The sequence below is a fragment of the Ambystoma mexicanum genome, chromosome 3p (genome assembly GCF_040938575.1).
Source record: "Ambystoma mexicanum isolate Mex_15411 chromosome 3p, UKY_AmexF1_1, whole genome shotgun sequence".
NCBI lineage: Eukaryota > Metazoa > Chordata > Amphibia > Caudata > Ambystomatidae > Ambystoma > Ambystoma mexicanum.
In genome coordinates, this window is record NC_090925.1 from 1,238,554,697 (window position 1) to 1,238,698,875 (window position 144,179).

Consider the following 144,179-nt stretch of genomic DNA (forward strand, 5'->3'; position numbering starts at 1 on the left):
ATCACAGATCTCCCGGACCTCATATTCAGGAACACCCTGTACCTCAATGGCCGCAGGACGGGAACCCGAGCGCCCATAGGGGTCATCCAGGTAAGGCTTAAACAAGGAGACATGAAAAACGGGATGCACCCGCCAGGATGGGGGCAAATCCAGTTTGAATGCCACTGGGGAAATCCGTCTAGTAATTCGAAAAGGCCCTAAGAAACGGGGAGCAAGTTTCGTAGGTAAGTTGCGAACAGGTAAATTCTTGGAAGAAAGCCATACCTTCCCTCCAACCCTAAATGTGGGTTCAGGGGTACGCCTCCTATCTGCCTGAGCCTTCATGTCCTCACGTGCCTTAACCAGGGTACCAGTCGCCTGAGCATGCAGTCTTCGGATCTCTTGAATCAGCTGATCAGCAGAGGGAACTGTGCTTGGTCGTACAGGAGCAAACGGAAAAAGTCTAGGATTGAGTCCATAGGAACAAAGAAAAGGGCTTAATCCTGTTGCAGAATGGATAGAGTTATTATAAGCTACCTCAGCTAAATCCAAATGCAGTGCCCAGTTGGTCTGAGAGGCGTTGGAAAAACAGCGCAGATACTGTTCCAACGTCTGATTGGTCCTCTCCGTCTGTCCGTTGGATTGTGGATGATAGCCGGAACTAAGCGCCCGATGTATGCCCAGGTGACGACACAGCTGTTTCCAAAAGGATGATATGAACTGGGAACCACGGTCCGAGATGATCTTATCGGGTAGTCCATGTAACCGGTAAATGTTGTGCAGAAATGCTCGAGCCATGGAACTAGCAGAGGGAACTTTAATAAAGGGGATAAAATGAGCCATCTTGGAAAAACAGTCAACTACTACCATTATGCATGTGAAGCCCTCGGAAGGTGGTAGTTCCACTATGAAATCAGTAGCTATGGTATGCCATGGATATGGCGGTGTCTCGATGGGATGAAGTAGACCGAGTGGCCTCCTTCTGGGTATCTTTACTTGAGCACATACTGGGCAACATTCCACGTATTGTTTAACCTGTTTAGCCAATCCTGGCCACCAAAACTGTCTGGCGACAAGTTCTTGAGTTGCACGTATACCCCGATGGCCCCCAATCTTCGAATCGTGAAATGCTTGCAAAATGGCAATCCGAAGAGAGTCGGTAGGTGCATACAATCTCCCACTGAAGAAGAGCAACCCCTCGTTCTCCCTAACTTGGGGTAACTTCAATAGTTCCGTTCTGTAGGGGTCTGCCAATGTTTCTTGTAAGAACGTGTCCAGACAATGAAACACAGAAAACTAAAAATGCTTCGGGGCTAGCAATAGCTGATTCTGGCTGTCCTGCTTGATGTCTTCCAATGAGCGAGACAATGCGTCTGCTTTCAGATTCCGAGCATTGGGTATGTAAGAGATTGTGAAATCGTAATGTGAAAAGAAAAACGCCCAACGGGCCTGGCGGGAAGTGCGACATTGAAGAGATTGTAGGTATTGTAAATTTCTATGGTCGGTACGGACCTCAACAGGAAACTGGCCTCCCAAAAGGTGATGGCGCCATTCTTCAAAAGCTAATTTGATAGCTAAAAGTTCTTTCTCGATCACGGCATAATTCCGTTCGCTTGACGTTAATTTTCGGGAAAAATAAGCCACTGGGAATTCAACATCTGACTGCGGATCCTTCTGTAGCAAAACAGATCCAACGGCGAAATTTGACGCATCTGCTTCCACAATGAATGGTCTACTCTCGTCGGGATGATGTAGAATTGGAGAGGTGCTGAAGGCTTCCTTGAGACGTTCAAACGCATTAGTAGCTTCCTCATTCCACACAAACGACGTCTTACTGCTGGTTAAACTGGTTAAAGGTGCTGTGAGAGTCGAGAAACCTGGTATAAAGCGCCTATAGAAATTGGCGAATCCAAGGAATCGCTGAAGGGCCTTCCCATCATTAGGTTGTCGCCATTCTTGTATTGCCCGTAACTTAGTTGGGTCCATCTGTATGCCAGAACTGCCAATCACGTACCCAAGAAACTCAATCTTGTCTTGATTGAAGATACACTTCTCAGCCTTGGCATATAAGTGGTTCTGACGTAAACGGCTGAGAACGTCTTTGACATGTAATATGTGTTCCTTCTTATCTCTTGAAAAAATCAGTATATCATCTAGATATACCCACACTGATATTCCGAATAAATCCGAAAATATGTCATCCATCAAACGCTGGAAAACGGCTGGGGCATTGCATAGTCCGAAAGGCATTACACGATATTCATAGTGCCCCAAAGGTGTCTTAAAAGCCGTCTTCCACTCATCACCAGTCTTAATTCGTACCAGATGATATGCCCCTCTTAAATCCAACTTAGAAAATATACTGGCAGAGTGCAAGGATTCCAGGATGTCACGTATTAGAGGCAACGGATATCTGTCCTTCCGAGTAAGATCATTTAACTGCCGATAATCCACACAGGGACGTAAAGTGCCCTCCTTTTTCTTAACGAAAAACAGCAGAAATCCTTCAGGAGACTTGGAAGGGGTGATATACCCTTTCTGAAGACAGTCGTTTAGATATTCTTGTAAGGCTGTTCTTTCTTGTGGGGATAAGGAGTACACTCGTCCATGTGGAATCACAGAATCAGGCAAGAGATCTATGGCGCAATCAAAACTTCTATGAGGAGGCAGAGGAATGTCCCCTGGTTCCGAAAACACAGAAGAGTAGTCTGCATATTCAGATGGTACGGTAGATATCTGGCATACATATGATATTCCATTCATCTCTGTCTGTGTGGCAGTTGTGGATATCCAAGCAGATAACCCTGAGGAGGAACAATCCAGTAAACAACGATCAGAATTAAATGTCAATGTACGGGTTACCAAATTGATCTTAGGGTTGTGATACAACAACCAGGGTAAACCCAACACGATAGGATAAGATGGTGACTTAATCACATCCAAAGATATCTTTTCCTGATGTTCATTGATCCACAACTGCAGAACTCCAGTGTGATGTTGAATGGGACCAAAAGACAAAGGTGTACCATCAATGACCTCAATCGGTGTAGCTTGATTCTTCTTAAGTAGGGGTATCTGGTTCTTCTTGACGAACTCAACATCGATATAATTGCCAGATGCTCCACAATCCAGAAGACCCATGATTACGGTTGACTTGTCCTGCCACAGTACTTTAATTCGGAGTACCAAGAGGGCTGCGGGTGACATGGGCAGTAAGAAACCATCGGTATCCGGAAGGACTGGTTTAAACAGTGGGCCTGTCATTGCCTTCCTTATACATGACAGGCCTATTAGTTTTCCGACTTCCTGAGTGGTCGTAACGGACAAGTACCCAAATAGTGCCCGGCGCCACCACAATACAGGCATAAGTTCAAGTCCCTTCTTCGTTTCCTCTCTATCGCGGATAAAGGTCCTCTGAGTGCCCCCAATTGCATGGGTTCCGGACCCGACTCTGATGTACTTGAAGTACCAGCAGGTAATGGTAAAGACCTGGAGTACGTCCTCTCCAACCGACGTCTTTCTCCCTTCCGTTCAACCAAACGGTGATCGATTCGAAGAACCTGTTCCTGAAGTACCTGTAGAGTATCCGGTTCTGGTATATGAAGAAGTTCATCCTTGTACTCCTCCCTCAGGCCTCGCCGAAAAAGCGTCTTTTGTGTTACTTCCGGCCATTGAGAATCCGCCGCCAATTGACGGAACCGACCGATGTATGTGATCAGATCGCTTGAACCCTGCTTTAAATCCATCAATTGATTTTGTGCAGTGGCGGCCAAGTTAGGTGACTGGAACACTTCCAGGAACGCTTTCTCAAAGGCGGCAAAATCACTCAGAATTTGACTGTTTGAGGACACTAAAGGAGCTGCCCATGCCAGCGCATTTCCGGTTAGATTCCCTAGAATATACCCAATCTTCGCCTTCTCGTCGGTGAAATGGGAAGCCCGGAACAAAAAATGTATCTTGCAATGGTTACAAAATTCGGCCACTCTTCTAGAATCCCCATCAAACTTCATGGGTGTCGTCTGTGCCATGGCAGAATCAGCCTAAGTTGTGGTGCTAGTCCTATGCACCACCATCTGACGTAGTGTCTCATTTTCTAGACGAAGCGCTGTCATTTCAGCCCTTAAAGATCTGATTTCGTCTCTGAGATCAGAGGATTCCTCCATCTCTGGGTCCGAATCGGAGGTTAGGCGTCTCAATCTGTTAAAGTGTGCGTCCCGTGGACGCTGCATACCTGTGTTTCCTGAAGGCTTGCGTGCCAGGGTCGCCAGGACGTTGATTGTAGAACGTAAGCTGACAGGGTAACGCCAAGAACCGGCCCAGGTCCCGTCCTGACTTGCAGGATTGAAAATGGGTCCAATTCCTGACGCCACGGATGGACACTTCCCTGTATTGACGTGGTGCCAGAACAGTGCAAGCACTGAACAGGGAAGGTGGGTAGATGTAAACAGCAAGCTTGGGTGCGTTGCTTGATTCTGCAGAAGACCCTCTCGAAGATGGTGGAAGAAGGCAGCCGAGACTGTAGTATGGCAGCAACTGAAGGCAGCAGTAAAGGCACCGTAGAGGCACTGGTACCCAAGCACAAAGCAGAGAAGAATTTCAGGCTAGGGGAGGTGGACAGGTAGGAAAGGGGTAAGGCGGCAAGGAAGGGACAAGGGGAGCTCCAGTCCAGGACCAACTAAGCCCAACCCAGGGAAGCCAGACCCCCAACCAAGGAACCAGACCAACAGGACGGGAGATGAAAGGGCAAACAGGAAGGGGACAAGGAAGGCAAGCGGAGTAACCAAGTAGGGACAAGGTAATCCAGAAGCGAGCGGGAGGTCAGGACCAAACCGCGTTGAGACGCGGCGAGTACAAGACCAGGAAGCTTCTTTATAGTGACTCGGCATGGAAGCGAGGCTTGAACCGCAATGCGAGTCGGCGCATGCGCGGAATCAAGGTATTCATGGAAACGAGGCTTGAACCACAAGCCCGTTCCCTGCCGCCCTCGCGTAAGAACGCATGCACCCTGACTCGCCCGGAGCGGGCAGGCACCCCAAATGAGCGATGACCTCGGAGAATGCACCCTCGGCCAAGACGATACCGCGGGTACAGCCGCCAGGCATCACCCCGCCCGCGAGGATATGGACATTCCTGTTCCCAGGTGAGTGTCCTAACATTGCCTTGGTCATTTTAATAGAGAGGGTCTGTAGGTTTTAACTGTGTTAGAGGAAGATGATTTAGACAAGACAACATTTCTACCATTCCGTGTACCCTTGGTATTGAAGAGGGCATTTGATTTTAGGAATAAAAAAGATTCTTTCTTTTGGTATAATATGCTTTGGTGTTACAACCTTAGGGTTTACCACCTTAGATTTAATAGGAGGTTTAGAGACATTAAAATGACGAATAAGCCATAACCTCCTCTGGCATAGTGCTAAGAATCTGTGAGAGGAAAAATACAGTGTCTCATCCCACAGAATCTCCTTGCTAACCTGGGCCCTGTTTCCACGCAGGTGATCCTCCCGCAGTATACAACCACCAGGGTTGGGATCAGGAAGCAACTGCCTTCCCCTGGCCACCCGGGAGGAGACTTCAGTGAGGGATCCACGGGATTCTTCACAAAACCCATAAACCCTTTGTCAATTCTGCCCTTAACCACCCCTTACACCGACTTTATTACCTGACTCCAAGTCGACCCTACCAGGTGGCCTGACTTCCTTGGTCACTGAATAACAAACTCCCATTTACTTAGAAAGATGACTTCTCCTCTCCACAATAGCACAAAGTCGTAAAACCCTTGCCTGGCTGCTACTGACCATTTGATGTTATCACAGCTGCCTGAATGCTGTTAGCCACCTTCCCCCATCCTCCCTCCTCGATCAACCAACTTTTCAGTTGTTCCCAGAGTTTATCTCGCCAACCCAGGGTTTTGCGGCGTACACAAACCTCAACTAGGAGGGACCCGCTTTATACAGATGTGTTTATTCACCATGTACCCCTCTTTCCCCAACTGTCCCAAACATATTTCCTTGAAAACCGTGTGTATGTGTGTCTGTACATGTATTCAAGACTACCTCACCCCCTGACAGTGGTTTCTCCCTACGCGTATCTCCTTTCTCGCGTGCGCATAAAAACTCCTCGCTTCTCATCTTAGGCGCCATGTAGTACGCCACACAACTACATTGTGATCATATTGTATCAGCAGATTTGTCATTATGTTGCTACGTGTGTGAATATAAAATGTATCAACTATACACAAAGTAACACTCATCCCATTCTCATTAGCTACTCTAGATACATACTAAATCATAACATTGCGTTTACACCAGTCACCAATATGGCACGCGCAACGTGAACCCTTCTTTCCCATTGAAAACATTATCGACCACCCCAACATCTCTTAACTATGGTGTCGCTCCTGGGACATTATAATGGATATATATATATATATATATATATATATATATATATATATATATATATATATAGGATATCTATTATAAAACTTCACGTACATTCTGCTGGTGAAAGATAGTAAAGAAGAATAAGTATAATTACAAACCTGTCACTTGCCATGGAATCATAGTTTCCTCACTTCACCAAATTCTGCAATCCAGGCCAAATCACTTCATCCAACTCTGCTCCACATTTTTGGCAAATAAGGGAGCACTTATAAAGCAGTCGAGAACCAGTGGCAAGCATTTCCTAAATACAAACAAAACCAGAGCACTCTGGGCAAGTTTGAAGCACTAAAAAGTGATTGACTTGAAGCCGTTGTTGTGTGATTCAAGTCTAATCATATGCTGAAAATGGAGTTGGGAAAAGTTACACCTGTTATTTGGAGCACCATGCAAAAGCAAGATTGCATTGTAAATGCGCTTATATTTTATATATGTTGTGTAGTGACATAAATGTGAGTCCTCTTCTTCAATAAGGAAAGCGTTTTAAAATGAAGGGTCTTTGTATATTACTCTCACTCACTTGCTCCCTTTCCTGGAATGAATAACAAGGTCTGTCTGTGCAGACTCAGCCAGCTCAGTCCTCAGTGATTCAAACTACTTCCAACTGGTTTTCTCTCACTTTGCTCAGTGCAGCTGTTCTTATGTGCACGGGAACTGTTTGTCAGGATAGGGGGGGTGGAATTGTGAATAACCACAGCTGTAAGTGTGAGCAAGGGAATGTTGTGCGCTTTGGTGCAAGTATGGGGTTGGGCTGGGAGATAAGGGAGGACACAGTGTTGGGGTATTGGGGAGTACAGTGAATTTTTCTATGCTGGTAAAATGTATGTGATATACTTAGGTTAATAAGGCAGAGAAGACAGAGAAAGAGAAGTCAGAGAAAGAGAAAGAAAAAAGATTTTAATCCACACCCATAATCAGCGTTTGTTATGTGTTATTCATATTTCTGGGTATGTCTGGATAATCCACTAGTTAGCCAAACATGTTTGTGTGCATGTATTTGGCGTGTGTTATACATACTCATCAGTCTGTCTGAGTAATTGCTTTGTGGATGTGCGTGTGTGGAGTAGAATTGCACATGAGTAATTCGTAACCGTCATTGGAATAGAGTATGTTCAATGTATGTATTTGGATTTTCTACATCCAACTGTATGTCTGAGTAGTATGTATTTTGGTCATGTGTTTGTGTATTTGCAACCCACATCTGTAATCCATATCAGGAATCTGACTCATAAGCATATTTGAGTAACTTTGCTTGAGCAAACAAATCGTGCATTGGTAAACATGTTAGTACAATTTCACCTTTACTGCCCATTCATCAAGTATAAGTAAATGTTCTTAATCTTGCTAAATGAACATGTGTTGGCCTAATGTAATATTTTAAATATTGGGGCTTGCACCAGTTCTCCTTAGGGGTGCATAGAAGCATCTAGAGGTCATTCACTGCATGCTGTTCTACTAGACAAGCCTAATCATACATTTAAAATTGAGGGGCGAATAGTAATGCCTGTTATTTGCAGCACCATTGCAACAGCAAGTCCAACAGCAAGTGTGACATAAAAACACATTCTTATTAATGCATGTCATGACATGAGTGAGTTAATCTTTTTAAATAAGAAACGCTTTTAAAATAAAGTGTGTTTGTACTTTACTCCCACTGCCTCCCTTTCTTGGAATGAATAACAAGGTCTGTCTGTGCAGACTCTGCCAGCTCAGCCCTTAGTGATTAAAACTAGTTCCAGCCGGTTTCTCTCCCTTGGCTCAGTGCAGCTGTTCTTTTGTGCATGGGAACAGCTAGGTCTGGTGTTTGTCAGGAAAGGGGGAGGGTGGAATTGTGAATAATCACAGCGGCAAGTGTGAGAAAGGAAAGGCTGTGTGCTTTTGTGCAAGAAGGGCTTGGAGATAAGGGAGAACACAGAGTTGGGGCTTAGGGAGTACAGTGAATTCTTCTTCGCTGGTAAAATGTTTGTGCTATACTTAAGTAAATAAGGCAGAGAAAGAGAAAGGTAAAGAGAGAGAGCGTGCACATATCAGAGAAGTAAGCACATCCTGTAGATACTTTTTTAAATATAATGTTGGTACACCTAGATTTCTTCCGTTGAGCTTTTTAGCTGACACAGTCTCGTTTTGAACAACCCCAGATCTTTAATCCTTATTTTTAATCCACATCCTTAATCAGCATTTGTTATGTGTTATTCGTACTTCTGGGTATGTTTGGATGATCCACTTGTTAGTAAATATGTGTGTGTGTGTGTGTGTGTGCGTGCGTGTTTGGCGTGTGCTATCCATACTCATAGTATGTCTGGGTAATGGCTTTGTGGTTGTACATGTGTGGAATGGAATTGTGCATGAGTAACTCGTAATCGGCACTGGAATAGCATAATCCATAGTCATATGTCACAATGTGTGAATTTGCAATTTCTGCATCCAACTGCATGTCTGAATTATCTGCATTGTGGTCATGTGTTTTTGTATTTGCAACCCGCATCAGTAATCCAGCGCAGGAATCTGACTTCATAAATCATATTAATATGTGCATTTGAGTACGTTTGTGTGAGCAAACCAGTTCTGCATTGGTAAGCATACTAGTACAATTTCGCCTTTATTGCTCATGCCCCAATTATATGTACATTTTCTTAATATTACAAATTAACCATTTGGTCTTGGCCTAATGTAATTTTTTTTAAATGTTGTGGTTTGCACCAGTTCTCCTCAGCGGGGGCATGGATGCCAAATCTGAAAACCTAATGCAACAAATACCTTTTATTGCTGCTTCTTTTACAACATACAATTGTTACTTAAAGTAAGCCAAATATGACATATGTCTTAGAATGTGTTTGTGCCAAATGTGTTAAACCTGCATGGACGAGGTCAAAGGTTACAGAGGAAATTGATTTCCTATGTAGTTTCTTCTACATTTGACTACAGTGTTGTTAACCCGACCCTATTATTTTTATATCTATATTACAAACCTTTATGTAAATGTGCTGCTGGTGAAAGATAGTAAAGTCAATTAACTGTAATAAGAAACCTGGTGCTTATCATAAAATCCTAGATTCCTCATTTCAAATCCCAGCCAAAGCATTTTATCCCCCTCTGTTCAAGATGACCTATTTGCCAAAAATATGGAGCATTTATAAATGTGCCCCGGGAGGCCCCTTATGAATACAAACATAATGGGAGCATTCTGCACAAGTTGAAAACACCTACAGGTAATCCACTTCAAGCTGTTGTTGTACTATACAAGCCTAATCCGACATTTATAATTGAGTGGTCAATAGTAACGCCTACTATTTACAGCACCATTGCAACAGCAAGTGTGTCATAAACACACATTCTTATTCATTTAATGATATGAGTGAGCTCTCTTTTTAAATACGAAAAGCTTTTAAAGTAAAGTATTTTTGTACTTTACTCCCTCCCTTTCCTGGAATGAATAACAAGGTCTGTCTGTTGAATAACAGACTCTGCCAGCACAGCTCTTGTGATTAAAACTAGTTCCAGCCGGTTTCTCTCACTTGGCTCAGTGCAGCTTTTCTTTTGTGCACAGGAACGGCTCGGTCTGGTGTTTGTCAGGAAAGGGGGAGGGTGGAATTGTGAATAACTGCAGCAGTGTGAGAAAGGGAAGGCTGTGTGCTTTGGTGCAAGAATGGGGCAGGGCTCGGAGGTAAGGGAGAGCACAGGGTTGGGGCATAGGGAGTGCAATGGATTCTTCTTTGCTGGTAAAATCTTTGTTATTTTTGTATTATGTATTCGTGGTTGACTTAAAGTAAGTCTTTCACCTTTCACATCCATTTGTTGCATCAAACTTAAAACAGAGGAAAGAGGGGTGAATAAAAGTTACATTCTCAAATATAACATTCACAGAAGGGGGTCGCGATACTAACAAAAGGATATCATGTTTGCACCGTTGCGCTTATCAATAATTAATTATTATACATTAGTGCACTCCGATTCCTTGTTGTGCCTCAATACACTCAAACGGTTCCATGTGATAATATCCCTGCAGAAATGTCGGCATGCAAGAATGGTGCTGTTTTTTTGCGGCAACATTATCATATTTAACTTGCGTCGGACACTCCTGCAACTCTCAGATTTTTTTTTAATGGAGTGGGAGACACCCAGGCAAGCCCCGCTCTCATTTACCCCAGATTTTGTCCCCATAAATAATGTCGCCTATGCTGTTTCCTGGAGACTATATGTATGGCAACATTATTTATGGGGACAATATTACATAATACCACTCAAACACTTTCTCCATATATTATAAGAGATATCCTTTCCCCCTGCATGAATAGAATCCACCAATCTTCTGTCATAATTGTCATGGTGTCTTCAAAAATGGTGTTCTGAGAGCTGTAATTGCTCTACAAAACAGCAGCAGATGTTTAAGATTTTTTTTCAGTTTTCTTTTTGTAAAGCCTGCAAGTATTGCTCATTTCACTGTCATTGGCCCTCATTAGGACCCTGGCGGAAAGGGGTTTACGCCGGCGTAAAGCATGGCGTACCTTTCCGCCAGACTACGAGTTCCCGTAGCGCCATGGTGATTTTCACGCCTGCTTTTTGCAGGCGGAAAAATCCATGGCGCTACGGGACTTGTTGTTAATTACGCCACCGTAATTTACGGTGGCGTAATTAACGCCTTCCCCACTCCCATTATACCCTATGGGGCAAAAATGGGAATGGGGAAGGGTAAATGGGGATTGGGGACTTACCGCCGCGCCAAGGTCGGAATGGGGCGGTAAGTCCGCCAACCCCCATGGCGGAGTTGGCAGCTTTGCGCCATGGACCATGGTGCAAATTGCACCATGGTCCTCCGCCAGGGTCGTAATGAGGGCCATTGTCTCTTGTTTTTGGAACCTCTAAGGTAGGATATAGGTTCAATCTGAATCTTATAAACAGAGTTCTGTACAGAGGACTCAGGCATTTTAGCAAATATTTTGGTATGGTGTTATAAGATCTGCAGACTGGAGCACCATTCCAATATAATTTGAAGTGGCGAGATTTACCCATTGTCTCAATCCAGTCTTGCCTCCAGATCTTTATTCTTATTGCTACTGGATTAGCCACTAGCTGAGCCTCTGTTGTATCTAGACTTTCCAAAATGTTATTACAAGCAGGTTTACAATTTGACAGGGTTTTTATCAGTAGACAATGACTCTTTTCAGTAGACAAAATGGTGCTTTGAGTAGACACATGCAATACAAAGTTAAGATATTGCACGTGACCAGAGCAAGTAAAGAGATTGAACATAATTCTTGTTTTACTACTTGTATTGGCACACAGTTCGGTAAGTTTAGAACTTTCTTCCAGAATAGGCTTTCCAGTAAGGGCCAGATTTTGGTTGGCAGTGCAAAGATTGCTTCAGCTCTGTATGTTAAAATCGGTACGACCTTCATTTTATAGAAGGTCACCGCAGGTACTAGTACAAATTTGCCATATCTGTTTTGAAGCAATCTGCCTTGGGATGCGAGTGCTTTTGTTTTATTTCACAGAATAGCTTCACGAGGACCATCTTTCAGAGCGATGTTGATGCACATTCCAAGGTAGATGATTGAATTCACTCTGGTCAGGTTTTCGTTATTGTGGTACCAAGTCTCTTTATTCAATTTCCTTCCTCTCGCTGACTGTAGAGTCAGGATTTTTGATTTTCCAACATAAATGTCTAGGCCATTGACCTTCACATTCGTTTACAGAGTATTAAGCTGGTGGTGAAGGTTCACAGGAGTTTGGTCAATGAATACTAAGTCATCCGCGTACATTAAGTGATCAAGTGGAAGGTCATCGATGGTAGGGGGGAAGTTGCTTGTTTTTTTCAGGGCTTCCGGCAGATCCAAGATGAAAAGGTGAAATAAGACTGGCGCCAGAGGGCACCCTTGTTTTAAGCCGCTCGATGGTCCAATCAAGCTTGACAATAGACCTGTTTGGTCCAACTTGATTTGCCAAGATGTTTCTGTGTGAAGAGCCTCAATGGCTTCCAGGATGTCCTGTGGCCACAGTCAGTTCTCCAGCTTGGTCCAGAGCAAGTCTCTATCTATAGAGTCAAATGCCTGGGCCAGATTGATAAAAGCCAGAAAGATCTTACTGTTGGTTTTAGCAGTTCGTAATTTCAGGAGGTTGATTGGGAAGACATTAATTCAGATACCCATCTCCCTAACAAATCCTGATTGCCATTGATCAAATCGACCAGTCTTGTTTTCCCAGTCCTCGAGGCTACTAAAAACTAATTTGGCAAATATTTTGCCTATAACGTCAAGGAGACTGATTTGGCGATAATTTCTCTGGTCTGTCCTATCGCCCTTCTTGAATATTGGCATCATGATAGAGGTCTTCCACAATGTTGGTACATGCCTTAGCTGTTTGATCTGGGTGAACAATATTCCTAGAAAACCTGACGGTAATTCTGGCTCCTCTTTAAGAAGAGCGTTAGTCAAACCGTCACGGCTAGGGGCTCTTGAGCTGCTAGATTTTTTGATATGCATTAGTATGCCCTCTTCTTCAGTTGGAAAGGACCATTTGGGCTTGGACTTTGCCTCTCCCTGCTTCTTAACTCTAGTTTCCATGTTGAACAATGATGTAAAGTGGTCTATCCATACAGATTCTGCCACTGCAGTACATTTGAGGCCCACTTCAGAGTTTGTTAATTTCCAAATTTTCCCGGTTTGCTTGCTTGAGATTTTCTGCAGCATTTGCTCAGCGTCTTCCTGCAGCATTCTGTATTTTTGTGCCATTATCCTGTTGTTTTCGTTTCCTAACCAGAGCTTTGCTTGTTGGACAATCCTTTATTTTTAGCTTCTTCAGATCTGATCTTAATTGCCTCCTTTGGGTGGCTAGGTCTGAGTCATAGCAATGCTTATGGGATAACTGTGGTTTAACTCCTGCATTTCTGGTTTCTACAAAGGCCATCAGGAGTTTCGGGTAATCGAGGACCATAGCCTCATTCTGCTTTTTTTTTGTTATGAGATCCTCAAAACTGTCGGTCAGAAGTTGAATTTTTGTTGAGTCCATTCTTAACCAGTGTCGGCCCTGGGTGATTTCAACCGCATATGGATAGGTTTCTTCCAAGAGTTTGTATCTTGAATTACACATGAGTTTTACTATGTTATGGCCACTCTGGATCGTCTGTATTACTCAAGTGCAGACACCCGCTGCTGTACATTCTCTGACACATAGAATTAACCCAGGACCTTATTGAGGCCACTTTGAAATGGCCAAAGCCTCTTGTGTTCCAACTACCAACAATTCATTTGTCTTGGTTTTGTCGCTGGCCTAGTTAGGCTGCACTCCTTTTGGTTGCGAGTGCTTCGGCCAGCCAGGACCAAGATTCACACTGGTCGTTTTTCATCGTATTGTCCTAGTATGCTGTCACTTCCCTTTCGGCCGCATTAGGTTTTCCCACTGTGATTCTTAAAAGTGGCTTTGGGCCGTCCCCAAGATCACTTCTTTTACAAATTTTGGGTGCTTCTTGATCTCCTCTAAGGTTCACAAGGCTTGCGGGGGCTTTCTTTAAATGCACTTTTCCCCCTCCAGGGCCTTTCTATTTGCCACCCCTACCTCAAGGTTTTCAATCAGGTCAAACCCTAGCAGTAGGAAAAGTGTGGCCTCTTACAGGATAGCCTGCTTGATTAAATTGGATTTCAAGTGAAAAGCAGCTCTGTCCTTTTGTTCCTATCTTAGGAAATCTACACTAGCAATGTCATTAGACGTAAGTAGAAGCAATCTCGGTATATGGTATATTGGTATATGGTACAGTAGTTATAAAACATTTCCTCAATTCAATATCAGGACATCCTCTATATGGAAAATCCTTTCCAAGACAACACTAAGGTTTTCATCTAGAGGCTTCTTTCTTTCTTCCTGATATTTTACTTTTAAGAACCATTGCTTCTCTTAAAAGATATTGGCCCTCATTACGACCTTGGCGGAGGACCATGGTGCTATTAGCACCATGGTCCATGGCGCTAAGCTGCCAACTCCGCCATGGTGGTTGGCGGACTTACCGCCCCATTCCGACCTTGGCGGGGCGGTAAATCCCCAATCCCCATTTACCCTTCCCCATTCCCATTTTTGCCCCATAGGGCATAATGGGAGTGGGGAAGGCGTTAATTACGCCACCGTAAATTACGGTGGCGTAATTAACAACGAGGTCCCTTAGCGCCATGGATTTTAACACCTGCTAAAAGCAGGTGTTATGTCCGCCATGGCGCTAAGGGAACTCGTACTCAGGCGGTAAGGGTCGGCGAAGTTTATGCCGGCGTAAACCCCTTACCGCCTGGGTCGTAATGAGGGCCATTGGGCCTTTCTATTGCCACTTTGGAAGGTGGAGATAGGTCGGCAGAGGCCCTCTCATTTACTATTGAGGCTAGGGACATATTCCACTTAATTGTTAACTTCGGTCGTCTTTGTTCCAATGTTTTGAACTCGGGAAAGGCCTTCTACCTACTTAGATTTTGGGTTGCTTCGATTCATTTTTTGAAGTGCTCGTTGCTGGTGTGACTTCCGGCACATTTTATTTAATTCCTGAAAACATTGTGTATTCTTTGATGTTTTTCATGGGAGATGGGTCTAAGGTGATCCTTTCTTTATCCCTCCCAGATTCCCCACCCACCCTATGTTTATCAGAGACTTAAACCACGTTCGCGAGCCTTATGTCACTCCTATGGACAGTCAACTCTAATATTATAACCTCCTTCTCTATTAGGCAATCTTTGGGAGGAACTTCGGTTGGTGACCTCCTCATGCCAGTCACTATAACCTGTTGAGGCTGTTTTTCCAGATTCAAGACCCAGGTGTCCACATTCGGCTACTTTTCTGTTTGAGGGTGTGCTGAAGGGTGGCTTTGTGCCCCAATAGCGCATCTGCCTCTTGATGATCTTCTTAACTTTCTTCCTCAATCATAGGGTATAGAATACTATGTAGTATTTTTGTAATTTCTTCACTATTCTTGTCCAGTTTCCCTTGGACTGCAGTCACGAAGCTTTCCACGAAAACCATTTTTGATAGGAGCATTGCAGATAAAGTGGTTTGGTCTCTTAGTTGGTCATTTATTGACTTGTATAGTTTTATGAACGGTGCCATAGTTATTGACATTGCTGCAACGGTACTTGCATTGATCCACGACCTACAGGGTTCATTCTTAGTACAGTCACCCTGGTCTTCAGTTACATGCCCCCCGTTATCTTGAGCAACAGTATATGATTCAGGGATGTGTAGGGGATGTAGTAGCATTGATGGGGGGTAAAGTTCTCTAGTAGTTGTTTTGATTCTTCGCCTTTTCCTTCCCGCTGTTTCTCCCTCAGTTGACCGAGGCTTGGTTGTGTTGATCCCATTTGACTATAAGGGTAAGAATATTTTATTGATGTAGTTGTTTTAGTAGTACTTGTCAGTTGCATCTGTTCTGTGGGCCGCCTGACAGTATCACTTCCTCCTTCATTAATCAATCGGCTGCTGCCCAGCCTCCGATCTGGACCATTTGTCTTCGGGGGACAGCAGGCAGTTGCATATGTTTGACTCTCCCCCAAGCGTCTTTCCAATAGATTCCAACTCTCTAAGAGGACAGAGTCCTCTACCTCCCCTGTTTTCAACTCCTTCAAGGCGGATGTTGGAGGTGGTTATGTTTTCCAGTTAGTGGTACATTTCTATAGCGGAATCTTTTTTCATTGCTGCCCCCCTTAATTCCCAGCCCTGCAGATTTCCAGTGCGATGCTTCCATTGGTTTGAAGGGGAGATTGTGACATGGCACTGCCCCCTTTCTTCCCCCAAGAGTAGTGTTGGGGAAGCTATAATTACAGATGTTTTCTTTGGGCTCCTCCCATCACCCTTTAGCAAGCCGTAGAGGGGGCCAGGTAAATAAATTGAATGACTATCCACTCTTGCAAGATCCAAAGGCTTTGCCAGTCTGGTCTTTGCCATCCAGAGGTTGTATCAGTCCGGTCTCACTGGCAGGTCCAATAGATTCCCCTCTTTCCACTGTGTCCAGAGAATGGCCAGAGAATAGTGTAGTTTGGTGTGTTTGGCCAAAAATACTCTGTTCCAAGGAAACCTTGGGGGAATCTGCATTGAGTGTTGGGGGCGTTTTCCCCAGATCGCCTTTGCAAAACACAGAGTTTACATTTTTACTCTCACCTACAACCCGCTCTTGATCTTTTATACCTTTTTTGCTCTCGATAGTGTGGGTGTCTAATAGGAGGGAGAGAGGGGGGTTAAAGAGCGTGGATTCTTCTATATACGACATAGCCAGCGCTGTCACAAGGACGTCCACCATAAGTGGGGCTGGCAGGGTGTAGGAGATGAAAGCCAAATCAAAAACATCTAAATCAAGTTGTTCACCCACAATAGATTTTGAAACCTTCAAGTCTTTCCCAAACACATGTTTCTCAATTTGTTTTTCCAAGTTGGCACTAACCTTGCTTGCCTTTACAAAACCCATAAACCCTTTGTCAATTCGGCCCTTAACCACCCCTTGCACCGGCTTTATCACCTGGCTCCAAGTCGACCTTACCAGGTGGCCGGACTTCCTTGGTCACTGAATAACAAACTCCCATGTACTTAGAAAGATTACATCTCCTCTCCACAATAGCACAAAGTCGTAAAACCCTTGCCTGGCTGCTACTGACCATTTGATGTTATCGCAGCTACCTGAATGCAGTTAGCCGCCTTCCCCCATCATTCATCCATGATCAACCAACTTCCCAGTTGTTCCCAGAGTTTATCTCGCCAACCCAGGGTTCTGCGGCCTACACAAACCCCAACTATGAGGGACCCGCGGTATACAGATGTGTGTATTCACCATGTACCCCTCGTTACCCAACTGTCCCAAACATATTTCCCTGAAAACCGTGTGTATGTGTGCCTGTACATGTATATTCAAAACTACTGCACCGCCTGACAGTGGTTTCTCCATCCGCATATCTCCTTTCTCACGTACACATAAAAACTCCTCGCTTCTCATCTTAGGCACCATGTGGCACGCCACACAACTACATTGTGTTCATATTGTATCAGCAGATTTGTCATTATGTTGCTACATGTGTGAATCTAAAATGTATCAACTATACACAAAGTAACACTCATCCCATTCTCATTAACTACTCTAGATACATACTAAATCGTAACATCGCCTTTACACCAGCCACCAATATGGCGCGTGCAACGTGAACCCTACTTTCCCATGGAAACCATTATCGACCACCCCAACATCCCTTAAGTATGGTTTTGCTCCTAGGACATTATAATATATATATATATATATATATATATATATATATATATATATATATATATATATATATCAGTTTTCTGACCCTGGACACTCCCGTCATTTTCTTTTGCAAATCTTGTCCGGTTGCTGCAGTGCAATTGCAATTTCGCTTCTTTAGGTTTTAAATTTTGGATTGACATTTGCACTTTTTGAGCCTATTGATCTTTTTTTATCATCCATCAATGTTATCGATTATTGTTTTGTATTTAAGCACTTGCGCTTTAACTGTTGTTTCCAGTTGCTATCTTGACTGATGAATTTGTCAGTCATTTATATGCACTTGCACTTTTGCTATTTTCATGCTGCTTTTAAAGCTTTGCACTTTGCAAAATACTATGCTGCTACTAAGCACTTGCACTTTGCCAACAATATGCTGCTATTAAGCACTTGCACTTTGCTTTTATCTTGTGCTGTTTATACTGTGATCGACACAATTGGTGGATGATTTTAGCTCATTCTAATATTTTTAGCCATGTCATATTGAAGCTGTTGGATTCTGCTATTATTTCATTGCCATTCAGCATTCGCACTGTTCGGTTTGATTTTGCACTGTATGTTTTATAACCCATGCAACTGTATGAACATTTTTGACTCTTTTACAAATTTTAGCTCGGGTGATTTTACTTATTCTGTTACCCCTGTGTCTTTGTGATCGGGTTGTGTCCTAATGTCATTTATTTGTTTCTAGGTACACACACTTTGCCATTACGTTATAAGATGTCTGCCGTTGTTTTATCTATACAGGTATCCACTTGCTGAGGTGTAGAAACCATGAAGGGACTTACCCTGCTATTTATACTATGCTTAGCCCCTCCCCCCCATTGGTGAACAAGCGCCCATACAGGACTGCTCTCTGGGTGTCCTGCCTCTGTTTTGGGGTCTATGGTGATTTGTTTTTAAACATGATGCAACTTGTGTATCTTTAATAAACTTGAAAGTAATTCGTTTCAAGTTTCTGGCTCTTTTGATCCACAAACGGGACCTTGCTGCTTCTTTACATGATTTGGAGTGCAGGTTGAACTGTCCATCTCCATGGCTGTTTTTCCTCTCTTTTTTTTTCTCTGTATATATATATATATATATATATATATATATATATATATATATATATATATATATATATATATATATATAAATATATATTAAACTAACGGGACCTTGCTGCTTCTTTACATGACTTGGAGTGCAGGTTGAACTGTCCATCTCCATGGCGGTTTTTTCCTCTCTTTTTTTTTCTCTGTTTATATATATATATGTATATTAAACAAAAGGGAGGACTGGGATCCAGTCCGGGGCGTAGCGGCACTCCGGCTGTGCTCGTGATGAAAAACTCAATATTTATTACAAATCCGCAAACAGTCAGTGTTTGCCGTGCAGCCAAAAGCCTCCTTTAAGTATGATTAGAAACCTGTCACTTGCCATGGAATCATAGTTTCCTCACTTCACCAAATTCTGTAATCCAGGCCAAATCACTTCGTCCAACTATGCTTCATATATTTGGCATATAAGGGAGCACTTATAAACCAGTCGAGAACCAGTGACAAGCATTTCCTAAATACAAACAAAACCAGAGCACTCTGGGCAAGTTTGCAGCACTAAAAAGTGATTGACTTGAAGGCGTTGTTGTGTGATTCAAGTCTAATCATATGCTGAAAATGGAGTTAGGCAAAGTTATACCCCTTATCTGCAGAACCATGCAACAGCAAGATTGCAACGTAAAAGCGCATATATTTTATATATGTTTGTGTAGTGACATAAATGTAAGTCCTCTTCTTAAATAAGGAAAGCGTTTTAAAATGAAGGGTCTTTGTACATTACCCTCACTCTCTTGCTCCCTTTCCTGGAATGAATAGCAAGGTCTGTCTGTGCAGACTCAGCCAGCTCAGTCCTCAGTGATTAAAACGAATTCCAGTCGGTTTCTCTCACTTGGCTCAGCGCAGCTGTTCTTCTGTGGAGGGGAATATATACCTTTTTTAACATAATTCTAGTACAACTAGACATTGTTGCTGATACAGCCTCATTTTGAGCAACTCCAGACCTTTAATCTTAATTTTTAACCCACATCTTTAATCAGCATTTGTAATGTTTTATTCCTGTTCCTGGGTTAGTCATACGTGTTTGTGTGTCTTTGGTGTGGATTATCCATACTCGTCAGCTTGTCCAGGATAAAAGATGTGTGGTTGTACATGTGTGGAGTGTAATTGCACACAAGATACTCATAATCGGCATTGGAATAGCCTAATCCATATCCGTGATAATGTCTAATTGTGTGTGTTTATGTTTTCTGCATTCAACTGTATTTCTTAATAATCTGCATTGCGGTCATGTGCTTGCGTATTTGCAACCCGGCTCTGTTATCCATATCCGGAATCTGATTTCAAAATCGTATTCATAAGCGTATTTTAGTATGTTTGTATGAGCAGGCAAATTTGGAATTGCTGACCATGTTAGTACAATTTAGCCTTAATTTTACGAAATGAACATCTGGTGTTGGCCTGATATAATGGTTTTATTATTCTGGCTTGCACATGTTCCCCTTAGTGATTACATTGATCTGACAGCCCCAATGCAAAAAAATATCCTTTGTCACTCCTTTTTTTTACAACACGAAATTGTTAATTTTAGTTCACCAAACATAGCATACACATGTCTTGGAATATGGCTAAACTTTGTTTGTGCCAAATATGTAGAACCTGCAAGGACGAGATCAAAAGTTACAGAGGAAATGAATTTTCTTAGTAGTGTCTTCTACCTTTGTCACTACCCTATAATGTATATATCTATGTTACAAAATGTTATGTAAATTTGCTTCTGGTGAAAGATAGTGTTGCTGTGGGCTGCCCCTTTAAGGCAAGGCCCACAGTGACGAGACGTCACATGGGAAGTGATGTCTGGTGACAGGGGAAGTTGGGGGGAGGAATTAGTTACTGTTGGGATTTCAAATTAAGCAGATGTATTATACCCGCTGTGTTCTTTTAAGGCCGCATCTGCGGTTAACAACTGGCGACGAGGATTATCCTAGCCAGCGGTGCTCCTTCATGGCACACGGGTGATCCCACCACGTGGCCGCCGCATCAGGACGGTGATCCCACTGTCCCGCAGTCCTCCTTGCGCACGTGGGTGTCCACACCACGTGGCGCGTCCGGCCCGCAGCAATCCCGCTGCTCAAAGGCCCTCCTTTGCCACTCCGGCGTTCCTGTGCGCTGCCAGCGCACGTGACGATGCAGCGATTCCGTTGCTCAGATCCTCCTTCGCCACTCCGGCATTCCAGCGCTACTCAAGCAGCGATTCCGCTGCCCAGAGACTCCCTCTCACAGCCTCCACGTTCAATTAATATCAATGCCCACACAAAGTGCAGGCGCCAGTCAAGAAGTCCAGCAAACACACAGGGCCCGGCGACCTGCTGTACGACCAGGCCAGCATCACCAGCAACATGGGCTCAGCTCCTTCAAGGCTGCACAGCTACCCACAGGTGGGTCACCCCAGCATCGCCACTCAGAGACTGCACGATCGCGCAATCCTGCCAAAACTGCACAGAGCCCACCAGTACCCAGAACACGAGCTGCGTACTCTCCACAGCTCATCAGGCACCCGCCCAAGCCCATCATGAGCATGTCAGTCGACCAAGCGGGCCAAAGTGCGCCACCAGTTGCGCCAGTCACAAGATCAACAGCCACAGCATGGCACATGCCACCTCCCTTTTCCATGACACCTCAAGCAGGCAAAGGGGCAAGATGGGTCGAATAGCTAGAGGATTTTAACAATTTCATAGACGCCGCAGGCGACGAAACCTCCCCTGGTTTGCGCAGCATGTTTATTAACACGGCAGGGAATGAGATAAAAAGGCTAATCAAGACCATTCCCCCATCAGAACTCACTGACTTTGTAAGCTTAATAACGGCCCTAACGAACGGCTTGTCATCGCCCCCAACAGGGATTATGAAAGGTACATTTTTAACCAGTGCACGCAACACATAGAAGAAACAGTTGATGAATTCATCACAAGACTCAGAATAAAGGGTGCTCATTGCCAGTTTGACGTGTTTTTGCTGGACGAAGCCATCCGTTTAAGAGTAATTGAGGGATGCGTTTCGCCAGCATTAAAGAAGCAGCTACTCAAAAAGCTCATCACCATTGAGGAGGTGAGTGACATGGCACGAATACTCGAGAGGGTGGACAAGCAAGCCACACACATGTCCAACACGGCAACCACCAAACACGACCTCATCGCAGCAATCCAGGCGGCTAACGGCAAGAGCGGCGAAAGGAACAGCGGGTCTAGTGCCTCAGTGACCCCAAGAATGCAGAGGCAATGCTATAGATGCGGAATGTCTTTCCCGCATGCGGGCTCATGCCCAGCCCTCACACAAAAGTGCGGAAATTGTGGTAGAGAGGGACATTTCCAGATTGTATGCAGAGAAGGAAAGCCTTTTCCCACGCCCTGCGTGGCCAACACCTCATCATACAGGCCACTCCAGCGGCCGATGTCAAATCAACCATACCAAACCCGCCCATACCAACAGGAACCGCGAAGATACGTGAGAGTGGTGGAGGAAGTATATCCGGAAGAGGACTACCCGCAGTATGAAACTCCAGAACCTGAGTCACAACTACAAGATTAGTACGATGGTCCTCCGCCGCCCAGACAGGTCTCCTACACAGCGTCGCAAGGCTATACAGAATATGACGGAAGTCAATACGACCCACACAACCACGATGAATTCGTAAACCTCATACTGGATGAGGAAGTGGTGCGGGAAGCACCCAAGATACAAGTAGAGATCTGCAACCAACATTTCTGTTTTCTAATTGACTCTGGAGCAACAGTAAACATTATGTGTGAGAAAGAGTTCCAACAACTCCACACCAAACCTCCACTGACTCAGACGATGTCCAAAATATACCAGTGGGGTGCCGATACACCTTTATGCAGCATAGGATCATTCAAGAGACGCCACACATTTGGTGGCAAGTCGACTACCACCATCATCCATGTCATCAGAAGCCCCACAAAAGGGCGCTGTCTACTAAGTTACAAAACTGCGTCACATCTGTGCCTGATCAACATACTCGTGCGAGATGGCGACCTCATCAACTCGGCTGAACCGCAAGTCCCACAACAGGCTCAAATATGCAATATGGACCAGAGAGCCTCTAAGGCCAACATCCTTACAAAAGACGACATCATCAATGAATTTCCATACACTTGTCATGGCCTAGGCAGACTGAAAGGCCCGCCAATCAAGTTACATATAGACCCAGGGGTCCGCCCGGTGCCACAACACCCACGTAGGGTAGGGTTTCACCTACAAGAAGCAGTATCCAAGGAACTAAATCAACTCCTGAGTGATGACATTATTGAACCCGCAACGGGCCCCACACCATGGGAGTCCCCCCTTGTAATTGTCCCAAAGGAAGGAGGGCGGCTCAGGCTATGTGTGGACATGAGAGTGGCTAACACAGCCATACAACGGGAAAGGCACCCCTGCCCAAAGATCGAAGACATGATAGTCCAACTAAACAAAGCAGTCCTGTTCTCAAAGCTGGACCTCAATCAAGGGTACCACCAGCTCGTACTCCACCCAGACTCACAGCCAATCACCACGTTTGCTTCATATGAGGGTCTATTCCGATACAAAAGACTCAACTTTGGAATCTCCTCAGCTGCTGAAATATTCCATGAAACAATTCGACAAATAATTTGGCCGATCAAAGGGACACTAAATTATAGCGACGACATTCTGGTGTTTGGGAAGACCCGTCGCAAACATGATGATGCTCTCAGAGCTGCCTGCAGTGCGATACAAGAAGCTGGTCTGACCCTCAACGTGGAGAAATGTCGGTTCAGCAAAGCTAAACTCAAGTTCTTCGGACACCTTTTTTCAGCTGATGGGATGACCCCTGACCCCGACAAAGTCTCCACCATCCTCCATCTTGAGAAACCCAGCCAAGCAGCGGACATCAGATCGTTCTTGGGCATGGCTGGATATTGTGCTCGCTACATACCGCAATTTGCAACCATCACCGAACCCCTAAGATGCCTGTTGCAAAAGGAGGTCCCATTCCAATGGACTGCGGAGTGCCAAGGCGCATTCAACCACATCAAACACTCCCTTGCGGAAGCCAGGAAACTAGCTTACTTCGACCCGGAATGGCATACTGAAATCGAATTGTTGATGCCGGGCCGGTGGGCCTAGGCGCGATCCTTGCCCAGACCAGTGGCCAGGACACGCATCCACGACACGTGGTTGCATACGCCAGCAGAGCCTTAGCCCCTCCAGAATCTGCTTATTCCCAAGCAGAGAAAGAGAGACTGGCGGCCGTCTGGACCTGCAAGCATTTTCACCATTTCATCATTGGTAAGAAATTTACACTCATCACCGATCATCAGGCTCTTCTATCTCTCTTTGGCAACCCACAAACCAAAATGCCCCCCAGAATTAAGCGGTGGGGAATCCGCTTGCAAGAGTACAACTTCAAAATCATCCACAGACCGGGGGGCGAGAATAACCCGGCGGATTACCTGTCGCGCAAACCCTGTTGGTATCCCGGCTCAAAGAACTGGAGACTCGGAATACATTAGCTATGTCACCGCTAACGCCCTGCCCCCAGCTATCTCCATCGAAACTGTGGCGGCAGCCTCAGCGGCAGACCCGTCCATGGCTCTGGCCATTAGTCTGACAGGAAACGACAAGTGTAAAGACTTCAGGAGAGTGGTCCAAACACATCCAGGGGCAAGTCGAGACGAGCTCAAGAGGTTGGCCAGAGTGCACACTGAATTAGCCAATGCCATTTTACTAAAGGGGTGCAAGATAGTTGTTCCCAGTACACAACGAGCAGAAGTCATCAAAACGGCTCATAATGGACACAAAGGAGCGGAAAACACCAAGAGACAGCTACGGTGCCATGTTTGGTTCCCCTTCATGGACGATATGGTCGACCCGTGGGTACAAAACTGCATCGCATGCCAATGCACTGCCAAACCAGAACCTCCACTCCCACTCAGAGTAAATGCGATTCTGGATCGCCCGTGGGAACGGGTCGCGACAGACTTCTGTGCACCGACGGAATCAGGAGATTACCTACTGCTACTGATCGATGAACACTCCCGGTTCCCCATCGTGAAACGAGTAAAATCCACAGCGTTCGCACATGTGGCGGCAACATTCGATGAAGTTATCAGCGAGTAGGGGATTCCGGACATGTAAACTCAGGTAATGGTCCGACGTTCAGTGGGCACGAATTCGGCGTATTCGCTAAACACATGGGATTTCGACACCAAAAAGTAACCGCAAGATGGCCTCAGGCCAATGGCATGGCAGAAAGGTTCATGGCCTCCATCAAAAAGACCATGCAAAGAGCACGCCTCGAAGGATCTGACCCCCATCAAGCCTTATGTAGAATTCTGAGGGACTACCGAAACACACCCCAGAAAGCAACCAATAAAACCCCAGCCGAGCTCATGGTAAAATATCGAGTCAGAACCAGGGTCGTAAACAATCCGGCATTAAGGTCAAAACCAGACCAAGAAGTCATCTGCAGAGATGAAACGAGGAAAGAGAAGGCACGAGAACAGACCGACAAAAGGAGGGGGAGCTCAACTGAAAGACTTACAAATAGGAGATGAGGTGTGGGTAGAACAAGCCGTGCACAAAAAGACAGACCCCTTATTCTCACCAAATCCGCTTCAGGTCATAGCAGTGAAGCGGACCATGGTAACAGATGCAAACAAGGAAAAGGAAGTGACAAGGAACAGTTCGCTCTTCAAGCATGTCACAAAAGGAACGGAAGAAGTGCCACCACCCATCGATCCAGACCCAGAAGAGATCAACACTCGAGATGAAGAGTGGGTCCCCCTCGAGCTACAAGCTCTGCGTCAACCAAGTCTCACATCAGAGGATGACGGCGACCGCAACCAAGGGTCGCGAGGACGGCCCCAAAGGACAATCAAGAAACCTCTGAGGTTAGTGGAGGAGTGTTAAAGTTAACAATGGTTCAGAGATGGTGTTCTAAAGACAGTTCAATAACACTGTTGTAAGCACATTTGTCTAGGGGTGTTGTTGCCGTGGGCTGCCCCTTTAAGGCAAGGCCCACAGTGATGAGACGTCACATGCAAAGTGACGTCCGGTGACAGGGGAAGTTGGGGGGAGGAGTTTGTTACTGTTGGGATTCAAAATAAAGCAGACGTATTATACCCGCTGGCTCCTGTGTTCCTTTAAGGCCGCATCCGCGGTTAACAGATAGTAAAGTAGAATAAGTATAATAAGAAGCCTGGTGCTTGTCATAAAATCCTAGATTCCTCACTTCACCAAATGTTGTAATTCAGCCCAAATAATTTTCTCCAGCTCTGCTCGAGATACCTCATTGAACACAAATATTGCGCATTATTAAAAGGGCTGGGAGAAGCTCCTTATTAATCCAAAAATAACTGGAGCATTCTGCACACGGTAGAAGCACATACACTTTACGCTGTTGTTGTGCTATGCAAGTCTAATCATGCATTTAAACTGAGTAGTGTAAAGTTAACGCCATTTGTTTACAGCATCATTGCAACAGGAAGAGTGTGTCATAAACACATATTCTTATTAATATGCATTCATCTAATGATAGAGTGAGTTCTTAGTTTAAATAAGAAAACCTTTTAAAATAAAGTGTCTTTGTACTTTGCTTCCACTCTCTTCCTCCCTTTCCTGGAATGAATAACAAGGTCTGTCTGTGTAGACTCTGCCAGCTCAGCCCTCAGTGATTCAAACTAGTTCCAGCTGGTTTTCTCTCACTTGGCTCAGTGCAGCTGTTCTTATGTGCACACGAACGGCTAGGTCTGCTGTTTGTCAGGATAGGGGGAGGGTGGAATTGTGAATAACCACAGCTGTGTGAGAAAGGGAATGTTGTGCGCTTTGGTGCAAGTATGGGGTTGGGCTGGGAGATAAGGGAGAACAGTGTTGGGGTATTGGGGAGTACAGTGAATTTTTCTATGCTGGTAAAATGTATATGATATACTTAGATTAATAAGGCAGAGAAGACAGAGAAAGAGAAGTCTGAGAAAGAGAACGAAAAAAGATTTTAATCCACACCCATAATCAGCATTTGTGATGTGTTATTCATATTTCTGGGTATGTTTGGATAATCCATTTGTTAGCCAAACATCTTTGTGTGCATGTATTTGGCGTGTGTTACACATACTCATCAGTCTGTCTGAGTAATTGCTTTGTGGATGTGCGTGTGTGGAGTAGAATTGCACATGAGTAATTCGTAACCGTCATTGGAATAGAGTATGTTCAATGTATGTATTTGGATTTTCTACATCCAACTGTATGTCTGAGTAGTATGTATTTTGGTCATGTGTTTGTGTATTTGCAACCCACATCTGTAATCCATATTAGGAATCTGACTAATAAGCATATTTGAGTAACTTTGAGCAAACAAATCGTGCATTGGTAAACATGTTAGTACAATTTCACCTTTACCCCCATTCCCCAATTATAGGTAAATGTTCTTAATCTTGCTAAATGAACATGTGTTGGCCTAAAGTAATATTTTAAATATTGGGGCTTGCACCAGGTCTCCTTAGGGGTGCATAGAAGCATCTAGAGGTCATTCACTGCATGCTGTTCTACTATACAAGCCTAATCATACATTTAAAATTGAGGGGGGAATAGTACTGTCTGTTATTTGCAGCACCATTGCAACAGCAAGTGTGACATAAACACACATTCGTATTCATGCATGTCATGATATGAGTGAGTTATCTTTTTAAATAAGAAACGCTTTGAAAATAAAGTGTGTTTGTACTTTACTCCCACTGCCTCCCTTTCCTGGAATGAATAACAAGGTCTGTCTGTGCAGACTCTGCCAGCTCAGCCCTCAGTGATTAAAACTAGTTCCAACCGGTCTCTCTCCCTTGGCTCAGTGCAGCTGTTCTTTTGTGCATGGGAACAGCTAGGTCTGGTGTTTGTCAGGAAAGGGGGAGGGTGGAATTGTGAATAATCACAGCGGCAAGTGTGAGAAAGGAAAGGCTGTGTGCTTTTGTGCAAGAAGGGCTTGGAGATAAGGGAGAACACAGAGTTGGGGCTTAGGGAGTACAGTGAATTTTTCTTCGCTGGTAAAATGTTTGTGCTATACTTAAGTAAATAAGGCAGAGAAAGAGAAAGGTAAAGAGAGAGAGCGTGCACATATCAGAGAAGCAAGCACATCCTGTAGATACTTTTTTAAATGTAATGTTGGTACACCTAGATTTATTCCGTTGAGTTTTTTAGCTGATACAGTCTCGTTTTGAGCAACCCCAGATCTTTAATCCTTATTTTGAATCCACATCCTTAATCAGCATTTGTTATGTGTTATTCGTACTTCTGGGTATGTTTGGATAATCCACTTGTTAGTCAAACATGTTTGTGTGTATGTGTGTGTGTTTGGCATGTGCTATCCATACTTATAGTATGTCTGGGTAATAGCTTTGTGGTTATACATGTGTGGAATGGAATTGTGCATGAGTATCTCGTAATCGGCACTGGAATAGCGTAATCCATACTCATATGTCGCGATGTGTGAATTTGCAATTTCTGCATCCAACTGTACGTCTGAATAATCTGCATTGTGGTCATGTGTTTTCGTATTTACAACCCCCATCTGTAATCCAGATCAGGAATCTGACTTCATAAATCGTATTAATATGCGTATTCGAGTACTTTTGTGTGAGCAAACCAGTTCTGCATTGGTAAGCATGTTAGTACAATTTCGCCTTTACTGCTCATGCTCCAATTATATGTACATTTTCTTAATATTAACATTTGGTGTTGGCCTAATGTAATTTTTTTTAAATGTTGTGGTTTGCACCAGTTCTCCTCAGCAGGGGCATGGATCCCAAATCTGAAAACCTAATGCAACAAATACCTTTTATCGCTGCTTCTTTTACAACATGTAATTGTTACTTAAAGTAAGCCAAATATGACATATGTGTTAGAATTGTTTGTACCAAATGTGTTAAACCTGCATATACGAGGTCAAAGGTTACAGAGGAAATTCATTTCCTATGTAGTTTCTTCTACATTTGACAACAGTGTTGCTAACCTGACCCTATTATTTTTATATTTATATTACAAACCTTTATGTAAATGTGCTGCTGGTGAAAGATAGTAAAGTAAATTAACTGTAATAAGAAACCTGGTGCTTATCATAAAATCCTAGATTCCTCATTTCAAATCCCAGCCAAAGCATTTTATCCCCCTATGTTCAAGATGACCTATTTGCCAAAAATATGGAGCATTTATAAATGTGCCCCGGCAGGCCCCTTATGAATACAAACATAACGGGAGTATTCTGCACAAGTTGAAAACACCTACAGGTAATCCACTTCAAGCTGTTGCTGTACTATACAAGCCTAATCCTACATTTATAATTGAGTGGTCAATAGTAACGCCTGCTATTTTTGCAGCACCATTGCAACAGCAAGTGTGTCATAAACACACATTTTTATTAATTCATCTAATGATATGAGTGACCTCTCTTTTTAAATAAGAAAAGCTTTTAAAGTAAATTATTTTTGTACTTAACTCCCTCCCTTTCCTGGAGTGAATAACAAGGTCTGTCTGTGCAGACTCTGCCAGCTCAGCCCTTGTGATTAAAACTAGTTCCAGCCGGTTCCTCTCACTTGGCTCAGTGCGGCTTTTCTTTTGTGCACAGGAACGGCTCAGTCTGGTGTTTGTCAAGAAAGGGGGAGGGTGGAATTGTGAATAACCACAGTTGTATGGGAAAGGGAAGCCTGTGTGCTTTGGTGCAAGAATGGGGCAGGGCTGGAAGGTAAGGGAGAGCACAGGGTTGGGGTATACGGAGCGCAATGAATTCTTCTTTCCTGGTAAAATGTTTGTTATTTTTGTATCCACAGAAGGGGGTCCTGATACTAACAAAGGGATATCATGTTTGCACCGTTGCGCTTATCACTAAGTAATTATTATACATCAGTGCAATCCGATTCCTTGTTATGGCTTAATACACTCAAACGGTTCCATGTGATACTGTCCCAGCAAAAATGCCGGCATGCAAGAATGGGGCCGTTTTTTTGCAGCAACATTATCATATGGAACCTGCGAGGGACACCCCTGCAACCCTGAGATTTTTTTAAACGAAGCGTGGGACTCCCCTGCAAGCCCCGCTCCCATTTACCCCATATATTGTCCCCTTAAATAATGTCGCCTATGCTGTTTCCCAGAGACTATATGTATGGCAACATTATTTATGGGGACAATATTACATATTGCCACTCAAACACTTTCTCCATATATGATAAGATATATCCTTTCCCCCTGCATGAATAGAATTCACCAATCCTCTGGCGTAATGGTCATGGTCTAATCAAAAAAGGGTCCCAAAATGGTGTTCTGAGAGCTGTAATTGCTCTACAAAACAGCAGCAGATGTTTAAGATTTTCTTTTTCAGTTTTCTTTTTGGCAAAGCCTGCCAGTATCGTTCGTTTCACTGTCACTGTCTCTTGTTTTTGGAACCTCTAAGGTAGGATATAGGTTCAATCTGAATCTTATAAACAGAGTTCTGTACAGAGGACTCTGGCATTTTAGCAAATATTTTGGTATGGTGTTATAAGATCTGCAGACTGGAGCACCATTCCAATATAATTTGAAGTGGCAAGATTTACCCATTGTCTCAATCCAGTCTTGCCTCCAGTTCTTTATTCTTATTGCTACTGGATTAGCCACTAGCTGAGCCTCTGTTGTATCTAGACTTTCCCAAATGTTATTACAAGCAGGTTTACAATTTGACAGGGTTTTTATCAGTAGACAAGGGCTCTTTTCAGTAGACAAAAGTCTCTTACTGGTGCTTCGAGTAGACACATGCAATACAAAGTTAAGATCTTCCACGTGACCAGAGCAAGTAAAGAGATTAAACCTAGTTCTTGTCTTTCTACTTGTATTGGCACACAGTTCGGTAAGTTTAGAACTTTCTTCTAGAATAGACTTTCCAGTAAGGGCCAGATTTTGGTTGGCAGTGCAAAGAATGCTTCAGCTCTGTATGTTAAAATCGGTACGACCTTCATTTTATAGAAGGTCACCGCGGGAACTAGTACAAATTTGCCATATGTTTTGAAGCAATCTGCCTTGGGATGCAAGCGCTTTTGTTTTATTTCCCAGAATAGCTTCATGAGGACCATCTCCTAGAGCTATGTTGACGCACATTCCAAGGTAGATGATTGAGTTCACTCTGGTCAGGCTTTCGTTATTCAGGTACCAAGTCTCTTAATTCGATTCCCTTCCTTTTGCTGACTGTAGAATCAGGATGTTTGATTTTCAAACATAAATGCTTAGGCCATTGACCTTCACATAGGTCTGTAGAGTGTTTAGCTGCCGTTGAAGGCTCACAGGAGTTTGGTCAATTAAGACTAAGGCCCTCATTACGACCTTGGCGGAGAACCATGGTGCTATTAGCACCATGGTCCATGGCGCTAAGTTGCCAACTCCGCCATGGTGGTTGGCGGACTTACCGCCCCATTCCGACCTTGGCGGGGCGGTAAGTCCCCAATCCCCATTTACCCTTCCCCATTCCCATTTTTGCCCCATAGGGCATAATGGGAGTGGGGAAGGCGTTAATTACGCCACCGTAAATTACGGTGGCGTAATTAACAACAAGGTCCCTTAGCGCCATGGATTTTAACACCTGCTAAAAGCAGGTGTTAAATCCGCCATGGCGCTAAGGGAACTCGTACTCAGGCGGTAAGGGTCGGCGATGTTTACGCCGGCGTAAACCCCTTACCGCCTGGGTCGTAATGAGGGCCTAAGTCATCCGCGTACATGGAGTGATCAAATGGAAGGCCATCGATGGTAGGTGGGAAGCTCCTTGCTATTTTCAGGGCTTCTGGCAGATCCAAGATGAAAAGGTGAAATAAGACTGGCACCAGAGGGCACCTTTGTTTTAAGCCTCTCGATGTTCCAATCAAGCTTGACAATAGACCTATTTGGTCCAACTTTATTTGCCGAGATGTTTCTGTGTGAAGAGCTTCAATGGCTTCCGGGATGTCCTGTGGCCACTGTCAATTCTCCAGCTTGTTCCAAAGCAAGTCTCTATCTGTAGAGTCAAACGCCTGGGCCAGATTGATAAAAGCCAGAAAGATCTTACTGTTGGTTTTAGCAGTTCGTAATTTCAGGAGGTTGATTAGAAAGACATTCATTCAGATACCCATCTCCCTAACAAATCCTTATTGCCATAGATCAAATCGACCAGTCTTGTTTTCCCAGTCCTCGAGGCTACTGAAAACTAATTTGTTAAATTTTTTGCCTATGACGTCAAGGAGAGCAATTTGGCGATAATTACTCTGGTCTGTCCGATCGCCCTTCTTTTTTTTATAAATCTGTTTATTGTTTTTTACAGAACAAACAATACATAACAAGTACCACTTATGCATGATATAGTTAAGGTACAACATAGGATTCTTGCTGGTCTGAGAGCATGACTTTCGGGCGTCGGTGTGGAAAATCCATGGTGGAACATACCAGTTCTTAGTGTCCAGGCGTGCCGCCCAGTTAGGCCTTGTCTTCCCATTTCCCCCATTGCTTTGTAAATTTACGGGGGTTACCCCTGGCTCTATATACCCTCCTTTCCAGACCAATACAGCGGCCCATGTCCAACACCCATTGGTTCAGTTTGGGGCGTTCCGCTGAGCCCCATGTGGTTGCTATCAGTCTTTTTTTTTTTTGTTGATTTTATTAGTTTTAACAAAGAAACAGAAAGATAAAATACACATTATATGGTACACCGTTGATAACATTTGGTTGTGTGACAAAGACGGAGCACATTGTATCAAAAGGCATTCGCAACATATGTTTCATTGTTTATTTCAGGGTGTATTTACCTTAACTAGAGAACTTTACCCACCCCGCCCCCTTCCCTTCCTTGGTTTAGCACACATCTATTGAATGTTATAGAAAGGTGGGAACATCGAAAGCATATTAGTCATATTTCCGTTGTCTGGTTGCTCTGTGACCACCTATTATGAGTTCTCTTCCATTGTTGTCAGTCGGGTTTTGCATTTTCCATCAGGACCCGCCGGGCTCCTTCGATTGGGTCTCGGGTCCGTTGCAAAGTATTTATTTTTAAAGTCCATCCATAGGGCTTCACATTGGGCAGCCTTGCCGTGTAGAGAGGCGGTTATTGTTTCCATTAGGTAGATGTTTGTGGCTAAGGTGATCCATTCATTCTTTCTAGGCACCGTTGCAGATTTCCATTTGATCAGCAATAGGGCCCTGGCGGCCAGTAGTAATTGGGGGGGTCAAGCCCTTCACTCTGGTCCAGTCATCGTCATCTCTTTCTATGCTGAATAGTACTAAATAGGGGTTGGCGTCTCTTTGGATACCTTCTATTTCTATGATCCACCCCAGGACCTTGTTCCAGAATACTTTAATGTGCGGGCAGCCCCACCACATATGCCAGTAACTGGCTATTTCACCACATTTCCTCCAGCATGTTGGGCTCATTGTTTGGGACATTTTGGAAAGTCTAAGGGGATCATATTGCCATCTGTGTAAGAGTTTGATGGCATGAAGTTTGTATTGACTGGATATAGACATTTTGGAGGCCGCTCTACACATTGTTTCCCATTGGTCGGGGTGTATTTCCTCCCCAATGTCTTTTTCCCATCTCGATCTCAGGGGTTCCGTGGATCCGTCTCCCGCCACTATTAGTTCTTGATACATTACTGATATGAGTCCTTTCATCTTGGATTTAGAGTCTAGGATTTTCTCAAATGGGGTCAAGTCTCTGTTCAGTTTGTCTTTCCATTCTGCCTTCGTTAGGACCCCTTTCAGTTGGATGTACTGGAATGTGGATAGGGTGCCTACACCTAACGCTTCAGTCAGTTCTGGTAGAGTGAAGAACGAGTCTTTCTTCTGCAGCTGTCCCACTCTCTCCAAGCCTGCCTCATACCATGTTTGGAACCTACCCACGTTGGGTATATGGTTGTTTATGCCAGGCGACCATAAGTGACTGAGCGGGGCCGGCCAGGTGGTGATTTTGCGCATTTCTTTGCCTGTACGCCATATACTCCATATGGTGCTCAGAATGGGGTGGCCTTTGATTTTCCGTTGTACCCTTTTGTGTGGAGTCCATAGCCATTCCGATACCGTGGCCGGGGACAGATAGTGGTTGTCCATTTGGAACCATTGGAGGTTTTTGTGATCTCTGAGGTGTGGGATTAGGACGCGCAACTGGGCAGTTTTATAGTAAATTCTCAGGTCGGAGAGCCTGACCCCTCCCTTGTCCTTGGGGAAGGTTTTAGTATTTAATGGGATTCTGCTTTCTTCCCCTGCCATATGAATCTCACCATAATCTTTTTGGCTTCAATAAAGAACCCTTTTGGTACCTCAACTGGTAACATTTGGAAGGGGTACAGGAAACGGGGAAGGCATACCATCTTGACTGCATTAATTCGGCCGAGCCAGGAGATTGTAAGTTTGTTCAATTTTTTAAGATCGGCTGCGAATCGCTGGAGAAGTGGAGGAAAGTTGGCTTCAAATAGGTCATTCAGGGTTTTGGTGCACTGTATGCCCAGATACTGCAGAGCGGTATGTTCCAATTTAAGGCCTAATGGGAGAAACTTGGCGTCATTCCCTTCTGTCGGTCCTTGGAGGGGGAACAAAATGGACTTTGTCCTATTTACTTTGAACCCGGAGAATTGGCCATATTCGTCCATTAGTCTCAGGGTGTGAGGGATGGACTCTGAGGGGTTATTTATGTGGAGGAGAATGTCGTCTGCATAGAGTGCTACTTTATGTTCTTTTTGCCCTAGCCGCATCCCCTCTATCAAAGGATCAGCTCTCATCTTTTGTGCCAGGGGTTCTAACGAAAATGCAAATAGGATTGCAGAGTGGGGGCATCCCTGTCTAGTCCCGCGTTTCAGTTCAAACCATCGGGAGTATTCTCCGTTTACAAATATCGATGCCTTGGGGGATGTGTATATCGTTTGTATTCCCTTTCTAGCTCTTGGGCCTATTCCAACCTTCTGCAAGACTGCTCCCAGAAATTCCCACTCCACTCTATCAAAGGCCTTTTCTGCATCTATTGACAATAGGACAGGGTCGTTGGGGAGGTTGTGGGCCACGTGGATGAGGTGTAGCATTTTGCGCATGGAATCAGCTCCCTGTCTCCCCAGTATAAACCCGACCTGATCTGGATGGACCAGGCGGGGCATTAGTGTTTCCAGTCTGGCAGCTAGTACCCTAGCGTAGATTTTGGCATCAAGGTTAAGGAGGGAAATGGGGTGGTATGATCCACAATATTTAGGGTCTCTCCCATATTTGGGGATCACTGTTATCAGTGCTTTTTTGAAGGAGTCTGGTGCCACGCCTGTCTCTATTATTTCGTTAAATAATTCTGTTAGGAAAGGTGTTAATTGCTTAGTAAAAGTTGCATAGAAACCAGCAGTGTAGCCATCCTCCCCCGGGGATTTGCCCAGTGTTAACCTTTTAATTGCATCTTGGATCTCCTGTTCAGTAATTGGGAAGTCGAGGAGCTTGGTTTCTGCATGCGTTATTGTGGGCATGGTGATTGGTGATAGATAAGAGTTTATATCTAACTGGCCAGGGGTTATTTCAGAGGTGTATAGCTTCTCATAGAAATTGGCAAAGGATTCTGGGATGGTGCGGGGGTATGGGCAGGGGAGTGGAGTCCTCAATTATTTCGTTGACCTTGCGGTCTGCTCTTTGTTCTCTAAGTCTGGCGCTAATAAAGCGTCGGCCTTGTCTCCTTTTTCGTAGAATTTCTGTTTTAGAAACTGCAATTTGCAACCTAATTGGTCGTGTTCCAAAAACCGTAGTTCTTCCCTTTTTTGTTGGGCTGTTTTAATTTTATCAGGGTCTACCTTAGGGTCTTTCCTTATCCCTCCCTCTAATTGACATATTTCAGCCCGCAACCTTTGTTCTATGATCTTCCGCTCCCTTTTCTTGGAGGACCCCTCTCGTATTAAAATACCTCCCCATGTGGCCTTCCCAGCCTCCCAGACCATTTGTTGGGAAACTTCCCCATCATTATTCATTTTAAAATATTCATCAATTTCGGTCTCCATGTTTGTTTTGAACACCAAATCTTTGTAGAGGGTCTCTTTACACCGCCACTTCCCTTCCATAACAGGTAGATCCGCCCAAGTGATATCTACTAGTACCATGTTGTGATCTGACCAGGTTATTGGGATGATGTCTGAATGTTGTGTAGTGGTTGTGTGGTCGCTTGTGAGATATATGTAGTCAATACGCGTAAATGTGTGGTGGGTGTTTGAATAGGTGTATCCGGTTTCGCTGAGGTGCATAATTCTCCACACATCATTCATGTCATACAGTTCCATTGTCTCAGCCAGTTCGGTGCGCCCTCCCTTATATTGGTTTCTTGTTTCGGGTTTACCCGGTTTCCAGTCTATATCCGGGTCAGCCCATTGGTTGAAGTCTCCCTCCAGGATGATATGCCCTGTGGCTTCTAACATTATTTTAGGGATCGTTTTCTCAATAAATGCGGTCTGTCCAGTGTTGGGTGCGAATACTGTGGCAATAGTTACTTTAACTTTTGCTATTTTTCCCGTTATCAGGGGAGTATGGCCCGCCACGTCGGACCATGTCTTTTCCACTTCAAATTTGATTCCCTTCCTGAGTAGGATACCGACTTCTCCTTTCCTGAGTGGGCCCGAACCCCAAAACTCCAGGTCTCCCCGCTTCCCCAGGATGCTTTGCTCCTCCCCTTTGGCAAACTTAGTCACCTGCAAGAGGAGTATGTCAATATTGGATCTACGAAATTCCCTGAGCACCAATGACCTCTTGGTCGGCGAGTTCAAGCCTTTCACATTGATGGTCCCCACTCTGAGCATGTCCCTCACTTTGAGTTCATCAGGTGGTGCCATCATTGGGTGTCCTTGGGTCATTGCTCACTTCCAGTGGCCAGACAGTTGTTCGATCTCTCAGTTCCACACTATCGTTGATATTGCATATTCGTTCAGATGGTGCCACTACTTTTCCTAAGTTTCTCTTCTCCCTTCCCTCCCTTACCCCCCCTTTCTGAGTTGATGCCATTCAAATGAACCCAAGAACTGAAGATGTGCCATTTTCAGCACTTTGACGGCGTCTGAGTCGGACTTTGCGAAAATGTTCAGTCCAATATCGGACCACCAGTGGGGACCGTTGCCTCACGGTCCCATTCGAATATAGCATCATAACATATAATTGAGCCCCCTTCTCCCGTCCCCTCCTCCCCCCAACACCATATATTTCAACAGTCACATCAAAAAGGAAACAAAGGTGTAACGATATGTGCGTTCTCCGGCCCTTTCTTCGGAAGCTCGTTCTGCGGCCGGGCGCTGCCATCCAGGCAGCGATCATATCGCTCTGTACCAATGAGTGACTGTCTCTGAACATTTCATTCGTGGGTTTCAATCCGTTGGTTCGCACGGTTCATGAGGTCCATCTTCATTTGCCGTTTTCGGGCGTGTTATTTGGGCGTCTATATTTTCTTGATCCTTTCACTCTTTTTCTTCTAGGGCCCTGGAGTTCCCATTGCATTCCAGCGTGTTCAGTCTCGCCTCTTTCGCCTCCTCTTGGGCTGCTCCAAGAATGTCCGCAATGCAGTCCTTGATCTATTCCTCGGACTGAAGGATCATCTTTGTGCTGTCGTGTTCGAATGTGAGGGAGAAGGGGTACTCCCACCTATATCTCGTGCCCTGCTCTTTGAGCCATTTCGTCAAGGGACTGCAGAGGCGCCTTAACGCCAGCGTGAGCAACGAGAGGTCCTGGAAGATAGTAATTTGGGCACCTCCCATTGTGAGCGAGTCCCCGGATCTGGCCTTGGCCAGGATCCTATTTCTGTCCTGGTATCGGTGGAATCTTGCGAGAACAGAACGCGGGCCTCCGGGAGGTCCACCTGCCCTGTTGATCCGTTCAGTTTTGGGCTCGTCTATCTCTTCATCTGGCATTAACATTTTTACGATGTTATGTTTTGTGGCTTTAAGTGAGTCTTCGGTTTCTCCCTCGGACTCCGAAATTCCGAAAAATCAGAGGTTATTCCTTCTTTCTCTGTTTTGCAAATCGTCCATTTTCAGACGTATCTCCTCCTCCCTCTTTTCGATGTTACGTATCCTCGTGTCCATTTGGGCTTCAAGGGTGTCAATCGAGGCCTGATTGTTCTCGACACCTTGCAATCTCTCTTCAAAATTGTCCATTCTCTGGGTAATCCTGTCGATCTTACCACCTAGGCTGGCTCCCATGGTCTTTATCTCAGATAACAATGCCGCAATGTCCCCTTTGGTGGCAGCGGCCCCCGCTTCCACGGCATCTGTTGCCATTGTTGCTTTCTGTTCAGGGGCCAGGGAGGGTGGGGCATAGGCGTATTTGGCAAGCTTGCTTTTTGCGTGCATAGAATGGTTCTTGGGTAGAGGAGGCACACGCCCCTAAATCGGGGGCTTTACCCTCTGTGCGGCAGCGTGGATCGGTGGCAACAGGGCAGGCCCAAGTGTTCAGATTGTTGTGGAGCTCTTGTAGGGCCTGGAGAGGTGCCTGAGGGATTCAATTGGCGATCCACAGTCCAGTGAGTGGCGCCGGTTCAATTGTGGTCGTTAGGGGCCTCTCAGTTTAGGGGATGCGCCTTCCAATGCTCCTGTTGGTCTTCACTTTGTTCCTGTTCACCGCTTGTTTTTTGTACCTTTAACCACCTTTCTTCTCCCTCCTCCCCCTAGTATTGCTGTCCAGCTAGGTGCCCTGTTAGGTGTTGTAGTGTATGGGCACTTTGGGGGCCCTCAGGGAGGGGGGGCAGCACCTGCGTGTGTGGGGAGACTTTTCTCTTCCTTGCAATGCAGGCGCAGGTCCCAGTGTCGGTGCCGGGAGAAGCTGCGTGTAGGCAGCCCGTATCACGTGATGCACAGTGGAGCTGGAGGAGAGGGCAGGGAGAAGCTCTGGAGTGCCGGCACGTGATAATCAAATCGCCGGGGTCCGCGCTGCAGTGTGGCACAATCGCGCTCCGAGCGCTGTCCTGTAGGCGGGAGGAGAGGGGTGATCACCTACCCCATCCGTGATGAGAGGCCCGTTCGAGGTCTCTACCGGCACAGCTCCCAGCGCGGAGGCAGACCCCGGCCAGAGGGGCCCAGCGCGCTCGGGAGGACAAGATCTCCGTATAGGTTCCTCCAGTGGGGTGTGACAGCAAGCAAAGGCAGGTACCTCTCTCCAGCCGGAGTCCGGTCCACGCAGGGGATGCCAGGCGAGCCGGCTCTCTTGTCGGATACACGTGTGCCTCCAGGGGTTTCACTTTCATTCGGCACCTGGTCACGTCACAGTCAGAACGGGCCAACGTTTTCGTTGCTTTCTCTGGGAAGGCACCTCCGATTTTCTCAAAATTATTTCCAGGATGGGGGGTCACATTCACGCGTCTCTTGCTCAATTTACAGCTGTGCGGGGGGTCATGAAGTGGGGGCTCAGGACCACTTTTCGGACCTCCGGCTCGGAGCTCACACAAAGAGTGAGCTCATCCGTACGCCTCCTGCTGGCCAGTCTGCTATCAGTCTTTTACTCAGCCCTAGGGCTACGGCCAGAAAGGTTTTCTCATAGCTGTTAAAGTCTGGGCTTTCCCAGATTCCCAGTAATGCCAGTTTGGGTTCCAAGGGGATCGGGGCCCTCATTAGGACGGACAGTTTCCGGGTGCATTTGACCCTAAAGGTTCTAATTTGTGGGCATTCCCAGAGTGTGTGGTAGAATGTGCCAACCTCCATTCCGCACCTGAGGCAGGTGTCTTCATCTATTCTTCCCCACTTATTTATCATTGTGCGGGAGTAGCATACCCTGTGGAGGATTTTAAATTGAATCAGTCTCAGCCCTGCCGCTATCCTGAATTCTCTTGAGAACATCAATGCCTCTACCCATTCTTTAGGTTCGATCCTACCCAGATCTTGCTCCCATTTGCATTGCAAGTTGGCTAGGTCCTCTGCCCCGAATGCCATTAGTACTTGATATGAGGTGGATGTTACCTTAGTGGGAATGCCTACTTAAAATAAGTTGGCTTCCAGCGGGGAGTTGCTAGGGATGTTGCTCAGGGGTGGGAACTGGGCTGAGATGGCGTGGGATATTTGCATGTATCTGAAACCCTCTGCTGTGGACAGCCTGTATTGCAATGGTAGTTCCCGGAACGGCCTAGGCTTGCCGTCCTTTGTAATGTCTGCCAGGGTGCCTATCCCTTTCTTTGCCCAGCTTTCTAGGTACCCCACTTTCTTGAGTTCCCCAAGGAGTGCGTTGTGCCAAATGGGTTGTGCGAGGGTCGGTTTGTGGCCCCATCCAATATCTTGATGAGCTTCAGTCCAAACCCGACACGTGTGTTTCATTGGTCTGGGTAGGGTTCCCTGGTACCGTTTCCCCCCCATACAGGGCTTGTCTGGGTGTCCTCACTCCCAGTCGTCTTCTCTCCACCCAATGTGTGGAAGGGATTGGTCTCCGTGCAGCCAGTCGTTTACTGACCCCAGCTGGGCTGCCCAGTAATACCTGCGCAGATTGGGTAGGCCTATCCCGCCCTCCCAAACCGACCTCTGTAGTGTCCGTAGTGCCACACGGGGTTGTTTCCCACCCCACAGGAGCCCTCTTAAGGATGCCTCAATGTTAGTGAAAGTCTTTTTTGGGGATTGGGAGCGGGGCATTTTGCAGGATGTATAGAAATTTGGGCAGGGCCAGCATTTTAAACAGGGCCACCTTTCCCAGGAGGGTCAGTGGGAGGGATTGCCTGTGAGCGACGTCAGAGACGAACCTGTTCATCACCGGGGTTAGATTGAGTTGGGTATATTCTCCCAGTTGGGGGCTGATCTCGATTCCAAGGTATTTAAAGCCTGCTGTGGACACCGTGTATGGGCATCCACGAGGAGGCCCAGTCATTTCACCCTGTATTGGGAAGAGGACTGACTTTTGCCAGTTGATTTTAAGGCTGGAAAAAGTCTGGTATTCCTGTAATATTCCAGTCACGATAGGGCATGAGATTGTGGGGTTGCTCTTGTAAATTAAAAGGTTGTCCGCGTAAAGTGATACCCTGTCCTTTCTTCCCCATGGCCATTTAAATCCCTCCCAGTTTGTACTCTCCCTGAGTCATATTGCAAGTGGTTCTATCGCAAGGATGAAGAGTAGTGGCAAGAAGGGGCAGCCCTGTCTCGTGCCTCTTTCCAGTGAGAAGGTCCGGGATGTGATCCCATTTTCCCTTACAGTGGCTGAGAGGGAGGTGTATAGTAGTTGGACCCAGGCCAGGAAGTTTTCGCCGAATCCCATCCTATTCATTATCTCCCAGAGGGACTCCCACCACACCGAGTCGAATGCCTTCTCAAAGTCTATGGAGAGCAGCGCCAACTCATCCGGTAATGTGGTGGCCAAATCAATGGCCAGTTGAGCCCTGCGGATATTCATTCTGGTGGATTTGGAGGGCATAAAGCCGCACTGGTCCGGGTGTATTAGTGAGCCTATCACTGGCATTAGGCGGTTGGCTAGGATTCGAGCCAGTACCTTGGGTTTCCCGTTTATTAAAGAGATTGGCCTGTATGACGACAGTATTCTGGGGGTTTGCCTGGCTTTGGTAGGACAACTATGCATGCCCATTTGAGGTCGGGTGGGAGGTCCCCGTCTGTTTTACATTGTAAAAAGGGGCAATGTAAATGGCCAGTAGTCTTATTCCCCAGTCGCTTCCACACCTCCATCGGAAACCTATTGGGTCCGGGTGTCTTCCCAGACTGTAGCTGGGTGACTACTTCGGAAACTTCCTCTTCGGATATATCAGCTTCCAATCCGGAAGCCTGTTGAGCTGATAATTTTGGGATAGGCACCTGTTCAAGAGCTGCCGGGTCCCAGTCTTGCCGGTCTCCACTACCCACACTGTATAGCGCTTCGTAGTATTGTGCAAAGGATTCGGCTATTTATGTATGTGTCCCCTGTGATTTCTTCTCCTTGGCTGTTTCTGAGGGCTCTGACATGCCTCAGCCCTTCATCTCTCCTTTCCAGCCAGGCCAGCGTCCTGCCCCTCCTTTTCCCCCAATTCATGGATCCGGCTCCGACAGACCTGGTGGGCTTCTTTGGCGTTGTCCAGCGCAATGTTGCATAGCGACTCTTGTGCTGTAACGAGCGCTCGCTTAGCCCTCTGTGCCCCGGAGGAGAGGAACTCTACCTCCGTTTGTTGAACCACCCTTTCAGCCTCCTCCAACCTCTCCCTGTGCTGTCTCCTTTTGGCTGCGACCATTGACAGGGCCTCTCCCCGCAGCGTAACCTTATACCCTTCCCATAATGTGATTGGGCTGTCTACCGTGCCTGTGTTTAGTTCAAAGTATTCATAGGTTTTGGCTGCAAGGCCGTCAGTAAACTCAGGGTCCCCCAGGTAGTAGGTGTTGAGGCGCCAGGGTCCTTGGGGTTTCGCCCTCCCATTCTTTAGTTCAGTGATCAGGGGGGAGTGATTTGAAATTCCTGTTGCTAAGAATTTAGCTGCAAGCAGCCGGTGCTTCATATTGGGGGGGACAAACCGGTAGTCAATGCGTGAGATCGATGCGTGGGCCCCCGAGAGAAAGGAGTATTGTTATGCTCACCTGGCTCCCACAGGGGTGTCGGTCGGACCCGGACTGCTGCAGCCTCCACCCACGTGATGCGTAGTGCAGCGATGACTGACTGGATATGCCCTCCTAATCTTGTCTGCTTGACCCGTAGAAATATTCTCTTACAAGTGGAGAGATGTAATTAGCCACTTGTGGATTCAAGTGATAGAACCCCACAGTCCTCCCCACTAATCACCTCTGTGCCCTCTCAGCAATCTCACCTTATATTCTTGAAGGATGAGCCCTCCATCCTGCGAAGCACGCAGGGGCGCGTTGATGACCAGTTACTTCACTGGCCTGAAGATATTGGAAGAGTTGTAGACGAATCCTGACTCCAAAAGGTCAAGGCGAAGGAGCCGTAAGTATATAGTTCGTAAGAGTTCAAAATGTCTGTAATTCACTCCTGCCCAATTCCTCTTTTATCTTGCAACTTTGACAGATTGACTGCTGAAAGCACTCCGGTAAAAGTCTGTGTTACCCAACACTGTCCGGTAAATAATGCCAAGGGTTAAACTTGCTGCTTTCTCCTCTTCTTACAGGTGCGGCATAAGAAGATGTGGCGTGCTGATGAATAATACCTCCAGCGGTAAAATCAGGTAAGCATATGGCGGCTAAAGAGATTGGCCCTCATTACGACCTTGGCGGAGAACCATGGTGCTATTAGCACCATGGTCCATGGCGCTAAGCTGCCAACTCCGCCATGGTGGTTGGCGGACTTACCGCCCCATTCCGACCTTGGCGGGGCGGTAAGTCCCCAATCCCCATTTACCCTTCCCCATTCCCATTTTTGCCCCATAGGGCATAATGGGAGTGGGGAAGGCGTTAATTACGCCACCGTAAATTACGGTGGCGTAATTAACAACGAGGTCCCTTAGCGCCATGGATTTTAACACCTGCTAAAAGCAGGTGTTAAATCCGCCATGGCGCTAGGGGAACTCGTACTCAGGCGGTAAGGGTCGGCGAAGTTTACGCTGGCGTAAACCCCTTACCGCCTGGGTCGTAATGAGGGCCATTGTCTCTGTCTGTTCTCTCTGGTCACCTTGTTGTTTCTTGTCCCCCTTAGGTGCTGGGATTCGGCGATGTAAAGATGGAGGCAGCGCTGGATCGAAGAAATGCTGCGTGGAACGGTGAGTATGGCGCGGCGCTGCTGCTGAGATGCGACGCGTTTAAAAACAAAGTCTTTCCTCTTGTTTGAAAATGCGATGAATCCAGAATCAGGTAAGAAATCAGGTAATACTCTTGTTCTAACCTTTGCTGCTTTCCTTCTTTCTAGGTGCTCCAGGTTCGAGGCGGGCGTGGCAGAAGGTTGGATGCTGCTGCTGGCACAGTGAACGTTACACTGCTGGATGCAGAATAACGCGAAGCGTGTGCTGTTCTTCGGGGGTGGTTTAAATAGCCTCCAAAGTATTCCCAGGTAGGTATTCCTCCCCGACCACACCCGAGTAAAAAAATAGTCCCTAAGGTAAAGTAGTCCCTTCCAGGCCTCACATGAGTTTGGATCTTCTTGCAGCATGGTCTGCATCAGGTAAGTGTGCACCTATGAGCCTGGCGCCTATGGCGCCAGGACTGATGTCCCATATGAGCCTGGCGCCATAGGTGCCAGGACTGAACCCAGACAGCCCCTAACAGGGGTTGCTGGGTTTTCTCAAGGCAACATGATGCCTGCTCCCGGGGCTGATGGACGTGGTCTGGATGCCCGGGGGTATGCATCATGACAGCACTCCCCCTCAAGGCCCCTCCTAAAGTCGTTCCTCCCCTTGGTCCTGGTTTGTCTGGGAAGTCCCGGTGGAATCTCTTCACTAATCGTGGTGCATGAACGTGGTCACTAGGCTCCCATCACCTTTCATGTGGCCCTTAACCTTTCCAATCAATTAAGTAAAAAAGTTTTGATTTAACCACTTTGGAGTCCAGGATGTTTTTCACCTCGAATTCAGGTTCTCCAGCTATCAAGATAGGATCTGGTGGTTTGGTTAATCTTGTTCCTGGTTGAACTAGTATTAAAAGTGTAACATGAAAGACAGAATGAATTTGCATATTGGAGGGTAATTCCAGTTTGACGGCCACCGGGTTGATAATGGCCTTAATGGTGTTAGGTCCCAAATATCTAGGATTAAAAGTCTGAGTTCCTTTCAGAGGTATGTGTTTTGTAGCTAGCCAAACCTGATCTCCAATTTGGTACGGTGGAGTTTCACTTCTATGTAGATCAGCATTTTTCTTGTATTTCTCTTTTGCTTGCTTTAAATGTTCTGTTGCTTTCTTGAAGGCTTGTGTAATAGTAGAATGTAAATGACTAACTGCAGGCATTTCTAAGTGCTGAGGTGAATCGAGTTCTGAGGTTCGAGGGTGGTGTCCATATATGGTGTAAAAGGGGCTTTGTCCGGTTCCTGAATGTCCAGAGTTATTGTATGCATATTCTAAATCCATAAAATATCTTTCCAATTACTTTCGGTCTGGTGAAGCATGCAATGTAGGTACTGTTCAAGGGTCTGGTTGGTCCTTTCCGTCTGACCATCGGTCTGGGGATGGTGACTGGTTGATAACATTATGTCGATTTGCGCCAATTGGCAACATTTCTTCCAAAAATGTGAAATTAATTGACTACCTCGGTCAGAGACCAATACGGAAGGAACCCGTGTATTCGAACGATGTTTTCGAGGAACTCCTTGGCCAGAATTGAAGCAGAAGGTAATCCCTTCAAAGGAATAAAGTGGGCCATCTTGGAAAAAAGATCCACGATAACTAGAATGGTGTTGAATCCATTACATTGAGGCAGATCAGTAATAAATTCTAAAGATAAGGTGTGCCATGATGTAGGTGGAATATCCAAAGGTTGTAAAAGGCCAGCTGGTTTTTTCTTCTGACTTTTGTTTTGGGCACAAATGCCGCAAGACATCACAAATGACTTTATATCTTTTCGCCAGGTGGGCCACCAGAATTGTCTTTTAATTTTAGCTTCGGTTTTTGCGACACCTGGGTGACCTTCCATTAGGGTATCATGATAATTGGAGATGACAAGTTCCTGTAATTCCTTGTGTGGTAGAAATAGTCGTCCTTGATAGTAGGGTAGATCATTGATGACTGAGTAATCCAGCCCTTTCTTTACCCAGTCCTGCAGGGCTGCTAGATCGAAGAGTTGTTGGATTTTTAAATGAATTTCTTCTAGTGTCTGTAAAGTAGTTATGCCAAGAATTCTTTGTTCAGAAATTATAGGCACCGGCTCCGGGTTCGCATATGCTTCTTCCATTCCTATTCGGGATAAGGCATCTGCCTTGCCATTTTTACAGCCTGGTCGAAAAGTAATCACAAAATCGAACTCGGCAAAGAACAATGCCCATCGAAGTTGGCGCGATGACTGGGCTTTGGCTGTTTTTAGATACTGCAAGTTCCGGTGATCGGTGATTACAGTAATGGTATGCCTGGCACCGAGAAGATAGTGTCGCCAAGCCTTAAAGGCAGATTTGATGGCTAATAACTCTTTATCGGTAACCGCATAGTTTAACTCGGGTGCGGAGAACTTTCTGGACCAAAATGCCACTGGGTGAAGTTGACCAGTTTCAGGATCCTTCTGGGACAGGACAGCTCCCATGGCTAAACTGGATGCATCAGTTTCCACTATGTATGGAAGCTCTGGGCGTGGATGCTTTAAGACAGGCGCAGACGTGAATTTCGCTTTCAGCTCTAGGAATGCCTTTTCAGCCTCTTCGGTCCACAAGAAACGTTTGTTCTTTCGCAAAAGTGCTGTGATGGGATGTACAACATGTGAGAAGTCCGGAATGAATCTGTGGTAGAAATTGGCAAATCTGAGCATGCTTTGTACCCCTTTAACTGAACTAGGTGATGGCCACTTGAGAATTGCGTCCACCTTTCGTGAGTCCATTCGTACTCCTTTTGGAGTCAAGATAAATCCAAGAAATTCAACTTCCGTAACATGAAAAATACATTTTTCCAATTTTGCATATAACTTGTGCTGGCGTAGTTTTTCAAGGACTGCACGTACGTGCTTAACATGGTCTGATTCTGAGGAGGAGTACACAAGGATATCGTCTATGTATACGACAACACAGACGTCAATGAGTTCACGAAAGACATCGTTCATAAAATACTGGAAGGCTGCTGGTGCATTGCCCAACCCGAAGGGCATCACCTGATACTCGAATAATCCATACTTAGTGCGAAAGGCCGTCTTCCATTTGTCGCCTTTCTTTATACGTACCAGATGATATGCCGCTCGGAGATCTAACTTAGTGTAGATACAAGCATCCTTTACTTGGTCTAGTAATTCGGGGATCAGAGGCAATGGGTACCGGTTTTTTACCGTAATCTGATTTAGTGAGCGGTAGTCTATGCACGTTCTAAGGTCACCTTCCTTTTTTTAGCACGAAGAACAAAGCTGAGGAAACAGGGGACGGGATGGACGAATGAAACCATTAGCAAGGTATTGGTCTAAATATTGTCGTAGGTGCAGGTTTTCGGGTTCCGTGAGGGTGTAGATTCTGCTGCATGGGGGTTGTGTACCGGGGATGAGGTTGATTTGAGAATCGTATGATCTGTGTGGCGGTAAGGTATTTGCCTGTTCTTTTTGGAAAACGTCCTGGAATTCTTGGTATTCCTGAGGTAACTGCACGACTGGAGTAGTGACTGTGGCCAGGCCTTTGTTCAAGGGTTTTTCCGGGTAGCAGGTGTGTGCACAATCCGGGAAGGTTATTCTCTTCCCTCGCCAATCAATACAAGGATTATGTGTTTCTAACCAAGGTATCCCCAGTGTTATTTGGAACTGTAGGGCTTTGATTAAGTCAAACACAATAGTCTCTCGATGCCCGTCCTGACCCAGCAATGTCATCTCTGTAGTGGAATGAGTTACAGGCCCAGAGGCAATTTCAGTTCCATCGACTGTGGTGACGACATCTGGAGCGGTCTTTTTGCAGAGAGATAGATTCATCCTAGAAGCCAATTTATGGTCCATATAGTTTCCTACGGCCCCGCTATCGATATATGCCCTTGCTGCGTGCATACGTGATGGGAGTCTTGGATCAATGAGGACCATTGGTATGATTAGATGCGAGGTCTGAGTGTCCTTCTTCAAGCTCGGCAAGCGGACCTCTACGCTTGTCGGGCGTGGTCGTTTCCAGATTCAGGCTCTGTTTGATTTCTAACAGCTACTCCGGCTACTTTCTTGGATGCTTTAATAGGGCAATCGCTTAGAAAATGTCCTGAAGCCCCACAATAAAGGCACAATTGCATTTGTCGTCTTCTTTCTCTCTCTTTTTGCGTTAAGGGTCCCTTAACCCCCCAATCTGCATGGGTTCTGATGTGTCAGTTCCTTTGGAGGTAACATGTGGTTTGACCAGTACTCGATTTTCGAATTTAGCTCGATCAGCCTTTCGATTCTGGAGTCGGTGGTCTAACTGGACTACTAAGTCTATATATTCTGTGCAATCCTGGGGTGGGTTCACCACTTGGGCCAAAACATCTTTGAGTTCACCCCGAAGCCCACGATGAAATAAAGTAATTCTTTTCTCCTCTGGCCAGCCGGTTTCCACCACTAACCTGTTGAAGGTTGCGATATAGGTTAGCAGATCCTGAGTGCCTTGTCGTAGGGATAAAAGTTCGTTATCCAGGGCCTGACCTTGCGAATGTCTGGCAAATAGTTTTTCCATGCTCAATTGAAAACCTTGAAAATCCCGAAGAAGAGGGTCATCCTGGCTGACCAGCGGGATTGACCAATCTTCTGCGCTGCCACTAAGGTACGATAGTACAAAGGCTACTTTGGCTTGGTCATTTGGGAAAGCTCCTGGTCTGCATAGAAAGTACAAGCGGCACTGGTTCATGAACACGGCGAACCTTTTCGGGTCCCCAGCAAAACATTCGGGTGGAGCTAAAGGAATGCTCCCTTGTAGAACCACTTGCACAGGATTGCTTGAAGAGACAGGAGTTGGATTCCCTCTGAGTCCAGGTAGTGATGTTTGGCCGTCTTGGCTTTGCAGCAGTTGTCTAGCAAGATCATCAGTGCGTTCCTTTGACAAAATAAGTTCTCTCCTGAGGGCATTAGTCTCTTGGCGTGCAGAGTGCACCTCTGCCCTAAGTTCCCCTAACAGTTGGGTTAGTTGATCGGTTTCAGAGGTTTCCATAACGCCCAGGTGGCGGTTTTTTTTGGGTGGGCTTCGCGTTCTGTTACGCTCACCTGGCTCCCACAGGGGCGTCGGTCGGACCCGGACTGCTGCGGCCTCCACCCACGTGATGCGTAGTGCAGCGATGACTGACTGGATCTGCCCTCCTAATCTTGTCTGCTTGACCCGTCGAAATATTCTCCTACAAGTGGAGAGATGGATTTAGCCACTTGTGGATTCAAGTGATAGCACCCCCAGAGTCCTCCCCACTAATCACCTCTGTGCCCTCTCAGCAATCTCACCTTATATTCTTGAAGGATGAGCCCTCCATCCTGCGAAGCACGCAGGGGCGCGTTGATGACCAGTTACTTCACTGGCCTGAAGATATTGGAAGAGTTGTAGACGAAACATGACTCCAAAAGGTCCTGGCGAAGAGCCGTAAGTATATAGTTCGTAAGAGTTCAAAATGTCTGGAATTCACTCCTGCCCAATTCCTCTTTTATCTTGCAACTTTGAAGGATTGACTGCTGAAAGCACTGCGGTAAAAGTCTGTGTTACTGTTACCCAACACTGTCCGGTAAATAATGCCAAGGGTTAAACTTGTTGCTTTCTCCTCTTCTTACAGGTGCGGCATAAGAAGATGTGGCGTGCTGATGAATAATACCTCCGGCGGTAAAATCAGGTAAGCATATGGCGGCTAAAGAGATTGCCTCTGTCTGTTCTCTCGGCTCACCTTGTTGTTTCTTGTCCCTCTTAGGTGCCGAGATTCGGCGATGTAAAGATGGAGACAGCGCCGGATCGAAGAAATGCTGCGTGGAACGGTGAGTATGGCGCGGCGCTGCTGCTGAGATGCGACGCGTTTAAAAACAAAGTCTTTCCTCTGGTTTGAAGATGCGCTGAATCCAGAATCAGGTAAGAAATCAGGTAATACTCTTGTTCTAACCTTTGCTTCTTTTCTTCTTTCTAGGTGCTCCAGGTTCGAGGCGGGCGTGGCAGAAGGCTGGATGCTGCTGCTGGCATGGTGAACGTTACGCTGCTGGATGCAGAATAACGCGAAACGTGTGCTGTTCCCTCGAGCATGGTTTAAATAGCCTCCAAAGTAGTCCCAGGTAGGTATTCCTCCCCGACCACCACCGAGTAACAAAATAGTCCCTAAGGTAAAGTAGTCCCTTCCAGGCCATATGGGTTTGGATCTTCTTGCAGCATGGTCTGCATCAGGTAAGTGTGCACCTATGAGCCTGGCGCCTAAGGCGCCAGGACTGATGTCCCATATGAGCCTGGCGCCATAGGCGCCAGGACTGAACCCAGACAGCCCCTAACAGGGGTTGCTGGGTTTTCTCAAGGCAACATGATGCCTGCTCCCGGGGCTGATGGACATGGTCTGGATGCCCGGGGGTATGCATCATGACAAGTATCCCCTCTCGGTGGGGTGTAGCCACCTCCACGTGTCCACCCACCCCGGGGCCTCAGTGAAGGATCGCAATTTAGTGTAGGTTGACAGGCTTCTAGAGCCTATGTGGGATCTGTCGATGCCACAATCCATCACCTCCTTGAAGTCCCCGCCTAGTACCCAGGTGTCAGCGTGGCCTTGAGTCGTGAGTTCCTGCAGTTCTCCAGCATGGGGTCTGGCATGGATTCACATGCTCATGAATATTCCCCGTCGTCAGGCTGGGAATCCTCGGTAAAGAAAAAATCAGTATCAGTTTCGTTTCTGATCTGTCTTTCTTAGTAGTAACCAATCACTGGTCTCTGGGTCATACTGCCCCCAGCCAATGACTGCCCTCTCCCTAAGCCCCGCCCCTGGCAGTTATCCACGTTCAAGTGTTGAGAGTCCTCGTGCTATAGCTCTCAAGCTTTTACTGCGTTTTGCGCTTTTTCAAACAGATTTATCTCATTTTTTCAGTTAATCGAGCCTCAAGCTCCACCGTTTCCACTTCCGATCAACGGGGATCCGTTTCAGATTTTTCTACGCCCCTCAAGGGTGAAGTTTTCGTCGAGCTACGCTTCTTGGAGGATTCCAGAAGTTTTCTGAGGCCTACCTTGCGGACGAGAGGAACATGGCACAGGAGAAGGAAGCTCGACTCCCGGCAAACTGTTCAGGATCTGCCCTGCATGCAACCCACAGAATGTGTTCAAGGAGGATGAGCATTTGAAATGCCTTTACTGCCTCCACGAGGACAAAACGCACGTGGAGAACAAGAGCCCAGCAAGTGAGAAGAAGAAGAAGTCCGAGCGGTCTTCTAAGTCCTGTGAGGTCGCCCCGGTGACGGGGGCCCAACAGAAGGCAAAGCACCGCGAGTCCGCGGGCACTGTGAGCGCCGAACGGTCGGGCTCGTCGGCTGCCAGGCAGGGCATACCTTCACTGACACCATCAACCACTATGGCTCGGGGAAGAGAAAATCAGAGAACCCGGCTAAGCTTCTGGAGAGGCCCCGGTCGATCTCGAAGGAACCGGCCGAAGGGGAGCGAGGCGGTGGCCCTCCCCCTAAGGTGAAGGCCTCAAGCGCGCCCAAGGTGGTGAAGGCCTTGATCCCGGACAAGGCCTCGATTGAGGGAGTCGCCGCGGCCCTGGCAAAGCCTGTGGAGGCTACCCCAGTGGAGGCGACCTCGGGGCCCAGAGTTTCCCTGCCTTCGTGGAGGGAATCCTCTTTTAAGCCCATCGAGAAGACCCCCGTGAAGACCCCGGTGGAAAAAGAGGGGGGGCGGTGGCCGTAACGGACACGGACACATCCTCCGAGGAGGAACTGGTCGAAGTCGAAGAGGGACTCAACAAGAATTTGGAAGAGGCCCAGTCCCACGCGAGGAATCCCGACGAGGGGGACGACGAGAGCGAGGGTGGCGATGACGAGGTTCCCATGGAGGAGGAGAAACCGTCGCGCCAGTCACGCCCGTCGCAGCCTGAGCCGCAGGGCAACTCGGTGGCCATTTTGACGGCAATCCAAGCATTATGCACGGAGATAAGGACGAGACTGCCCCTGCCCCCGACGGAGGACCCAGCTGAACCGGGTCCGTCGGGAAGCCCTCCAAACAAGAGGAGGAGAATTCATCCAGCGCCCTTTCAGCCCTCACAGCCTTCTCAGCCTTTGTCGCCTTCCCCGGTCCCGAGGAATGACACAGGAACAGACACGGCCTTGACGGGGACGGATGACGACGGATGACGACGGCGGTGACGACGGGACTGACCTCCCGTCTCCGATTCCTCGGGCGTCCCCGCCCGACGAAATTGGCTCCTTCCACGCCATGATTGCCAGGGCGTCGAGCTTTTTCAGCTCTGCCCCGAAGAGAAGAACAAGGAAGGCTTCCTCTACCAACAGCGCCAGGCCAAGAGGAAGACGGTCCTTGCGGTGCTGTTGCTGGATGACATGACATCTGGGACGAGGGACTTGCCCTCCTGAAGAACCCGTCCACGACGCCTGCTAAGAGGGACTGGTACGAGAAGAAGTACCGGGTCCCCGACGCCGCACCGTTGTGCCTTAGGGCACAGCCGACCCCGGATTCGGTCGTCTAAGCAGTGGCCAAGAAGAAAGCAGGGGGGGCATCGGCTTCAACTTCCCCGCCGGACGGCGAGGGAAAGCAACTGGATGCCATGAGACGACGAGTCATCTCTTCTGCGGCGACGACAATTAAGGCTGCCAACGCCCTAGCGATTGTGGCGTGCTACGACATGGAGGTGTGGTACAAGATCGCTCCCCTGTTGGACTTCCTCCCGGACGACAAGAGGGCAGAGGCACTAGCGATCCTGCAGGAAGGTGAGGTGGCGTCGGACCACGCCATAACAGTGGCCACAGACATTGCCGACACCGGTTTCCGCCAGTTGGGCAACAGTGTTTGCCTTCGACGGCAGGGGTGGCTCAAGGCGACGGATTTCCGCCAAGACGTACAGGCCAAAGTTTTGGACATGCCCTTCGACGGGAACAATTTGTTTGGGAAGACGGTGGATGAGTCACTCCAGGCCATCAAAACCGACACGGAGACAGCTCAGGCCCTGGGAGTTCTGCAGCAACGATGGACTTTCGGAACTCCCGAGGCAAGCAAGGTGCCTCCAAAGGATTCAGCGGCGGCTCCTTAACGTACCATCAGGGGGCTCTTCCCTCATCGCAAGAAGCTTACAGGAAACGAGGCAAGTCAGGTGGATCTCGCCGTCGTCGCCAAGGAGGCCAAGGCGGCAAGGCCGCGTCCAAACAAGACTGAACCGGCCATTGCGTCGGGCCCCCACCAAAGCACCCCGGTGGGAGGCCAGCTGACGAAGTTCGTCAGCGTGTGGGAGTCCATCTCCACTGACCGTTGGGTGCTGGATGCCCTGGCCCACAGGCAGACTCCAGAATTTCTGAAGAAGTGCCCCCGAATTCCTCCCATGGCCAGGAAGGAAAAGCACAGGGGCCATCGAGCTCGTCCCAAAGAGGTTCCGGGGATCCGGAGTATACTCAAGATACTTGCTCGTCAGAAAGAAGACAGGAGGATGGCGTCCCATCCTGGACCTGCGTCGATTAAACAGATACATCAAGGCTCAAAAGGTCTGGATGGTCACCCTCCAGCACGTGCTGGGCCAGCTGGAGGAGGGCGACTTCCTATCGTCTTTGGATTTGGAGGATGCGTACTTTCACAAGGTGCAGCGTCTGCTGGCCACGGAGGTGGCCAGGGTGAGGTCCATCAAGTCCCTCCTTGTGAAGATGCCTTCATGCATCTACCTGGTGCGCCTGTGCAGGCTTCGGATGCGCCCTCTACAGGAGTTCCTCGACACCCGTTAGTTGCAAGCGACAGGCAGCTTCGAGGACAAGATCTCGCTCAACGAGGTATTACGCCAAGCAATTCGGTGGTGGGCACCCGCGCGCATCTCGCGGCGGGCACGGACTTTCAGACCCCAGCACACCAGGTGACGGTGGCGACGGATGCCTCCCTGGAAGGTTGGGGAGTGCACACCGGAGATCTTCACGCGAGAGGCCTCTGGCTCCCGGAGGAGAAGGCGCTCCACATAAACATACTGGAGCTCCGAGCAGTGTTCTGGGCCCTCAGGTCGTTTCTCCCGTCCCTCAAGGGCAAGGTGGTGAGGATCTTCACCGACAACACCACCACGATGTTCTACATCTGGAAGCAGGGAGGAACAAGATCCCCAGCTCTGTCCAAGGAAGCCCAGGATCTGTGGCACTGGGCCGTAGTCCAGGGGATGTTTCTGGTACCGTTTCATCTGGCGGGGATAAAAAACACCATAGCCGACTCGCTCAGCAGGGAGCTGCGCTCGTGCCACGAGTGGGAACTGCGTCAGGATCAAGTGGATCGACTCTTTCAACGATGGGGCAAACCCCAGATCGACTTGTTAGCGACAGTGACGAACTCCAAGTGCCAGAGGTTCGCCAGCAGGTTTCCCCAGCCGAGGAGCATGGGCGATGCTTTCTCGTTCCCCTGGGACGGCCTGTTCCTGTATGCGTTCCCTCCGTTGCCATTGCTGCTGCGACTTGTCAACCAGCTCAAGAGGTCCTGGTGCAGGATGATCCTCGTCGCACCGGCGTGGCTGAGGTAGAGCTGGTTCCCGGACCTTCTGGACTTGTCAGCGTCCCCACCAGTCAAACTGTCGACGGACGCAGATCTTCTCTCCAGAGAAGGAGGCGCCATCCTTCATCATGACCCGGAGTCGCTGAACTTGCAGGCCTGGCTCCTGCAGCACTAGAGGTTGGAGGGTACGATATCCCGGCGGACTGCAAGGAGGTCCTTGCAAAGGCCAGGGCGTCCTCAACTCTCAAGTGCTACGGACACAAGTGAAAGAGGTTCTCTGTCTGGTGCTGTGCACAGAAGATTAACCCTCTACGGATTATTGCCCCAAAAGTGCTACCGTACTTACTGTCGCTGGCCAAAGCTGGACTAGCGCATGCCACCATTAAGATAAATCTGGCAGCGATTTCCCGATACACCAGAACTACAGGACGGTCATCCCTGTGGTCTCATCGCCTGGTGAAGGAGTTTATGAAAGGACTGTTCCGATCGTTCCCGCCGGTGAAGGCTCCAGCCCCGGCGTGGGAGCTCAATGTGGTGCTTACCAGGCTCATGGGCCATTCGCGCCTTTGCATTCGGCTCCGTTGAAGTTCCTGTCGTGGAAGACAGCGTTCCTTGTGGCCATCACCTCTGCATGACGCATGGGAGGGATTCAGGCCCTATCCTGCAAGCCTCCATACTTGACTTTTCATGATACAAGGGTAGTGCTGAGGACGCACCCCTCCTTCATGCCCAAGGTGCCATCGGACTTCCATCTCAACGAGCCCTTGGTGTTGCCAGTTTTCTTCCTGTCGCCTTCGTTGCCCGCGGAGAGGACTTTGCACTCGCTGGATGTAGCTAGAGCGCTGAAGTTCTACGTGGACCGCACAAAGAGTTTTCGGAAGACGTCACAGCTGTTTGTGAACTTTGGACCTGTGAACCAAGGGAAGGCTCTCTCGAAGGCTTCCATTTCCAGATGGCTCTCCGCCTGCATCATGCACTGTCACCGGTTGTCAAACCGACCGTTGCCCGGCCGTCCGAGGTACCCATTCGACCAGAGCGATCGCTGCTACCAAGGCGTTCTTGTCTGGTGTGCCCCTGCTGGACACCTGCAGGGCTGCTACGTGGAGGTCGACACACACCTTCACGAGATTCTACTGCATCGACCAGGATTCCAGGGAGGAGTCCAGAGTCGGCCAACCAGTGCTGCGCAACCTGTTCACCTGAAGGTAGGCCTGGTGAGGAGCTAAGAGTTGCTTAATGTTGAGTTTATGTGATGCTTAATATTGAGCCTTTGCCACCTCCCATGGTTGTGCATGTGTGTACTGCTATGTATTATTATATTCATGGGCATGTGAATCCATGCCAGACCCCATGCTGGAGAAGGAACAAGTTACTTACCTGTAACTGTTGTTCTCCAGCATGCGTATGGCATGGATTCACATGCGAACCCTCCCTCCTACCCCTCTGCGGCTCTTCACTTGGTCATACTGCCACTTTACGTGCTACCAAATCTGATGATGGCTGCCAGGGGCAGGGCTTGGGGAGAGGGCAGTCATTGGCTGGGGGCAGTATGACCCAGAGACCAGTGATTGGTTACTACTAAGAAAGACAGATCAGAAACAAAACTGATACTGATTTTTTCTTTACCGAGGATTCCCAGCCTGACGACAGGGAATATTCATGAGCATGTGAATCCATGCCAGACCCATGCTGGAGAACAACAGTTACAGGTAAGTAACTTGTTCCTTCCCTCAAGCGTTCCATAGAGAGTGGAGGGGGCACATACTGCTACCATTCCCAGGGTGTTGTCCCCCAGTTCTCCCCTGACCAGGACATATCGCCCCCTTGGGTCAGCCCTCACCTCCATCAGTTGAAATGGGACCCTTTTGTGCAGGAGTATGAGTACCCCCCTGGAGCCCTGGGAGAAGCCCGCATGGAAGGCCACTTTGTAGTTGGTCCTAAGGAGAAACCTGCATTCCGTCCCTGCCCGGTGAGTCTCTGTAAGGAACACAATGTCGGGGAGGGCCTGTTGAGGTATTGCAAGACCAGTCTCCTTTTTATCCCCGAACATGACCCATTTACGTTCCAGGTCATCACTGTTATTTTCCCTTCAGGAGCCATCATCCCAGGGGAGTCCCATACCTACCCGTTTGGTGCCACCTCCTCCCGTGTTGATCCGGCGATCCACCCACCCTTTTATGCATGTACCGGTCCCCGAAGGGATGCCAATATGTGCTGCGTACAATCGAAACTTTGATAGAAGCATAATCAACCCAACAGTGATTTCTAATCTACCCCTTAAGCCTCCCTGTACTCCTCCCCAACTGGAAGCACCTGTATCCCTAACTTTGCGCCAACTTGCTGCGAAAAACTGAGTCATCCGATTGCGGGGTAGTCGCTGCAGCGGAATACGAGAGCTATTGCCTCCGGTCCTGAGGCCGCTAAAGTCTCCTGCTCCTGTGCCACCTGCAAGGGTGTTGTTGGGGTCTGAGGTCCCCGGATCATCTGTCGCTCTCTCCCTCGGGTTCGGGTTCAGCGGGAAGCGCTGGTACCGTCTGCCGTGCCCCATTCAACACTGGAGAACAGCTTCGGTGTGGTCTTCCGCTGGGTTTTCCACTGGGTGTACGGTGTTCTGGCTGCGATAGGATATGTGTTTCGAGCCACAGCCATGCTTCCTTTGGGTTGCGAAAGAGGTGCACAGTGCCCTCGTACTGGACTTTGAGTTGTGCCGGAAAAAAAAGCACATACTTAATGCCTAGTGAGTGTAGCTTCTTTGAAATGGATTCAAAAGATTGGCAGGCTTTTTGAACTTCTTTAGTGTAGTCCGGGAAGAATTTGATTCGGTTGCCATTGTACTTAATGGGGCAAGCGGCGCGTGCCATCTGTAGCAGGGAGTCTCAGTCCCGGTAGTTTAGGAGGTGCGCCATTATGGTGCGGTGGGGTGCCCCGGGGATGGGACGGCCCATTGGCATCCTGTGCGCTTTTCAACTGAAAAGAATTTGGAAAGTTTCTTGGGGGCAAAGAGTTCAGTCAGCCACTGTTCCAAGAAGAGGTCCATGTTGGGTCCCTCCTCTGCTACTCCGAGAATACGGATATTGTTCCGCCTGGCTCTCCCCTCGCTGTCTTCTGCCCGGTTCTCGCTGTGTGAGTTTCTGGGTGACCGCCGCTAACTGTGTTTCCATTTTCTTTATGGCGTCCTCTGAGTGATATGTGCTGTTCTGCTTCCCCCACTCGTGAGCTCATGTTCCTCATGTCCTGTCTGATGAGGTTCACCTCCGACGAGAGTCCCCCATTTTCTCTTCCATGGAGGATCTGGATTTGCTTATGGCCTTCATTATGTCGCATAACGTAATTTGGGAATCAGTCAGCCCCACTTCCATTTCCTCTGTTCCACTAGTGCTTGCCCCTGTTGCTTGAGAGGCCCCCACTGTGTACTGGTCCATCTTTCTTTGAATATCAGCCTTCTTTACTTTATCTTTCCCCATTGTGTTATGATGGTGGGCCACAGCACTGCAGGCTTCAGCTTGAGGTGTTGTGGCGGTGGGGGCTGAGGTCTTGTGCTGGTGGGGTGCTTGAACCGTGTAGTGCTCAGTTAGTCACAACGCCTCCTCCTGCTCCTTTGTGTTCTGCCTTGTCTGGATGGGGTGGGCTTGGCCCCGCTGCAGCAGGAGTGTTTTCTTGTGCCTCGTGGTGCCGGGTGTCCAGTGCATTGGCGCTGGGCACTCTTGTTCAGTCTCCCCCTGTGCCTTATTCCTGGTTTATGTTCCTGGCTGGGGGTTATCGAGCGGGTCTCTTTCAGTGGGGCCCTTGTTTTGCCCTGCCAGATTGTGCAGCACACAGGTCGGGGGGCTCCCCGGGACCAAGTGTTGGGCTGCTTGTTTTTCTCCCCAGAATATGTGCCGAAGTGTGAATTCCCAGCCCTTCTTTCCATTACGTGGGGCTGGCGGCCCGGATCCACCCTCTACTCCTTCCTGCGGGGTTCAGACCCCCGTTGCAGGTGAGGGCCGGTCCTGCAGGCGCTTAAGCCTCTGCCTCCACCCTCTATGGTATGCTGTTGAGCTGCTACCCTCCTGCGAGTCCCAGCGGGGGAGTCTGGGTGTACTGCTGGGCTCTGCCCTCATGCAAGTCCCAGGGGGGGAGTCTGAGTATGCCGCTGGTCTGCTCACGGCGGGGGAGTGCGGCACCGGTTCCCCTCCTCCTCACCTGATCTGCGCTGCGGGTTGCCTCGCCTGCGTGGGGGATGGGTGCCGGTCCTAAGATCTCTGGCAGACCTCCGGCAGGCACCACTGGGGTCGGGTCGGGATCCGTGGCCGCGGAGGGGGTCCACCTCAGTGCTTGTGGCCAGTTGTGGCCAGTTGGGTTCCAACGAAGTCTCAGACCTCGATGCAGGCAGATGTGGGAAAAGATGGCACCCGTCATCCTTCTGGGCTTTAGGCCGTCCGTTAGAGTGGATCACGGCTCCGATTCTCCTCAGGATCGCAGCCGTCGGCAGCCTGACATCTCCGCTGTCCGGGGCTGTCTTTTGCCTGTATTTTCTCTGCATGGAATCGGGACAAGATTGCAGGATGTTTGCCGTGGCTCGGGAGCTATGTCCGCTCACGTCTGCATAGTTCCGCTGCGCAACAGCGCCCCCCCTATCGCCCTTCTTGAATATTCTCACCATAATAGAGGTCTTCCACGATGTTGGTACATGCCTTAGCTGTTTGATCTGGGTGAACAATATTCCTAGAAAACTTGACCATAATTCTGGCTCCTCTTTAAAAAGAGCGTTAGTGAAACCGTCAGGGCCAGGGGCTCTTGAGCTGCTAGATTTTTTAATATGCATTAGTATGCCTTCTTCTTCAGTTGGAAAGGAGCATTTGGGCTTGGACTTTGCCTCTCCCTGCTTCTTAACTCTAGTTTCCATGTTGAACAATGATTTAAAGTGGTCTATCCATACAGATTCTGCCACTGCATTACATTTGAGGCCCACTTGGCTGGTATTCAGTTTGTTAATTTCCAAATTTCACCGGTCTTCTTGCTTGAGATTTTCTGCAGCATTTGCTCAGCGTCTTCCTGCAACATTTTGTATTTTTGTGCCATTATCCCGTTTTTATACTGTTGTTTTCATTTCCTAACCAGAGCTTTGCTTGTTGGACAATCCTTTATTTTTAGCTTCTTCAGATCTGATCTTAATTGCCTCCTTTGGGTGGCTAGGTCTGGGTCATAGCAATGCTTATGGGAGAAATGTGGTTTAACGCCTGCATTTCTGGTTTCTGCAAAGGCCATCAGGAGTTTCGGGTAATCGAGGACCATAGCCTCATTCTGCTTTTTTTATTTTATTAAATCTTCAAACCTGTCGGTCAGAAGTAGAATTTTTGACAAGTCCATTCTTAACCGGTGTCTGCCCTGGGTGATATCAACCGTATAAGGATAGGTTTCTTCCAAGAGTTTGTATCTTGAATTACACATGAGTTTTACTATGTTATGGCCACTCTGGATCGTCTGTATTACCTCAAGTGAAGACACCAGCTGCTGTGTATTCTCTGACACGTAGAAGTAGTCAAGGACCTTATTGAGGCTACTTTGAGTCCAAGTTGGACGTGCCCTAAAGTCTCCCCTGGTTTGACCATTTAACAAGTGTAGGCCGTGCAGGCCAGCTTCCTCTACACATGTTTCACCTTTTTTTTTCTGCTGCTCTTGGAGTCCCATTTATCAAGATGTTCATGTTAAAGTCGCTATATATTATCATTGTTGGGTCTTCCAAAGTTACACAAAGGTCATCGATCAAGTCCATGATTTCATTTATGACGTTTGCATCACTAATTCCTGCTGAGTTCCAGTAGATGTTAAATATAATCAACCATTCAGTTGATTCTCTACTTAATCCTGGGGTCTGACATTTTTTAGAACCTGGGTGAAGGGGTTTAGTTTCCATACCTCTGTGATTTTAAATGTTATCCTGTTTTTTATCAATGTCAACAACCCCAAAGTTGGTCTGCCCTTATCGCCCTATGTGGCTGGGTTCAAGAAGCCATCCAGTACTGGGGGAATTCTCAACCAAGTCTCTTGACGGCAACTAATCTCATGTCATGCACACTCAGCTACGGGGGTATTCAGGGATTCACATCAGGCCCCATGGATCACCCATGCTTACTCGCTCTGTTCATAAACACTTACATCTGGGACCTGTTTCTTCAGTTTAGGGTGGGCAGAAACTATACAGGAGCAGATATCAACGCTGGTCTGGAAAATAGAAACTTCCATGGCGCGTGTACACGCGGGTAAGCAAAGGCGTTCCCATGTCAGTACAACACACAGTAAAGAGAAGGACCGAACAGAGAACACTGTCTTGGTCTTTGGCCACGCCTTTTGACAAGCCTCTGTGTTTACGCTTCCCTAGCAACAAACAACGGCGCCCGACACACGCAGCCAGATCACGTGACGCGGCTCTCGTCGGACACCTTAAATCAGCTGTGCTCCGCTATACTACGCTTCTCAGCAGATCTTTGTCGACGTTTGGCGTTTCTGTTGCTCGATCTGATCTTTTGTGTAGTTTGACTATGGACCACGCTCTTGTTCTCCTTTTGCTTATCCCTTGAATACCTCGCGTACGGATTTGACCTTGGAACGTTCTACGGACTGTCTTGGAACTCTCCTTTTGCTTTAGATTCTACGGACTTTGGCTTACTCACAAGTGAACTCAGAATTCTTCTTCTACGCTACGTGCGCATCAACACAGGTGTTTCCAGTGGGACTGTTTATCATCCAGTTCTGCCATTTGGGGTTTCAACTCCTCTCTGCTTAACCCCACTGAGGGAACAGGTACCCTCTCTGCTACTCACACTAGGTGCCCTCCTAGTAGATCACGTATTTCTACATCTCCTGGTAGGTGACACTTTCCTTATCACTGATATTGTACGCTAGTACTGTATTGCACTCTACTAATAACCCATTCCATTTCAGCAGCCATCCGGAGGACCTATTGCTCCGGTTCCTGTTCCCGCACCTGTGGCCCTAATCCTCGAACAGCGAGTATATTATATCTCGCTGTTGGTTGCTTGGGGACGGAGGTATTCATATTCTTCGCGACTCTCAAGTCTTACAGAACGTGACAGACTGAAAAGCCTACTTTGTCGCCTGGGGCATGGATACCTCCGCCGGGGACCCGGTGGCTGCTCTAGTACAAGCAATTTCCGTCCTATGCTCTGACATGGCAACTGCCACAGCAGCAATCCATCAACGGTTGGATACTATTCAAAGCGAACGCCATGCACTACCCCCAGACCCTGAATTTGGGGATCCCACGCCTCCGCCTAATGCCCCTCAGGTTGCCCCAAACGTCACAACACAAGTGATAGTACCTACCCTGTCCCCCTTGGCTTCACCAGAGAAATTCCAGGGAGACCCTAGGAAGGTTCGTACTTTTCTCAATCAATGCAAACTCCCTTTTCTGTGCAAAGAACAAGCTTTCCCTGATTCTATCACTAAGGCAGCCTTCACTTTGTCACATTTGGGTGGTATTGATGCCACATGGGCCAATCCTTTGTTCGAGGGTCATAGTCCGGCACTGTACGACTTTGACCTCCTGGTGACAGAAATGACCAATGTTTTCGACCTAAGACATAAGGTACAGTCCCGGGACCTAGAATTACTTAACTTAAGACAAGGGAAGTCTTCTCTCATTGAGTACATTACTCGTTACAACCAACTGGCAGTAGAAACGACATGACACGACTATACGAAGGCCGTCGTTTTCTATAAGCGTTCGAGTGATGCCATGAAAGATGCACTTGCAGTTGTTCCATCATTGCCTGCCCAATTCCATGAACTGGTCGACTTTGCCTTACAAGTCGATGCCCAACGGGCTGACAGGAAATTCAAATTAGGCTTTACTGTTGCTTGGCCCTCCCTGACAGTTGAAACACCAAGTGAACCCATGCAGATAGGGGGGATTCGTAGTCCGACATCTCCTGCAGAAAGAGAAAGAAGAAGAACCGCCAATGCCTGTTTCTACTGTGGCCTTAACGGGCATTATGTTAAAGAGTGTCCCAGACGTCCAAGACTTAGTACTGAGGATTTTCTGAAGGCTTGTCCATAGACTCGGGAGCACGGACGTGCCCAGATCTGACCCCCTTATTGACCACACCATCTTATGGAGGAATGAAACCTATCTCAGTATCTGCTCTCTTATCCTTTTCTCCTGATACCAAACACATGATCCACTTAGTCATCGATTCAGGAGCTTCTGGGAATTATATAGACATCTCACTGGCTACTACTCTCAACCTACCGTTGCAGTCAAAGAACTAACCTGAACCAGTGCAGGCAGTGGACGGCACGTCCCTTATCTCAGGGCCTATCAGACAACAAACCACTCCTTTGAATTTGGTGATACAAGATACCCATAAAGAATGTATCACTTTCAATCTGACTTCTACACCGCAGTGTGGGCTCATCCTTGGCATACCATGGTTGCGCCTTCACAACCCTGTTGTTGATTGGGCCTCAGGTCAGTTGCATTTCGAATCAGCATTTTGCCAAACCTCATGTCTTGCTCACCCTGATCTTTGGGGATCCCCATCCCAACTATTGGGGGTCGTTGCACAATTTACGACGAATGACCCAAAATCCATGGAGTTAGAATCTCTTCCTCATGTGGCGGGGGCCATTACGGGTGGTATCCCTTTGAAGGATCAGGATTTCCATGAAGTATTCGATAAGGGATGTGCTGAAACCCTTCCACCCCAAAGGCCTTACGACTGCCCTATTGATTTGATACCCGATGCCAGAATTCCCAAGGGACGAATATATTCATTGTCTCCCACGGAAGACCAGGTACTCAAGGAGTACATACAAACCACCCTAAACCTGGGTCACACAAGACATTCAACATCGCCAGCCGCTAGCCCCATTTTCTTTGTCCCGAAGAAGGAGGGATTCTGCGTCCTTGTATTGACTACCGGCGTTTGAACGCCATTACTATCAAGAACAGCTACCCTATTCCACTCATCGGTCCGTTGTTAGACCGTTTGACTCATGCCTCTGTATACACTAAATTAGATCTCCGAGGCGCCTATAATTTAGTCCGGGTACGCAGAGGCGATGAGTGGAAAACAGCATTTTGCATGCGGTATGGACTCCACGAGTACCTGGTCATGCCGTTTGGTTTATGTAATGCACCCGCCACGTTCCAACGGTTCATGAATGACATATTCAGTGATATCTTGGATGCCTTTGTTATCGTATATCTAGATGATATATTAGTGTTTTCACCCTCCATGCAGGAGCATGTAGCGCATGTGCGTGAGGTACTTTCAAGACTCTGTAGACACAATCTCTATGCTAAACCTGAGAAATGCCTGTTTCATGTAGACCATGTGGATTTCCTGGGGTTTCATATTTCTCCGGGTGGTTTGTCCATGAATACTACTAAATTCCGGGCGGTGTTAGAATGGCCAATCCCCAAGTCTGTAAAAGCACTCCAGTCCTTCCTTGGTTTCGCCAATTTCTACAGGCGCTTCATTGCTGGTTTCTCCTCTATTGCAGCTCCCCTTACTTCCCTTACCTCTCCTCGAGTGCCTTTTCTATGGACAGAAAAACATCAGGAAGCCTTTGAGAAACTGAAGGCAGCCTTTACTTCGGTACCCGTCCTTCAACATCCCAACCTGGATCACCCGTTCATAGTGGAAGCTGATGCCTCCTCCTACGCTATGGGTGCTGTCTTGTCCCAGAAATGTCCAACTACAGGGCGTATACACCCAGTTGCCTTTCATTCACGGAAATTTACTCAGTCAGAAATACACTACACTGTCACAGAGAAAGAACTCTTTGCTATAAAGGAGGCCTTTCAGGTTTGGAGACACCATCTCTTAGGGGCTACCCATCAGACCGTTGTGTACTCTGACCACAGAAATCTACAAGACCTGGCTGCTATGAAATGCATCAACATTAGACAAGTACGGTGGCACCTTTTTTTCTGCATATGATTTCGTCATTAAACACCGACCCGGAAACATACACGGGAAGGCTGATGCTTTGTCACGTTCCCCTGGGGGTGTTTCACTTCCCACATACCCTGATACCTTATTGAACAAAAGTCATGTAGTATGTGTGTGTACACCTACACCCGATCTACTACAGTCCATTCGACAGTGGTTAGTCCTTCACCCTGAACAGCTGTCGGATTGGGATCTGGTTGTACGTGATGGATTACCATACTATCAAGAAAAACTGTTCCTGCCTACTCCAGATACCAATGCCAATCAGGCATTAGAATGATCTCATGATGCCCCAATCAATGGTCACCTGGTCCAAAAACGCACATTGAGTTTGCTCCAAAGATGGTGGTGGTGTCCCACTATACAAAGGGACGTCAACGCATATGTTAACATGTGTTCCATTTGTGCACAATGCAAACATAGGAAGGGATGACCCCTAGGTTTACTTATACCTCTGCCCATACCCCCTAGACCATGGCACACTCTCACTATGGATTTTGTGACCGATCTGCCGAAGGTGAAAGGCTTTGATACAGTATGGGTGGTCGTTGATTCCTTCGCCAAAATGGCTTGTTTTGTTCCTTGCTCGGGCATACCCACGGCTTTCCAGCTGGCAGGGTTGTTTTTCAAGGAGGTGTTTTTGTTTATTTGGGTTACCCTTGGTTCTTGTATCGGATTGGGGATCCCAGTTCACTTCCAGATTCTGGAGGGCGCTCACTAAGCTATTGGGTATTGACGCTAGGTATTCCTCGTCCTATCATCCTGAGACGAACGGCCAGACCGAACGGGTCAATCAGGTACTGGAACAATATCTGCGTTGTTTTTCAATACAAAGTCAACAAACCTGGTATTGATTGTTGCATTTAGCTGAGTTTGCCTATAACAACGCATCTCATGCCTCTACAGGTTTTTCTCCCTTCTTTTCATTGTATGGCCAGCATCCACGCACCTTACCACTTTCTGACCTCTCTCTGTCTCAGACCCCAGCTGCTTCGGATTGCATTAGGCAACTGTCTTTAGTACATTCACAGACACTCACTCATCTACATGAGGCGCAAGAGACAAGGCGCAAGGCCGCCGACAAGCGGCCCTCTCCGGTTCCTCACTATGCTATAGGGGATAGGGTATGTCTGTCCACTAGACACCTCCACCTACCCGGCTCTCGGAAACTACTACCTAGATATGTGGGTCCTTACGAGATCACTAAAATCATGAACCCGGTAGCTTTCCAGTTAGCCCTGCCTTCGACCTGACGCATACACCCTGTTTTTCACTCTTCCCTTCTGAAGCCGTGTCCCCCTGCCACGAGGTTGGTGCTTCCCCCTTCCCCTGTGTCTCCGGGTGATCCTGGGGAATACGAGGTCAGTGCCATTCTGGGTTCTGTCATTACTAGAGGCCGTTTGTACTACCTTGTTGACTGGATGGGCTACGGTCCCAAGGATAGGTCCTGGGTACTCGCTTCTGATGTTCATGCCCCCCTACTTGTGTCTCGGTTTCATAGGGCTAACCCTTCTATCCCACAGGGTCATGGGCCTTTGGGGGGGGGTTCTGTCATGCGCACTCAGCTATGGGGGAATTCCGGGAATCACATCATGCCCCATGGATCACCCATGCTTACTCGCTCTGTTCATAAACACTTACATCTGGGACCGGTTTCTTCAGTTTGGGGTGGGCAGAAACTATACAGAAGCAGACATCAATGCTGGTCTGGAAAATGGAAACTTCCATGGCGCGTGTACATGCGGGTAAGCAAAGGCGTTACCATGTCAGTACAACACACAGTAAAGAGAAGGACCGAACAGAGAACACCATCTCGGTCTTTGGCCACGCCTATTGACACACCTCTGTGTTTACGCTTCCCTAGCAACAAACAACAGCGCCCGACACGTGACACACGCAGCCAGATCACGTGACGCGGTTCTCGCCGGACGCCTTAAATCAGCTGTGCTGCCGCTACTCTACGCTTCTCAGCTGATCGTTTGGTGTTTGGGGTTTCTGTTGCTCAATCTGATCTTTTGTGTATTTTGACTACATACCACGCTTTTGGACTCCTTTTGCTTATCCCTTGAATACCTTGCCTACGGATTTGACCTTGGAACGTTCTACGGACTGTCTGGGAACCCTAATTTTGCTTTAGATTCTACAGACTTTGGCTTACTCACAAGTGAACTCAGAATTCTTCTTCTACGCTACGTGCACATCAACACAGGTGTTTCCAGTGGGACTGTTTATCATCCAGTTCTGCCATTTGGGGTTTCAACTCCTCTGTGCTTACCCCCACTGAGGGAACAGGTACCCTCTCTGCTACTCACACTAGGTGCCCTCCTAGTAGATCACGTATTTCTACATCTCCTGGTAGGTGACACTTTCTTTATCACTGATATTGTACACTAGTACTGTATTGCACTCTACTAATAACCCATTCCATTTCAGCAGCCATCCGGAGGACCTATTGTTCTGGTTCCTGTTCCTCCACCTGTGGCCCTATTCGTAGAACATCGAGTATATTATATCTCGCTGTTGGTTGCTTGGGGACAGTGGTATTCATATTCTTCGCGACTCTCAAGTTTTACAGAACGTGACATCTCATAGTCATCCCATATTAACTCCTTATTGGCAAACAAATGGCCAAAGCCTCTTGTGTTCCAACTACCAACAACCCATTTGTCTTGGTTTTGTCGCTGGCCTAGTTAGGCTGCACTCCTTTTGGTTGCGAGTGTTTCAGCGAGCCAGGACCAGGATTCACACTGGTCTTTTTTCCTCATATTCTCCTGGTATGCTGTCACTTCCCTTTAGGCCGCATTAGGTTTTCCCACTGTGATTCCTAAAAGTGGCCTTGGGCCGTCTCCAAGATAAGTTCTTTTACAATTTCTGGGTGCTTCTTGATCTCTTCTAAGGTTCACAATGCCTGCAGGGGCCTTCTTTTAATGCACCTTTTCCCTCTAGTGCCTTTCTATTTGACACCCCTACTTCAGGGTTTTCCATCAGGTCAAATCCTAGCGGTAGGAAAAGTGTGGCCTCTTCTAGGATAGCCTGCTTGATTAAATTGGATTTCAAGTGAACAGCAGCTTTGTCCATTTGTTCCTATCTTAAGAAATCTACCCTAGCAATGTCGTTAGAAGGTAGTAGACGCAATCTCGATATATGGTGCAGTTGTTTTAAAACGTCTCCTCAATTCAATATCAGGCCATTCTCTATATGGAAAATCCTTTCCAAGACAACACTGAGGTTTTCATCCAAAGGCTTCTTTCTTTCTTCCTGATATTTTCCTTTTGGGAACCATTGCTTCTCTTGAATGATATTGGGCCTTTCTATTGCCACTTTGGAAGGTGGAGATAAGTCGGCAGAGGCCCTCTCATTTACTATTGAGGCTAGGGGCATATTCCGCTTAATTGTCGGTCGTCATTGTTCCAATGTTTTGAACTTGGGGAAGGCCTTCTACCTACTGGCCCTCAGTGGTTCATCCTCCTTGTTTGTTATTGACCTCCTCTGGTCTTCTTCCTCATGTTCAATCAGTGATGAGCTATGAACTTTCTGAGGCTCTTTGATTTCCTCGTCATCACATGTATACGTTGAAAGTTCCATCAGATTTTCAATCATTTATTTCTCTATTGTTGTATTCTCAGCTGATCTTTGTGAGACAATTCTCACTCTTTTTATCCTCCCCCACATGTACTTCGTCGATTTGCCCCAGTTTTTTGCCCCCTATTTACAGACAGGCTCGATGGAATATTTAAATTCTTGAAGAACTTTCTGGAGTCATTAGATTTAGATTTGGGGTTGCTCTGATTCATTTTTTGTAGTGCTCGTTGCTGGTGTGGCTTCCTGCCCATTTTGTTTTATTCCTGAAAACATTGTGTATTCTTTGATGTTTTTCATGGGGGATGCCTCTAAGGTGATCCAGTCTTTATCCCTCCCAGATTCCCCATCCACCCTATGTTTATCAGAGACTTAAACCACGTTGGCGGGCCTTATGTCGCTCCTAGAGCCAGTCAACTCTAATATTATAACCTCCTTCTCTATTAGGCAATCTTTGGAAGCAAATTCGGTTGGTGAACTCCTCATGCCAGTCACTATAGCCTGTTGAGGCTGTTTTTCCAGGTTTAAGACTTTGGTGTCCACATTCCGCCACTTTTCTGTTTCAGGGTGCGCTCAAGGGTGGCTTTGTGCCCCAATAGCACATCTAACTCTTGATGATCTTCTTAACTTTCTTCCTCAATCATAGGGTACATAATACTATGTAGTATGTTCGTAATTTCTTGCCTATTGTTGTCCAGTTTTTCTTGTGTGGCCAGCTATACCAAAGTCCTTTCAGGTGGTGGTCGCTTTATGCTAGTGGCAGAGGTGTTGAGGTACGTCAGCTGTTTCAGTCTGGGCGACTATGTGTGCACTAGACCGGATATGCTTAGCCGTAGGCATGTTCTATCATGCATGGATGCTTGGCCGTGCCTGCGGCCCATGTCCACGCTAGTGGTGTGCGAATATACGTACCATAGGCTGCGGTTTTGCTCCAGGTCTATGCCAAGGGGGGATGGCTTTCATAATGTGGTTGGTATCCGCATATATTGAGCCAAAATGGAGGCTACACCTAGAATTCGAGAGTTCTGTATAGCGCGAGAGATGCCTACCAGTACAGTGCAAGTAAAAGGCTAAGCACAGCCAGATACCAGAGTCTTGCCCAGTGGGAGCGCGGCCCACACCCAACAGTGCATATTTGGATACAGGCCTACACCTCAGTACACTGAAGCACCCAGCACAGTCAGATACCAGAGACCTGCCCAGTGGGGGGAGGCCCGCACCAGACAGTGCATATTTCGATATGGGCAAAGGACAGCTGGAGATGAGAGTCTTGTATGGTGAGTGGGAGGCCCACTTCCTACAATTCAATTTGTGTGCCAGGCCTTGAGGATCCTCAGCAGGAACTGAGAATCCTTTATCATTGAAGGAAGGGCCACACCACAGGCTGTGGGTTTTCAGCCTCTTGTATAGTAAGTATTGATAATGGACAGTCATAGCTGCTTTGTTGAGCCTGGTTTTTGGAAATAGTTAAATGGGGGGGGCACTTATCTAATTGTAATATGTCTCTCATGCGGTCCGGTGGGCAGGGTCGGGGAGAGTAGGATGCGAGTGTAGCCACAGCGAAGGCTGCTGGTTTAGCTTGGGTGCTTGAAGGGTTGGAATATTGTTGCGGGAGGGGTGCTGGTGGATCAGGAATGCCACAACGAAAGCTGCTGGCGTACCTGAAGTTCTAGTAAGGGGGCAGTGTTGCTGAGCGTTAGGTGGTGGTGTGTCAGGTGAAACTGCTGCGAGAGCTGCCGGCCCCTGAAATATGATTGAAGGGGTGGATTTTATTAATGATGTATTCAAGGGTAGAGTGGCTTAGGAGAGTCTAGGGAAGAGCCAGGTTTTAAGGGCCTTCCTGAATTTCAGGTGGTTTTCGATCTTGAGAATGTGTAGGGGGATGGAATTCCAGATGATTGGCGCTTGGACAGAGAAGGAGGAGCCGCCAAGTCTTGTCGAGTTGTGCGGTGGGATCACTAGGCAAAGTGCGTTGAGAGATCTGAGGTTCCTGGATGGTCGGTAAGGGATGATTTTGTCTCGCAGGAATTCAGGGCCCGTGGATTGCGCGATGGGTGATGCACATGGCTTTGAAGGTGGTGCGCCGAGCAATAGGGAGGCATTGGAGGACTCTAAGGGTAGGGCTGATGTGCTCCCTGGCGGGCAGGTTGATGAGAAGGTGTGCTGCCGCATTTTGGATTCTTTGGAGTTTCTGTAGTTGGGCTGCGGCGGCTCCTAGGTAGAGGCAGTTTGCGTAGTCAAGGCAGGAGAGGATGTTGGAGTTGTTGGCCGAGAAACGGTGGGGATAGGTGAGGTAGGGGAAAATCCTCCTGAGGATACGTAGGTGAAAGAAACCGGTCTTGGATACACTGGTGGTTTGTTGGGTGAGGGATAGATCTGAGTCTAGTTGGCATCCAAGATTTTTGACCACGTTAGAGGGTGCTGGTGCCTGTCCTAGTGAGTCGGGCCATGGGATTGGTTGGGGAATGAGAGATGTTTTCCAACAAAGCAGGATTTCAGTTTTCCCAGGCTGAGGATGAGATGGTTGGTCGTCATCCAGTGATCAATATCGGAGAGGCGTGATGACAGATCCGGGCGGCCGGGTCCTTCGGGATTTGGGATTTTGAGGATGATCTGGGTATCATCTGCATAGTTGTAGCAGGTAAGGTTGAGTGAACGGATTGGTTGTATGTAGAAATGAAAAATTAGCGGTGACATGGAGGCTCCTTGGGGAACCCCTTTGCAAATTGGAAGTGGCATGGATGTGAATTGGTCAAGGGGCATGATTTGGGACCAGTTAGAGATGAAGGTGGAGATCCACGAGAGGGCTGTGCTTGTGACACCTAGACTTTTTAATCTGTCTAAGAGAATAATGTGATTGATGGTATCGAAAGCTGTGGAGAGGTCTAGCTGGATGAGAACTGTGCAACCCTCTGCATCAGCTTTTATTTTTAGGTCATCCCAGATGGAGACGTGGTCGGAAACCCAATTGTGCTGGGTGTAGGAGGTTATTGGATTCAGAAAATTATCTGAGCTGTTTGTAGGCCGCACGGTCAATCAGTTTGGCAATAAAACGCGTATTGGAGATGGGTTGGTAGTTTTGGGGAATAAGAGAGTCAAGCGTCGGTTTTTTGAGTATGGGTTTAGTGTAGGATGTTTTTAGGGCTTTCGGGAAAGATGCTGAGGTGAGTAGTGAGTGGTTAAGGATTGCGCAGGTGACATTGCCTGCACAGGTGGCGGTTAGTATTTTCTTGAGCAACGAGGGTGGGCATGGGTGTTCTGGAGAGCCTGACGGGCGGCTGGCCACTACCAGTGACAGAAATTCTTGGTGTGTGATGGGAGAGAAGGAGTCGAATGACGAAAATGTTCGTGGTGGGGTTTGTACGGTGTGCTGCGGGGCGGGAGGGCGGTGGTGCTAGAGTTTTTTGTTTGGCAGTGATGGCGTTGTGTCTTTCGATTGCGGCGTTGTAGAAGTGAAGCGAGAGAGTGTTGCATAGGGCTTGGGCGTTTGAGTTGATCGGACGAGAACATGAGGGTGTTTTGAATTCTGCTATCATTTTATGTAGTTCCTGACATGGGTTGCGGGCATTTAAGATTCCGTTCCCATAGAATGATTTCTTGCTTTTCCTGATTTCCGATCTATACGCTCTGGTTTACCTTGCTAGGGTGGTTTTGTTTTGGGCTGAGGGGTCGGCTTTCCAGGCCCGTTCCAGACGGTGCTTGAGAGTTTTGAGGTGTTTGAGATTGGCGGAGAACCACTTTGGCGATGATCCACCTCTCTGGGAGGTGTGTTTTGACGGGGTGAGGGGTTTGAGGGCATTGGTAAACCAGAGATCGAAGGCATCAATTGCTGGTGGAACTTCCGCTAGGAAGAGAGGGCTGAGGGAGTTGAGGAGTGATAGTTCAAGATCTGGGCTGATTACCACTTTGTTCCATAATGGGAGGGTAGCGGGTGCAGTTTGCCGAGAACGAATTGGGTGTTGGCCGCTGGCCTCTGTGTTGAGAGGTATGGTGAAACTGAGTGCTTAGTGATCAAACCATGAGAGTGGACGCGGGGGTTGGGTGGCTATGTTTGTGGTGCTGAATATTGCATCGAGGGTGTGACCTCTTGTGTGGGTTGGAGTGGAAATGTGAGGTTTAAGATTGAGTGGGTCTGGACTGTCTGTGAGTGACCTGGTCATGGGGTTTGATGGAGAGTCGAACCATATGTTGAAATCTCCTAGGATGGTGAGAGTTGGGTGTTGGATGAGGTTGGCAGCCAGCGCTTCGCCAAATGTGTCTGCAAAGTTTGTGTTATAGCCCCGGGGTCTATAGATGAGTAGGAAGCTGTGTGAAGTGGATGGTGCGAGTTGGAATTTTACCAGGAGGGATTCGTAGTCTGTGGTGCTGGTGGAGGTGTCCGTGGTTAGTATCTTGAATTGGTCTTTGTGCAATATGGCGAGCCCACCTCCCCTACCAGATCTATTCTGAACGGTGAGAGTGTAACCCGCTGGGAAGGTCTCATGAGCGAGAGGTTTATATTCGTCCGAGAACCCAGGTTCAGTAATGAAGAGGATGTATGGGTTTTCTTGAGTGATGAGGTCGTAGATGTGGAGTTTGTTTTTTTAGAGAGATCTGGCATTGATGAGGGTGCAGGATAATTGGAGAGACACCATTGTGGGTGGAGGGTGGGTTTTGAAATGCCGGAGAGTGTGGTCTGCCTTGGGGAGAGGCAGTGGGGGGAAAACAGGGTAGTGTAGTGTGGGGATGCAGGAGTAGTTGGGTTAGGTGTTGGGAGGGAAGAGAGCTAGGACTGGGTTGGGGGCGGGCGGTGAGGTTTCGCTCCTGTAATGGGGTGGCAGTGCTTGAGTACTGTGTCGGAGAATGGGAGATGCAATGTAGTTGTTTTAGTAGTACTTGTCAGCTGCATCTGTTCTGTGGGCCGCCTGACAGTATCACTTCCTCCTACGTCACTCAATGGGCTGCTGCCCGGCCTCCTCTCTGGACTATTTCTCTTTGGGGGACAGCAGGTAGTTGCATATGTTCGACTCTCCCCCAAGCGTCTTTCCAATAGATTCCAACTCTCTAAGAGGACAGAGTCCTCTACCTCCCCTGTTTTCAACTCCTTCAAGGCGGATGTTGGGGGTTTTTATGTTTTCCAGCTAGTGGTACATTTCTATAGTGGAATCTTTTTTAATTGCTGCCCCCTTAATTCCCAAACCTGCTGTTTTCCAATGCGAGACTTCCTTTGGCTTGAAGGAGAGATTGGGACTTGGCACCCCCCACTTTCTTCCCCTGAGAGTAGTGTTGGGGAAGCTATATTTATAATAGACAAAAAATCAGGATGAAGAGATCTGACAAAAAACAGAGAACTTCTGTGTGTGTGTATTTATTTTGCATCAACACAGAAAGTTTCGGGTGACTAGACAATTTATTTTACAGTTCTTTCGATAAGCATGAAAGATAAGTGAAATATAAACAGACAAGGTTGGTTATAGATAGTAGTAAAACAGATAGGTGTCGGCCTCAGAATTATTGAGGTCAAAACTTCAATCGGAAGCACATTTCCCACAGATGGAGGGGGTATAACAACCCTATAAAGCAGGGAAACATGCACCTGAGACTTGCATAGGTCCAAGGCATAGCTTACACATGGTGCACACAACAATATTTACATATAACATACACGAGGGGGGATGGTATAGTTGTGTCAGAGGGATTGACACAGGGTGTGTTTCGGCCAAAAAAGGGGCTTAATTAACGCCTGTCTTTGTGCTGGCCTTCGTCAGGAGAGGCACCTGTGGCGGTGTTGTCCGTTGAATCTGTGGATTTAAACAGACCTGTAAGGATCTCGGGTGTTGATTGACTAAGTACTAAAAGTATTCAATACAGGCAAAGTGGTGCCAAGGCGATACATCATGTGGTGTATCTAGAGAACAGCTTACCTACTACTGTGGAAGCAGAAGGTTGCTGTTTAGGTAATCCTTGGAAAATGCAGGATCGCCGGTGCATAAATGGCACTTGGTGAGTCGGCTGTCGTTTAGTACGGGCCGACGTCTCTCAGGGTCCCGTGCGACTGGTATAGGCCAGGAAGGATCCCATATCTGAGAGGGAACAGAAGAAAGGGTACTGGATCCCAAACTGAGCGTGATGGACAGAATACCGTTGGTGATGGTGGTCCAAAAGTTCTCATAGGTGCTGGAAAAGACACGCCTACTGACTGTTGTGGAGGCCGTGTCCTAGAGGTATTAAGTGCACTATCAGTGCTGGTGTGTCCAGGATGGAACTCGGTACGTGATGGGTGGCCGGGATCAGCGGGTTGCTGAAGAACCTCCAGGGTGACAATGGTGCTCACGTGAGAGTAAAAAACCTCAGGGCCTCACTGCCGGCAAGATGGTAGACACAGCATGTGCAAATGCAGTGCTGGGCAATCTAGTGCTATTGTAAGCTACGTGACGGTGCCTGGAATAAAAACGTTTGTTGGAGTGGAGAGAACGTGGTGCATTAGTGTTGCGTCTAAAATGCTGCCCAGTCCTCTAACCGAGGTCATGGAGCGAAAACGCAATGTGCTCCTAACGGTGACTTACCGCAGTAATCTCGCAGGTGCTTTGCTGGACGGGGACCTCTGAACGCCGTGGTTGCTGTATGGACAGCCGGAGTGGCTGTGACTAAAAGGCATACCCACGAACAATTCTCCTGGACGGTGGTTCAGCAACTCCAGCCACAACGACGTGGAGGCGACATCAACTTGGCCCTCACAAGACTTGAGCAAAAATGGGTTCACAAATTGGACTCAGTACGTAACGCTACGGAATGCTGTGTCTACCATCTTGCCGGCAGTGAGGCCCTGAGATTTTTTACTCTCACGTGAGCACCATTGTCACCCTGGGGGTTCTTCAGCAACCCGCTGATCCCGGCCACCCATCACGTACCGAGTTCCATCCTGGACACACCAGCACTGATAGTGCACTTAATACCTCTAGGACACGGCCTCCACAACAGTCAGTAGGCGTGTCTTTTCCACCACCTATGAGCACTTTTGGACCACCATCACCAACGGTATTCTGTCCATCACGCTCAGTTTGGGATCCAGTACCCTTTCTTCTGTTTCCTCTCAGATATGGGATCATTCCTGGCCTATACCAGTTGCACGGGACCCTGAGAGACGTCGGCCCGTACTAAACGACAGCCGACTCACCAAGTGCCATTTATGCACCGGCGATCCTGCATTTTCCAAGGATTACCTAAACAGCAACCTTCTGCTACCACAGTAGTAGGTAAGCTGTTTTCTAGATACTCCACATGATGTATCGCCTTGGCACCACTTTGCCTGTATTGAATACTTTTAGTACTTAGTCAATCAACATCCGAGATCCTTACAGGTCTGTTTAAATCCACAGATTCAACGGACAGCACCGCCACAGGTGCCTCTCCTGACGAAGGCCAGCATAAAGACAGGCGTTAATTAAGCCCCTTTTTGGCCGAAACACACCCTGTGTCGATCCCTGTGACACAACTATACCATCCCCCCTCGTGTATGTTATATGTAAATATTGTTGTGTGCACCATTTGTAAGCTATGCCTTGGACCTATGCAAGTCTCAGGCGCATGTTTCCCTGCTTTATAGGGTTGTTATACCCCCTCCATCTGTGGGAAATGTGCATCCGATTGAAGTTTTGACCTCAATAATTCTGAGGCCGACACCTATCTGTGTTACTACTATCCATAACCAACCTTGTCCGTTTATATCTCACTTATCTTTCGTGCTTATCGAAAGAACTGTAAAATAAATTGTCTAGTCACCCGAAACTTTCTGTGTTGATGCAAAATAAACACACACACACAGAAGTTCTCTGTTTTTTGGCGGATCTCTTCATCCTGATTTTTTGTCTATTATACGTATACCCACCTGGGTAAATCAGGACCCCACCAGGTGCCCTATAGTATATACCTGGGGAAGCTATATTTACAGATGTTTTCTTTGGGCTACTCCCATCACCCGTTAGCAATCCGTAGAGGGGGTCAGGTAAGTTAATTGTATGACTATCCACTCTTGCAAGATCCAAAGGCTGTGTCAGTCCGGTCTTGCCATCCAGAGGTTGTATCAGTCCGGTCTCACTGACAGTTCCAACAGTTTCCCCTCTTTCCACTGTGTCCAGAGAATGGCCAGAGAATAGTGTAGGTTGGTGTGTTTGGCCAAAAATACTCTGTTCCACTGAAACTTTGGGGGAATCTGCATTGAGTGTTGGGGGCGTTTTCCACAGATCGCCTTTGCAAAACACAGAGTTTTCATTTTCACCCTCAACTACGACCCCCTCTTGATCTTTTATACCTTTTTGCTCTTGAGAGCGGGGGCGTCCAACAGGAGGGAGAGAGGTGGATTTAAGAGTGCTGTATTCTTCTATATATGACACAGTTGGCGCTGTCACAAGGACGTCCACCATAAGCAAGGCTGGTAGGCTGTGGGAGATGAAAGGCAAATCAAAAACATCTAAATTAAGTTGTTCACCCACACTATATTTTGAAACCTTCAAGTCTTTCCCAAGCATATGTTTCTCAATTTCTTTGTCCAAGTTGGCACTAACCTTGCTTGCCTTTACGGCCTCAAATGAACTGGAGGAGTTATTTCCTTCCGCCCTCAGTGCTCACAAAACAGTTTTCCTGTGCAGATCGCGGCTCGCTCCTTAGGGTTACATGTTCCAAACTCTGACTCCTGGATTTTCTTCTCTCCTCTACCATCCCATGTCATGGCGGTGCTGCAGCAGCTAACAGTAGACAAGTGCTTCTACTCCGCTTTGCTCTGCAAGTGGACAGGGCACTAGTAGGCTCTTCCCAGCAAACAGGTAACAATGAGAGCAGACTTGCAGCAAATGCCCAGCTCCTGCAGACAACTGTTTCTACTCTGCTTCCACTCTGCTTTGCGAATGTACACTGTATTAGTAGGCTCCTCCCAGCAAACTGCAAACAGGTAACAGTGAGAGCAGACTTGTGGCCAAACGCCCAGCTCCTGCAGACAACTGCTTCTATTCTGTTTCCACCCCACTTCGCTACGCGAGCGAGTGGACAGGGTATTAGTAGGCTCCTTCCAGTAAACAGCAAAAAGTTAATAGTGAGAGCAGATTCACAGCCAAAATGTTTGTTATACTTAAATAAATAAGGCGGAGAAAGAGAAAGAAAAAAGAGCTAGAGAGCGTGCATGCGCGAGAGAATTAGCACATCCTGTAGGTACTTTTTTAATATGATGTTAGTACACCTAGATTTCTTCTGTTGAGCTTTTTTGCTGATACTTCTCGTTTGAAGCAACTCCAGATATTTAATCCTCATTGTTAATCCACATCGTTAATCAGTATTCTTCATGTGTTATTCGTATTTCTGGGTAAATTTGGATAATCCACTTGTTAGTCAAACATGTTTGTGTGTGTGTGTTTGGCGTGTCTTATCCATACTTATCAGTATGTCTGAGTATTAGCTTTGTGGTTGTACATGTGTGGAATGGAATAAAGATTTTCCATAATAACTTACTAGAAAGTCTTAATTCTATTAAAGTCTCGGAGGCGAGCATTATGCTTCTCTTTCTTTTATTCGACAATAAAGAAAAGAGCTCAGCAGCAAGATATTTGTGCACCAAAATTGAAAGTGCCATGAGTAATGTGCAGAAAACAGGTGCACCAAATATATATAATAAACATAGCAATATAACAGTAATATAACAGTAATATCGTAACATAAAAGGTAAGAGTCTCTGAAGAAACTACATTTCCCAGTAGCTTGGCTCCAGTTCATTTTGAGGCCATCAACACGTGACCTAGTCCACCAATAATAGTTCAGATCCCCTGCATAAACAGTCCTAAACATGATGACACTTCCTCTTTCTGGGCTGCGAACTTGGCTGTCCATAGTAGGAGATAATTGTAGCTAACTTGAAGAAGAAGAACTTGTGTCGGGCCGTGATCCGGCGGACTTGTCTGCAGGCGCTGTCAAGAAAAAGGAAAATTTTAGTCTCTTGTATATAACAACCCTAGATCCCTTATCGGGGTGGGAGAAAATCTTGGGGTTATTCCGATAGGGTACATGTAAATTTCAGAACATTAATCTTCTCATTACATCTTTAATTAACATCAGGAACATGCTGTTATTTTCTCGCCGGGTGGGATAATGCTCGCCTCCGAGTCTTTAATAGAATTAAGACTTTCTAGTAAGTTATTATGGAAAATCTTTATTCTATGTCAAGGACGGAGGCTCCCATTATGCTTGTTTAAAGCTTACTTACCACAATAGATGCCGGCTGATCTACTGGCTTTAGGTAGAAGTGTTTGAAAACTGATTCACTAGCCCAGTCTGCCATCCTCATGATATCTTCTCGGCGAACTCCTGCCTGAAAGGCTTTGGAGGCCATGGCTCCTCTAACTGAGTGGGCTCCGAAATGCTTGGTGTCTATCCCTGCTTGAGCTAGCGTCCACCGGACCCAACGTGCTAAGGTCGGTGCTGATACTGCTTTGTGCGGTTTACGCAGAGCGATCAGTAGCTGCCCGTTAGCGGAGGTTCTGAGTTGAGCCGTTTTTTCTTCGTAGACTTTCAAGCATTTAACCAAGCAGAGCTTCGGTTGATCTCTAAAGGCGGGATAGGAAATCACCCTGGAATTGCACTTTGTTCTTCTGTGAATATGGAATACAATGCCATCAGGAGAAAAGGTTCTGCCTGCTAGATCTAGAGCTCTGATGTCTGAAACTCTCCTGCAGGAGACCAAGCAGAGTAGAGTAGTGAGTTTGCCAGATAGGGCTGTACGCGATAGTTCTTCGTTACTAGGCCATGCCAGAAAAAGGTTCAGTACTTTATTAACGTCTCAAAGCTTGTGATAGCGAGCTGGAGGTGGGACGGTAAGCCTTACACCCTTGAGCAACCTGCAGACGAGGTGGTGTTCTCCTGCTGGTACTCCTTGGATAAGGTCATGACCTGTGGAAATTGCTGAACGGTAGGCGTTCACAGACCTGTAGGCGAGCCCTTTTTCCGCTAGGGATGCTAGAAAATTCAAAATCTCTTCTACAGGTGCTGAAATTGGATGTAATCCTTTCTCACGACACCAGGAGCTCCAGATGCTCCAAGAGTTGGAATATCTCTTCCGGGTACTAGGAGCCCAGCTCTCTTCGATAAGGTTGATCGCTTTGTGAGACATGCCTGGGACTCTCCATCTTGACCTGAAATCCTCCAGGCTGCTAAGGTCAGAGATCTGTTGACTAGGAGAGGATGACGTTGACCTGATGGATCTAATAGGAGATCCGGAAACTGGGGTAGTAGGATTGGAGAATCTGTAGAAAGTTCCAGAAGAACTGGATACCAAGTCTGAGATGTCCAGACCGGCGCTATAAGGATCAGATTCGCGTGCTCCTGACGGGCCTTCGCCAGGGTCCTCGCTATCATAGTGAAAGGAGGAAAGGCATACAGTATTCCCTGGGACCATGACTGTAGGAATGCGTCTGTTGCAGCTGCTGCTGGATCCGGGCCTCCAGCTGTAGAAAGCTGGTAGTTGGGAGTTGAGTCTGGAAGCAAATAGCTCTATGTACATCAGACCCCAGATCTCCTGAAGGCGGAGGAAAATCTCTCTGTTGATTCTCCAATCGCTGTAATCTGTCGAGTGACGTGAGTACCAGTCCGCTACTGCATTTGAGAGGCCGGGAAGGTACTCCGCTGTAACTGAAATCTGGTGATCCAGGCAGAAATGCCAGAAGTCTTTGGCTAATTCTGCTAGGGGTCTCGACTTGGTACCGCCCAGATGTTTGATGTATCTTACCGCTGAGATGTTGTCCATCTTTAGTAAAATACAGCAACTCACTTTGTCTTTGGCAAAAGAGCGCACTGCAAAGGAACCTGCAAGAAGCTCTAGACAATTGATATGCAGGTCCAGCTCCTGTGGGGACCAAGTCCCTCCCGTGGCTATGGGACCGCATCTCGCTCCCCAACCGGAGCGACTGGCATCCGACTCGATAATAATATCTGGAGCGGAGCCGAAGATGGCTCTGCCGTTCCAGGCTTCCATGTGAGAGAGCCACCAGTTGAGCTCTGTCCTCGCTTGAGGAGACAGAGAATAAGAAAGGTTTCTCCTTAAGTGTTGGCCTTTTAGTCTTTGCAGCTCTCGATAGTGAAGAGGGCCGGGAAATATGCTTGGATGGAAGATGAAAGTAGCCCTATCACTCTTGCTAGTTCTCGAAGGGAGAACATGTTCTTCTGTAAGAGTCTGCGTATTTCTCTTTTGGTAGAGTGAATCTTGGCTGATGGGAGTCGAAGCTGCAAATTTTGTGTATCCACTATGAATCCTAGAAATTCCATATTTTTGGATGGAAGTAGAACTGACTTCTCCCAGTTTATAAGAAAACCTAGGCTGTGTAGCAAGTTTATTGCCAGTTCGGTTTGTTTCTGAACTAACTCCTGTGATTGGGCCATGAAAATAATGTCGTCTAGATAAATTATGAGACGGACACCTTGCTCTCTTAATCGAGCTACTACAGGTCTTAAGAGTTTGGTGAAAACCCAAGGCGCCGAAGAGAGTCCGAATGGGAGACTTGTAAATTCCCAATCTTGGTTTCTCCAGGAGAATCTGAGGTAACTGATGTGTGTTTGATGAATCGGTACTGCGAGGTAAGCGTCTTTTAAGTATAGGCACATAAGCCAGTCGTTCGGTCTGAGAAGATCTCTGAGCATGTGTATACCTTCCATTTTGAAATGGCGGTAAAGGATGAACTCGTTGAGCGCTCTGAGGTTTATGACTGGGCGCACTTTTTGCTTCCTGCGTACCAGAAAAATGGGACTGAAGAAGCCTCCCTGACTTGAGCAGGGGCGTATCGCTTGCTTCTGATGGAGTCTGAGTATTTCGCTGTCTAAGGTGGTTTGGTCTAATAGAGACATTACTATGGGAGTGGGGCGACATGTCTGAATGGGCTTTGTAAAAAAACTCTAGGTGTAGACCCCGAGCTGTGTCCCTGACCCAGGCATCTCCCGATAAGGTATCCCAAGCATTTGCAAACATCCTTAACCTCTCTCCTATAGGTGTTAGTGGCACTGGCGCAGTTATCAGTACACTGACCTGTGGGTTGTTGCTGGGCAGGGTATCTGGCCGCTCTCCTCCAGGGACGCCCTCTTCCACGACCTCTCGAGGGGAACAAAGTGTCGGGGCGTTCTTGCCAGGAATTATGCTGGCCTCAAGATTGTTGAGGTCTCTTGTCGAAGAAGTAACGGCCGGAAGAACGACCTCTTCCTCGTCCGGCCCTGGAGAAAACCTTGGTTGCAAATACTCTTTTTATTGAAGCCTGTGCTTTGTCCAACGCCGTGAATGTCCCGACGAACTTTGTCATCTCCTCATGAAAGGGTCTCCGAAAAGCTGGCCTTGCGCCGTTGGGCCGGATTCTGTGTCTGCCAGTTCGGTTAATTTGGTATCTATCTTGTATAGGATGCCTTTCCGTTGCTCTGTTGAGATGGCGCAACTGGCATTGCCCAAGAGGCAAATAGCCCTCTGGACCCAACTGGACAGTATCACTGGGTCGATGGGGTCCGATGAGGAGATGGCTGCATTCGCAAGATCGGAGATTTTTGCTAGTGGACCTGCTATGTCCAATACTTTGTCCTGGCAGGCTTTCCAGGTGCGATCAATATCCTTCCTGGGGTCTTTAATGTTTTTAACCAAAAAGGTCATCATTTGTTAATCGAGCTCTGGAGTCAGAGCTACTTTATCCGCAATGTCTGGTTGTGGACATTCAGCACGTAGTCTGGCACGAACTTCTTTATCAAGCGGCTTACGCAGCCTAAGGTGCATGTAACTCGATGTCTTGGAAGATGGTTCCCAGTCGGTGGACCTGGGGTGTATTAAGTCTTCCGGGGTAAATGTACCTTCAGTAGAAGGTTTGATCCCGGTTGTGTCATTAGGGATGGGGTCTGCCGCAATCCCTGATGCAGAGGGTCTTGAATCCTCGAAATGAAATTCCTCATCTGAGGAGGAGTGAGAAAGATCAGCGTCGTAGACGTTTTTGTTATGATCTTCTTCTTCCGAGCCCTGTCCCTGTCCCTCCGGGCTTGAGGGTCTAGTTCCCCTGGTTTCCTCCTCGGGGTAAGAGGGTAGATGGGAAGGGGTTACCTTCCTATTCATGCAGGCTTGTTTCAGCCTGGAGAAGGCGTCCGTTACGGCAGCTGTGGCATTACATGGCTGGCTCAGGGGGGTCGTAGAGCTTCTACTCTTGCGAGCCGGTATACATCCCCCTTCGGTAAGGTGCTTCCTTTTCTGTGTTCTCTTCCTCCCAGGATGGGAGGTCCCTCTGAAATGCTCCTCCATAGTGTCTAGACGATTTTGTATGGGAATGAGCATATCCGTTACAGCTTTCTTAACACTGGTCTCCACAGAGGATCCCAGAACCTTCTGTAAACTATTAGCCATTGCCACTTCATCTATGTAACAGTGATCTCCCTCAGCCTCAGACCAAGCCTGATCTGATTGAGGCGAGTACTGTTCTGCCATTATAAAATAAATGCACCGTACTCACTTTTTTTTTTTTTCTTTTTCTTTTCTGGGCTTCCGAACGCCTTCTCTCACTGCCCAGTAATGTAATTTCAGTTCAGTCTTGTAATTGTTCTTAAATGCTGAATAGAAAATGTCTTTGATATATGCGTGGTGAAAAACCAGCGAGAAGAAACGGTCGCTGTTGTCTGAGGAAAGATTCCGGCGCTCGAGCGGCAAGAACCGTTATATTATAACGGGCAGGCGCGCTCGAGCGCCGGAATGTAGAGGAAAGGACCCGGAGAGCAGGAGCTCCCCTGGCGGCCTGCATGCGGTGCAGCGTGGCCCGACTAGGCCGCGCCGGATCCCCAGCACCTCAGAGCGCAACGAAGTTGCGGCGAAGCCGGCGCGAGCCGTCGGAGAATCTGCTCGACGAGCGGATAAATAACTGATTAGTTGTGACCATGTGAAGCGGTCTCCGGGGTCAGAGGACTGACGTCGGAGCCCAACATAAAAGTACAAATTATTATTATTATTATATATATATATATATATATTTTAAAAATAAATATTGAAAGTAAAATTCGTATAGGTCTAAAACTATACAGTGAACATATATTATGACATTTTTGTAACGTTATCTTTTAAATTATAAAATCATAACGTAAGCAGTGCTAAACATGAAGTACTTATCTCTTGCTGTGAGCTGCAAAGAAAGAGGAAGTGTCATCATGTTTAGGACTGTTTATGCAGGGGATCTGAACTACTATTGGTGGACTAGGTCACGTGTTGATGGCCTCAAAATGAACTGGAGCCAAGCTCCCTGGGAAATATAGTTTCTTCAGAGACTCTTACCTTTTATGTTAAGATATTACATTTAGATTACTCTTATATTGCTATGTTTATTATATACATTTGGTGCACCTGTTTTCTGCACATTACTCATGGCACTTTCACTTTTGGTGCACATATATCTTGCTGCTGAGCTCTTTTCTTTATTGTCGAATAAAAGAAAGAGAAGCATAATGGGAGCCTCCGGTCTTGACATAGAATTGTGCATGAGTAATTCGCAATCCGCACTGGAATAGCGTAATCCATCCTCATATTTCACAATGTGTGTATTGCAATTTCTGCATCCAACTGTATGTCTTAATAATCTGCATTGTGGTCATGTTTATGTGTATTTGCAACCAGCATCTGTAATCCAGATCAGGAATCTGACTTCATAAATCATATCAATATGCGCATTTGAGTATGTTTGTGTGAGCAAACCATTTCTGCATTGGTAAACATTTTAGAACAATTTTGCTTTTACTGCTCATGCTCCAATTATAGGTAAATCTTTTCGTAATAATACAAAGTGAACATTTGGTGTTGGCCTAATGTAATTTAAAAAAATGTTGTGGCTTGCACCAGTTCTCCTGAGCAGCTGCATGGATGCCAAATCTGAAAACCTAATGCAAAAAATACCTTTTATCGCTGATTCTTTTACAACATGAAATTGTTAATTAAAGTAAGTCAAATATGGCATTTGTCTTAGAATGTGTTTGTGCCAAATGTGTTAAACCTGCATGGGCGAGGTCAAAGGTTACAGAGGAAATTGATTTCCTATGTGGTGTCTTCTACATTTGACTACAGTGTTGCTAACACGACCCTACAATTTTTATATCTATATTACAAAACTTTATGTAAATTTGCTACTGGTGAAAGATAGTAAAGTAAATTAACTGTAATATGAAACCTGGCTCTTATCATAAAACTCTAGATTCCTCATTACACATCCCAGATAAATCATGTTATCCCCCTCTGCTCGAGAGAACCTATTTTCCAAAAATATGGAGCATTTATAAATGTTCCCTGGAAGGCACCTTATGAATACAAACATAACTGGAGTGTTCTGCACAAGTTGAAAACACCTACAGGTAATCCCCTTCAAACTGTTGTTGTACTATACAGGCCTAATCATACATTTATAATTGACTGGTGAATAGTAACGCCTGTTATTTACAGCACCATTGCAACAGCAAGTGTGTCATAAACACACATTCTTATTAATTCATCTAATGATATGAGTGAGTTCTCTTTTTAAATAAGAAACGCTTTTAAAATAAAGTGTTTTTGTACTTTACTCCCACTCCCTCCCTTTCCTGGCATGAATAACAAGGTTTGTCTGTGCAGACTCTGCCAGCTCAGCCCTTGTGATTAAAACTAGTTCCAGCCGGTTTCTCTCACTTGGCTCAGTGCAGCTGTTCTTTTGTGCACAGGAGCGGCTGGGTCTGGTGTTTGTCAGGAAAGGGGGAGGGTGGACTTGTGAATAACCACAGTTGTGTGAGAAAGGGAAGGCTGTGTGCTTTTGTGCAAGAATGGGGCAGGGCTAAGAGATAAGGGAGAGCACAGGGTTGGGGTATAGGGATTACAGTGAATTCTTCACTGGTAAAATGTTTGTGATATACTTAAGTAAATACAACAGAGAAAAAAAAAAACGAGAGAGAGCGTACACACGCGAGAGAAGTAGGCACATTCTGTAGATACTTTTAAAAATATAATGTTAGTAATGTTAGTACACCTAGGTTTCTTCTGTTGAGCTTTTTTGCTGATACAGGCCCTCGTTACAAGTCTGGTGGTCCATAAAATAAGGGTGCCGGTAGCAATGTTTCGGGACCGCCAAACTACGAGAATGCCTGCAGGGGCCAGAGCTCCCAGCAGGTCTGACCTGCCGGCAGCACAGGCCCCTGCAGGCATGGTTTTCAAGGAAGCGCCGGCACCGTTTATTGCTAAATGTGCCGGTTCTTCCATGTCCCCATGTGAATGATGACTTACAGTTCCGCCTCCTGACATCACGCAGGATATCAGGCGGTGGAAACAGCGACACGAGGTCGGCAGCAACCGCCGCTGACCTCCTAAAGAGGCCCATAGTCTCGTTTTGAGCAACTCCTGATCTTTAATCCTCATTTGTAATCCACGTCCTTAATCAGCATTTGTTATGTGCTATTCATATTTCTGTGTATGTTTGGATAATCCACTTGTTAGTCAAACACATTTGTGTGTGTGTGTTTGGCGTGTGTTATACATACTCATCAGTCTGAGTAATCGCTTTGTGGTTGTACATGTGTGGAGTGGATTTGCGCATGAGTAACTCTTAATTGGCATTGGAATAGCGTAATCCATATTCATATGTCGCAATGTGTGTTTTTGCAATTTATGCATCCAACTTTCTGAATAATCTGCATTGTGGTCATGTGTTTTTGTATTTGCAACCCGCATCTGTAATTCATATCAGTAATCTTACTTCATAAATCATATTAATAAGCGTATTTGAGTATGTTTGTAGGAGCAAACAAATTCTGCATTGGTAAGCATGTTAGCACAATTTAAACTTTACTGCTCCTGCCCCAATTATTAGGTACATTTTCTTCATTTTACAAAATGAACATCTGATGTTGGCCTAATGTAATTGTTTTAATTATTGCGGCTTGAACCAATTCTCCTCAGTGGGTGCATGGATGCCAAATCTGAAAACCCAATGCAAAAAATACCTTTTATCGCTCCTTCTTTTACAACACACAATTGTCAATTAAAGTTAGCTGAATATGGTATGTCTTAACATGTGGGTAAACTTTATGCCGAATGTGCTAAACCTGCATGGATGAGGTCAAATGTTACAGAGGAAATTGATTTCCTATGTACTTTCTTCTACCTTTGACTGTGGTGCCACTACCCGGACCCTATAATGTATATACCTATATTACAACATTTGATGTAAATTTTCTTCTGGTGAAAAATAGTAAATTAGAGTAAGTGTAATAAGACGCCTGGCGCTTGCCATAAAATCCTAGATTCGTCATTTCAAATCGTAGCCAATTCATTTTGTACCCCTCTGCTTGATATCCCTATTTGCCAAAAATATGGAGCATTTATAAAAGGGCTGTGAGAAGCACCCTATAAATATAAAAATAATGGGAGCATTCTGCACAAGTTGGAAGCAACTAAAGTTAATTCACTTCAATCTGTTGTTGCATATATATGTCTAATCATACATTTATAATTGAGTCGTGAAAAGTAGCGCCTGTTATTTAGAGCACCATTGCAACAGCAAGAGTGTGTCATAAACACAGATTCTTATTTACATGCATTCATCTAATGATATGATTTCCCTTTTTAAATAAGAAAAGCTTTTTTAAATAAAGTGCCTTTGTACTTCACTTCCAACCTCTTACTCCCTTTCCAGGAAGAAATAACAAGGTCTGTCTGTGCACACTATGCCTGCTCAGTCCTCAGTGATGAAAACTAGTTCCCACTGGTTTCCCTCACTTGGCTCAGTGCAGCTGTTTTTTTGTGAACGAGAATGGCTAGGTCTGGTGTTTGTCAAGAAAGAGGAAGAGAAGAGGAATGGTTGTGAATAATCACAGCTCTAAGTGGGAGAAAGGGAAGGCTGTGAGCTTTGATGCAAGCATGGGTAGTTGCTGGGAGAAAAGGCAGGACATCGAGTTGGGGTATAAGGAGATACAGTGATTTCTTCTTCACTGATAAAATGTATGTGATATACTTAAGCACATAAGACAGAGAGAGAAAAAAAAGTAATAGAGAATGCTCGCGCATGAGAGTCCGCTTTCTTTTAACATAGGTAGTGCACCTAAATTTCTTCTACTGACCTTGTTTGCTGATACAATGTTACTTAGAGCAACTCCATATCTTTAATCCTAATTTTGAATCCACATCCTTAATCAGTATTTGGAATAAGTTCTTCCTATTCCTGGGTATGTTTGGATAACCCACTTATTTGTCATACTTGTTTGCGTGTTTTTGGCATGTGTTATCCATACTCATCTGTATGTCCAAGTAATCTCTTTGTTGTTGCACATGTGTTTAGTGGAATTGCACAAAAGGAACTCGTAATTGGCATTGGAATAGCATAACCTGAATGTGTATGTTCGAATGGGTGCATTTGCATTTTCTGTATCCCACTGTATATCTGAATAATCTGCATTGTGGTCATGTGTTTGCGTATTTGCAACCCGGATCTGCAATCCGTATGCGGAATCTGACTTCGTAAGTCATATTCATAAGCATATTTGAGTAAGTTTGTGTGAGCAAGCAATTTCTACATTGGTAAGCATGTTAGTAACATTTGGCCTCTAATGCTCATTCCTAAATTCTATACATTTTCTTAATCTTTCAAAGTGAACATCTCGAGTTGGCCTGATGTCATTTCTTTAATATTGTGGCTCGCACCCATTCTCCTTAGAGGTTCTACGGATGCCAAATCTGACAACCCAATGCAAAAAATACCTTTTATCACTCCTTCTTTTACAACATGAAATTGTAAATTAAAGTTGCCAAACATGGTATATGTCTTCAAATGTGGGTAAACGTTATTTGTGCCAGATATGTACAACCTGCATGGACAAGCTCAAAGGTTAGAGAGGAAATAGATTTCTGATTTAGTGTCTTCTATCTTTGACTAGTGTTGATACCCAGACCCTATAAAGTATATATCTATATTACAAAATGTTAGGTAAATTTGTTTCTGGTGAAAGATGCTAAATTAGAATAAGTGCAAGCGGAAGCCTACTGCTTGTGGTAAAATCCTAAATTCCTCACTTCACCAAATTTTGTAATCTTGGCCACATATTTTGATACCACTCTTCTTGAGATACAGTATTTTCCCAAACTATGGAGCATTTATACAAGGGCCCTGTCAAGCATCTTATAAATACACAAATATGTGAGCTTTCTGCATAGGTTGGAAACAACAACGATAATTCCACTTAAAAGTGAGTGCCAAATAGTAATGTCTGTTATCTAGGGCACCATTGCAACAGCAAGATTGTGTCATAAAGATTCCGGAATGTTGGTGGACCAAGCAGCAGCTTAAACCAAGAGCTCCTGTCCCCCTCTTTCTTAGATATCTTTGGAGATAATGAATACCATGATAAACGAAAAGAAAATTGATACAGCGGATAACCATATACCAAAGAAATCAAAGGCAGAAATAGAAGAAACCCCATTCTCCAAGGATATTTATACCTGTGGCAGAAGGTAGCGCAAGATGTTGGTGACATGAAATCATCTCTGTTAGATCTAAGGTTGAAGGTTTCACACCTGGAGGGCAGAGTTAACAAGATTGGGAAAGATGGCAGTGGATTGGCTTCTGACATGTCAGGCGATTTCAGGGTTTATAAGGACATGAAGTGCAAGCTATCTTAGGAACGAGCTAAAAGCGTGGAACTAGACCTGAAAAGCAGACAGTTTAACATAAGGATGGTGGGTCTGGAGAACAGAGATGAGATGGATAAGAACATGGATGAATATGTTTTGCAGGTTTTTATCAAAATGATATGGTACAGTCGCTTTAAAACCTGCAGACTTGGATTTTGCTTACAGGTTTGTTCCAAATAAATCTCGCCAAGTTGTGATGGTGTTTACCAAAGTGTGTGTAAAGGAGAGAATTCTGAAGGCAGCGTGAGAGAGATGGCAAGTAACGCACAAAGGCAAGCCCTTAGCCATATTTCCGGATTTCCCAAAAGAAGCTGGCTTGTTGTGGAAAGTGTTTTGGGAAGCCAAGCAACTGGCAAAAGAAAAGAACATCAAGGTGATTTGATCAAGCCTGCAATAATCAAACAATTTTTAGCTGAGGGAACCAGAAGCACAGAAGATCCCAAGGTGGCATTGGAGTGGATTAGCGGTGTGGATGTCTCTTCTGAGATATGATCCCTGGTGAGATGCCCATATATATGTGAATGGGGTTAGTAATCAGATAAAGAGGAAAAAGATATTGGGCCTCATTACGACCTTACCGATCCGGAAAACAAGGGTGCCGGTAAGCTTACCGGCACCCGTGTTTCTGGACCGGCAAATTACAAGTTTGTCTGCCGGGGCGGCTGCACCCAACAGGTCTGACCCTGCTGGGCGCATTGGCCACGGTAGGCACTCGCGGCTTGGACACCTATTGATGGCTGGTACTCTTACTCAGCATTTCCTTTCAATTGAAATTGAGAGTATAATCATCTCGAATCATGCACTGATCAGGTTGAATGTATCTCTGGACTACTCGTCTAATAGGACTTACTCCTGGAAAATGAATACTTCCGTTCTGGAAGATGACGGTGTATTAGATTTATTAGTACAAGATAAAATTGAAGTGAATAGGAACGGGAAGCATTCAAGTGTGTTATGCAGGGGGTCTTAATGGGCCTTTCTAGCACAAAGAGCAAGTCCCTGGCTAGTTGTCTTGGGAGGATAGCTCAGGGGCAGCGCGGTTGTCTTGGCTCGTCTTTGAAGCAAGACGACGCAGAGCAACACAGGTTCATTTCCCAGGTCTGCACTTAGAAACCTCTGGGTATTAAGCCCATTATAAATAACCAATTACAATTACAATTACGATAGGGAGCTACACTCAATTGGGTGCTTTAGTTAAAGATTTAGAAAAAAAACCCGATGGCACATCCAAATGAGGAGAAATAAAGAGTTTTTATTAAATTAAGAATGATAATAATGTGTTATTTATATGGAGCTTTCGCCAAAGCGCTTTACATAGAACATATTTACATACAACATCACCCAAACAAAGTTGGCACTCATTTATCGACCTCAAAAGGATGAAAGGCTAAGTTGGCCTTGAAAGGATTCAAACCTGTGACCTGCAGATCACAGACAGATCACAGCAATCCGCTGAGCTATCTAACCGGCTGAAGAATAAATATGATCTCATTAAGTGTTTAAGCGAAAGGGCCCAACAAACTTTATTAAAGACCAGATGTGCATACTTTGAAGGAGGGGAGAAATGCAATCGTCATCTAGCTCATCGTCTGAAGGTTCTCAATGGAAGCAGGGCAATTTGTGCCATGGAGAGATATTCTGGGGAAATATCTTATGATCCTACTGTGACTAAAGATGAGTTTAGACATTACTGTGAAAAGCTTACAAAGTTTAAATGGAACTGCTGAATAACAATAGAGAGGGCAGTGCTAGTTATCTTGAGGTGTCTAAAAGATGTTTTAGACTCCGATTTCAATTTAGATGAACTTAAAAGAGCAGCATTTGGTCTCAATTTAAGGAAATGCCCTGGAATGGATGGTCTCCCGACAGAGTTTTATAGGATATCTTTTTATAGGATAATGCCCGACAGTGTTTTTATTCTATTGGGGGACATGTACAGATTGTGTTGATTCAAAGGTACACTTCCAATGTCGATGATACATGCCACAATTTCGGTCATGCTAAAAATAAGAATCCTAATACAGTGGGGAACTGTAGACCTATTAGTCTTATTAACGCTGATAGTAAGATATTCTCAAATGTTTTGACATGCATATTGGAGGTAGTGCTGACTAAGCTGGTGAACCCTAACCAGCCAGGCTTTATCAAAGGGAGACATTCAATGGTTAATATGAGGAAATTAGTAGTGGCTTTGTCAGAAGGGGGCAAGTTAGGGTCAGGGGTAGCAGCACTCTCTTTGGGTGCAAAGAAGGCATTTGATCAAGTGAATTGTTGCTTCTTGTTTATGACACTGGGACTTTGGGCCGGAGTTCTTGAGCTGGGTTAGATTATTATATGTAGGTCCTACCATAGCAGTGATAACTAATGGACTATGTTCGGATACATTTGAATTGGGAAGAGGAACAAGGCAGGGTTGCCTTCTTTTACCATTGTTATTTATGTTGCCTTTGCAACCGTTGGCAATTGCTATTAGAGAAGATGGTACGATCATGTGAGTCCAATACAATAGAGTGTTGCAGAAGCTATAGTTGGAGGCTGACAACCTTCTGCTAGTATTAGACGACTGTTCCAATTCAATATAAAATCTAATGAATCGAATGGATAGGTATGGTTGTTAAACTGGGTACAAGATACATTGGCTCAAATCCCAGGCCTTGTCTTGTTCAATCACAAGAAAATGCTGTACCTGGGTATTTGGTTAACAAGTAATCTGAAAGTGATGATGTCTGTAAATTTGAGGTTGGGAATTTGCAAGCTAACATTGGATTTGTTCAATGGGATTCCCGTAAGTTATCCTCAAGGGATAAGGTAAATGCAGTGAAGATGATGGCACCACCATGTATCAACTATATTCTTAGCATGATTCCCCTGCAGACCTCTAAGTTATTGATGGGGAAAATTGATAAGTTCATTGAAACTTTTCTATGGGATGATAAACCTCAGAGGATGAAGCTGCAGAATTGGAACCTTCTATGTGATAAAGGTGGTATGAACATTCCCAACTTAAATAAATATCTTCTTGCTTACATGCCACATAATATATTCAATGGACGATTGGACAGGGGCTGAGACCAGTATGAATGTTCCTCTAGAACCGACTGCATTGTTGACCTCAATGAATGTTCAAAAGGTGGAATCTTCTGCACCGACAGAGTTTCTGAGAAAGTGTTGGATAGATATGTCTACGTTTTCAAACCATGATGCTAGGTCTGCGAAAGGAGCTTCTATCTGGTTGAATCCTTCTATCAAGATAAATAACAAGATGATATTCTGGCCTAATTGGTGTCTGGGGGGAGTTAGGTGGGTTGCAGATTTATACGAGACAGGGATTATGAGAAACCTGAGGGTATTCTCACCCCTAAACCTCTTGGATCATCTGCGCAGGTGGCGAGGGAAAGGCCAACGCTATTGTATATTGACACTGGGGGCTGAGAAGCGAAGGAGGGATCACCTGGGTGGAGGACTGGGAGTGGGGTACCCTTGGGCGATACATGGTGTTCCCCTTTCCCTAATGATAACAAACTCTACCCTTCCCCAACCTTTATGGGCTGTTATAAGCCAATGCCCCTCATTTCTCCACAATTGACACTTGACAGTACTGGGGTGAAGAAGAGGCAACTAAGAGCAATGAAAACGATGCTCTTTTACCACCCCTGTACTGGGACGCGGAAGATGCCTGCTAAGAGCAATGAAGGCCAGGCATGTCACTTTAATTGTGGTCAGGAAGGCTGATTGATCATCCACACTTGCAGCCTATCAAGGGGCCGCAGGTGTATAAATGGAGCTCAGCCCAGTGGCTGAGGTGAGCGACGGGAGAAGGACCAGAAGGTCGGTGCATGCAGCAGCGAACCCTACAGCGTGGTGGGGGAGTTGGGACTCCCTGGAGTAGACTGGAAAAGGTGAAGGGACCTGTGCTGGAAGACTGCCCTTCCCCAACTTTTATGGGCTGTTATAAGCCAGCACCCCTCATTTCTCCACAATTGACACTAGACAGTACTGGGACTAAGAAGACGCAACTAAGAGCAATGAAAACTATGCTATTTTACCACTCTAGTACTGGGGCGAGGAAGATGCCTGCTTAGAGTAGTGAAGGTCAGGCATGTCACTTTAATTGTGGTCAGGCAAGGCTGATTGATCATCCACACTTGCAGCCTATGAAGGGGCTGCAGGTGTACAAATGGATCTCAGCCCATTGGCTGAGGGGAGCGACGGGAGAAGGACCAGAAGGTCGGTGCATGCAGCAGAGAACTTACAGTGTGGTGGTGGAGTTGGGACTCCATGGAGCAGACTGGAAAAGGTGTAGGGAGCCGTGCTGCTGGAAGACTGCCCCTTCCCTTTCTACTCAAAGTGCTAGTTCCCATGTGTTGGAAGACCACCACAGGAGTGCCTGAGGGGCAGAACTTGGAGCCCTGACACTAAAAGCAGAAGGTTCAGTGATTTGCGCTGCAACACAAACTCCTAAAGCAGCCAGTGCGCTTCTGGTGAATCAGAAATCCAGTGTACATGTGTGTGAACTTCATGATTTACTGAATACTTTGTATCAGAGTGGTTGCGTGTTTCGGATTAGCACGTTTTCGAAAGTCTACGATCTTTTCATGGTTAATTATCAAACAGATAGGAATACTTTGTATTGGAGTGGTCAAGTGTATCAAGAAACACGTTTTCAAAGGTCTCCGGATATTGAACCATTCAATGAAAGCGTAACGAACGAACAATACACACTTAAAACTGAACTAACAAACATTGAACATACAAAGCAAAACAAACCAATACTTAAAAGCAGAATAATTCTTGAACAACAGACAATAAAAAATTGTGTCATAAGTGAAACTAAAGATGGAACAGAACCCTAAATTCAAGCAAACTACTACATGTTGTGTTCCAAATTGAAAATAACTTTGAAGAGGAAGCAAATAAAACCTGGAGCCTGATTTATAATGGAACTTTAAACTGAAACAACAGAAAGAAATATAATTGCCAACCTGTGTGAAAGTTACAAGTTACCCGAACACATATTTGAAAATGGAAACAATGGAACTGCAAAAATTCAACTGAAGAAAGCAAGCACATTTTCATTTGAACTGTGATTTGGTAATTGGGGAAGGGAACCCTGGTTCTGACCAGGAGAAATGTATTTCAAGGTTGTTTGAACTGAATAACTTGGTACTTGGAGAAGGCAAAGTGCGGCATGGTGGTTACCTCCAAGGTCGTAATGACCCCCATAGTGTTGAGGGAAAGTATAGGGGTTGGACACAGACAAATTCCTAAGTTGAACTCTTTGACTCAGATTTTCCTTAGTTTTATTTAGCTAGGGAAATCCCACCTAGCATAGGGCAAGTTTCCATTCTGACATTTAAGTTAATAAAATTGGTTGTTTTGAATTTGGAATCTGTTGTCTGTGTCCTTCTTCATGATGCCTACACAGCATGTGGTATTCATTTAAGGAGAACAAGGATACTAATGGTCTAAAAGACTGTGCACTCCTCTATGGAAACTCTATACTTTCCTCTATGGAAAGATTATGACCTAAAGGAGGGACGTTTGAGGGGGCAGGATCATATGGCCTCCTCAGTTTATGAGCTACCAAATGGTGCATCAAAAGGAAATGCAAAATTACTGGAGGTATTGTATTGTAATGGGCATTTGTATAGCACCTTTCACCATTTTTATGGTCTCAACGTGCTGTAGGTTGAACGCCCTCGGGCGATAGGAGTCCAAGTATGGGACATTCATCAGAGAGAATTAGAGTATGTGTGTGCACTTAGCCAGGATGACGGTTGTTAGGGTTGTCTAAGTGCCTACTAGTCTCCCATGTTGAGTATGCATGTGGGTAGGTGCGGAGAGGTAGCCCAGAGAGTAAGAGAGACATTACGTGTGCAGCTAACCCAATTATATTGTCGGGGATAGCTGCATTCTAGTGCCACAGGTGATGTGTAAAGTATGTGAAGCAGGGGAGACATTTTGGCCAAGTTGTCTTGATTCTGGAATGACTGAGGAAAGATGGGAGTCAATATATAGGACTATTCCATTGATGTCTGTTAATTTGGTTGACTGATGTCGGTTAATTTGGGTGAATGAGTGAGACAGATCAAGTTGCTAAATATAGTGGACTCCCAAAAGCATGAATAAACAGGGATTAAGCAACTTCAATGCCTCGGGGTTGCAGATATAAGATTGGGTCATGGGAATTTATGATATGGGAGTGTAACAGAGTATGTACCTTTTGGAGTGAAATTGCAGATGTGATGAACCTGGTGCTTGTTGTGAATTTATCGTATCATTTCGACACTGATTTTAGGAGATGATACATTTCTGGAAGATCTGTCGTATTCACAAAAGAGTTGGCTTTCCAGAGCTTCTTTGGTGGAAATCAAACAAATGTCCAAAGAAATCTTGATGGTGTGAAGGTATCATGAAGTACGACACAGACAACATACTCCAGGTTTAACAAAAGATGTTTATTTAACTGAAATGTCAGGATATTGAAGGCCTAACTTGCCCTATACTACTGTAGGGTTTCCCTATGTGAATGAAACTAAGGAAAGTCTGTGTCAACAAGTTCAACCTAAAAGCCTGTCCGTGTTTAAAATCTATCCTTGTCCTCACAAATATAGTAAACCAATATGTAGGGATGTCAAATTCAAAAGGAACAGTGTTTAATTCAAAGTCCTGAGCTTCTTCCACCTCACAGTTTTCTCTCAGCTCCCCTTGCCCAGACATAAGAAAGTTCCATGAAATAAAGTCTCAAAGGTTAGCTTCTCTGGTTCAAGGCAATTTAGTTTGTGGCCAATCCTTGGGGTTCCCTGCCCCAAGTTCTAAGTAGAACATTTCAAAACGAAAAGGGTATCAGGTCTCCGTTCCCAAGACAACAAGTATATTTCAAAAGTGTTGCAGTGTTTGTGTTGAGCTTGTCTTGTGATGTCTTAAGTTTCCAAAATTTAGGATTCTCTGGTCTAGGCGCAGTTGTCAGAACACCCGGTCCGCCCATCATAGGTCACGCAACCACGATCCCTGGACTCTCGTTGGGGCTTGTTTTGGGGTGTCCGTAGCTTTCACCATTTAGGGTCCTCTGGTCTAGGCGCAGTAATCAGACCACATGGTCCACCCATCATAGGTCATGCAACCAGGGTCCCTGGACTTCTCAGCCTCACACACAAGTTCCTTGGAGGTTGCTCCTGTGCGCCAAATCACCCTTACTTGACTCCACTGTACTGGCCTCCTGGTTTTAGGGTGCAATCCTATATTTCTTTATCTTCTGCTTAATTGCCGTGTGGCCCTGACACCATGTATCACATCCCCTTCGCCAAGCTGTTGCCTTGCCACACTGCACACTGCACGCTGCATTCACTCATTAAAGTACACTGTTCAGGCTTTCTTTAGCCTTTAATGTAGTGAACTGTAAGGTTAGATGTAATTCGTTCCACAACATAGGTTTTCCATGATTTAAGTTTCAGTTTAGAGTTCAAAAGTGTTCCTATGTTGCGTATCTGTTTCAATGGGAAGTTTCCCAGTAATGTGGTATTAAATAGGCATTAGTCTTATTTCAGGGTGAACGTTTCATATAGATCGATATTCAGTATACCAGCGTTTATTGCAATGTTATGTTTTCATGTAGTTAGGTATTCAGTATACCTTGGTTTCTTGCAACGTTAAGTTTTCATGTAATTCAGTATTCAAAATATGGACAGGCACATGCCTATGGTCCTGTTCAGAGCTCCCTGGTTCTTGCGTGTCCCTCTGACACTCACCAGCAGTCTGCTCCTCTTGTTTGCGGTTCTGTTCGAAGCTTCCCGGTGTCACTGTGTCCCTCTGACACTCACCAGTGGTCTGCTCCTGCTCCCACAGGCTTCTGCTGCTGTCTCTGTTCCGCTTCTGAGGCGGGGAACACCGCCAATGCTTGCCCTGCTGCTTTCTCATGGACGCAGACAGCGTCCTCTGCACTTCGAGTCTGCCGGCGTCCTGGTTTGGCACCCAGTCCCAACACTGCTGCTCCCATGAAGAGGGGGTCCTCTGGTTCTCCTTGCAAGGTCTTCTCTGGTTTCTCGGCTGGGCTCTCTGCAGGATTCTCGGCTGATCCCTAGGCTGAGTTCTCCTTTCTGCCTCTCACCACTCCCTTTTTTATACCTTCTGCCTTCTAACAGGATGCAGGTGTGCTTGGTCAATTGGATCTGCCTGACCATCATTAGGCAGACATGCCTGACCTTCCCAGGGTTTGGAATGTAGCTACTCCCAGTTGCCTCTTCTTTGTCTCAGTACTGTTTGGTGTTGTGCGTGTAATAATGAGGGGAACTGGCTTGTAACAGCCCATAAAAGTTGGGGCAGTGTTAGATTGTCTGTCACTAGGGAAAGGGGGATACCATGTCTCACCTAAGGGTATCCCACTCCCAATGTTCAAGGACCCTCCACCCAGGTGATCCTCCCTCACTTCTCCACACCCAGGGTCAGGATCTAGAAGTGATGGCCTTTCCCTGGCCACCTACATAGAGGATCCAAGGGGAAGAGGAGTGAGAATACCCTCAGCTTTCTCACAGTGGCTACAAGAAATGTACAAACTTTCCTACACTGAGAGAGTTATCCTAAAATTTCAGAAAAAATGTAAGTAAGGGTTTCGAGAATATTTGGAATATAGTTTTGGATTTGGACCTATAAGGTTTATTCTTCACATAACCTTCTGGGGGAGGATTGTATATTGATGTCTATTTATTTTTGTGATGCATCTCTTATATGGTTGCTCATACTGCTATTTGTGGATGTGTACATAATTTATTTAATCACAATAGACATTTTGTATTTAAAAAAAGAGATTGTATCATAAACACACATTCAGATTCATATGCATTCATCTAATGACATGATTGAGTTCTCTTTTTATTGATTTATTTACAGTATTTTATAGTTAACAAATGTGAACTTTGAATGCGCTCCATTTCAGTCACATAACAACATAAGTAATTAAAATGTAGCAAAAGAATCACATTCCACCTACCCATTCCCAAATTATTCAGAGTAATTTAAAATTGTCAAGGTTGCCAAAATATATACAATCTTCTTCCATAAGAGAGTAAGATGGACAATGCAAGCTTCATGATACCCATCCATAAAAATGTGCCAAAGCTCATTACCAGATAGATTCACATTCAGACCGGCTGATCTCATTGATGCTTCTCGCGACTTTGTCAAAGAATTACAAGTTACCAATAGATGTTTAGTGGACTCCAATTCCCTATCCCCTGCATAGTCTACAATTTCTAGCATGTCTTGGAATTTTTTGCCATGCTATGTATATTTCCAGCGACTTAACTACATTAAATGTTATTCTTAGGTAATCCCACACTAGAGAATTACCCAAGAAATAATGTATGTAGCTAGACAATTGACACCTATCTTATACTCGATGTAAAGGGAAGCAGCACTTTTCCTGGCAAGGTTCACAATCAGTTGCTCCCTACTGATAGTAATCCCAAGCGACTTATCAGCAGTAGACTTAATGTTCCGCATAGAACTAGTGCACATATGGCTTTCTCTGGTCTGTAAGACTCTGTAGACTAATTTATTCAGAGAGACATCTACAGCATTGACAAGCTTCCAGTATGTAATTAGGATACTCAATTGATAACGGATCAGGATTGGAGCAAAGTTGAATTGCAAGTAAATCGTCTCAACAGCTGTATGGGGGGGGCAATCTAAGCAGCCTTTTCAGTACCACAGACTCCAATTTAGCGAGCTCCGTCAGGATCAGAGGTGCCACAATCTCTTCTCCGTATAGAATAATGGCCACAATTTTTACTTGGTACAACCTGAGCAGAGCCCCTATGGAGTATCCGCCACCTCTATGGGCGAAGCATCCAATAGTGCCAGCAATCTGACAGGTCTTAACCTTGGTACCTTCAAGATGAATACTTTAGAGTCCAGTTGAGTACCTAGATATCTGTAATCAGTGACTACCTCGACTACCCTCCCCTTCATATGCCACTTAATTCTGGTAGACTTCTTGTTTCTGGATTGAAGATCATCATTTTGGTTTTTGTAATGTTCACTTTAAGGGAATTTGCATCACAGTAGGTTTGTTGGGAACTCAGCAAGGCTTGCAACCCATCCAGTGTCAAGTCAAGGAGTATGAGTGTCATGAATCGCAGGGTGCGCCCCTTTTGGGCCTCATGGTCCCTGTCACAACGGGCTTATATACATTAATACCTCCAATATGGCCGTCCAACGCATTCCCTTCTCGCTCCATGCATTGGACGTAACCTTTCTCTATTTCTAGACCACACCTTCCGCGGCACCGCACGTCTCAATGCTATTGTGAAGTAGCGACCAGACGTGTGCTCCGTAAACTCACGGTTCTTCTCCTTTCCACTCCGCTTTCCCTTCCTTGAACCCCCCCCTTCTTCTTACCTCCTGGATTCGAGTTCTAGCGAACTTACTTTGCCTCCTGTATTCCTGGATTCTTGGATTCGTCCTCCTGGAAAACTGAACGCATTCTCGATTCGGCAGAGACACGGGCCGCCTTCTTCAAAACCTGTTCCATCCGAAAGAAGGCAGCATCCAAGGACGCCGGTAAAGAACGGATTCAGGTGAGAAGGGGGAACTCCTTGACAGTTTGAGACGCCACCCAATCGAAAGCGATATCGACATGGAGGCTGCCGTACAGGACTTGATGCGTCGTATGCAGGAACTATCAACCGAGGCACTAAATCTGAAAGCGGAGAACGCCGCTCTCAAACAATTGGTCCTATCCCGGGATTCTACTACAAAAGAGAGTGTTATACTGGGCGGAGTCGTGGATAAATACGACGGCTCAGCAAAGACCCTTCATGCATTCCTGGATTCGTGCTTGGTTCACTTTACCTTCAAGCCTTACTATTTTGCGACCCCCAGGGCCAAGGTGGGTTTTATAGTCTTTCACTTTTCCGGGAATGCCTTGACTTGGCCCACTCCCCTTGTTAACTCTAGTGATGCCCTCTTTGACGATTATGATGAGTTTATACGGGCCCTAAAAGACATGTTTGACCGCCCTGAGCAGGTCTACATCGCACAAGAACGCTTGTTAGACTTTCAGCAAGGGGCTCAGGATATGCTCACGTATGTGACCCGATTTAAACAACTGGCAAAGGAAGCTGACTGGTCCACTGTGGCGAGTTTTACCCTGTTCAGGAGAGATTGAACGAAAAAATTAAGGATGAGCTGGCCAGAGTGGCACGACCAAGCTCATTCCAGGCATTAATGGATCTTGCCATGCAGATTGACTTCCGTATCCAGGAAAGGAAGTCAGAAAAGAAAAAATCCAGGGGAACTCCTTCCAAGGTATCATTTGAGGGTACCCCCAGACCGGAAATCAACCCAAGCCCAGTCTCAGCATCCGAGCCCATGCAGATTGGGGCCTTTCGTGGACCCATATCTCCACAAGAGAGAATGAGGAGAATTCATACTGGCTTGTGCATGTACTGCGCCTCAGATAAGCATTTGGTTAGGGAATGTCCTTTAGCACCCCCTCGGCGTTCGGGAAACGCCAGCTCCCGATCCTAGATGGAGCAGAGCTTCGGGAGAGAGATGTTTGCTCCACATCCATTCCATCCTTGAACTCTCCTGGACAAAACAATTTGGTGGTACTACAGGCCTTTTTATCACCATCCAAGAATACTAACTATTCCATTTTGGCCCTGGTAGACTGCGCAGCTATGGGAATATTCATCGATCATGAGTGGGTTGCTAAACATCAGATTCCCTACGAAACACGAAGCACCATGCAACCTGTGGAGGCTATCGACGGAAGACCCCTCACATCAGGGCCCATAAGCCTACATACCAAGGAGATCCAGCTTTCAATAAATCACCATCAAGAGCTGATCAGGTTTGACATTATTAAGTCAGCTCATTACCCCTTGGTATTGGGCATGCCCTGGCTATAGAAACACAACCCATATATCAACTGGTCTGCAGGTTCTCTATTCCGAGGCTCAGAGTTTTGCATGTCTCATTGTCTATCCCTAGAACCTCCATTAACACACCCAAAGGAACCAACAAAGGAACAACAGACACCACTAATGGTATCTAATGTCATGCAAGTTCCTGAAGCCTACCAAGCATGGTTCTACGTTATTTCGCCATGGTATTTTTCATCGCAGGTTTTTTCATCGCCGTTTTATTTTCGAAAAACTTGTTTTTATTTTTATTTTTATTTTTTGGGGGGCTTACCCCCCCAACCCCACATTTTTTTTTTATTCCCTTACACCCACAACCATATATTTAATTTTTTAACCCCCCAAAAAATACAAAAAACGATGAGTTTTTTTCAAAATAAAAACGGCGATGAAAAAACACGCGATGAAAAATACCGCTGTGAAATGCGTGTATACCCCAAGCATATGCTGATGTGTTTTCGACTGCCATTGTCCAGGCCTTACCCCCACACAGACCTGAAGACTGCGCAATAGATACAGAACCCTCTGCAGTGATTCCCTTCAGCAGGATGTTCATTCTTTCCGAACCCGAGAAGAAGGCCCTAAGAGAATACCTGGCTACCAACCTTGAAAATGGCACCATAAAACCATCGAAATCCCCTGCTGGTGCTTCTCTATTCTTTGTTCCCAAGAAGGATACCAAGGAACTCAGACCCTGCCTTGATTATCGCGGGCTAAATCAATGCACCCTGAAGGATCAGTACCCGTTACCCCTGATTTCGGATATCCTGGAAGCCGTGAGAAGCGCAGTGATATTCACCAAGTTATATCTCAGGGGCGCCTATCATTTGAACCGTTTCAGGGAAGGGGACGAATGGAAAACCACCTTCAGAACACCCTTTGGCCATTTTGAGTATCTAGTCATGCCCTTCGGATTGGCTAACGCCCCGGCAATTTTCCTACGCTTTATGGATAGGGTGTTTTCTGACATGCTGTTTCTCTTTGTTATTGTATATCTGGATGACATACTGATCTTCTCCAAGGATCCTATACAACATGAAGAACACGTGAAGGCAGTTTTGCAGAGACTCCGAGATCATAAACTCCTGGCCAAACCTGAAAAATGCTTGTTTCATGTGACCTCCATTCATTACCTAGGGTTTATTCTTACCCCAGAAGGAATAGGTATGGACCCTTCAAGGGTAAAAGCCATGTTGACCTGGCCTGCTCCTACTTCCGTGAAACAAATTCAATCTTTCCTGGGACTTGCCAATTTCTACCGGAAATTCATATCTAATTTCTCCGAGATAGTACAACCGATTGTTGCTCTCCTGAAGAAAGACACTCCTTTCCTCTGGTCAACACCACAAGATATGGCGTTCCAGCGTTTAAACGCAGAATTTACACAAGCTCCTATCTTGGCTCAACCCGATACTAGCTGTCCTTTCCTGGTAGAAACGGACGCTTCAAATTATGCCATTGGCGCAGTCCTGAAACAAGAATTAGGAGATAAACTGGAACACCCAATTGCTTACCTCTCACAAACCCTGACTCCTAGTGAAACACATTATTCAGTCCTGGAAAAAGAATTGTTAGCCATTCGTCAAGCCTTCACTGAATGGCGACATCTACTTCTGGGAGATAAACATCCAGTTCAGGTCCGTACGGACCACCGGAACCTCCAGATTCTACAGTCTTTGGAGTGTAGGAACAGTCGTCAGGCGCGTTGGGCATATTTCTTCGCCCAGTACCAGTTCCATATCACTCATGTTCCTGGATCACAAAACCTGATTGCAGACGCCTTATGTCGACGACCTGACTACGAGCCCACTGAAGACAAGGCATATCCTCAGATGTTTTCCCCCACGATCTTTGTGGCCCAGGCAGTCAACCTCCTCGAAGAAATCCAAGCCCAAACCCAATCCTCTGATCTGTGGAAGGACAAATCCAAAAGAAATCTTTGGAATGTAAAGGTCTGGGAAGGTTATTTGTTCAAAGACAATGTGTTGGTCATCCCTACAAAAAGACTACAACAGAGAATAATGAATCTCTGTCACGATACACTACACTCCGGACATCGTGGTGTCACCAATACCCTCCGTCTGATACAAATGCAATTCTGGTGGCCTAGGATGAGACCCGCCGTAAGGCAGTACATTTAATCCTGTGTTGTCTGCAGCCAAAATAAACACAATAACAAGAAACCAGCGGGCCTTCTACTACAACCTACATTGCCAACTAGGCCTTGGGAGATTATCGCTACGGACTTCATTGTGGAAGTGCCACCTTCCAGTGGGTATACCACCATCATGGTTACCATAGACTTGTTCACTCATATGGCTCATTTTACGCCCCTGCGAAAATTACCATCCTCTTCTGAACTAGCAGGAATGTTCCTGGAACACATATTCCGTTTGCATGGACTCCCTTCCAAGATCATTTCGGATCGCGGCCCTCAATACATCTCACAATTCTGGAAACATCTCTGTCAATGCTTAGGGATCCAACGTACCCTTTCGTCAGGTTACCACTCTCAAACCAACGGAATCACAGATGTGTCAATCAAACCCTGGAACAGTATCTTCGATGCTTTGCCACCAAGGTCCAGAATGACTGGTCGCTCCTGATACCCATGGCTGAATTTGCTTACAATAATTCTGACCTTTCGGCACTTAGGATCAGCCCCTTTTATTGCAGTCAAGGATTTCATCCGTCGGTCCTGCCTTCTGTTCTTCCTCAATCTACACCAGTACCTACAGTTGACTCCTGGATCGAACCCCTTGTCAACATACATAAAGAAGCCAAGGAATTTTTGGAGAAGACCAGGAAACAGACCAAGAAATATGCAGGTTCCAGAAGAAGACCTGGCCCTTCTTATGCAGTCGGTGATCAGATCTGGTTGTCCTCAAAATTACTACCCCGACATCTACGGCCTAGTAAACTGGCCCCTCGGTACTATGGTCCATTTTCCATTAAAGAAATTATAAATCCTGTTTCTTATCGGATCAAATTGCCTGAATCCTGGAAGAAGATACACCCAGTCTTTCACACATCTTTACTAAAACCCTACTATCCATTCTCCCAAAAACCCCCCAGACCTCCTCCTATACTGGTCGACGACCAATTGGAATATGAGGTATCTCGGATTTGTGATTCCAGGTATAGAAGGGGCCAGCTTCAATATCTGGTTGAATGGAAAGGATATCTTCCTAGCGAAAGAACCTGGGAACCTCTCTCAAACATCAAGGATCCACGGCTGCTCAGAAGGTTCCACCTCATCCACCCGGGCAAACCAGGAGGGAAGGGTCTTCGGAGGAGGCATGCTGTCATGAATCGCAGGGTGCGCCCCTTTTGGGCCTCATGGGCCCTGTCACAACGGGCTTATACACATTGATACCTCCAATATGGCTGTCCAACGCATTCCCTTCTCGCTCCATGCATTGGACGTAACCTTTCTCTATTTCTAGACCACGCCTTCCGCGGCTCCGCGCGTCTCAATGCTATTGCGAAGTAGCGACCAGACGTGTGCTCCGTAAGCTCGCGGTTCTTCTCCTTTCCACTCCGCTTTCCCTTCCTTGAACCCCCCCTTCTTCTTACCTCCTGGATTCGAGTTCTAGCGAACTTACTTTGCCTCCTGGATTCCTGGATTCGGCCTCCTGGAAAACTGAATGCATTCTGGATTCGGCAGAGACACGGACCGCCTTCTTCAAAACCCGTTCCATCCGAAAGAAGACAGCATCCAAGGACGCCGGTAAAGAACGGATTCAGGTGAGAAGGGGGGAACTCCTTGACAGTGAGGTCATCTGCATAACCCATCCATTGTATCGGGGTATCTCCTATCTTAGGTGGTAAAATGGACGGGTTAGCAGGGGCCTCGCCTAGGTCAGTCAGATATAAATTAAACAGCATAGGCGCTGGGATACATCCTTGCTTGACCCCATTCCTAGTGTGATGTCAGCTTGTTAAGGCACCACGCGGATCCATAGAAAATGTGATCCTTGTTTGCTGATGTAAAGCAATGATAATTTTTAGAAGGCTGAGCAGAATATCCCAAGACCGGTGCGTTCTCCAAAGCCTACCCCTGTCCACATAAGCCACGTAGACAGGGGTATTACGGATATGCCAGGACTGCTGTACAATAGTAGCAAGGGCCAAGCCATACGTGGCAGTTTTCATACCCTTCCGGAAGCCCGTTTGATTATATAGAATAATAATTTTGCTCTCTGCCCAAGTTCCAAGCTCTTCTAATAAGACTTTGGCAAAGATCTTAGCCGGAGCATCCAGCATAGCCAGCATACGATAGTTGTCAGGATCCGAATAACTTCCCTTTTTGTGAATTAGGACAATAATACTATCCTGCCAAGAGGCAGGGCTAGTCTGTGTCTCACTAATCCAATCAAAAAACCAACAAAGGGCATTTGCCCAAACCTCAGGCTCAGACTTAATCAGCAAATTGCAAATGCCATCTGGACCAGGGGCTTGAGATGACCTACTGGCCATTTACATTTTTTTTTAAATACATAATTACACTATAGATCTATTTAGACCTTTTGGTAAAGAGCCAAAGTGCAGAATACATTTCTGCTATAATGATGGCAGTTTCAGCTCCCACAAGGGATGGTTAACATGAGTGTTCCAATCCTGCTCCAGTACCTCATTAAGATCTCTAGTCAATGCAATTTTCCCATTAATGATTTTCCAGAACATAATTGGATTGTTGGTGATAGATGCAAAGACTATGTTTCTCCACTGTGCATACTGCACCTGATACTTATGCATTCTAAGCCAGTTGCGGTACTTGTTTTTTATGATCTTAGCCCTGCTGACAAACTCTGCTGGAGGGAATCCAACCTGCGCCAATCTCTGCAAGTCTTGGAGCATAGCCCTTTTCTTAACCTTGATGAATTTACCAAAAGTATGCCGATGTACTTTTTTAGGGCCAAGACCAACACGAGAACATATTGCAAATTTAGCCATGGTGCGCTTCATAAGGTCTTCTACACATTTTTCATAGATGTTAATAGTGGAGTAGACCACCTCAGGATAATAGTGAACATCAATATTGGAGCTTGTCAGAATAAAGTTTTCAAGAATAGAGCTTGCCAGGGGAGAAGCTACCCTATATTGAAGTCGCTCCAAGACAGTCTATTAAGTTGCAAGTTAACCTGCAGTTACCCAAAAGGGTCTAAACTCGGGCTATAGCTCTGCAGGTCCAAGCTTGCGATGAGAGGGAAATGATCACTCTACTTCCTATGGAATACGCACATGGCAATGAAAAGGTGCAAAGCATTGACGAGGAAGATGTAATCCATAATGCTCACACTGTTTGGCCCCATTCTGGTAAATTGAGATGGCTGACGGGTATGCCCCATTAGCCATCTTCAACCCAGCCAGGTATAACAAGTTATCCCAGGTTATCCCATGTTAGCAAGACTTATCTAGCCTGTCACCCAGTGATCAAGATGAAGAGTGATCTATCACTAGTTCCCTCCAACTAACATCCCGCGGGATCCTGGCATTAAGGTCCCCGCAGATGATGGCAGGGAGTGAACCCACCCAGGCAGAAAGAAGTTCTTCGACCTCCTTCATAAGGACCTCATGGCAATTGGCATATGGTGGATCGTAAATGTTAATGATTATGCATTCTCTTGCCATAGTAGATTCCCTGGGGAGTAATACTCTACAAATTAGTGTGTTCTGGGATACACTTGCTGCGATGGGAACCAGATGCATTGGTTTCCTAACTCCCAGCACCAAGCCCCCCTTTAGTTCACCCCTAGGTCCCTGAGTGTCTGGAGAAGGAAGCATCTTCCACCCATCTATTATTAGGGGATCAGTCAGCTAGGTCTCTTGTAAGGCTATTATATTCAAATTGTCTATGTGATCAAACAGGCCATCATGTGCAAACAGATGATGATTACCTCGAGTATTCCAACTCAACAAAAGGAAAGGCAGGCTAGGAATGCTGTAGCCTATGTTGTTTCACGAGATTCGCCAACCATTCCCAGTGGCACTAGTCACCCCTTTCCCCCCGTCTACATCCATCTCACCCAAGTGTAACCACTCACCGTAATTGGTAGGTTTGTTTGAAACTTTAGGACCAGGTTGTGAAACTGTCACAGCTTTGACCCAAGTTTCCCTGCGAGGGCAGTTTTTACTCTGAGATAAAGACGAGATGTGCTCGCCTAAAACATGCGCTTCACCAGCATTTGCAACCAGGCCCCCAAATTGGTTACTATCCTTGGGGAATTTGCCCTGAATATTTGTTCCTAGTCGATCATCTACTTCAACTACGCTACATTCATATCCTAACCTGGGGAGGTGATGTGTAAACAGTCACCCTGTTCGCTTCCTTTAACAGCAGCAGTGTGATTGACACACAATTGTTTGATTTGGTGCTTGCCTCCAAATGTCCGGCAGATCTGACCTGTTGGGCGCATTGGCCCCGGTAGGCTGACTTCTCACTGAAGCACCGGCACCATTAGCAACGGTGCCAGTGCTACTGTCTCCCCACTCCCATAGAGTCCAATCTGACTCTATGGGAATGGGGAGTTACAAAATCTGGCACCTGACTTTCCGTGGCACTGGGACGTGTAATGTCCCGGTAGAACCGGGAAGTCAGGCTCCGGATTCGGTGCTACGGGGTTGGCGGCAACCCGCCAGTTGCACCGACGGGTTACCGCCAACCTCGTAATGTGGCCGAATATCTGCGATGTTATTTGTCATAAAAGATGTACTCACCGCCTCTAGACTGGGGGAACCAGGCATCAAGGCTTTGACTTTGGAATCAATGCTTTCCATGCTAACAGAGTGTCTATTTGAACACTTGGTGAGAACAGACCAGGATCCTTCAATAGCCTTGAGTGAGATATCCTGCCTTTCTAGTTTTCTAGCAACCATGCCACTTTTGGCAAGTAACTGAGTCAGTAGGTCCTCCAGAACAGAGAACATTTGTGCAGGGGAGCTGCTTACATCTACACTAAGTAGATCACTGTATGCTGTCTTTTTAAATCCAAAGACATCTTCACCCATAGCTGCTAATGTAGCTTAGTTAGCCGTTGATGTTAAGATACAAACTCCGGAGGATTGAGAGGTTTTTGATCCTGCGAAACTGGTCACCAAAGACCCTGAGAGATTCATGAACACAGGAAGAGCCACAGATGAACCCTTCAGTAGCCTCCTTTGCTTCTCTTGGTATTGTTGCTTCTAGTTCAGGCATTAGTTCAGGTACCAACAGACTAGAACATATCTGGGACGAAAAAATCTCATACCTATAGGGAGCCACATTGGGCGAAGGCAATATGAGTGACGGTGATGACTCTAATGGAGAGTCAACAAATCTTTCCCCCCGCTGCTCAAGAGGACCAGTTACTAATGCTTTAACCACATGCTCAATAGTTTCTGATCCAAGGCAGGGAAAAGAAACCAAAAGTTGTTTTGTCAAGTCTATACAAAACTCAGTCAGAGATCTAATAACCTCTGCACTAGACGAGTAACAGTTCAACGCCGAGTAAAAGTCATTTATTTTGTGGTCCGTTGAACACCATCGGACATGCTCACCAAGATGAAATGTCTTTCGTGGGCATTTTCTAGAAAGCCGCCGTGAGTTGGAATTAGGCTCACAGCCGGCACCAGTATCCAAAAGATTTGCTGCCACCTCCTGTGCTTCCTCAGCCAATTGAGTGCCAATAGGTATATTGACAATAACATCCATGCTCTTAAGGCTAGGGGCACGATCGGCCGACAGAATTGAAACATCTAATATATGTTCCATTACGTCTTTACAAGCGAGCACAAGTCTTTTAGATGCTCCCCCCCCGGGATGTTAATGTTTATTTATATAGCGCCTATATACAGGCAAGTGTTTCAAAGCGCTCAAGGAGGGAGGGAACACAGGGAAAAAACAACAGTCGCTTAGAGCCTTTTGAATTTCTGACACGATAATGGTCTGCACAGGCAGATTAAGTGAATATGATACATTTAACAGTTTAGATACAGCAAATAGGCCTGACAGCGATTCTGCGTTTTTTTCAAGTGCACATTAAGGGGGGAGAACAAGGGAGAACAGACAGAACGCTCTTCAGGCAGGGCTGTATACAGATCGTGCAAGTGTGGGAAGGGCAAGGGAGGGGCAGGGGACCAAGTGCACCCAGTCGGTAGAGACTGGTGAAGTGCGGAGAGAGAAGCTCTCAAGGTTTTATTACAAGTGCATTGGGGGGTTGGGTGCAGGGTCCTGAGGCAAGTGCAGAAGGACTGGCAGGGGTGCCTGGGACCTGTGAGACTCTGAGGTACACCAGGCGGCCAGTCAGTAAACTGTGTGGAAAGGAGGGAGAGAAGGAAGAGCTGAGAGCTAGGTTAGCAGGGTAGGGTTAGAGAGAAGGAAGAGAAGAGTAAGGTCTTGAGGAGTTTCCGGAACTTAAGAATATCAGGCTCACAATGGAGGGTGGCAGAGAGGCTGTTTCAGAGGGAGGCACTTGCTGAGGAATGGGATCTCCTTCCAAATCCCTGCTTGGAGAATCGGCTCACTCGCAGAAGATTGGAGGTAGATGAGCGGAGGGCTCAAGAGGGACAGTATTTATGAAGGCAACTTTGAAGGTAAGTAGGTCCCAGGACCCAGAAAGCTTTGTGGACAATGCAGAGGGTCTTGAATTTGATCCTTGTAGCCACAGGTATCCAGTAAAGGGATTTCAGCGCCAGAGACATGCGGTCCCAGGGCCTGAGGCCAAGGATACGTCTCGCAGTTCTTTTCTGGATGTGTTGCAGAGGGTGCAGGGCGGAAGCAGGGAGGTTGAGGAAGAGGCTGTTGCAGTAGTCCAGCCTGGAGAGAACCAGGGTTCTGGAGACAGTGAGCCGCTGAGGGAAAGTGAGAAAAGGTAGAGTGCCTCTGAGGAGGTGTAGTTGATAGTTAGACTTTTTTGAGATGTCAGATATGTGAGAGGAGAAAGAGAGAGTGGAGTTGAAGATGACCCCAAGGTTTTTGGTCTCACAGGGGGGTGCATGCATGGGGCCAAGCGAGGTTGGCCAGAGTGATAGGGGGAAAGCGGTAGCAGGTGTCCCAATGCGAATAATCTCAGTTTTACTGGCATTGAGACAAAGGTTGTTTGCAGCACACCATGACTGAATAGCGGACGGACAGTCAGGTAGTGGTGAGGAGGACGAGGCGGCTCAGGGTAGCCTGCAGGATAGTTGCGTGTCATCCGCATAACACTGGAAATTAGAGGTTTAAGTGGTAATCACACATGCCAGGTTAGCCATGTAGACGTTGAAGAACCAGGGGGATAGGTAAGAACTGTCGGGGGGGAAATTCTGCCGGGGTCGGCCGGGCCGTCCGCAGACCTCCGGGCAGGGAGGCCCCAACTCCTCCCGTATATCCCAAAAGAGATAGAGTATGAGACACACGCAAGAAGCAAGGTGACTCTGCTGTTTATTAGACAAAAACGGAAGGGATGGGTCAAGGATCGTACGCGTCCGTCCTGACACACACACAATCGTGGGGCTCGCAGGCCCTTTTTACCTTAGTATGACGCGCTACTTGCGTCACCTTGGAAAGTTAGCAAAAAACCTATCGCCACTCTTAATTGGTTGCTCGAGTGGTAGGGTTAGTATAGCATACGTATGGAGAACAATGTTAGTGGTCAAGGGTTAGTCAGGTGATATATCTGGGTTGTCCCTACAATTAGATACATGAGAATTGTTACATGAAGACCCCTGATGATTGGTTAATGTTAATGGCGTCAGTGATAAGAGCCCCATGTTCTGATTGGTGCGCTCGCGAGCCTCCCAGTCTGGGACCATCGCTGTTCCCAGCTCTCGGTGCACCTGTCATTTGCAACAATGTTTCACTATGAGTACGTGCAGACAATGTGAGGACTTATTCATAAGCTGGAAGGCCGACTACTTCCACTGTCGCAGATGTCCATTGAGCCTTTCAATTGTATCTGCCTGTGTCTTGTAACGAGGGATCCAGACGCCTTTTCTGGCCTTGGCATCCTGTCAGGTTCGGCTTGGTCACGTGAGGTGGGACCGTGTTTGAGGCAGAATTCTGCACAATTAATATTGTTTTTCCACTGTGTGCCTGGTTTAATTTGCAGGTGTGACTTTGACGTTGGTGTGCGGCGTGCGAGGTTGCAACATCGTGCCCTTGATTGTCCGCTTTCGGAATGTGGGTTTGCAACATTGCGACCTTGGCTGTCTGCTTTCGCCGGGCTCATTCTGCAGGATCAGCAACCTGACTCTTGTTCTTTTAACGTCCATGGAAGCTCTTGCTTGCGGCCTACTTAGGCCTGGTGTATAGGTGGAACCGTTTGGTGCACAGGCGCTTTAGGTTATAGTATCATATTGTCTTATCCCCAGTATCGTGTCTTCGTTATATTTCTCATTATGTCACCTGGTTTTAGGAGAAGCGTAAGCAAGCTCTTTAGATGGGTTCATGATGCGTCTTGCGTTTCTGAATTTTGAGAGCCTATGTGGAAAATAATAAAGATGCACGTCCGTGAGTATGTCTGTCGCCTACGTCATAGCACTGAGTATATTCTTCGTGTAGATTGGTGCGGGAGTGTCCGGTGTGTATATTTGCACAGGTGTGCTGACCGTTGGCTAGGTCGTCATGGCATCTCTAACGACGTGTAGGTTTTAGTCTAGTTGATCCGTGCCGCAGGTGTCGGCATGGACAGGGTGGGCTGCTGGGCAGGCAGATGGACACATCCGTATGTTCCTGTACCAGGGTATTTGGTCGTCTGGTAGATGGGCAAACTCTTCTCGTGGCGGGTGCCTGGGCCGTGATCCTTTAGGCCAGGCGCGAGAGGGGAGGGACGGGAGCCTGGTCTTCCATTCTCCCACTTCAGTGCCCCCTCTGGTCGACTTGTCGACCACAAACATATCCTTTTCGTTATCTCCTCTTACTCTCCATATCTTAGTTATTCCTCCTAAATGTCCATAGTGGTTAACATGATCTTCAAATGACCAATACATATATTCACAGGTTCCTCCAGGAGTACAGTATACCCATTTTCCTATGTAACTCCTGGGGTTTCTTGGGTTCTCGATCTTCACAGATGGTGGGTCCAGGTGGTTGGTGATGATCTGGTTGCGCAACTTCTCTCTCTCTTGTATGATGGTGCCTGTGTGTTGGCCGTCATCTGCTGGCATCAAGGGGTGCATACCGACCATTTCAAGCAACTCGTCAGTGGTGCGTGCCTTCCGGGCCTTCCAAAATCTTATTATGATCAGTGTAGCTCCAGCCAAAATAGTACACCCAACTATAATTTTCAGTCCATCTGACAGCCAAGATGGCATCCATGACCATAATATTGAAAAACAGCTCTCATCCTTTTTCACACCTTTACTTTCATCCATCATTTTGGAGTGCATCTGGGCCAATTGTGAAACTGCTTCTGTCAGTGTACCGTTGTCAGCATCGTTGGCAGGAATGAACGTGCAGCATGATTGTCCTATCTTTGCACAGACTCCTCCTTCCATGGGTGTGAGGAGGTCCAATACATATCTGTTCTGAAGTGCTACCATCCTTATAGCTCGCAGCTCCTCTTTTATTGCGTTAAATCCATTTACTGTAGAATTGATGGTCATCATTAGTTCCCATCTAGTTATCTGGAGCCATTTTGCGTTTGCGTAAGCCTGCAGTCCCGGATGTATTATTGAGGAGAAGAACATTGCTGCTCTGCTGAATAGTCTGTGTTCTGGCGGAATTGAAGTGAGTGCCGTTTCCGACCTTCCCCATAGGTAATTTCCTGTCAGAGGTTTTCCTTGTCTTTTCCTTCTATTTAGGACAGTATTATTGCCGTTGTTCCTGTTCCCTGGCCCCTCCTGAGGTGGTGCAGATCTCTTCTTCCTCTTGTCCCCTTCATCCATTTTGGGAAAGTTTGCCACATTCACATGCTTCTGGGGTACCACTAGTGATGGTACATTGACGTGCACCATCGTGCATACACCATTCCACAGAGGGGGCAGTGTGTGGTATGCCTTTTCTCCACAGGCCCAGTAATGGTCCATTATCACTGCTGTTCCTGCTCCCCCCTCAGGTAACTCCATCACGCTTGCACAGTTGGTGTTGTATCCTACGTCCACCTCTCCTTTATGTTGGTAGCATACCTTAGGCGCAGTCAGCGGCAGTATTGTTATTGGGTCTTCATCCGTCTCTATCCACGTGAGCATGGGCACGTACTTGATCCAAGTCGTCCAACATCTGTGGTTGTGTGCATCGATAGTTGAAATAGTTTCTTTTGTTACCATGTTGCTGCCAATCACTCCTATCTCCCATTTGTTGTCCATGTACACCTTCCCCGTTATCGTCACCAGTGGCCTCTCCCAACATCCTGGTTTACCAGGAACTTCAGTGGCGTACCAATCACATGGTAAATACTGCAGTGTTACTTTCTTTGTTTCCCCTTTTTCAGGACCACTTGTTATGTATCTGAATGCTTCAGCATGTAAACTGCTCTTGTGGTAACTCAAATAAGTCTTGAGGAAATTGTTTTCATATGGGTATGAGTCTCGTGTTTTCCACACCAGATGCACCACTGTCCCTTGAAATCTTCCTTTCGTTTGGAACAGTGCCAAGTATATTATGCATCGTGCTGTCATTTCATCTATTTCTGTGGCAACGAATGTTCGAGAAGCGCTCATGGCGTATGGTATTAATGAGCAAACGTAGCAGCTGTCTTCTGTTGTCTGCTTACCGATGCGGGTCATGTGTTGGTACCATATGTTGTTTGAGATGTGTGCTGAATCTTGTATATAATTGTCAATACCTTTATTATCTGAGTATGTGCTGCGTTGAACTCTATTTTGCTTGTGTGCGATTTTACTAGTATCACGTGACGTAATACCTGTTGCAGCTGGGGATGGGGGTGTATTAGGTTTGGGTACAGCAATAAGATTGATAGCATAGCTGTACTGCCATACAGAGGCAGCCAAGAACCCGGTGATCATCAAAATCCCTATTATTTTTATTACACATGCTAATTTCACCGGCATTTTGCTCTTACCTTGCTGCAGTCCGGCAGCATATTCTTGCGACGTTAAAGTTGCCCGCCTGAAAATTCTCAATATGCTGGTTATTAAATGTTAGTTGTTTTTTAAGCTCTCCCTATCAAATAGTCATTCAGTGCCCAGGCGAAGAGCTGTTCCCACGCTAATCTAAGCGATCTATCTCTTAGGACAGGCAAGTATGGGTGGAGGTGGGGCATTGAATATTCTATGGCCAAGAGGAATGCTGTGTAGTAGACACGTACCCTTCTTCTTTTCAGGTACGTTGGCCTTTTTATTTCATATACAAATTGGTGTGACAATTCTTCTGGATAGTTATCGTCTGAGGGTACCATCTACTCCTGGACAGTGAATTTGTTAGTTATCTATTTTCTTAGCAGTACAATAATACGCAGTTCCTGCATGTGCGAGAGAAAAGAAAAGAGAGCATTCACGTGTTTACATGTGTACGTGTGCAAGACAATGTCCTTCAGTTCAGTTATTACTGCAGTGGGGGTAGGGGTCAATGGGCAGGGGGTTTGGGGCTCAACTGGCGGAAGTATCTTTACTCTTTGAGCGTGTGACCATGGGGTGGGCAGTATGGGGATCACCCCTTTCTTCTTCAGTTATTGTCTCTGGGGAATCTGGGGAGTGACAGGGTATGGGAACACTTAGGCCGTTAGCTGTGGTAGAACTCTCTTCCTCCGTTGGTGATGTTGTTGTTGTTCTCCCAATGGACCTGTCGGTGGCGCTGGGGCGGGTCTGGAGTTTGTAGATCTTTACATCGTGTAGGTGGTTCCAGGCACGCTTGTCCTGTAGCTTTACTGCTCTCGTTGATACCTCCTCTACCAGATGGGGGCCAGTGAATCGTGGACTGTTCCACTTCCTGTTGATATTACGAAGTAGTACGTGGTCACCTTTAGCAACTTTACACAGTCTTTCCTTTTCCAATTCTTTATCCACGTCTTCTTGTTGATTGCTGTTAGACCCGCCCCGCGTGCGCTCGAGCTGTTGAGACACAAACACTACACTAGTAATCAAAGAAGACACATATTGGTACATTTCATCACCAAGAACACTCGCAGTACTCTCGTGGTCGGTAAATGCTCTTGATGTTGGCGTTAGGGGAAGGCGCATTTGACGTCCGGTAACCACCTCGTGAGGGGTAAGGTGGTGGTCGGACCCTGGTCTATTCCTTAGCTCAAATAGGGCTAATGGAAGGCAATATAACCAACTCTTCTTTGTTGTTTGCTGTATCTTTGCAATTGCCTCCTTTAATAGGCCATTCAGGCGTTCACATACACCGTTGGCCTGTGGGTGGTATGCACATGCAAATTTATGCTTGATGTTCAGCAAGGATGTGATGTGCTGGAACATTTCGTTTGCGAAATGTGGGCCATTGTCTGACCTTAACACCTCGCACACTCCCCACCTGGGGAAGACCTCCCTCACTAGGAATTTAGCTGCTCTAAATGCATCTGGGTGTGAACAGGGCCCTGCTTCAATCCACCTCGAGAATGGGCATACTACTACAATCATATACCTATTTCCTTGACATATGTTGATCATATCAACATAGTCAATATGGAGATGCCGGAAAGGTCCCTCTGGCCGGGGTATAGTACCTCTTATCACCTTTAGAGTATGGCCGGCCGTAAACTGTTGACATGTGAGACAATTGCTGATAAAATTTGACACATAAGAATTTAACTCGGGGCAAAACCAGTCTTCCCTAATTCGTGCTGCAATTACTTCCTTGCATGTGTGGGCTGGATAATGTAGTTGGCTCAGAGCGGTGTTCAAAAGTGCCAATGGTATTACAACCTTTCCAGTGCCACCCTGGCGCCATAGTGCGTCGGTTGGTGACATTGTGCATCCTCTTTTTACCCATATTTCTTTTTCGGCCATTGGTGCAGCCGCTTGTAGCTCCATAATCTGTGTGGCTGGGAGATGGGTGTACCCTTCTCTTATCAACATCTCCTTAGCCATTCCCCTCCCTCTCCCTCTCTGTGACTCTGGGGGGTTCCATATCTCACCAAAGTATGCAGCATACTTCGCATGTGCGTCTGCTGCTGCATTCCCTTTCGAGATGTGGTCTTCACCATTGGTGTGTGCGGTGCATTTTACTAAAGCTAATTCTTGGGGGTCATTTATTACTTCAATTAGTTCAGCCAATAAGAGGGCATGTTGCACTGGAGTGCCATAAGCTCTCCTAAACCCTCTTCTTCTCCATTTCGACAGCCCTGAGTGGACAGTGGATGTAACATATGCGCTGTCGGAGTATATGGTCACTCGTTTGTCAAAGCTTTCCTTCAACGCCAAGATCAGTGCAACTAATTCCGCTGCTTGAGCGGAGTAATGCTGTGGTAATTGTACACATTTCATGGCCACACACACCGGTACCTCCATCATTTTTACCACTGCTGCCCCAGTCCTCCTTATACCATCCCTTTGATCGATAGTTGATGACCCATCAATAAACAGGAGCTCACCTCCCTCTAGTGCGTTTTCTTCAACCTTTCTAGTACATGAGTACATTTCAGTTATTTGCGTACAGTCGTGGGCATAATCTCCCTCCTCAATTACTTCTGCTAGGAACCTTGCAGGGTTGACCGTGCTACATCTAACAATTGATAGTTCAGCTCTGGATAAAATGATCTCATAACCTGATGCTCTTTGCGTGGTTAGGGTGGACTTAGGTTTATTCAATATCGCAAATAGTGCATGTTCCACAAACAGTGTAGTTGGGCACTCCATGGTGATTGCTGATGCTTTCTCTACCGCAAAAGCAGCTGCGGCGAGACCTTGTTCGCAAGGGAAGTGACCTAACATCACAGGATCTAAGTGGCCGCTGTAAAATGCTACTGGATTGTAGCCCATGCTTGTTTTTTGAGCCAACACTGCTTTCATTACTGCTGAGTCGCAATGTGAAAATATAAAAAATTGTCGCTCATAGTCTGGGGATGCCAGTACCGGAGCAGTTGATATCGCATCTTTTAATTCATCAAAAGCCTCTTTCATTTCCATCGTCCACCCCAGCTTTTTCTCCCCTTCATTAGCTTCCCTTAACGCCTCAAGCAGGGGTCCTATGTACGAACTGTAATCAAATACCCATGCTCTACAGTAGTTGCACAGCCCCAGGAACTGCTGCAGTTCCCTCACTGTTTGTGGCATTGGAGTGTTTGAAATGGCCTGTGCTCTTTGTGGTGCAATCTTTCTTCCATGTTGGGATATAAGCTGACCAATGTAAAGTACCTGTTCTTGACAGTACTGTATCTTTTCCATGTCTACCTTGTAACCTTTTTCAGCCAATATTGTCAACATCTTCAAGGAGTCCTTTCTGCATGTTCTTTTGTTTGTACTGCAAATTATTATGTCATCCACATACTGCAACACTGTGCTTTCCACTTCAATGTTACCCAAATCCATCTGTATTACTCTATTGAAAATTGAGGGCGATTCGCAATACCCTTGTGGCAATCTGGTGTGCTTCCACTTTGTGTTTCTGTAAGTGAAGCTCGTCAGATCTTGTGAGTCTGGGTGCAATGGTATTGCAATGGTATTGAGAAAAAAGCATTTTTAAGGTTGATCACTGTAAATCGTGATGCTTCTGCTGGAATGCCACACAATATTGTGGCCGGGTTTGCTGCTATGGGATATTCTGCTTCTACTATGTTGTTCAAGGGCCTGAGATCCTGTATGAAGCGCCAAGACCCCCCTTTAGCCTTGCACACTGGGTATACAGCCGTGTTACATGGTGATTCTGAGGGGACCAATATGCCATTATTTATAAGGGCCGTTATGGTTTCATATATGCCCTCATCTGCCTCTTTTGATAGTGGGTACTGTTTCACTCTGGGGAGTATTGCACCTTTTTTCAATTTTATCCTTACTCCCCCTATACTTTTTATGCACCCCACGTCATAGGGGCTAGTAGTCCACAATGATTTGGGTACCTTTGACATATCCTCCTTAAAGAAGGGGACTGGGGTGCATGCGGGTGCCTCAAGTGCCATTGCAATTTTCTGTGCTACTTGTTTGTAAGCCACTCTTAGCCATATTTCCACACTCATCATAAACACCATTTCACCTTCCTCCTTTTCTTCTGAGAACAGCTCCTCATCTGACACCTGGGTGAGCCTACATCCTTCTGCTAATGCTATCACTGCCCTCCATGCTCTTCCTTCTCTGTCTTGGGCATGTACAGCAATGTAATCAGCTGTTGCAATAATGCTCTCAATGTCCATTAGAACCACCTTTCCTTCTGGTTCATTAACAGGTGTTTCTGGTCTGAACAGATAGGCTGCTGGCCTCCTCCATATTTTCCCTTCTATCCCTGGCATCCATGCAAATGCCATATCTGTTCCATACTGTCTGTCCGCAGTATGCTTGCATAATCTGTCGTGCGGTGAGCATGTTAATCCCTGGAGTAGAGCAAATTATGCCGTCCTCAGTAAAGGAGATCGTCATATTCAACCTGTTCATTATGTCTCTCCCCAGTATATTGACTGGTGAGGCACTATAATATAGAAGTGGAACTGACAGGTCATAATCTCCAATAGATAAGGGAATGTTATCAGTAAAGGGAACCAACCCTCTAGCCCCAGAGAATCCTTGGGTGTTCATGGCTTCGCCTGACATCTTAAATTTACCTTCCCTTATGCAAGACCGGGTCGCCCCGGTGTCAACAAGGAATGATAATTTTTTGTCACCTATCGTTACCTCTATGCATGGTTCCTCCGCACTATTAGGTGTTACTGACAGGATGGGACACACCAAGGCCGTCTGTGGGCTGTCCTATTGAGGGTACAACGATTGGCCATTTCCTGTGTAAGGGTTGTGTCCCAAGACCGTCACCCTACCCAGTTGTGTTTGTTGTGCTTGGGGTTGTTGTGTTATCGCTACCTGTTGTTGTGGCAGTGAATATGTCTGTGGCTGTTGTTTTATTAGTTGTTGTTGTTCATTTCCCTGTTGCAACGTCTGCTGTTGCTGTATGCCCTGCTGTTCCTGTGAGGGCCTTGGTTGTCCCTGTTCACTCCATGATGGTGTTCCTGGTCTAACTCTACACGTGCGTGACATGTGCCCTAATAGTCCACAATTCCAACACACCGGTGGTTCCCTACTCTGCCATGGAAAGCTCCCTGTGTTGTCCTGGTATACTGGTTGCCCTGTGGGGTAGGAATTTTTAAGTCCTCCCATCTGCTGTTGGGTGTTATATCCGTATCCTCTCCCTCTCATAATTCCTCCTCTCCCCCTGTTATAATTATAATACCCAGCTCCTGGCATTGGGTGTCCTCCTCCCATGTTGGTCGTGTATGGTTGGAGTGGCGGCGCCTGTTGTGTTATAGTCTGTGAAGGTGGTATTTGGGAGGAATCTTGTGCAGCCACTACTTGTGTGGGGCTTTGGGTCATTGTTGTAGGCGTAGTTATTAGTGCCCCTTCCATTGTGTATTTAGTAAGCTTTTTCTGTACTAGTTTAGCCTCTTCCGTTTTCCTGTCCTCTTCCTTTTGTTTCATTTTTCCTTGCCATGTCCTGCAATGATGCACTATAGTCAGTTGTATTTCTGGCCATGGTTTTGCTTCCATTCCCACTACTTTCTTTAGTTGTTTCTGAACTCCTTCTGGGAGCCCTTGTACTAGTATATGATAAAATATTGCTGGTGTTTTATCCCATTGTTCTCTAGTTTCCATGCGCCACTTCTCTTGGATTTCCTGGATATAATCAACAGGATCTTCGTTCTCACGCATCTTGCGGGAGGTAATTGCTCCTATGTCTGATGTGTCTGGGTACTGTACCCTCAGTGCCTGCCATAGTGCATGTCTGCAGTTTGCGAATGGTGCCCCATCATGCGATGTGTTTGTTATTGTTACCCCAGGGAATCCCGCTCTCTTCCAAATGTCATCCGCTATATCCCCTAATATCGATATTAGAAGGCCCTTTACATCTCCTACTGCCAGTTTCTGTCCTGCGGTGTGTTTTTCCATTTCATATATCCACTTACCCGCACCTCCACTTAATGATGGGAGCCTGCATTTTATATTTTCTTTATCTGTATGCTTCCAAGGGACATACTGTGGTCTAACCCCTCCTCTCTCCAGAAGTGGCATTAAGTTATGTCTCGTTTTACCCTTTGTGTTCCATAATATCGAGTCCTCACACCCTTCCTCCTCTTCCCTTTCTTCTACATCGTCAATTTCGTCCGTATTTCCCCTGCTCGTAACTCTTTCTTCTCCATCTTTTCCCCTTCTTCCATCATTCCCTGTATTTAATGTGGGCATGTGTATTCGTCTTTCCTGCCTGCGTCTAGGGAGGTCTCTAAGCCGACATGCATAGGGTGTCAGTTCGTCTGTGAAGGGCGTGAGTTTTATTGTGCGTAACGAGCGTGAGGTGGTTGAGCATGTAGGGTGCGATGGGGGAGGGCGTGATGGGGATGGTGCGGCCTCATGTGTCTGTCTTTCCGCTATTCCTTGCTCTCCCTCCTCACTTCTCTCCAGCTCATCCTTTCTCCTACGGATCCATGGTGAGTCTGTGTTGGTCCGGGTGATGTATAGTTTATCTAAGCTTTCCCTTTCACTGTTTCTTCCTTCCTTCTCCACTCCTTCTTCTTCCTCACTACAAAAGTCAGTCATAAACGGCACCCCCCACTCGGTCTTTTTCCCCTTGATTGTTACTGTTTGTAAGTCTATTAGGTCCAGCTCTCCTTTTTCTCCTTTATCAACCGCTCACCTTTGTGCTGATGTTGTTGCTACTTCTGTGTTTCTATATACATCCCCCATGCTTCACTCTCCCTTCTCCTATCTTCTCTTTCTCCTTCATTTCTCTCCTCCATCTCCCTACTATTTTCCTCCCTTTTCCTTTTTAATTCCTCCATCACTTCACTACTCATCTGTTCCAATATTCTTTCATCCTCTTTCTTCCTTTCCCATTTCACCCTTTCTCTTTCTACTATACTCTCTATCACCCTCGCTTCTTCGTATTTCTTAGTCGTTTCTGATAGTAATCTCCTCTTCCACATTGCCATTTCTTTTTCTTTTTCTTCTTCTTCCCTTTTCTTTTCTCGCAGCACTACTCTTGATACCCTTTCTGCTGCTGCTTTTACCCTTTCAGCTTCTCTCCTTTGCTCCTCAGTTCGTTCCCTTATTTTTTCCAATTCGTTCTTACCTTCTTTCCTTTTCCTCGCTCTCTCTCCTCCCTCTCGAGCTGCTTGATTAATTCATTCTGCTCATCCCTTAACTTTGCTAGTCGTTCCTCCAAAATCTCTTCCTTTTGTCGTAACAGCTCTTCCCCCCTCATTTCACTCTCCCTGGTATTATCCTCGTCTGTTTTCTTTACTACCTCCTTCTCTTCTCCTGTTAATGAACCTCGTAATTTTAGTAATATCTGTGCAGCTACCCACTCATCATTTCCTATTTCCACAGTTTGTTCTTCTCCAGTTCTCCCCTCCCCTGCTGGCATCTTCCTATGAGCCACATATGGTGGAGGGCTGTATGCCGGGTTCGAGTATCCCTCAGCCGCCCTTAACTGCCCTCTTTCTATTTCTCCTAATTCTCTTAAAGGGTACAACCCCCCTTCCTCTGTTTTCACTCCCTTTGCTAGGGGTATATCGTTGCTCGGTTCCTTTTTTATTTCATCTGATGTATTATTCTTTTCTCCTCCCTCTCCTCCGTTCCCCGTGTTCTTTGGGTCTTTACTCCCCTTCTTCCCATCCTCTCCTTCCTCCTTAATCTCTTTTTCTTCCGGTATTTCCCCCACAGTGAACATTCCATTTGGTCCTGGTCGGGACCCTTGGAACATCCTCCATAAGTTAAACACCTCCACGTGGTTTGCCAACTTCTTCCCTTTGTATGTATTGTGCAGATGGTTTAATAGTGAATGTTGGGCATATGGATCGAAGCTACCATTAGGCGGCCACAGTGTTATTATTTTGTTATCCGTCCCCTGGGTCCATTCTATGCTATACTTAATCAGTTTCTCCCTATGGGGTGGCAGTGTTGTACATATGTGTTGTAGTGGGGTAGTGAGGGTGTTCCCCCACCCTCCCGATCCTGTCCCGTATGACATAGTAGCGCTCCACTTGTTACTCTTCCCCTATCTGGTAGTGGTTATCTCACTAGCAGTTTACAATATACAGCCTTATATCGTTACCTGGCCCCGTAAGTTTGGGGACTTGCGATAGTCCGCTAAGGAAAATTATAAAAATATATTATTTTACATTTGTATATTTTCTTCTGTCTTTCTTTCTTTATACGACACCCTTACGGCCCCCTGCGGCCGAGGCGCACGTAGCCCCCTGCGGCTGCGTTCCCCTTATGACGTTCTTATACAGTCGTCCTATTTTCACGTGCTCCTCCTCCTTCTTCTACACTTGTCGTGGCCGGCGTTCTCCGTGCGCAGCCACGTCCCCCGTTTCGCCTTTCCTCGACCAACTCATTTACCGTTTATCTCCGTTTCCACTCCCTTACCACAGTTCTCTTCCCCACCACTCTCAAAAACGAAGATGCCTTGTGCTCGCGATATCCTATGAAAGCCCTACTGGTGACGTCACCGATCTCTTCGAGCTACTGGTAAGTTCTTCATATATTCTTTAAGTTCAAAAATACACTTGCAATCTACCCCCGTTAACCTTACAGCTGTCTTCCTGTCACTCCTGGAACAAGGTAATCAATAATATAATCGGACTGCGCACGCTGCGTCGCCTCGCGTGTGATACGCCCCTCGACAGTAGGGCTTAACCAGCCAATTATCTTCCGTATTGGGCAACTAACTAGCTACCGCCTACAGGGAAACGTCATCTACCTATCGAGTTTCTTGCTCGAACAATAGGATCCTCATCTACTCATTGATCAATGAATGCCAAATCGTAGGAAACCACACACACCCACCCTTACACGTAGTCGCGACCTAGGCCAATCAGTTTCTACGAGCGGCCGCACGTGATGTTTTCGTGCTCCGCCCCCCCCTCGCGTATCGTAGCCGACTGCTCTCGCACTTGTTCGGCTACCATTCATTCCATTGCCAACACTAAATTGTCAAACCTTCGCCGCGCACCTGTGCAACACCTCCCACCTCCCGTATTTAATTCCTCCCTCCCTCCCTCACAATCTCACATTGCTTGTTGTGCGTGGCATGCTCACCAGGTTCTCTTGATGCGGGGCCGCTCGACTGCGTGCACCCCTCCAAGCGGCTCGCCACCTCCCCTCGTCTGGACCACGTCTGGACACTCGCCAACCGCGGGCGGGATACTTCTCAACCGGCTCCCGAGGGCCAATATCCGGATTGCACTGTCCGGTCTTCTCGCAGCTCCGCGATGGTCCTGTAGTCCTCAGAAGGGGGCAACGGCAGAGGGGGCCGCGCCGCCGGGCCTCCTCGCAACGGGAGTACCTGGAAAAAAGTAAAAATAAAAAAGCGGATCTTAAACAGATCTCAGCGGTGCCTCCAACTTGTCGGGGGGGAAATTCTGCCGGGGTCGGCCGGGCCGTCCGCAGACCTCCGGGCAGGGAGGCCCCAACTCCTCCCGTATATCCCAAAAGAGATAGAGTATGAGACACACGCAAGAAGCAAGGTGACTCTGCTGTTTATTAGACAAAAACGGCAGGGATGGGTCAAGGATCGTACGCGTCCGTCCTGACACACACACAATCGTGGGGCTCGCAGGCCCTTTTTACCTTAGTATGACGCGCTACTTGCGTCACCTTGGAAAGTTAGCAAAAAACCTATCGCCACTCTTAATTGGTTGCTCGAGTGGTAGGGTTAGTATAGCATACGTATAGAGAACAATGTTAGTGGTCAAGGGTTAGTCAGGTGATATATCTGGGTTGTCCCTACAATTAGATACATGAGAATTGTTACATGAAGACCCCTGATGATTGGTTAATGTTAATGGCGTCAGTGATAAGAGCCCCATGTTCTGATTGGTGCGGTCGCGAGCCTCCCAGTCTGGGACCATCGCTGTTCCCAGCTCTCGGTGCACCTGTCATTTGCAACAATGTTTCACTATGAGTACGTGCAGACAATGTGAGGACTTATTCATAAGCTGGAAGGCCGACTACTTCCACTGTCGCAGATGTCCATTGAGCCTTTTAATTGTATCTGCCTGTGTCTTGTAACGAGGGATCCAGACGCCTTTTCTGGCCTTGGCATCCTGTCAGGTTCGGCTTGGTCACGTGAGGTGGGACCGTGTTTGAGGCAGAATTCTGCACAATTAATATTGTTTTTCCACTGTGTGCCTGGTTTAATTTGCAGGTGTGACTTTGACGTTGGTGTGCGGCATGCGAGGTTGCAACATCGTGCCCTTGATTGTCCGCTTTCGGAATGTGGGTTTGCAACATTGCGACCTTGGCTGTCTGCTTTCGCCGGGCTCATTCTGCAGGATCAGCAACCTGACTCTTGTTCTTTTAACCTCCATGGAAGCTCTTGCTTGCGGCCTACTTAGGCCTGGTGTATAGGTGGAACCGTTTGGTGCACAGGCGCTTTAGGTTATAGTATCATATTGTCTTATCCCCAGTATCGTGTCTTCGTTATATTTCTCATTATGTCACCTGGTTTTAGGAGAAGCGTAAGCAAGCTCTTTAGATGGGTTCATGATGCGTCTTGCGTTTCTGCATTTTGAGAGCCTATGTGGAAAATAATAAAGATGCACGTCCGTGAGTATGTCTGTCGCCTACGTCATAGCACTGAGTATATTCTTCGTGTAGATTGGTGCGGGAGTGTCCGGTGTGTATATTTGCACAGGTGTGCTGACCGTTGGCTAGGTCGTCATGGCATCTCTAACGACGTGTAGGTTTTAGTCTAGTTGATCCGTGCCGCAGGTGTTGGCATGGACAGGGCGGGCTGCTGGGCAGGCAGATGGACACATCCGTATGTTCCTGTACCAGGGTATTTGGTCGTCTGGTAGATGGGCAAACTCTTCTCGTGGCGGGTGCCTGGGCCGTGATCCTTTAGGCCAGGCGCGAGAGGGGAGGGACGGGAGCCTGGTCTTCCATTCTCCCACTTCAGAACCCTGAGGAACGTCGCACCAAGTTCGACCTGGGATGGGCCGTCGGATAGAAAAGAGGTTAAGCAAGCCAGAGCCTGACCTGTGATTCCCAAGGTGTCCCGAAGCCGTGAGATCAGGATGTTGTGGTTAACCTTGTCAAAGGCGGAGGAGAGATCAAGGAGAATGAGGACAAAGGGCGTGTTAGTGTCAAGATTTGAGAGCAGGTCTTCACAGGTGTTCAGAAGAGCAGTTTTTATGCCTCCTGATGCTCTAAAGCCAGATTGATGGTCGTGTAAACAACTGATTGATTCCGTGTGGAGGTTTAGCTGAGAGATAGCCAGCTTCTCCAGGAGTTTGCCCAGGAAAGGAGTGATAGAGATCGGGCGGTAGTTTGACAGAATGGAAGGGTCAGCAGAGGGTTTCTCGAGAAGAGGGTGCACAAGGGAGTGCTTGAGAGCAGTTGGGAAAACTCCAGAGGAAAAGGAGTGGTTACAAAGGTCGGCCACATGTGGTGCAAGGGAGTCAATGTCGTCCTTGATGGTTTTGGAAGAGCAGAGGTCACCTTTCTTGTATGAGGCCTTCATAGAGCGGACTTGTCTGGCTACCTCATCAGGTGTGACGAGAGAGAGAGAGGAGAGTGGAATTGGAGGTGGGGCCAAGGGAGGCACAGGTGCTGGTGTGTGCTTTGGTGTGGGGTGAAGGGAGGAGAGGATGTCTTGGATTTTTGTGGTGAAGTGTGCTGCCAGGGACGAGCAGAGGTCCTGGGTGGGAGTGACAGAGGAGGAGGCTGCTGCAGGATTGGCCAGTTCCTTGTACACTTTGAAACATTCAGCCGTGTTGTTTGATGCCGCGGAGATGCAGGCTTGAATAAAGACTCTTTTCTTGGAGCGGATGCAGAGTCGATATTGCCTTTGAAGTCCAGTTTGCCAGATGATCCACCAGACGAATTCCATTTCTGCTCAGCTGCCTGCACTAGTGTTTAAGGGCAGCCAGGTCGGAGTCGTGCTCTCAGGACAGGGGCAAGAATATCAAGAGTGTTGGAGATAAAGAGATTAAGGATAGTGAGGGCTGTGTCAGGGTGGGAGTCAGCTGCAGGAATGGGAGGAGGTTAGTAGGTGGAGGCAAAATCAGCCACTGTCACATTTTTCATGGGTCTGGTGACCTTGAAGCCTAGTGGCTATGCCGGGTGAGTTGCTGCCAGAGGAGAGGAGAGCTTCAGGTGAGTTGATAGAAGAGAGTGGTTGGTCCAATAGAGAGAGGTAGTGAGAGGGATAGAGAGTGAGATGTCAGTGGAGATGAGAGCATCCAACTTGTGGCCCACAGTGTGAGTGGAGCCAGGGGATAGAATAGAGAGGGAGAGAGTGTCACATAGGTTTCGGAAAGGGCCAGACAAGTCAGGAGGGTCAAGGTGCATGTTGAGGTGACCCAACAGGAGGAGTTGAGAGGAGGAGGAGAGTAGAACAAGAGGCTAGGTCAGCCCATTCCGAAAGGAGGAGAGTGAGCTGGCCAGGAGGCCGATGAAGGTGGCCATGAGGAGAGAAAATTTAGGAGAGAGTGCCAGCCTGCAGACTAGGCACTCGAAGGAGGAGTAGGCCTGTGTAGGGATAATAGACACAGGTATCCATTTAGGGAAGATCAGTGCTATTCCACCACCTGTTTTCTTCAGCCTGGATGCAGAAAGGATTTTGTAGCCTTCAGGGAGGAGAGTGTCAAAGCTTGTGACAGAGCTGTTTTTGAAACATGTTTCAGTGATGGTGAGTTTATCAAGATTCATGAGTTTGAGGAGGTTGCAGATATCAGTTCAGTGTTTTACAGCGGAGCGAGTGTTAAGGGTGGCCTTGTGGCTTTGCATCATTGCGCTCTGCCCCCTGTACCTCAAGAAACAAGCGTGTGCTAATTTTAAATGCATCTTGCATTTTTTCCCACGCATGATTACACGTGCCAAAATTTCAAGGAAGCATGTGTATTTTAGATCACTGTGTGCTTGTTTTACTTTGAAGGGTGCGATCTCACCATAATTGGCACCTAATGTGTTCTGTGGCTGCACATAAGGGATTTTTCTTTTATGCTGCTCACTTGCCTTGCTCCATACTCTCTTCTTCCAAGATGGCTGCACTCTGTTCAAATCTTTCCATGTAGACTGGGCCTGACCACTCACCACCCACCATTGGCTACTCTCTACTACTTCAGTCAATCAGTGGCACCGGGAGGCGGGAACTGGCCCATTTTCAAAGACCCACAGGGAAGGCCCTGTCTGCTCCCTGTCTGCTGTCTGGCCGGATCTGTTGGGTCTCTGGGGGTCCTCTACTATACCCCCCCACATACACATGGAAGACGAGGAAACCACCATGTTCCCTGGACCCACAGTGACAAATGGACTTCGGAACACTCTTTTGAAGGTGAGCTCCTTTTACTAGCTCTCAAATCCTTCCCTCTGTTCCAGGTCTAGCTACCTCTCACTTTACCTGATCTGATCTTCATCTTATCTAGCCCTGCCAGTAACTGAACGTGTCACCTGGCCTGTCTTAAAGTCTAATTTAGCATGTCTAGTGTGCTGCGTTTCACCTGCCCTGTCTTAAAGTCGAGTTTAGCCTGTCTAATGTGCTGCATTTTACCTGCCCTGTCTTAAAGTCAAGTTTAGCCTGTCTAGTGTGCTGCATTTCACCTGCCCTGTCTTAAAGTTGAATTTAGCCTGTCTAGTTTGGTGCACTTCACCTGCCCTGTCTTAAAGTCAAATTTAGCCTGTCTAGTGTGCTGAATTTTACCTGCCCTGTCTTAAAGTCGAATTTAGCCTTTCTAGTGTGCTGCATTTCACCTGCCCAGTTTTGAAGTCGCATTTAGCCTGTCTAGTGTGCTGCATCTCACCTACCCTCTTTTAAAGTCGAATTTAGCCAGTCTAGTGTGCTGCATTTCACCTGCCCTGTTGGATAATCGATTTTAGTTGTGCATTGCGGCGGTTTGTGCTCCCACAAGACACACCTCCCTCTGTCCCCCCGCCCCTACAAGTGCATTAGTGCTTCAGTCTGGCTAGTGTCTTTCCCCCCCTCCACTTCTGCCTACCATGTCGCTATCTATCTCTCCTATCCTCTCCAACTGTTTCACAATCATCTATCCTTCTCCTATCACTAAATCTGGCCGGAAGAAACTTAAGAAGGACACTATGGGCTCCAACCCAGGCCCTCCTATTGCAGGCACCTATGTCACGGATTCCGCCAGAGAGACTGTCACTGACATCCTCTTCTTTGTTTACTCACTTGACCTATGGACTCACTACATGGTTGGCCTTCTCTCTCCTAGCGCCTCTTCTCCCATTAATGGTGGCACCCGCTGGGAGGTCCTCCTTGACCTCTTCACCATTTCCAGAGTCATCATTTATGTCTATTTCAATGGAACCATCATGGTTCAGGGTCCTCAAACCAACCTTCTTCTCTTTGATAGGCTCCTCCCTCACCCTCTAATCTTACCTCCCCGTCCAGCCAGGCTCACTTGCCCACTGTGCCTTCCTCCTCCTCCACGCAGGCCCCTTTGTCCACTACACCTTCCGCCTCCTCCTCTGTACAGGCGCCTGGGCCTTGTCCTACTGTCCCGGCACCCTTGTCAGTCTTGACTCCTCCATCCACTACTATCTCTCTGGCCCTCGGGGGGGTGGGGAGGGTACACTGTCCCATGCGCCCTCCTCACCCCCGCGGAAGACCTTTAAGGAAGGCAAGCTACTCCACATGGTAGCACGTCGCTTCGGCATGTTGACAGATGTGTACAGTAATCAAGATTTATAATAGAAGAGTAACGTGGTTGGTGAATACTACACCCACGATCTCCACACAACTCCTCAAAGGTTTTTGTAAACCACAAAGGCTTATTAATGAGTAAGTCTCTCCCCCTCCTCACACAATGCTCCAATGTTTTTCCGAAGTATCGTAGCAAGTTAGAATAGCTGAATCAACAGTTGAATTAACAGTACCATGAACGAGTAGAGGGAAAAAACAAAGAACCTGCTTACTGCTAAGGGAGTTCATAAACCATGTACTCCTTAACGCCACTTTTTTCCATTACTGCATTCAGCGTTCAACTTTGTGTAGACTCAAGTTTTCGCCAAGGCTTCTTCAATGATTTTTCAGTTTCACCTCAGTTGACAGTCGACAGGCTCTATATAGTTCCGGGTGAGATATCGTAGAGAGGGGCCAGGATCACATCCAACACCTACGCTCCACGCAAACACAGAAACACACTGCAGCACACTGCTGAGCTCTGCCGAATGGCGAGATTTTATCTTGTAAGCCGCCTCCTTCAAATAATGCAACTGCAGACTGACTCAGCACGAGTCAGTATCACCAGGGAAACACACTGCAGCACACTGCTGTGCTCTGCCAAATTATCTTCTAAGCCGCCTCCTACAAATGATGCAACTGCAGACGGACTCAGCATGAGTCAGTATCACCAGGGAAACACACCTTTTAAAATAAGAAACACTTTTAAAATAACATGTTTTTGTACTTAATTCCAACTCTCTTCCTTCGTATCCTGGAATGAATTTCAATGACTGTCTGCCCAGACTCAGCCAGCTCAGCCCTCAGTGATTAAAACTAGTTCCAGGTGGTTTTCTCTCTTTTTTTTTAATATCTTTTTATTGGTATTTCGTCACAACATATGTCAACTTCAAAACAAACCATACCCACCCTCCCTCCCACTCCTCCTTGCCCCCTCCCCCTATACCTCTGAAGACACGAGACGGCTATCACAAGGCTATCAGATATTTGTAAGTAGGACAGGACTACTAGTTTAAACCATGTTCAGGATACGAATATTGTGGGGTCACCATTGAAGCATATAGTCACTTTGCAAATATTGGATAACCGGACCCCAGTCCATCAAAAAGTTCTCGGTGGCTCCCTGTAGTTTGCATGACATCCCCTCCATAGTTACAAAATGCCATACCTTTCTAAGCCACTGGAGTTGTGCAGGGGGTGTCTGTTGCTTCCACCCTTGGGCTATCACTAGCCATGCAGCCACTACCAAAACCATGATCACCTTCCGCTGGCGCTTGGTATGCGTTTTTTGTGTGGGATCCCATATGCCGCCAGCCATATTCTGTCCCCAAGGTTTTCTGACCCTTGGACCATTTTCTCGGTTTGAGCCCTGACCTCGGACCAGAAGGCTGCAATGAGTGGGCAATTCCTCCAGATATGTTTCCAATCTCCTTCCTGGCGACATCCCCATGAGCATAGACCATCTGTATTGGGCAACATCCCCTTTAGTCTCTTTGGTGTTAATTGCCATTGCAGCAGAACTGTTTGCCACATTTCCCTGAGATGGATGGATCTAGTCAGTTTTGTGACATTTCGCCATACCTCTTCTCAGTGGGATCACGGAATTTCTATCCCTAGCGTCGCCTCCCACCTCTTCATATATATCCACCCAACCTCCTCCCCTTGCAAATTCAGATGTGTGTATAGGTTGGATATCAGTTTGCTCGTGCCTGGATCTGTTACCATGAAGGTCTCAAATTTCGTGAGGTCTCTTGTTCCCGCCTCTTCATTGATCGGGGTGGATAACCAGTGGGTCAGTTGGGTGTATCTGTACCTCTCTGCCCTCGCCACTCCCAATTCGAGTACACAGTCTTCGAACGACCTAAGTGAGCGGGCTTTGTACATATCACCGATCTTAGTACAGCCTGCCTGTTTCCAGGACATGAAGGCCTTCGGGTCCATCCCCGGTGGGAAGTCAGGGTTGTGAAAGAGCGATGTGAACGGAGATGGGTGTGTTGTCAAGTTCCTCCTTGTTACTGCCGCGTCCCATGCATTGAGAGGTGCGCTCATTATCTCGCTTATTCTGGTATTTACATGTCTGTACTTTTTGTGGGACCATAGGAGATTTGAGAGCGGTCCCCCGGCTACAGCTATGTCCTGCATTGTCCATTTGAGTTGTGGGAAGTCGGCTATCCATTCCCTTATCACCCGCAGTTGCACCGCCTCATAATACCGCTTAAAATGTGGGAATGCCAGGCCTCCTTCATTCACTGCCGCTGTCATTGTGGCCATTGCTACTCTCGGTTTTTTGTGTTGCCACACATATGCGGATGTCATCTTGTTTAATGACCGAAACAATGTCCTGGGGAGCCTAACTGGGAGGGCCTGGAAATAGTACAGGGCTTTAGGGAGGATTGTCATCTTAACCGCTGAGATGCGCCCCCACCACGAGGTTGCCAGAGGGGTCCATCTTGTTAACAGTTTCTGCAGGTGGAGAAGTAATTTTGGAAAGTTTGCTGCATATAGGTGCGTTATTTTATAGGTGGTTTTAACTCCGAGGTAGGTTATACTATCCTGTGCGAGCTTCATTCCTTGTTGTTGGGCCAGGTTTGCTACAGTTACAGGGTCGGCCGATAGATTCAATACCTCAGACTTGCTTTTGTTTACTTTGAGGCCTGAGATGGCTCCAAATGTCTCCAATTCGCTCATGAGCTTGGGTAAGGCTCTGGCGGTGTCTGTTAGGGTCAACAGCATGTTGTCTGCAAATGCCATAGTTTTGTGCTCCAGCCCTCCCATCCGCACCCCTTTGATTAGATGCTGTTGTCGTATCCTGGCTAGAAGGGGTTCTAGGAACAAGGCATACAGCAGAGGGGACAGCGGGCACCCCTGCTTAGTGCCTCTCGTCTGTGCAACTGTTCTGGTCAGGAAGCTATTGACAGCAATTCTTAAAGTGGGACTGTTGTAATTTGCCTTTATAATCCTCATGTAGGATTCTCCAAAGCCCATATGTGCCATCATGGCAAAAAGTTGCGACCATTCGACCCGGTCGAACGCTTTTTCTGTGTCCAGTGCGACTATTATTGCCTCTGTGTTCGTGCGCTCCTTCTTTTCTATTATGTGGCACACTCTCCTAGTATTGTCCGCTGTTTGCCTTGAGGGGACAAAGCCTGCCTGGTCCGCATCTAACAAGAAGGACATATGTTCGGTCATCCTGTTCGCTAGGACTTTGGTGAAGAGTTTTGCATCCAAGTTTATCAAGGCAATTGGTCTGTAGGACGCTGGGGGGGGGTCTTTGTCTGGCTTCAGAAAGAGCACTAATTTCACCTCATTCATTGACACCGTGATGTTTCCCTGGGATTTGAAAGTGTTAAACAGTGCCGTGAGTCTGGGGGCTAGTACATTTTGGAATTTCTTGTAGAAGGCATCAGTGAACCCATCCGGGCCCGGTGCCTTGTTCTTGGGGAGTTGTTTGATGGCCTGCCACACTTCCTCCAGCGTAATGTCCTGATCTAATGCTTCTCGGGCTTCCTCTGACAGTTGTGGCAGAGGTATGTTCTGGAGAAACATTCCCTGATCCCCCTCTTTCGGATTGCTAGTGGTGTGGTGTACAATTCCTGGTAAAAAGTTCTCATGATCTCACCCATTTCGTCGTTGGTTGTTTTCCGGGTGCCGGAGGGGTCCATCAATGCCAAAATCGATCTCTCCCTGGTCATCTCCATGAGCTGCTGAGCGAGTAAAGCATCCGCTTTGTTTTCGAGGATGTAATATCTCTGTTTCGTTCTCATGAGTGCGTGGCCCACTTTCCGAGTATGGAGGAGCTCCAGTTGACCCTGGATGTGCTGCATAGTCCACCTCTTGGCTCTACTAGGGTTAGCCGCCGCCTCCTTCTGTTCATCACGCAATTGTGACTCGAGATCTCGTTCCCATTTGTCTATCCCTTTTGGATTTTGAGGCTATCAATTCTTCCCGCAACACCGCCTTGAAGGCGTCCTTGACAGTGTCTTGCAGGGTCTCCCCCGTATCGTTTTCATTAAAGTACGTATCGATTTTCCCTCGGATTTAATCAACCTGCACTGGATCTTGTAGCAGCTCCGAGGGGAATCGTCAGGTTCACACCCCACCCCCCCTGGTTTTGAGTGCCAGGCACAGCATAATCGGGGCATGATCCGATAGGACAATGGGGCCTGTTCTCACCTCTCTGATTGTCCCCAGGAGGTCCGAGGAGACCCATACATAGTCTATTCTCGATAATGAGTTATGCACATGAGAGTAATGTGTAAAGCCTTGCCGCTCCCCATTTTTTGCTCGTGTCACACAGGGAGAGGGACTCAAACGCCTTCTTCAGCACCTCCGAGGGAACCTTCGATCCGTCGCTTGTTCTGCCTGTCCTATCCTGGGTGGGGTTCCAGGCCAAATTCAAATCTCCTCCTAGTATCATATCTCCTGTTGCAAATTCCTCAAGTACTCCCAACATGTTCTTTAGGAATGTTTCCTGGCCCAATTTAGGGGCGTAGACGGAAGCCAAGGTGATCCTCCTCCCCTCCACCGTGATGTTCAGGAAGACAAAACCGTGGATCCTTATTGGATCTATGGCCGTGGATTTGTGCCTTCAGTGTGTCCTTTATGACCACCAATACTCCTGCCCTCTTTCCCTTTGCATTCGATTGAAAGACATGTTTCGCCCCTTTTATCCTGAAACGAGTTCTCTCGCTTCTGTTAATGTGTGTTTCCTGGTATAGTAGGATGTCCGCTTTCTGCTTCCAGGCTTGCCTGTCAAGTTTTGCTCTTTTCATAGGATTGTTCATACCCCTAACATTCTGTGAGAGCATCGTCACCGGGATCTTGCCTATTGTAGCCGTCGATGGGTTAATGAGCAGGCTCTTTGTACCCGTCCCTTTTTTTTATGTACTCAGTGTTCTGCCGGTGAGCCGTCCCGCCATCACAAGCTTGCTTCCCCCCCTTTACTCCTCCCCTTAAAACCCTTGAGGTCAGATCCGGGTTACTACTTGCCCTGAGACGAGTTGTCCAGCGCTCCAGAATCAGATTTCCCCTCAACAAACCATTGTGGGGAATCCTAAACCCCACTAGAGATTCCATTGGTTTTCTTCCACTTTCTCTCATTGGCCTGCTAATGGCCAGTTGGGCAAATCATCCTCCTCCTGTTCTCCGGTTGACATTTGCATCCGTTTTCATTATCATATTTTGAGTTTGGGGATACCCCAGTGCGCTTCATGGTCTAGGTCCTCTTCTCCCTTCCTTTCTTGCAGACCGTCGTCCACCCATCTTGCTGATTCGGCCGCCTGTACCACCTCTGAGATTTCGGTTGGGCCCTTTCTCCTCCACTCGATATGCGCAGAATCTCCTCGCCTTCCTCACAGGAAGTGATCCTGTGCTGAACCCCTTCCCATGTGAACAGGAGGCCGAACGGGAAAGTCCATTTGTATTTCACCAGGGCTGACGATAAGTGACGGACTACCGGGCCCATCATCCGTCTCTTGAGAAGGCTGGATTGTGCCAGATCCTGTTATAGTTGCACTTCCTGGTCGTTCACTCTTATCGGGGGGGCCTGTCTGGCTTTTCTTAATCTCTGTTCCATCTGCACATCCAAAGTTATAGCCACTAGAACATCCCTGGACCTCGCTCCCGGCTCCACCCCTCTTCTGGGACCCACTCTGTGGATCCGGTCAATCCCTACCTCCGGGTCCCCCTCTTCAGCCAGTACTTGGGTGAATAGCTGCGTAACCGTCGCCTTCGGGTCTGCCTCGCCTATGGCTTCTGACAAATTTTTTATTCTCACATTAGATCTCCTTGACTTGTTTTCCAGGTCTTCACATTGTTGCTCAAGGTACATAGTTGTCTGGGTCACCCTGTGTAGTGTTGCCTCCGATTTTAGGGAGACTTCCTCCAATTGCTGTAGCTTTCTTTCCACTGTATCTGTCCTCTCCCCCAATTTATTTATATCTTGCCGGATTTCTTGTATTGATTGCACCATCTCGCCCTTCAAAATCTTAAATTGTTCCTGGACAGAGCTAAGCAGTGAGACTGGAGTTCTGTAAAGCAAGCTTGAATGTCCTCCCTGTTCAGAACGCTCCCCTCCATCTTTTCCTGCCTTGAGCTGGGACCAAGTGGCGGAAACTCCTCCAGCATAGATGCTGGGCTGTCTTGTGTAGCCCAGAGCTGTGTTAGGTTCCTTCCCTGGCTTCTCTGGGGGGAGGTCTGCATTGAGGACTTTGACCTTGTTTTGGACATTGAGGCACCTTATTGAGACTGATGGGACTTAATCGCGAGGGATGTTGTGGGAATCCAGAGTTCTCAGGTGTCCTCTGGGGAGCACTGGCGAGTAGCTGTGGGGCCCTGCTTGCGCCGCAGGAGAATCCGCCCCCGTCAGGCACTGGGTTGTTTCAGCCTCTGCGTTCAGATTCTAAATGGTTTGCCCAGCGGGGGTGATGTTTTTGCGTGACAGGTGTTTATCATCGCCGCGCCAGCGTCCACTGGAGGGGGTTCCTGGCATGGGGCCCTGTCCGGGGGTCCAGCGGGAGGCCACCCATCGGTGTGTAGTGCTTGTGGGTGTCCTCCGGTGTGTAGTGCTTGTGGGTGTCGTCCGGTGTGTAGTGCTTGTGGGTATCCTCCCTCCACCACGGCGCGTGTAGTGCTTTCTGCTCACCTTCTGTGGGGGGGAGGGGTGGCCTGGCCCAACTCCGCAGTCGTCTCCTGATGATGTGTAAACTGGTTATGGTGGAGCGGAGCTTTTGTTGGTGGGGTGCCCCCCCGACTGCGGCCAAGGCTGTAGGTGTCCGGGCCCTTGCTGCCGGGCACCGCACAGCGCAGCGCCTCACCTCCGGTTGCGGCAGCTAGTCGGCCTCAGCGATGCTGGCTCCACAGGCGCATTCCCGCTGGCAGTGTTGACCGCACCTGTGGATCTTTGCCCCCGGTTAGCATCTGCCTCAAGCGCCTCTTCCTGGGGCGCCCTGTTCGAAATGCCCCCGCGCGGTTGCTGCAGCGCCCGGGGGGTGCGGGCCCCCAGGCGGCGCTCTCTGCCGCCGCACAGCGTTCTCAGATGAGCCAATGGGGGGCCGCTGCAGTGTTTCTGAGTCCCCTCACTGCCCCAGCATTGATCCCGGACCATGGGCCCCCGGGTGAAGCGTTCTGGGGAGTAGCTGTGCCTGCCGGTCCCCAACAGCGCTTCGGCGGCGCTGCGAGGAGATCTGCCTTCGTACATCCATGATCTCCGTCCGGTGGGCCTCGCCTCTGCCCCCGGCGTTCTCTCTGCAGTGTTGGTCGGCCTCTCTTCAGGCGGGCGCCGTCTTCGATGCAAGCCGATTGTTCGATTCCGCAATACTGTGCAGGCTCCTACTGGGGCGGCCTCACACCCGGGAGGACACTACCCTCGGCGCGGATCCATTGCTCTCCAGTTCCCCCTTACAGTTCTGCATTTCGGTGATGCTTCACACTGAAATCTCTCTGACGCTGACTATATGTCAACCAGATGCGGTGTGGATCACCTCTGGTTCGCCCAACATGCAATGTTGATGTGCTTATTGCCGCGGCCCTGAGAGGAAAGACGATCCGACTCGTCCTCCTTCACCTGCCGCCATCTTGGAATCCCGTTTTTTTTTTTTTTGATATTGATATTTTATTTGTATCAGGCTCGTGCACAAGTATTTCAGAGTGTGATGAGGCAAGAGAAGGGAACAAGGGAGAACAAAAAACAATGCTCATACTAGGTTCAGTGACATTGAGAACGTGCAAGTACAGGGGAGAGGGGGGAGAAGTGGAAAGTGCTGAGCAAAGGAATAAAAAACAACAGTGGTAGTGCAGCCAGCAGGTGGCAAGTGCTAGGTTTAAGGCAACAGACAGGGGGTGTCTGATAAGTGCAGAAAAACGAGGAGGAGGGGCTGTAGGGTTACAGATATAGACCTAAGTGCAAGGGTTGCCAGGAGGCAGTGCGGGTGCGTGGCAGGTACCTGGGCCTGAAATCAGAGGGTAACCAGGTGCACAATGCCTAAGGAGAACAGATCAGCAGGGGAGAGGAGGAGCGAAGGCAGAAGCAAAGAGGAAGATCTTGAAGTGCTTCCGGAATGGTAGATGGTTCTCCTCAAGTATCAGAGTAGCTGGGAGGCTGTTCCAGAGGGAGGCCCCAGCCGAAGACTGAGATTTACTCCCAGCTTGTTTCTTTGAGACAGGACTGATCCTGAGGTAGTTCGGGAGGGAAGGTATTTACGGAGGGACAGTTGAAGGTATTTGGGCCCAGGTCCCAGAAAGCCTTGTGGACAATGCAAAGGGTCTTGAATTTAATCCTTGCAGCCACTGGGAGCCAGTGAAGAGATTTCAGGGCTGGAGAGATACGATCCCAGGGCTTGAAGCCAAGGAAACGTCTTGCAATCCTCTTCTGGATGAGTTGCAAAGAGGGGAGAGTAGAAGCAGTTAGATTTAGAAAGAGGCTGTTGCAGTAATCCAACCTAGAGAGAACCAGGGCTCGAGAGACAGTGAGCTACTGGGGGAAGGAGAGGAAAGGCAGAATACCTCTGTGGAGGTGCAGTAAGAAGTTTGACTTTTTAGAGACATCAGAGATGTGGGCAGAAAAGGACAGCGTGGAGTCAAAGATGACCCTGAGGTTTTTAGCCTCACTGGTGGGGGTAGACGGAGGGCCAAGGGAGGCCAGCCAGAGAGTGACAGGAAAGGAGGGTGAAGGTGTGCCGATGAGGAGGATCTTCGTCTTGCTGGCATTCAGGCACACCAATCCTGAATAGCAGACAGGCAATCAGATATGAGAGAAGGAGAAGGGGTGGCAGAGGGAAGCCTAAAAATGAATTGAGTTTCATCAGCATAGCAGTGAAAATTGGAGCAGAAATTGGCAAAGGAAGTGGGCGAGAGTTGCCAGGTATTGGTTGAAAAGCCAGGGTGAGAGGATAGACCCCTGGGGAACACCGCAGGTAGAAAGGGAGATAGAGGAAAGGAAGGACCCAAGTTGGACCAGGGAGGGTCGAGCAGAGAGGAAAGAAGTCAGCCAGGCCAGAGCCTGATCAGTGATACCAATGTTGTCACAGAGACGGTTGAGCAGGATGGTATGGTTGACCATTTTGAAGGCAGAAGCGAGATCGAGTAGGATGAGGACAGAAGGGATGTTAGAGTCAAGGTTGTAGAGCAGATCTTCATGGATGTTCAGGAGAGCAGTTTCCATGCTTCTGGCAGCTCTAAAGCCAGACTGATAGTCGTGGAGACAGCCAAAAGAATCAGAGTGAAGGTTAAGCTGCGAGATGGCCAGCTTTTCCAGGAGTTTTCCCTGGAAAAGAGTGATGGAGATTGGGCGATAGTTTGCTGGGCAAGAAGGGTCAGCTGTGGGTTTCTTGAGAAGAGAGTGCACAAGAGCGTGCTTCAGAGGGGAGGGGAAGGCTCCCGAGGTGAAGGAGAGGTTGCAGAAATCATCCAGGACAGGCGTGAGGGTGTCAATGTGGTCCTTGATGGTTTTGGAGGAACAGGTAAGAACCTGTTTTGATGAGACTTTCATAGATCGAACTTGTCTAAAGACCTCATCAGGGGAGAAAAGAGAAAAGGATGAGAAAGAGGGTGGGGCGGCAGTAGGAGGGCCAGAGTTCTCAGAAGGAGAGGGGAGAAAAGGGGCAGGGGACGAGAGGGTGGACAGGATGTCCTGAGGTTTTGAGATGAAGTGAGAGACAAGGGCCATACAAAGGACTTGGGAGGCAACAAGAGAGGTAGAGACTGCTGCAGGGTTGGCCATCTGCTTGCAGATTTTGAAGAGTACGGCCAGATTGTTAAATGCTGCAGCCACACAGGCTTGGATGTGGGTCCTCTTCTTAGTAAGGACAGAGAGTCGGCATGGCCTTTGGAGCAGGCGGTAGGCCAGTTTGTCAGAGGATGAACAAGAAGCCCTTCATTTCCTCTCAGCCACCCTACACTTACGTTTAAGAGTAGCTAGATCAGAGTTGTACCAAGTATTGCACTTGGCTTTGGGCTTCAAACAGATCCTCCTGACAGGGGCAAGAGCATCAAGAGTATCAGAGATAGAAGAGTAGAGCAAGGAAAGGGCTGCGTCAGGATGTGAGTCAGCTAAAGGCAGAGGGGGGAGAGAAGGTGGTGGCGAAAGCCTAAACTGACACACGCTTCATGGGACGGATGTCCGAGAAGGTAGATGGCAGTGTTGGGGTTGGCTTGGCCTGGGGGGAAGAGAAGGAAAAATGAGAGGATAGGAGGGAGTGATCACTCCAGGAGAGAGGAGTGGTCAGATGGATGGAGAGAGGGAGGTTAGAGGAGATCAAGACATCAAGCGTGTGCCCTGCAGAGTGAGTCGGGCCAGAGGGGAGGATAGAAAGGGAGAGAGAATCACAGAAGTCGCGGAAGAGTAGAGAGGCAGAACAGGGAGAGTCTAGATGGATATTGAGGTCACCAAGAAGGAGGAGTTGAGTGGTTGAGGCCAGGAGGGAGGAGGATAGGTCCGACCACTCAGAGAGAAATTAGGTGATCTGACCTGAGGCCGGTAGATAGTAGCCACTGTAAGAGAGTGGCCATGCAAGAGAGAATGCGCAGACAAGGCATTTGAAAGAGGAGTATGTCTGTGTGGGTATGATAGAGGCAGGACTCCACTCGGGGAAGATCAGGGCTACACCCCCCCCCCCCAGACCGGGTGGATCTGAGTGCAGAGAGGATCTTGTAGCTATCAGGGAGGAGAATGTCAAAGCTTGTGACAGAGCTGGCCATGAACCATGTTTCGGTGAGACTGAGGACATCAAGGTCAAGTTCTTCCAGGAGGTGGCAGATGTTAGAGGATTGTTTGACAGCAGAGCGAGAGTTGCAAGATGAAGAAGGTTGCCCAGTGGTCGAAGTGTACGAAAAGAAGTAGTGGAACTATGTTCCCTGCTGGCCTGAACCCACTCCCGCAAACCACATTGCCACACCCACTCCCACACGCAATACACACACCCAGACACTTGCACTTGCTGTTTAAGGGAACGTTTAGTGCCGTGCACTGAAAGTGCAAGTTTCAACTTCTTCCTACACTTTTATTTTAAAACAAAACCATTATGGAACAATTTATTTTTAAAATAAAGGTATAGGAGCTGTAAAAGGTCATTAAAAAAAGTAGAGGAGCATCGCTCCCGACTGCTCCTGCTCACTTTGACCACTGAGGTTGCCAGCCTTAAATGCCTTCTGGGGTTGGGTACAGGTCAGAGGAACTTCCTAAGGAGGTGAAGGAGCCCAGGGTGGGGCAGAAAAGGAGGGAAGAGAGGGCATGGTAGCCAAGGGGTGTCAGAGGGGACAGCAGGAGTTGAAAGGAAATTGATGAGGCGAGGGGAGCGCATATCAAAGAGGAGGAGATTGCCCGGAGGGCCTTGGACCATGATGGTGCCATGTAGGTAGACATTAAGGATGTCCCTAGAGGAGTCGAAGGGAGCCATGAGGGCTTCCCAGCGAGTGCCAGCATTAATGGAAGAGGGGAGAAAGGACAGAGCACAGAGATCATATGAAGAATCCATAGATCTGGCAAAGGAATGACAAAGAGGATGTCAGTGAGGGTTTGTCTGGAGGAAGTGCTTAAATAGTTGTCAGCAATAGGGAGACTAGATTGGAGGTCAAGATATCCTTTTTGAACAAGACTTAGTGAGAAAGGAAGGATAGTCGATGGAGAAGCAGTTGGAGAAGATAGGAGAAACAGAAAGCGCCATGGGTGAGGTATTGAGAGAGGGGGGTAGAAGAAGGAGGGGAGAGGGACAGCGGGTAATAGTAGAACAAGTAGAACGGTGAAGTAACTGGTTCAACAGGTTACAGAAAAAGCAAGCAATACAAGCAAAAGGCAAAGCAAGTTTGCAAAACACAGCTAGACTTGACTTTTTATTTATTGTCAGAAGTGTACAGCAAACACATACAACAGATCATAAGACACGATTTGCATATATACCTTTCAGAGTTCATACAGAGCAAGGTAAAACATTTCTTGAGAGCTGATAGTTATATCTCACCTTGGCATTACAGATTACACTCACGGGACCTTGGGTGAGGACTTTCCAGTAGCTCCTTCGGCTTGTCTGATAACGTAACTGTTAAAAGCGGACCACACATTCTTAGGCCGGGAGTGCAGTGGGAGTGCGTTAATATATTCTTCCTCACAGGTCTGGGACCAAGTGAGCGCGCTAAGCCACTTTTGAAAGGTTGGGGGAGATGGCCTCTTCCAACTTTGAAGCACGCATTTCTTGACCACCATGCAATTTATATTAAAAAATGTGGCCATCTTTCTGGTGCCATCTGTGTTCCATATTCCAAACAGCCCCCCCAGTGAGATTGGGCCGACCACGGCATCAATGATATCTGCGAGAGCCTGCAGAATCTCATCACAAAAGCCTCCCAGTTCCCGACACGCCCAGAACATGTGCAAATGGTCAACCCCCTCCATTTGGCACCTAGCACAGGTGTGTACACTATTTCGAGTAAACTTAGTGATTTTATGGGGAGTGTAGTATAACCTGTTCAATAGTTTATATTGCATACATCTAAACCGGAAGTTGAGGGATACCCTGTTTGTGTGGGAACACATGTTCTTCCACAATTCTTCCGAGATCTCAAGGCCCAATTCATCCGCCCATTCGCTCCGAGCTTTAGAGGATTGGTCTGGGGCTTTTGCTAAGAGCATTTTATATAAAGAAGAGACCACTCCTCGGGCACCACGCGAGTTGGCTATGTAGGTGACCTCAGGGGCATCAGGAGGTTCATTCGGGTAAGAGGGCCACATGGCGCGGAAGGCAGCCTGGAGTCTATAGTACTGTAGCATCTCAAGCGCTGACCCAGAGTGGACACTTGGACTCCCAGATATCTAATTCCCCCTGGGGACCAGCGTGGAGAGGGTACTCAGACGCAGGTTGTTGGGTTGCATACGTGAAAGGAAATATCTCAGACTTAGAATAGTTGATCATAAAGCCAGAGAAGGTGCCAATGCGTGTCACATCTCGCAGAATAGGGTCCAGGTGTACAGCAGGATTCCTAATATACAATAGCACATCATCGGCGTATAAGGATATTATTTCCGGCGTGTCTTGCAGGCGTATTCCCCTATGGACATGTCGTGCTCTGATGTGGTCCGCCATCGGTTTGATAACCAATGCAAAAAGAATCGGGGAGAATGGGCAGCCTTGTCGGGTGCCTCTGTGGAGTGTGAATAATGTAGATGTTAGAGAGTTGACTCTGACCCTAGCAGCAGGGGCCGTATATAACAATTTGATATACCCAAACATATTAGGGCCTACCCCCATCGTTTCCAGGACCAGCCACATATACTGCCATGAGACCATATGAAAAGCTTTTTGGGCATCCAGAATAACCGCCACAGCATCCGAGATCTGATCAATCCTGGCCATTACGTTGAAAAGCCATTTGACATTATGGGAATTGGATATCCCGAGTACAAAGCCACCCTGATCATCATGCACCAGATGTGGCATAATTGGAAGGAACTGGTTTGCTATTATCTTAGCAAATAACTTGGTGTCGATATTCGTGCGCGAGAGGGGCCTGTATGAGCCGCAGTCATTACCGGGTTTACCAGGCTTGAGTAATACCGTTATGACCGCTTTGCGCATGGAAGGAGGGAGGATTGAGTTTCGGAGTGATTCAGTCCAAACTTCTAACAGTTTGGGTGCAAGTATCACTACATGTTCCTGCCAGAATTCGGGCGTCAGCCCGTCTGACCCTGGAGCCTTGCCCTTCGGGAGGTCTGTGATAGCCTTAACAATTTCATCCAACGTGATCGGGGATCTGAGTTGGTCCTTGGTTGACCGGGAAATGTATGTCATAGGGATCTGCTCGAGAAGGGCTTGTATATGTTGTGTACTATGTTCTCGGGGTGACGTATAAAGGTTAGCATAGAAAGCTAGACTTGACTTTTAACCAAAATGCAAAACACAGCTAGATTTGACTTTTAACCAAAATGCAAAACACAGCTAGATTTGGCTTCTAACTAAAATGCAAAACACAGCTAGATTTGACTTTTAACCAAAATGCAAAACACAGGTAGATTTGACTTCTAACTAAAATGCAAAACACAGATAGATTTGACTTTTAACCAAAATGCAAATCACAGCTAAATTTGACTTCTAACTAAAATGAAATACACAGCTAGATTTGACTTTTAACCAAAATGCAAAACACAGCTAGATTTGATTTCTAACTAAAATGCAAACACAGCTAGATTTGACTTTTAACCGAAATGCAAAACACAGCTAGACTTGACTTTTAACCAAAATGCAAAACACAGCTAGATTTCGTGTTACAGTTAGGTTCACATGCTAGCAGTGGGTGTAAAAATGAAATTAACTAAGGAGCGTAAACATGGGAGACAAGCAGAGAAGGAAGAGAAGTCAACAGTGGGAAGGACTGTGACCATAAGGCGGGAACTAACCCATAGTTCAGGGGTGTGTGAATATCATGGTAGTCCACATTACTTTGAAAAGTGAGGTAGCAGCATCATGGAGGCTCATGTGCAGGGGTGCAAGAAATGTTTTAGGCAGCGGAAAGGGAGCAGAAAGGGGCCTTCATCGTGGGCCTTAGTAGTTTGGCCGGCTTGCGCCTCCCGGAGGCAATGATTGGCCTTTCAAGACCAATGGCAGCCAAGGGGAGGAGGGAGTGAGGGATGGCCAAGGCAGTTCACTTGGTGGCAAGAAGTGCGGCCATCTTGTAAGTAACAACACAATGAGGCATGTTGGTAGAAGAGATTCAGTCAAGAAAGAAAACAAACCAAGGAAGGCTTTTTAGTTACAAGTTGAATGAAGTAGATTGCAGTCCTCGGGCTGCGAGCAACAGATGGTAGGGTTTGGGTGAAACTGACAAATATTCAGCACGCCATGCACAAATGCATTAACAAAACATTTCTGGACTTAACCCAGCTCAGTGTTGCTTCCAGCATATCACAGCAGGCAGAATGAGGGCTGCAGGAGGAGGGAGAAGAGCTCTGTGCAGGGCAGAGATGGAAGGCAGAGGAAGAATGAAGAACTTGGTCTACGGCGAGTGGTGATCTGCATACCAGATTTTATAATGAATTCAATGATTCAAGGAATGTTAATTATCAATGTTTAGGATGCAGGGGACAAAAACACGGCTCTGGCACAGAAAGCCGTCACAGTGACATGAACAGATATAGTGTCCTAAGGTAATGGACACTCCCGTCCCCTGCACACCTTCTTAGCTGGAAACAGTCAACTGTTACATAGGTAAGTTCTAAATATGTAGTATGCCATATTTCAAGGAGTTCTGTAATAGGGTGATTCTTAGCAAGGTTCAATTCGAGAACTTGTGAACGAAAACATAATTTTTGAATATTGCATTTATATATTTTTTAAATGAACAAAAAATAATTAAGATTCGGAGCTCAACGCGTTTCGGACAAGGCCCTCCCTCAGCAGCGAGCATCTCTTATGATAAGTATTTCTTCACTTTATATGTGATATTTAAAGAATAAGTACAGAAAATAGTGTCAATAGATCTTGTCTGATATACATTTGTTATGATTGTACAATATCAATTGAGCACACTCATTGTAGTGGATTGCCCCCTTTAATCGCCTAGTTGAAATGAAATGGTCAAAGAAGGAAGTTTAATCCATTCTGGTTGTGGGACGATAGTATTCTCCAAAGTTCCAAAATGTGCCTAATAGGAATAGTCATAAGGTGACTGGCAGTAAATTGCTATGGTGCACCTCTCTATGCTCGTGAAACAGCATGTTAAAAATTCCAAAAAGGAAAAAAAGGGAAAAATCCAGATAAATACCCGGTTTCTTAGTGCAGACTAACTCTCTGTCTCAGTGTCCATCAAGTGGGGCTGTCTGTCAAGGTGATAACGATCAATAAGTTCCTTCGAAGAAAAAACACTGGAATAGTGGGCAGACCACTAGTATAAGTATATTTAAGTATATTTACCTGTAGTGTCTTTGTACTAGTAATTAGTGGGGAGGACCATTCTCTGTGAGATTGTTCTATTATGCTCAGCTCTAGCATCTTTCTCAGTTCTTCCCTAACAATCTTTTCTCTGGCTTTGGGTAGTCTACATATGTTTGTTTGTTTGTTTATTATTTGTAGCGCGCGCCAGACCCGAGGGTAACCGGGCGCGTTGTTCAAGAATACTTTAAGCTTTACTGGTTACACATGTTTACAGATAGCAATTACTCGCATATAATAGTTACATAATACAGGACAGTGAGGAAAATATACATTGTACACGATATGTACAGTTGGAAAGTGGAGAGTATATACAGTTGTATCCAGATGTATGCAGATTTCGTCTTGTTGGTCAGTAGTTATGTAGGCATAGGGATGGTTTATAGGTAATTTTCTTTGATCCATTTGATGCAGTTAGATCTGAAGTGAGAGTAGGATTGGGAGGATCTTAGGCCGGGCGGGAGGGAGTTCCAAAGCTGGGCAGCTTTGACCGGGAAGCTATTTCCTCCGGCCGTACTTAGTTTAAATGGGGGTATCACTAACTGGTTGGCGTATGCTTCTCTGGTAGGCCTAGAGGAGGTTTTCCTATTAAATCTTGCAGTT